Below are 108,049 nucleotides of genomic sequence, written 5' to 3' on the forward strand. Positions count from 1 at the left end.
AGCTTAAACTGTTCACTGCTTGTGTCCAACTGAGTGTAGAGAATTTGTATTTCTCCAGTGACTAATGATGTTGAGCATCTTTTCTTGTACTTATTGGCCATTCATCCAGGCTCTTTGGTGGCTATTTGCCCATTTTTTATTGCCTTGTTTTATTTATTCTTAAGTTGTAAGAAGTCTCTCATATTATTTATCTATTCCAAGTCCTCTATCAGATATATGTTTTGAAAATACTTTCCCCCAGAAAAAGCTTGTCTTTTCATCTTCTTAAGGGTGTCTTCAAAAAACAAAAGCAGAGCAGGTGGAGGGGTGATACGTGAGACCCCTGTGTGATATTATGTATGTTTATTTTGTAAATTTGCAATCTTTACTACACACTCACTGTTTATGTGTGTTCATGTATGAATGATATACTTCAATTAAAAAAACAAAAGCTCTTACATTTAGGTATTTGACCCATTTCAAGATAATTTTTGTAAATGATAAAAGTATCAATGTTCATTTTTTTTCATGTGTTTACCAGTGGTTTCACCACCTTTCATTGAAAAGATGGTCCTGTCCCCATTGAATTTTCTTAGTGCCTTTACCAAAAATTAGTTGACCCTATATATACAGTTCCATTTCTGAACTCTCAGTTCTATTCCATTGATCTAAATGTCTAACCCCATGCCAGTATCACACTATTTTAATTACTGTTGCTTTATAATCAGTCTTAAAATCAGGTAGTGTAAGTCCTCTAACTTTGTTCTTTGTTTTCAAAATTATTTTGGCTTTTTTAGGTCCTTTGCATTTCCATACAAATTTTAACATCGGCTTATCAATTTATACCCAAAAAAGACTGTTGGGATTTTCTTATGGGGCTGAATCTATAGATTGATTTGGAAACAACTGACAAAACTATTGAGTTTTACAATCCATGAAAATTTTATATCTCTCCACTCATTTAGATGATGTTAAATTTTTCTGAGCAATGTTTTGTAGTTTGGGAATACAGTTGTCTTTGTTAATGTTAAACCTAAGTGTTTCATTGCTATTGTAAATGTTATTTTTAAATTTCAATTTCCAATTGTTTATGACTAGTATATAGAAATAAAATTATTTTTTTATATTGTCCTAATATCCTACAACATTGCTATACTCACTTATTTGACCTATTGGTACTTTCGAAAATTTCATCCAATTTTCTACATAGACCATCATATTTCATTTCCAATCTATATGCCTTTCTTTTTCTTGCCTTATTGCACTGGCTAGGACCTCCAGCACAATGTTGAATAGAAATATTGAGAGTGTACATCCTTGCCTTTTTCCTTATCTTAGGGAAAAAGCATTCAGACATCAACCATTAATTATAATGTCAGCTATAGACTTTTTGTAGATGCCTTTATTAGATCGAGAAATTTTCCTTCCTTTCCTAGTTAGCTGAGAATTTTCATTATGACTAAGTGTTGAATTTTGTCAAGTTCTTTTTCTGCATGTATTGGAATGATCCTATGCTTTTTTCTTGTTTAGACAATTAACATGGTGAATTACTATTTTATTTTTAAATCAGTAATAAAATTAATACATCTCTAATAAGGTTTGATTTTAAAGTATTGTAAAACTATAATAAATAACCACATTGAAAATGTTCAGGACAATGGATGAACACATCAAGACACATGTGTTAAATGCTGAACACTGGGAACAAAAAGAAAATGCTGAAATTTCAGAACACTGTGGACAAAGAGAAAAATCCTACAAGCTTCCAAAAAGAAAATTTTTCAATGGGCCATATACAAAAATTATTAGCCAGAATGGTTTCACACTTCTCAGTAGTAACAGTGGAAGCAGAAAGACAATAGAGTAATGCCTCCAAAGTTTTGAAAGAAAATTATTTTCAACCTAGAATTCTATAGCCAGCCAAACTACTAATCAAATGTGAAGGGAAAGACCCAGCCAAGATGGCGGCACCTTTGGCCCGCGATGACCCATCATCCATGCCATGTTTGACATGGACAGCCTCCTTCTGGGTACGGCTATATTCAGTGGTATTTAAAGAAATACGCAATCACTATGACAAGAAATATATCTGGGATGTAAAATCCCTTGTTACAGGGAAAATGGCATTGGAAGGAGCACAGATTATAATTAAAATCTCGCAGCTACCAATCACCAAAGAGGAGCTGGTGGGAGGAAGTCCCAAGAAATCCAAACAGTTGTCCCCTCAGCGGCCCTGATGTTGAAAAACTGACTCACCATCTCTGAAAACACAACATTCTTTTTGCTTTTGCTACTAGCGCAGGGTCTGCATCATTTGAAACGAAATCAAGTAGACAAAGAGTTCTTCAGTTTGTTTCACCGTATTATTTTGGGAGAATATCCTGACGTGAAGAACGGAAAACCCAATCCTGCCACATTTCCAACTTACGCAGAGAGATTTTCTTGCAAACTGCAAAATCGAGAAGTAGCACATAAGCATTGTTAAAATAATAAAATAAGGTATTATTTATGGGAGTTTATTTGAGGAGTTTATGAATCATGAATTGGGCAGCATCCAAACCATGGATGGGGAAAGGAGGTCTGTGGAGGGGGTAGAAAGCAGGAGCTGATAGAGGGCAAAGGTGGAAGCAAGTAAGGGAATGTTCTGACCGGCTGATGCTAAGTTTCCATTTTACAGAGGGCTGGCTGTCTTAAAAGTGGGAGGCAGATGACACTGATGAGGGCGTGCTTGTCCTTTCTGAGAAACCGTCTCTACTGGGCCAAAACCCGTTTGTTACTAGGTGGTGCTTCTCTGCAGTTCAGGAGGGTACATTCTGTTTCGTTTGCTCAGAAGGCCCCTGCAGGCTGATTGATTTTTGTATTCTGGAAAATCGTTTCTCAGAAAGGGGTCTCTCCCTGCAATGCCCAACGCAAGTAGCCATTTTATTTTACTTAGCCGAATGCAATTTTCAGATATGGAGGTTTGTACCAAAAGAACCAGCTCAAAGAATGGAAGTGGTTGCCCCTGGAGATGGGTACATGGTGGTGTGGGAGATGGGAGCTGCTGTTTTCCTTGACAAGCTTTGCGGAACCGTGTGACTTTAAAATACAGACATGTATAACGTTGATAAAACGTAAATACACATGTGTGCCTTTATTAATATCTATCAGTAAAATTGATAGGAAAAAAGCAAATACCCCCAAAATGCCAGGATATAATCTGCAGGGAAAGGGAGCAGGTGGGGGGGAGGGGAGGGACGCCCCGTTAGCTGCAGGTGGCCGGGGGCAGGCTTTGGGCGGCCCCTGCGATTGCCGGGGGGTGGGAGCAGCACGGCCCAGGCTAAGACCAGGCCAGGGAACCGGGATTAGAGGGAAGCGGAGGGCGGGCTCCCTGGGGGCGGGAGGGGGGCAAGTTGGAGGCAGAGGTTTGGGAGAACGTGGGCCCTTGGGTGCGCTGGCCTCTCTTTTGGAGGGGAACCGGGAGCCATCAGAGGAGAGCCGCCTCGCCTCTGCCCGCCCCAGGGCTGGCCTCCCCGGGCGTCTTGTACAGCCCCTGGGGACCACGCGCTCAGAAGGCCCTGCGCCTGGCTTGCTGCTCTGCCGCCGCTGGCTGGAAATCCTAACGATTACTGAACAAGGTCTCGGGTTTTCCTTTTGCCCTGGGCCCTGCCAGTTCTGTGGCCGGTCCTACCTCCCCCCCATAAGGCTCTACATCACCTGTGGAGCTCTTAGGACACTATGATGCTTGAACCCCCGCCCCTTTTTGGGCTCCTGATCTCATGAGGAAGGGTCTTAGGCCTCCTCTCCCCCAGCTGTGGTCCAGGACGGGGAGCGTCAGCTCCTCCTGCAAGCTTGCCGGAAATGCAGACTCTCAGGCCCCACCCGGCCCCGCCGAGTCCAGAGCTGCGGCCGCTCGAGAACCCCAGGTGACCCGTGTGCACGTCACTTGTGAGAAGTGGGGGTGGGGGGTGGGGGGTGGAGATGGACTCTTTTCCTTTTCCTGACTTAACAGGGTGCCATGGCTGTGAATTCTACCAGTAACGGCCCCCTAGACAACTCTCCCTGGGAGCCTCACAACCTGCTCAGACTCAGCTTCTGAGACCCCCTTCTCTCCTCCTTGTCCTCTCCTCTTCCTCAGGTACCTGGCCAGGCGAACAGAGCCACCAAGCCAGATACCCACGGGGTACCCCAGACCCTCCTTCTAGCTCACCGCCCACCCGTTTCCCAATTCCATCCCCTTCTCCCAGCCCCTCTGACCGCCCTCCCACCCCCACTCCCAGACCAGGCCACCAGCGCCTCCACCCAGGCCGGCAGCCAGTGCCCCCAACACGCTCTCCCCACCGCCCTCGAGGGGTCTCCACTATTCCTTTACCTGGCATACCTGGCCACCCCCTTCTCGGCTTACTTAAACACCTTTGCCCATAGCTTTTGTTGCCCTCTTTCAGTCTTTCAAACAGAAGCTCAACCATCTCCTCTCCGGCCACGCCTCTGCCCACCTGAGCCCTCCAGCAAAAACCCCTGGGGTTCCCTCATTCACAGCCCAGATGCTGCTGTCATCCATGTGTGTCGCCCCCATCAGCTCCCCCAGGGCAGGGAGCACGCCTGTTTCGCCTCGTAGACCCCAGTGCTCTCGGAGGGGCCAGGCACTCGTCCCGGGTTCTGTGTTTGTTGAATGAATATCAGTGAGAGCCTGGCCCTGAGCAAGGCAAGGCAAGGGAGGGGAGAGGAGGAGGTGAAGAATTGGGGGAGGAGAAGGCTAGAGACGGGACTGCGTGTCAGGAGATGGGTGGGCCATAAAAGGGACAGCTCCTGATTTTAAAAAATACAGGCGAGGAACTGCTTTGGGGCGCAGTTCCCCTGGAGTCAGGGCGGTGGCGCTGGGCCCGCCTCGCTTTGACCACCAGGTGGCGCCATGCTCCCAGGTGTCTGCCCGGCGCCGACACACACCCCAGCTCCCGGGTGGACGGAGCCCCAGCAGGACCCACGGCTGCAACGCCGCAGAGCCCCTCCGGGCCAGCCTTTGGGCCCCTCGCGGCCTCAAGAGGTCTTGCCCCGACTGCTTCCCTGTGCCTGAGAGGCGGCCATTGGGGTGCTATGCATGCAGCACCGCACACCCCCACCCTCGCCCAGGGAGGGTGCCCAGACTGCTTTGGTGGCTTGGCTTGTGCCACAGCAAAATGGAAGCACAGGGCCCCGGCCGGGAGCCCTGGGTTCAAGTCCTCCCCTGACACCTAGCGGCTGTGTCGCTTGGCTACTGGGGCCTGCAGCCCCTTCTCGCAGCCCGGTTCCAAGGGCTTTGTGTTTCCAAACAGGGAATCCTCACCTTAGGGCGCAAGACCACCATTAGCCCTTTTTACAGCGGGGGTCACGGAGGTGCCGAGACCTCTCTCGTGAGCTCCTCTCAGAGATAAAGGTTTAGCTACAGGGAGGGCTTGGGGGACCCCCCAAAGATGCCCGAGATTGTGCTTCGAGAATGACCAGGAACCCGCTGGAACCCCGCTTGGGAAGGAGCTCTGCCTTTACCTGGCGAATTTAGGGGGCACCACTGTCCACTACGGGGGGAGCAGGGCCAGGTGAGAGGCAGTGAAGCAAGGGGGGCGCAGAAGAGCAGGTGGGTGGTGCCGGGAGATCCCCAGAGGGAGGGGGGCAGGCGGGGGAGGCTTGACTTTAAAGATGTCCCTGGCGCGTCCAAAGCCTCCAAATCCTGTGCGCGGTGGTGCTGGCGGCGAGCTCGAGGGCACGATGCGGGGGCAGAGCACAGGACGGAGGCCGGAGCCCCCGGGACTGCTCTGGGCCCAGGCGGCAGGGGACACCCACGGGCCGGGGAGGAGGGCTGGGATCGAGGTGCTGGAGGCCGAGGGCTTTTGTCTGTCTGTCTGTCTGTTTTAGGGCAGACACCGGAGGTGCAGTCTAGACTGATGGGGGAGGACCAGTGAAGAGGGGAGGTAGTGGGTCCAGGAGGGTCTGAGGGCAGTTGGGGCAGGGGGTGGCAGGAGGAGCTTGAGGGGGCAGAGCTGAGGGTCTCGTGGCAGGGCAGCTGATTCCAGGAAGGGGGAGCAGGGTGTCCTCATGTCCTCACACCCCTGGAAGCAGTGGCCCCTCCTCTAATTTTATGGAAGGGGAAACTGAGGCCTTGGGAGGCTAAGTGACCGCAGGCAAGTGGCAGCCGGGTCCAAGCCCGGGCCACCGGACCCCGGCACCCCCAGCGAGCTCCTGCTGTGCTCCAATTGCCAGGCCAGGGAGGGGGACCCACGAAGCTGGACCCAGCGGCTTGACCAGAGGTGCCCCCGGTTGTGGCCAGGAGACGGAGGCCAGGGGGCCAGGCGGGGAGACAGCCTGACCTCTGGACCAGGGCAGTTTCCCGCTTTCTGTTCCTCCTCTTGCCTGTTCCTGGTGGCCAGGGCGGGGGCGGCTCGGGAAGGGGCCTGGCCAGGGTGCCTCGGTCGGCCAGCGCCAGGCGGGGGCTGACCCTGTAGCCCGAGCCCCAGGAGCTGGGTGCCGCTGCAGTCCTCCTCAGACGAGCGGGGACACTGAGGCGGAGTTGCTCGCCTGAAGCCAGAGTCTTTCCAGGCAGCAGACTATACAGAATGTCTTTTAATAATACTCATTTTGAAATAATTTCACACTTGCAAGAAGAGCTCAAAACCCAGACAGAGAACTCCAACATACCCCCTGCGGGATACCCAGCAACTTTATCATCCTATGTGTCCATCCATCCGTCTGGGTCTGCTTGTCTGTCTCTGAATATTTTGAGAACAGGTCCAAGTGATGCTGCTTGAGCATCCTACTTCCATGTCTGTTTCCTAAGAACAAGGATATTCACTCATGGAACCACCGTCAAGTGCGGTCGTCAAATTCAAGAAATTCAACATTGATATAAGGCTTAGAGCCTGCATTCCAGTTTTTTCATAGGTCCCAATAACGTCCTTTGGGCATTTTCTCCTCCATTAGTAGATCCAGTCCAGGCTCTAGCACTGCATTTAGCTGCCGTCGCCTCTTTAGGCCCTCTCTCTCTTTCTAATTGTGGGAGCGCGTCTACAACAGGAACTTTCCCGTCTCAGCCACTCCCGCACATACTGTTCAGTGGAATTAAATCCCATGCACAGCGTGGCGGTACCACCACCGCCACCCGTTACCAGAACTCTCCCATCGCCCGCACAGGAACCCTGCCCCCGCTCCGCACGACCTCTCCATTCCCTGCACCCCTGCCCCGGTCAGCGGCGTCTGTCTGTCTGCACATGTTTGCGTATTCCAGCTAGTCGAGGCATGTGAATTCGGATAATGTCAGGCCCGTCGTGTCTGTCGTGTTTCACTCAACGTGATGTTGTCAAGGCTCACCGTGGCATGTGGCAGAACGCGATTCCTTTTGAAGGTTGAGTAATAGTCCGTCGTGGGGATCCGCCACATTTTGTTTGTCCATCCATCGGTTGATGGACCCTTGGGTTGCTTCCCCTTTTTTTCCCCTTAAAAAATAAACGTTTATTTCACATATGAAAAGGAATGCTTAAACGTTATGCAAAAGTAATGTCCAGTTGAACAAGGAAAAAAACAAGGCTGCTGGAAAATCGTTTACAGTTAGGTATAAAGTACTTTTATACTTCAACGTTCACAGCACGTATTTGCTTCCACTTTTTGGCTATCGTGATTAGTGCTGCTATGAACCTCGGTGTCCGAATGTCTGTCCAAGTCCCTCCTTGCAGTCCTTTTGGGTACATACCTACGAGTGGGCTTGCCAGGTCATAGGTCATTCTATCTTTAACTTTCCGTGGAACCACCAAACCGCCTCCCAAGCGCCTGCAACGTCTCTATTCTCACCAGCCGCGTCCGAGGGTTCCTATTTCTCCACATCCTCGTCAGCACTTGTTATTTTCCGGTTTTTGTATTAATAGTCGTTCTGGTGGGTGTGAAGTGGCATCTCCTGGGTTTCGATCTGCGTTTCCCTGGGCCACTTGGGTCTCCTCACCTGGTCTCTCCCACATGGCTGCGGAGCCAGGATGTGAAGCCAGAGAGCCTGTGGCCGGCCCACGCTCTCCCGCGCCTCAGTTTACAGAGGAGGAAAGTGAGGCCCGGGGAGGGCGCTCGCTTGCCGGGGACCCCCTGCAACCCCCACGCTCTGCCTCACCTGCTCCAGGCCCAGGCCGCCCCCAGGCCCCGGCCCCTTCCGGCAGCCGTTCCAACAGCCCCCGCGAGGATTTCCAGCGGGGACTGGACATCCTTCCCCCCCCCCCCCCCGCCACCAGGCCAGGACGGAGGCGGGGGGCGCAGGTGCTGGAGGGGCTGGAGGGAAGGCGGCCTGTCCTCTCGTCCCACCTGAGGCCCCCGAGCGTGGCCCTCGGCCCGCCCGCCTGCACTTGGGGCCTGGTGTCCGGCTGAGCGGGCCAGGGGCCACGGGCCAGGCCCGGGCTGGGCTGCCCTCCCTCACCGCCCCTGCTGCACCTGCTCCTGCCCCTCAGCCCGTCTGAGCCTCCCTCCCACTCACCAAGCTCTGGTCTTTCCTGCAGGACACCCCGTGGTCATCCGGCCACTCCTCCAGGCGCCCCTCCTTCCTGCCTCCGCCGTCGCGGCCTTCCCTTCCCCCAGCTGGGCACCCTCCTGGCTCCCACTGCCCCAGCTCCTGAGGTTCCTGGTGGAAGAGCCCAGAGGGGTGTGAAAACTGGGGCAACAAACCCCCGGCTCCTCAGAGGCCTGGCTGGCACTTGATGATCTACGTGTCCTCAGGGCCTGGCACTGAGCTGGCACTGGGTAAATGCTGCACCGTGCCATTGGGAGATGGCATGTCGGGTCAGCTGGGCTGGAATCCAGCTCCCCCATGGACAGGCTGCGCAACCTGAGGCAAGTCCCTTCACCTCTCTGATCCTCCGTTTCCTGTTTTTAAAAAACGGGAAGAATGAAGCCTACTTTGGAGGGTTGTAGTGAGAATTAGTGAGACAATGGGTGCAAAATAAAGATCTCAGTCTAAAATAGTTATTGTTCATTCATTCAATAAATATCTACTGCGTGTCATTGTTATTGAGAACAAAAGAAACAAAACCAAGTCAGCAGAACCCCAATTCCCTGACCTGCCGTTCTGTGCTCTTTCCTAGTGTGCCAACCCCGCCCCCCCATCCTTATAATCTGAGCAGAGAAGTGACCCTAAAGTACTCCCTTGCACGCATCACTCTCCTGCTCATCCGCCATCAATGGCTCCCTGGTGCTTGGAGTATGGGGCCCAGTATGTGACCTGACTCCAGCCTCTTTCCTTTCTGGTCTCCTCTTATTCCATGACACCAAATTCCACTGCAAACAATGGGTCTGGTCATCATGCCTGGAACTTTCTAGGCTTTCTCAACACCACAACTCCAACACCTGGCAGCCTTTTCTGGTCCTTTCCTCCGTGTAGCCTCTCCGACCCCCCGGCCCGGCCTGGAGCCTCAGCCTCTGCGGCTGAACTGGAGCTCCCCACCCCCGTCCCGCCCGGCCCCGCTGGTTCTATCACTCAGCGCTGGCAGGCCCCGGGGCTCTCTTCTCTCCCCGCCCCTTCCCGCGCCCTCCACGGGGCCGGGTGGACCGGGGAACTAGGTCAAGCCACCTTGCAGTGAATGGCCTGGGCGGGTGTGGCCACCCTGTCCAGCATCACACGCATCATGTTTCTAAGAACAGAAGCTCTGCCCCAGCACCTGCTTAGCTCCTTCCTCCCTCCTGCTCCCCTTCCAGGTAACGGGAGAAGAGAGCTGGGGCCCCCCGCCTCCAGGGGCCCCTCCAGAGGCGCAGGCCCCCCGACCGCAGTCACAGCGCAGGTTCCGCTCGGACGCCGGCAAAGCTGGTGTTACCCAGGCAGAATCACTGGGTGGAATCTCTCAGCTGTTGGGAGGGAGAGAGCCTCAAAGACTATTCATTGCACCTTCCTCCTTCCCGGGGCACCAGCCCCGCTACAACACCCACCAGGTCTTCCCAGCCTCTTCTTGCACCCCTCTACTGACGGGGAGCTCTGTCCCTCATGGCTTCTTGTCTATCTCTGAGTTAGTTCATCATGAGCTGAAACCTGCCTCTGTGGAACTTCTGCCTGGTTCATGAATTCTTGCACTAGTTCACTCAACACACACTGAGCACTTAGTGTATGCCAGTCAATGTGAAACTCATGTAAGCGCCACAACTCCTCTATGAAATGGGAGGATGCTGACGATAGGGATGGCATGACGAAGGTTATAATGCTGATGACGGTGGCATGCTGGTAATGGTGATGACGATGGTGATGATGGGATGACAGTGATGACAGTGATGATGGTGTGACAGTGGTGATGGTGATGATGGTGACAGTGATGTCAGCGAGGATGGTGATGGTGGTAAGATGGTGATGATGGTGATGTTGGGGTTGGTGGTGATGGTGTGACAGTTTGAGATTATTTATGAATCCCAAGAAGATAAAGATTCTATTTTTAAACTAATCTCTTCTGGGGGTAATACCTTTGGTTATATAGTATTCAGTTAAGGAGCCCTTGACTAAACTACCTACTAAGATTAGAGCTTTGATTGGACCCCTTCAGGAGGGTGTGGCTTGGGTTGAGCTCCCGCCCCTTGATGGGCCTATATAAACAGATATTCACTCAAGAAGACACACGGAGGAGAGGGCTCTGTCCTGTTTGATCCTGGGCCCGTGGAAGAGATGAGCCATTCGCCTGATGGTGTGCATCTGAAGAGAACAGAGCAGCTGAGCAGTTGTGAAGGCCCCAAAAGAAAAGAGCTCTATATATGCCAGAGACTGATACAGGAAGCCCTGAGAGACCAGGCAGAGATAGCCTGCCATCTTGCTTCAACATGTGGCCACTGACTGTGGTGAGAAAGTAGCCTTGAATTGGGCTCTTTAAGGCTTTATAACTGTAAGCTTTTACCCCAAATAAACACACTTCACAAAAGCCAACAGATTTCTGGTCCTTTGCATCAGCACCCCTTTGGCTGACTAATACAGATGGTAACGATGGTGAGATGGTGATGATGGTGATGGTGATTATGGTGAGGTGGTGTCGACAATGATGGTGGTGATGATGATGAGATGGTGATGGGGTGATGATGGTGATGATGGTGATGGTGACGGTAAGATAGTGAGATGGTGATGATGATCCTGGTCGGTGATGGTCGTGATGACGGTGATGATGGTGATGACGGTGATAATGATGATGATGGTGTCGACGATGATGGTGGTGATGATGATGAGATGGTGATGGTGGTGATGATGATGATAGTGATGGTAGTGATGATGGTGATGATGGTGATGATGATGAGATGGTGATGATGGTGGTGATGATGGTAAACTAATGGGAAAACTGAGGCTCAAGATAATTTTCCCTTGCCTAGAATCCCACAGTCAGGCAGCTTTGGGGCCAGGAGTTGGCTTTCCATCTGCGTGACCCCAAGCCCTGTGCTCTTTCTTCTACTGAGTTGGATGCTTCTCCTGGCAGGACTTGGAGAGTAATAACACTTGGGGCAGGACTAGTCCATCTGGACCTCGGTAGAGGCTGCAGAGCCAGGCCTGGGAGAGGGTCCCCAGGGAAAGCCAGCAGTAGCCAGGCAAGCCTTGGAGGGCTCAGAAATGACGGGGCTCGGCACAGGAGCCCCTGGAGAGCACTCCCCTCATGCCCAGAGCCTCCTTCTGAGAAGGAAGTATTATTTAACCTGCATTGTGTTGGGAGAGAAAACACAGGGTCCTTGGAGCGCTGCCAGCCCCCTGCCTTCAGGCTGTTTGGCTTTGTTTGTTTTTTGGCCTTTTTTTTTTTTTCCTTTTTCTTTGGGCTAATTGTTCTCATTAAATCTTTTTGTCCTGTTTTGTTTTTTACGGGGCTGACAATGCTGCCCAGTGCTCAGAGCCGCTTCCTGTGTTTCTGCCCCAGCTCAGGCCTCCATGGGGCCTTGCTTCCTGTTGTGAGCCGTTGTCATGGCAACGCAGGGCCCGGTGGGCTCCCCGGGGCGGTGGGGAGGGGGCGACATCGATGACATCACCCGGTGAGAAGGCCGGGGCCCGGGGTCTGGAGGGGGGCGCATGGGATCTGGCAGACAGTGGCTGGAGCCGGCGCATTGCTGAGGGGTGACTCACGGGGCCGCGGAGGGCAAAGAATGCCCTTACATTCTTTCGGGAGGTAAACAAGGTCAGGGAGTGCGGCTGGGATCCTGTTTACCTGACCTCGACCCCCAGGGGACCCAGAGCCGGTGCCGGACAGCACACTGGAACGGAACCAGCGGGGCCTGGGGGGCCAGGGGACTGGCGGGAAGACTAGGGGCTCCCATCCCAGCTCGGCTAGGTGGCGGCTCTTGACCTTGAGCAAGGCAGCCGGCCCCCGGGGTTCTCTGTGTGTCCCCTGCCCCCAACCAAAAGGCCTGGTCCAGGGCTCCCTCCACCCCTCTGGTCTGCTGGGGGCTGCCCCCGAACCAGCCAGAACTATGCCCCAGACGCCAAGCGCAGCCCCGTGGCCAGGGAGGGCCAGCCTCGGGAGAAGAAGGGAGTGGATGGGTGCGCAGCCTTGGAGCCGGGGGGCGGGGGGGGGGGGGGCGGCGTGGAGGAGGGAAGGCAGGGCTGGGGCCCCTCTGGAACACAGGGCCCAGGTGGGCGCAGCTCATCCTCTCTCTGCCTTCCTGTCCCCCGTACCCCCCTTCCGCCTTTCCGGGGTCATCTCCCACCTCCGGAGTCTGGGCCCCCCACAGAGGATCCAGAGGAGCCCCTCCTGGCTCCCTCTGCCATTTCACTGGCCCGTCCCAGGCCTGTACCGTGACCAACTCTGGGATGCCACGGTCCTGGGAGGCTGCAGGGACAGCTGGCGCTGGGGCTCCAGCCCCAGGATCTCCGACACAAGCCTCCCCCACTGACCCTTCGCCAACTGCAAAACAGACCAGCTGCCAACGGGGGGAATGGGGACTGCTCCTTGGCACCACACACCCCCCCCCCCCCCCCCCGCAGGTGCCAAGTGGGGGCACCTGGAGATGACCCCCAGCTGTCCCAGCCGAGCTGAGGCCACCTGGCCTAGGGCTAAGAGCATGGGCATCGGAACCAGACCCGGCTCCAAGGCCAGCTCTGCCCCTTGCCAGCTGGTACCCGTCAGCAAGTTCCTTAGGGGCCTGTGTGCCTCAGTTTCTTGATCTGTAAGCGTCTCCCAGGACTGTGGTGGGATTGGGTTCATTCCCTTGGAGCACTCACACACAGGAGACCCTCAGCGTGTGTGGAGCCCACACAGACCCGACCCCCTGCAGCCCTCCCCCCTCCCCCATCCTCCCCAGCAGGGCCCAGGTGCCCAGGCTCCCCCTTCCGGAGCGCCAACCCCAGGGCAGGAGCCTGCCGCCAGAGCCCACGTGGTTTTCCCATCAGGGGGCGGGGCTCGGGCTTCCCTGAACAGGGAATATCCTGTTCTCCGAGGGGGGAGGGGGGAGGAAGAGGGCTGGGGAGGACACAGCCGCCCTGCATTCCTGGCATTCTTGGCGACCTTCCCGTCCAGCTGCCTCGCGCTGCCGGGGGCACTGGCCCGGGGCCAGCCCGGCGCGGCACAGGCAGAGCCGCTTCCCACTTGGGCGCCCCTTGGACTCGGGGTGACAGGGGACCCCTCTCGTTCCCTTCCACCTGGCCCAGGAGCAGGCCAACTCCAACCGGGCAAGCGGAGATTTGGGGAGGCTGGGGGTGGCCCGTCCACAGGAGAGGGGGCTCTGGTTTCAGTCCAGCCACGTGGGGCTCCCGAGCCCACCTGCCGCCAGGGAAGCTGGAGGGTGGATGGGTGCAAGGAAAGAGGCAGAAGGCTCCTGGGGTCTAGTCTCCAGGCCCTGGGACCTTCACTTTCCTCTTGGCCTCAGTCTCTCCATCTGCCAAAGAGGCGGTGTCCCCTCCTTGGGCTCCTGCCCACCCTGGGGTCACTCCCCCCGCCCCAGGGCAGGGCCCAGCCCCTCGGCACGGGGCCTGGCGCAGCTCTGCGTAGGGGGCTTCCCACCGTTTGCCAAGGGCCAGCTCAGTCCGCGGTGCCACGGTTCGCCAGGCCAAGCTGACTCTGGAAGCCACCGCCAGCAGCTCCTACTCCAGCCGCCCTCAGTCGAGTTGATTTTTTTTCCACGTTTTTCCACGAATAGCCCCTGGCTGCGGCCCTGTGAGAGCCGGAAGCCTGTGCGAGCGGGAATGCGCAGCTCCCCCGGGGTTCTGGGGGTTCAGCCGCAGAGACCAGGCCTGGGGGCCGGTGACTCCACACACAGGGCCAGGGGACCTGGAGGCCGGGAGGGGCTGCGCGGGGGTGGGGGTGGGGGGCTGCGGCCGGGCTGGAGCCGGGCACCCCAGTCTCTGGGCTTCTTCCTCTACCGGCTCAGGGACCACCCACCCTTCTCGGCCTTCAGCCCTCTGGAGGGATCGCCACTGAGTTTCCATTCCCCAGGTCACCCACTCACGCTGGCTCTGGGACAGGCACCGGGAGACCCCGTGCTAGCACCTGCTGGGCTGGGCTCGTCCCTCCGAGCCAGCTCCCGTCCAGGGCCCGGATCCCACCGCCCCGCCCTGCCCGCAGACGGCCGACGCCCCCAAAGCCCCCCAGAGCATCTGCCTCCCGCCTGCTCGGCTTTCCCTGTCTGCCTGTCCTGTCTGTGTCTGTCTCGTCATCCGTCTGCCCAAGAGACAGTAGGCGGAAAAGGCTGGGACGGGGCTCTGCTGGACAAGTGTCCAGAGCATTGTTCACCCCCTGCCGGGAAATCACCTAAATTGTCTGGGGGGAGGGGGCGTGAGTGTGGGTGTGTCTACAAGAGCAGTGCAGGAGGGGGAGGTCTGTGTGTGTTTGTGCGGCTGGGGGGGGGGGGGGCGGGGGAGGCGCTTGGGCGGTGTCTAGTTAAATAAATTATGATAAAGTGATACAAGGGAGTATGAGGCAGCCGTTAAAATTTTTAACAAATCGGATGTATTGATACATATTAAAAAAGCAGACAACTCATCCAAAGTGTATGATCAAAGTTACATGGCATATCACAGAGTTGTGCATTCCTCACTTCAGTCATTATCAGAGCATTTTTGTTATTTCAACAGTAATAACAATACAAAACAGACAAACAAACAAGAAAATTCTTCACCTCTCAAAACTCTCTGTGCTTCCCCTGCTGTACAAAGCAGCTATTTCTGGCTATTTTTGCACAAGCATGTATTTATTAAGCAGTTTTATTCAGGTATATTCACATATCATACAAGCTATCCAAAGTGTATAAGCAGTGGCTTCTGGTTTAATCACAATGTTGTGCATTCGTCACCACAAAAAATTATGGAACAATTTCATTACGCCAAAAAGAAAAACTCTGCACACCCCTTAGCAGTCCTTCCCCAGCCCTACAGAGCCACCAAACTAAATTCATCTTCATACATCGTTTTATATTTACATTTTATATAAATGGAATCATACAATATGTAGTACTTTGTGTCTGGTTTCTTTCACTTAGCATAATGTGGTGGGTTTTTCTGGTCTGATATAAACATCTTGTAGTAGTAACATACATTTGCTCAGTTTCAAAGAAAAACGGTCTTATATATGCAGTTTCACCCATATTCGTATTTCACATGTAGTTTTAGTATGCTCTACAGTCTCATGTTATATTTTTTAGATTTCCTTTTTTTGGGGGGGGGGTATTTATTTATTTATTTATGGCCCCCCTTCCCACCCTCTTGTCTGCTCTCTGTGTCCATTCACTGTGCATTCTTCTGTGTCTGCTTTCTTCTCTTTAGGCAGCACCAGGAGTCAATCCCGGGACCTTTCGGAGTGGGAGAGAGGTGCTCAATCTCTTGCGCCACCTCAGCTCCCTGGTCTGCTGCATCTCTTATTGGCTCTCCTCTGTGTCTCTTTTTGTTGCGTCATCTTGCTGCTCCAGCTCTCTGCACGGGCCAGCTTGCCTTCACCAGGAGGCCCCAGGAACTGAACCCTGGATCTCCCATATTGTAGACAGGAGTCCAATCACTTGAGCCAAGATTTCTTTTTAGTAATATACATGACCTTAGACTTGCCCTTTAAACCACTTTCATACCTGCATAATAGTGCTACTAGTTAGAAATATTATGTTGGGCTTTCACCTTTTCTAGTCATTTCCAAAGATTAACATATATCCTTAAAATATTTTTTTAACCAATTCTGCACAGGTTAACCCTCAGCTTTCCATTCTCTAACCTCATTCTATTTTCTGATGACTCATATTCAAGTTATTAACTCCATGAGATTACACAATATATTCAGTTCATAGTAATGCAATCATACAGTATTTGTCCTTTTGTGTCTGACCTGCTTCACTCAACATAATGTCCTCCAGGCTTATCCATATTGTCATATGTCTCACGACTTCATTTCTTCTTACGGCTGCATAATATTCCATTGTGTGACTACATCACAGCTCTCCGTGTGTGCGGCGCCATTCCTGGGCAGGCTGAACCTTCTTTCGCGCTGGGCGGCTCTCCTTACGGGGGGCACTCCTTGCACGTGGGGCTCCCCTACGCGGGGACAGCCTGTGTAGGCATCAGCATGGCACGTAGGTCAGCTCCACACGGGTCAAGGAGGCCTGGGGTTTGAACCGCAGAGCTCCCATGTGGTAGATGGACGCCCTATCCACTTGCCCAAGTGTTTATCCATTCATACGTTGATGGACACTTGGGTTGTTTCCAGCCTTTGGGAACCGTGAATGACACCGCTATGAATATTGGTGTGCAGATGTCTGTTAGTGTCACTGCTCTCAGTTCTCCTGGATATATAACCAGTAGTGGTATTGCTGGGATATGTGGCAAGTCTATATTCAACTTCCTTAGGAGCTCCAAACAGTCCTCCACTGTGGCTGTACCATTCTACTTTCCCACCAACAGTGAATAAGTGTTTCTATCTCTCCACATTCTCTCCAACACTTGTAGTTCTGTCTTTTTTACAGTGGCCATTCTAATAGGTGTGAAATGATATCTCATTGTAGCTTTGATTTGCATGTCCCTAATCGCTAGCGATGTTGAATATTTTTTCATGTGTTTTTTGCCATTTTTATTTCTTCAGTAGACAACTGTCTATTCAAGTCTTTTGCCCATTTTTAAATTGGGTCAATTGACTTTTTATTGTTGAGTTGCATGATCTCTTCATATATCATGGCTATTAAACCCTTATCTGACAAGTGATTTCCAAATATTTTCTCCCATTAAGTTGGCTGCCTTTTCACCCTTTTGACAAAGTCCTGTGACATGCAAAAGTGTTTCATTTTGAGGAGGTTCCATTTATCTATATTTTCCTTAGTTGCACATGCTTTAGGTGTAAGGTCCAAGAAACCACCATCTACTACAAATTCTTTGAGATGTTCCCCTACATTTTCTTCTAGAAGTTTAATGGTCTTGGCTTTTACATTTAGGTCTTTGATCTGTTTTGAGTGGATTCAAATGCAGTGAGATAGGGATCTTCTTTCATTCTTTGGGTTATAGATATTTAGTTTTTTTTTTTTAAGATTTGTTTATTTATTTCTCTCCCCTCCCCTCCCCCACCCTGGTTGTCTATTCTCTGTGTCTATTCGCTGCTCTTGTTTCTTTGTCCGCTTCTGTTGTTGTCAGTGACACGGGAATCTGTGTCTCTTTTTGTTGTGTCATCTTGTTGTGTCAGCTCTCCGTGTGTGCAGCACCATTCCTGGGCAGGCTGCACTTTCTTTCGTGCTGGGTGGCTCTCCTTACGTGGCACACTCCTTGCGCATGGGGCTCCCCTATGTGGGGGACACCCCTGCGTGGCCGGGCACTCCTTGCGCGCATCAGCACTGCGCATGGGCCAGCTCCACACCAGTCAAGGAGGCCCGGGGTTTGAACCACGGATCTCCCATGTGGTAGACGGACGCCCTAACCACTGAGCCAAGTCCGTTTCCCCTCCCAGCACCATTTGTTGAAGAGACTGTTTTGCCCCTTTAACCTTGGGAGGTTTGTCAAAGCCAGTTGACCATAGAGGTGAGGTCTTTTTTCTGGACTTTCAATTCTATTTCACTGATTGATGTGTCTGTCTTTATGCCAGTACCATGCTGTTTTAACCACTGTAGCTTTGTATATAGTATGTTTCAAGTTCTGGCAGTGAAATTCCTCCCACACAGCACTTCTGTTTTAGAATGCTTTTGGCTATTTGAGAGCACTTTCCCTTCCAAATGAATTTGGTAATTGCCTCTTCTATGCCTGTAAAATAAGCTATTGGCATTTTGATTGGTATTGCATTGAATCTATAAATCAGCTTCCATAGAATTAACATCTTCACAATATTTAGCCTTCCAATCCATGAACACAGAATGTCTTTCTATTTGTTTAGTTCTTCATTGATTTCCTTTAGCATTGTTTTGTAGTTTTCCACATATGGGTCCTGTACTTCTTTGGTTAAATTAGTTCCTAGGTATTTGAGTCTTTGTGTTGCTATTGTAAGTGGAATTTTCCCCGATTTCTTCCACAGATTGTTCAGTATGAGTGTGCAGAAACATTACTGAATTTCACGTGTTGATCTTGGATCCTGCCACTTCATTGAACTCATTTATTAGCTCACGTAGCTTTGTCGTAGAAATTTCAGAGTTTTCTAAGTACAGGATCATGTCATGTACAAATAGTGAAACTTTTACTTCCTTTTTTCCTATTTGGCCTTTAATTTTTTTTTTCTTGTCTGATTGCTCTAGCTAGAACTTCTAGGCCAATGGTGAGTAACGATGGTGGCAGTGACCATCCTTGTCTTGCTCCCGCTGTTAAAGAGGAAGTTTTCACCTTTCCCCATGAGTATGATGTTGGCTATGGGTTTTTTAATATATTGAAGAATTTTCCTTCTATTCCTATCTTTTGAAGTGTTTTAATAAAAAAAAAAGGATGCTGGATTTTGTTGAATGCCTTTTCTGTGTCGATTGAAATGATCATGTGTTTTTTTCCCCTTTGATTTGTTAATGTGTGTATTACATTGATTGACTTTCTTATGTTAAATCACCCTTGCATACCAGGAATAAATCCCACTTGGGTCGTGATGTGTAAGTCTTTTGATATGCTGTTGGATTTAATTTGCAAGTATTCTGTTGAGAATTTTGCACCTATGTTCATTAGAAAGATTGATCCATAATTTTCTTTTCCTGGAGTATCTTTATCTGGCTTTGGTATTAGGATGATGTTGGCTTCATAAAATGTGTTGAGTACTTTTTCCTCCTCTTCAATTTTTTGGAAGAGTTTCAACAGGATTGGTGTTAATTTTTTTCAAAATGCTTGGTAGAATTCACCTGTGAAGTCATCTGGTCCTGGACTTTTCTTTGTTGGGAGATTTTTGATGACGGATTCAATTTGTTTAAATGTGATTGGTTTGTTAAGTTCTTGTATTTCTTGTAGTATCATGTAGGTTGTTTGTGTATTTCTAGGAATTTGCCCATTTCATCTAGGTTGTCTAGTTTGTTGGCATATATTTTCTTACAATATCCTCTTATGATTCCTTTTATTTCTATGGGTTCAATTGTGACTTCCCCCCCTTTCATTTGTGATTGCATTTATTTTCATCTTCTCTCTTTTTTTCTTTGTTAGATTAGCTAGGGGGTTATCAATTTTATTGGTCTTCTCAAAGAACCAGCTTTTGGTTTTGTTGATTTCCTCTCTTGTTTTTCTGTTTTCACTTTCATTTATTTCTGCTCTAATCTTTATTATTTCTTTCCTTCTGCTTGCTTTGGAATTGGTTTGCTGTTCATTTTCTAGTTTCTCTGTATGTTCAATTAAGTCTTTGGGTTTAGCTCTTCTTTTTTTAAAAAAAAAGATTTATTTCCCCCTCTCCTGCCCTGCTTTTTTTACTGTCTGTGTCCATTTGCTGTATGATCTTCTGTATCTTTTTTCTTTTTTTTGCCTTCTCTTTTTCACTTTTTCTCCTCTAGGATTCACCAGGATTTGATCCTGGAGAACTCTGATGTGGAGAGAGGTTCCCTGCCAACTATGCCACCTCAGTTTCTGGTTTTTACTGCACTTCACCTTGACTCTCCCCTTTGTCTCTTTTTGTTGCATCATCATCTTGCTGTGTGACTCACTTGCACAGGTTCTGGCTCACTGTGTGGGCACTGAGCTCACCACGCAGGCACTGGCTTGCCACACAGGGACTGGCTCATCATGCAGGCACTGGCTTGCCATGCGGGCATGCTTTCTCATCTTCTTTTTTGCCAGGAGGCCCCAAGGATCAAACCTGGGTCCTCCCATATGGTAGGCAGAAGCCCTATCCCTTGAGCCAAATCCACTTCCCTCTTTCTTTTTTTTTTTTTTTAAGATTTATTTATTTGTTTCTCCCCCCCCTCCCCCGCCCCGGTTGTCTGTTCTCTGTGTCTATTTGCTGCGTCATCTTCTTTGTCTGCTTCTGTTGTCAGCGGCATGGAAATCTGTTTCTTTTTGTTGCATCATCTTGTTGTGTCAGCTCTCCGTGTGTGCAGCGCCATTCTTTCTTTCGCCCTGGGCAGCTCTCCTTATGGGGTGCACTCCTTGCGTGTAGGGCTCCCCTACACAGGGGACACCCCTGCGTGGCACAGCACTCCTTGCATGCATCAGCACTGCGCATGGGCCAGCTCCACACGGGTCAAGGAGGCCCAGGTTTGAACCGCGGACCTCCCATGTGGTAGACGGACGCCCTAACCACAGGGCCAAGTCCACTTCCCTCTTTCTTCTTTTTTAATACAGGCATTTAAGGCTATAAATTTCCCTCTCAGGACTGCCTTTGCTATATCCCATAAGTTTTGATAAGTTGTGTTGTTCATTTGTCTCAATATATTTACTGATTTCACTTGCAATTTCTTCTTTGACCCACTGATTATTTAGGAGTGTATCATTCAACCTCCACACATTTGCAAATTTACTTTTTTCCTGTCTATTATTGATTTCCAGTTTCATTCCATTATGATCTGAGAAGGTACTGTGTATAATTTCAATCATTTTATATGATTGAGAGCTGCATTGTGCCCCAACACATGGTCCATCCTGGAGAAAGATCCATGGGCACTTGAGAAGAATGTATAACCCACTGAGTTTGGATGCAGCATTCTGTATGTCTTTTAGGTCTAACTCGTTTATCATATTCTTCAAGTTCTCTGTTTCCTTGTTGATCTCCTGTCTAGTTGTTCTACCTAATTATGTGAGTGGGTGTTGAAGTCTCCAACGATTATTGTAGAGATGTCTAATTCTCCCTTCAGTTTTGCCAGAGGATTTTAGGGCACCCTGGTTAGGTGCATAGATATTTATGACTGTTATATCTTCCTGGTGGATTGTCCCTTTTATTAATATATAATGACCTTCCCCCTCCCTTTATTTATTTATTTAAAATTGTCTTTTTTTAAAGATACATAAATCACAAAAAATATTACATTAAAAATATAAGAGGTGCCCATATATTCCATACCCCACCCCACCCCTTCTCCTCCCACATCAACAACCTCTTTCATCATTGTGGCACATTCACTGCATTTGGTGAATATATTTTGGAGCACTGCTGCACTGCATGGATTAGAGTTTACACTGTAGTTTACACTCTCCCCCAGTACCTTCAGTGGGTTATGACAGGATATATAATGACCAGCATCTGTCTCTGCAATATCATTTAGGACAACTCCAAGTCCCAAAAATGCCCCCACATCACACCTCTTCTTCCCTCTCCCTGCCCTCAACAACTACCGTGGCCACTGTCTCCACATCAATGCTACAGTTTCTTCCATTGCTAGAGCACGATAGTTCTATAGACAAAATTAATGCCTTCTGTATCTCTTATAAGTTTTTTGCATTTAAAGTCTATTTTGTCCATTATTACTATAGCTACCTATATTAGTCAGCCAAAGGAGTACTGATACAAAGTAACAGAAATCTGTTGGCTTTTATAAAGGTTATTTATCTGGGGTAGAAGCTTACAGTTACAAGGCCCTAAAGAGTCTAACTCAAGGTTACTTCCTCACCAGACTATGTCACCATGTGTTAAAGCAAGATGGCAAGTGATCTCTGCAAGGGTTCAGGCCTTCCTGTTCTCTTCAGCTGTAAACTACCAGGTGAATGGCTCAGTTCTCTTCCATGTCTCCATCTTCTCCTGTGTGTCTACTTCTGTGCTATCCTTGATTGAATGTCCATTTATATAGCCCACACAGGGGGCTGCATTATACTCTACTGACATGGTAAAGTCATGCCTTTACTGACATGGTAAAGTAAAGCCCTACTTTAACATGATTTAATCAAAGGCATCTCAGCTGAACCTAATACAGTCAAAGGGTTTCACACCCAAAGGAACAGACAAGTTTACAAACATCATCGATATCTCTTTTCACAATTCATAGATTTCAAATAATTATAAATAATATCAAACTGTTACTCTACCCCTGCTCTTTTGCAGTTACTGTTTGCGTGGAGTACATTGTCTGACCTTTTCACTTTCAGCCAGTTTGTATCCCTGGGTCCAAGGTGAGTCTCCTGTAGGCAGCATATGGATGGCTCATGCTTTTTATCTATTCTGACAGCCTATATTTTTTGGTTGGGGAGTTTAATCCATTCACTTCAATGATATTACTGTATATGCATTATTTACTTCCACCATTTTATTCTTTGGTTTTTATATGTCACATCTTACTTTCATCGGTTATTTTAATCTTTTATCCTTTCTGCTCTTCTTGTCTTCTACTCTCTCCTCCAAATCTCTCTCTCCTGTCTTTTTCTTTCAAAATGTAAGGCTTCCTTTAATATTTCCTGCAAAGATGGATTCTATTTTTCTCCAGTGATTAAAGATTATGGCTTTGAGGAATAGTGATGACATAAGAAATGGTCACCAAATGATTTTGTAAAAAAAAACAATGTATGTCTAAAGAAAATCTGGAAGTGAATACCTCTCACACTGGTGATGATTATCTTTGGGTTGTGTGATTGTAAGTGATCTTGTCTTTCCTTTATTCTCTTACATACTTTCTATATTTTCTACAATGAGTATGTGTTAGTTTTCTAATCAGAAGAATAAATGTAGTTAAAACAAATTAAAAATTAATGAGAAAATAAGCATGTATTTAAAAATAAAAGAAATTAAGAACTAATGGAAAATATTTAACATAAACCTAAGCCAAATGTTCAACTCAAGTTAGGAACATTGAGTGAGCACCTACTGTGTGCCCCATAGTCTGCTGGGGTTATAGAAACTAACGAGATACAGCCCTTCCCTGGTGAGCTCACCGTCCATCAGGGGAGGGGGCACCCAGTCACAGATAACACAGACACGGGTAGGATGGGATCCCCCTCTGCAGTGCCCCAGAGAAAGAAACAGTTCTTCCAGAGATGCATTCAGGGAGGAGGGACGGCTCTGGAGGCCGCAAGGACTTCTGGGCTGCAGAAGCTGAACGAGAATTCATTGGGAAAGAGTGCAGGGACTGATTAGCCATCCCTTCATTCATTCAACAAGTACGTGCCCTGTATATTTGGGGAGACTACAAAAAGGAGAAAGCTCTGCCCTCACGGAGCTGACATTCAAATGGAGGGAAACAGACTGTAAAGCAATCAACGCGTAAAATGCTTGGTATGGCAGATGGGAAGGAGTGCTTCAAAGAAAAAGGAAGCAGAGAGGGGGTGGGACGGGGAAGGGCAGGGGGGGTCATCGTGCTATTTGATCCAAGGCTACAGGAAGTGAGCAGCCCACAGGCGCCTGGAGCAGGGCTTTCAGACGGAGGGGGCTGGGCCCCGGCGAGTCCTGGAGAGGAGCAGCCCGGGAGGGGAGCCCAGGGGGAGACGAGCCGGGGTCGGCCACGGGGGTCCTCGCCTGCCGTCGTACAGAGCTCGGCTCTTACTCTGAGAGAGGGGAGCCGCGGAGGGCTGGGCGCAGAACCGCCATCTGATGCGGGCCGAGACCAGCGCCACTGCTGGGTGGAGACCCTGGAGCGGGGAAGCTGAGCCCTGCTCCTCCTCCCGACCTCCAAGTGCTGGGGCCCCGGGCTCGGTCCTTGGGCTAAGCTATTTCAGGGCGATCTCACTGCATCTCCTGGGCTCAGCAGCACTCCTCGCTCACGACCGAGCACCCAGGGACCTCCATCTGTCCCCTCGCCCTCGGCGCGGCCGGCGTTGGGCTGGCCCAGGGCACAGAGTGGGAAGGGGAAGAGAGGGATTTCCCTTTGGATGTGGTTTTGCTTTGCTTTTAAGATGGGGGAAAAACTAACATATGCTCCAGGGGAATGACTCCGGGGAGGAGAAATGGGTGGTGCACGAGGGGACAGCCTGCCTTGCTGGCGGGTTGGGCCTGGGGCACCCGTGGGAAGGCTGGCCCGCGAGGCCCACGGGGCGGGGGGGTGGCTGTGCCAGCACTCCCACGACTCCGTCTGTTTTCTCAATGAAAAAGAAGCATGATCTAAAAATAAGGGAAGGAGGAGCTAGAGGTTTGAGAAAAGAGCAGAAGGTGGAAAAGAGCCTTTTCGGGGGAGGAGGAACATGTGGACCAAGGAAACACAGCAACATTGCCCAGCAGCACGGGGGCCGATGGCATTTTCCAAAGATGGCCGCAACCACATCGCCCACCCCACAGGCTTTCTAGAACCTTCTTCAAAGGTAGAGCCTCACTCCTCTCCCCTTGAATCTGGGCAGGCAGGCCTGTGACTCAACTGTGACCAATAGAAGGCAGTGGAAGCGACTTTGCGCCCCTTCCGAGGCTAGGTTATCAGTCTCCATCAGTCGCCATGTTGGGAGGAAACCAAACTAGCGCCAGCAGAGGGACCACAGGGAGACTTCCTGAGAGAACATGAGGAAAGAGAGGGACAGCAGCCAGCGCCGGGGGCTTCGGCCCCAGCCACTGTCTGACCGCAACCTCAGGAGAGACCCTTCAGCTGAGCCCTTCGCAAATTCATAACCCATAGAATCCTGGAGAGAAAATAAAATTATTGTTGTTCTAAGCATTTCATTTATTATGCAGAAAGAACTCATCGGAAAAAACCCTAAGGGCCCACTTGAGATTTGTGGTGCTGAATTTAAATGACACAGCCCTCAGGCCCAGTGACAGCCAAAAAACTCCCGCAAGGGAGAGTGGGGCACAGCTGCCACAGTGTCGCCTCCCTGCTGCCAGGGGGGAGTGGCGGGTGAAGGAGGAATGGGAGAGGGGGCTGGGCTTGGGTGGCAGGCGAAGGTGTTTGAACTTGACCCTGTAGGCAGCAGGAAGCTACAGAGGGTACTCCAGCGAGAGCAACCACATTCTGCGCACAGGCCAGGCCTACTCCAGGGTTAACAACCCAGCTATTGCCCTCAGAGGAAGTGGGGTGCAGGAAGGAGGTTACAGGTCTGAGGTCTGCGGGCTCCAGACACCACTGGATCCTCGGCCCCTTCAGAAGAGGGGAGGAGAATGGTGAGCCTCAGTATACCCATCTGAAAAATGGGGCATTGGACCCAAAACCTGGCTGTGGGAGTTAAGTCAGGAAAGGGTCATCACCTGTGGTCAGAGAAGACCAGGGGGCTCTAGGATGCTGGGGGGGGGGGTACAGGAGAGGACCTGGAGGCCTAGGCCCCCCACAGGACACACTCTGCTTAGGATGTTTTTGGTTCCAAATAACAAAAAACCCAACTCTGCGTGGCTTTAAAACAGAAACGTGTGGGGTCTGTGGTAACAGCAAATTGCAGGGTATTTGGGTTTTCTAGAGAAGCCTGATCCAGCTGCGCAGCGGGCAGCAGCCCCGCTCCCTCTGCCTCTGTCTCCAAGCGGTGAGTCCCGGCCTTTGCGCCTTTCCCAGGCCGCCTCCCAGCTGCTCCGGGTCTGGGGGTCTGAGTGCTTCTCTGGACAACCCCTGAGACAGAGAAGGTCTACCTGCCAGAGGGCCCAGAGGCCGACGCTGAGAATCCTGGGCGCTGATTGGCCTGACTCGGGCCGTGTGTCCACCCCTGAACCCGTCGCAGTGGCTGAACCCCGTCAGGGCCCACCCTGGGGAGGGAGCGGTGTCCACCCCACCCAGCCGAGGGCTGGGAAACTTGGTCCCGCCAGGAGAGAGGTCAGGGAACGGACGCCGGGGAGGCAGCCCCCCAACGTCTGTTACTGCAGGACACACCGGAGAACAAGAGACAGGGGTTCCCCGCGCGCCACCCCCACCCCCGCTCCCAGGGCGACTCCCTGTGTCCACCCAGCGGAACCTTCTGGAGACTGCGTGCTTTGGCAGAGAGGAAGTGGTTGAGCACCGGAAGGGGGGGACGTCTCCCACCGGGGCTATTTCCAGACACCAGGGCCGGCTGCTCATCTGGCTGGGCCGGGAGCCTCGGGCCGGGGGCAGCCGCGGCACTGGCCGGAGCCCAGGGCCTGCCGGGGACAGTCGGGCAGCTGGAGGCTGGCTGAGTGGGAACAGGGCAGGCCGGGGAGGACCGGGCGGGGAGGACAGCTGACCCTTCCCAGCACCAAAAAAGGGAACAGAAAGGGCTGGCCCCGGCTGAGGCTCCAGGAGGGATCCGAGCGCACGGCACGCAGCCACGCACATAATCCCTTCCCGCCCCGCTCGCTGGGCCGGGCTCTCCCGTTCTCATCCTCTCCCAGGAACCCCAAGAACCAGGATAGGTGACGTTCACCCCACCGCTCAGAGGGAGGGGCCGAGGCTGAACCACCAGCTCTCAGGGTTCCCCTCTTCACTGCAGCACAGCGCCAAAGCCGGGGGCCCCCTCCCACGAGCAGCCACGTGGTAGGCAACTCCCATTACCACCTGCCAGGAGGGCAGTCAAATCTCCTTGCGGTCCCCAGTGTCTGAGAGGCAGGGGAACAGAGAGGAACAGGGTGTGGGGGCCCAATTGGCCCCAGTTCAAATCCTGCCTCCGCCACTCTGGCTGTGTGAACTCAGGCAAGTTACTTAACCTCTCTGAGCCTGAGCTTCCTCATTTGCAAAATGGAGAAACTAATACTTCTATCAGAGGTCATTGGGAGCAGGAATTGGTATCACGTATGTTAAGCAATTAGGACGCCACAGCACATGATAAATGCTCCTTTTCTCATCTAATGGAAGGAAACTGTTTTTAAAGTTTAACTCTGTTACCATGGCAGAAACGCAGTAAAACCCAGCTGATCCCAGCGCTGTGAGACCTAGAGGTTTGTGGGGCTCCTCCAAGGAAACACAGAAAAAGAGTGTGTGGGGGGGTGGTGTTTGCAAAGAAATGAGCTTGGGGTACAGATGTGGGGGGTTCTTGCTTTCTGGGAGGGCATCAGGTCCGCCCGCAGCGGCCCTCCCTGTTCGGGGCTGCGGGGTCGTTCCCTTCCTTCCCCCAGGGGTCCGAGCAGGCTCTCACGCCCCAGCCCAGGCGCAGTAGGGGGGAGGAAATACAGGGGCCATTGTCCGGCCGGGCCGGGCCCAGATCCCACAGCTGCCAAACCATCTGGGGCCTGGGCGTGGGGAACGGCCCGGCCGCACGGAGGATGCTGGACGTTTGTCCCCCAGTTGCCACGGGAGACCCAGATTCTACACTGGGTGCTCTTTCCTGCGTCCCGACAGTGACCCCGGAGCATCTCGGACCAGCAGGCCGGGGTGGGGCCTTGGAGGACAAAGCCGCCTTTGGGTCCCCGGGCCGGGCAGGCAGAGCGTGCGTCAGCTCCCGGGCCGGCCAGCGCGGCTGGGAGGTCAGCCCTCAGCCCCTCTCTCTGCCGCCAAGCACACCTCGTCACCTCTGCTGCTGCTGCAGGTCGAGGCCCGGGCGCCCCTCCACCCCCACGGGGCCCGGCGCGCCATCGCGGCCCTCCCCCAGCCCTACTTCCGCTCACACGGTCGGTCTGTCCCTCGCTCTGTGTCCAGAGGGGCCTGTCAGAAGTGCAGTCCGACCTTGTCAGTCTCCGGTTTAGAATCCTCCAGGAATGTTTGCCAAACGTAGATCTGATAAAGGACTCATGTCCAGAATATATAAAGAATTCCTACAAATCAATAAGGGAAGGGGAGGCAACTGGTAGAAAAAAGGCAAGAGACTGTGACCAGGCCCCTCGCAAAAGCAGCCCTCCAAGTGGCCGATAGATAGATGGACATGTTATTAGTCATCAGGGAAATACAAAATAAAACCACAATGAGATGCTGCTGCAGACCCACCAGAACAGCCGAAATGAAAATCACAAAAATGTCAAGTGTTGGGGAGGCTCTGGAGCAACTGGAACGCAAGGCTGGATGCTGCCTAAGTTGGTCCAACCACTTTGGAAAACTGTTAAGTATAGCTACTAAAGACGAACATTTGCCCACCCTCTAGGCAGCAACTCCACTTCTGGGCACACGGCCAGCAGGAGTGCAAGCATATGTCCACCAAGAGACACGGCCAAAATGTCTGCACACGCTGGCCACAGCTTACAGACAACCCAATGTCCACCGGCAATGGAATGCAGCAAGAGTGGACGAGTCCAGGCAGATAGACAGGGTGGCTGCCCCTCCCAGAGTTGAGAGGAAAGAGCCATATGTGATTTCATTTCTATCAACTTTGGAAACAGAACTACCCAACGCTGAAGTCAAAACCATAGCTAGTCCTGGAGGAACAGTGCCTGGGAAGGCACGCGGCGGGGTTTCAGAGGAAAGGCAGCTCTCCTGGCGCTTTACCTGGGCCCAGGTGGGCTCAGCTTGCGAGGATTCCTTGCGCTGCACCCTCAAGACAGGAGGACGGGAGCACTTCTTTCCCTATAGCACTCTTCAATAAAAGTTTGCTTTTTTAAGATCTCTATCTCTAGGGTCCCAGCAAAGTCCTCCATGGGTGCCTGACAACTCATCCTCTGTCTTCCAGGGTCCCTGCCAGTTCTCTGGACATGCCAGGCAGGTCCCTCTGTCCAGAACTCCCGTGTCCAGTTGGTGAGTGCTCTGCTCGGGGTCGCCGCCTCAGGGACCCTCCTGGCCCTGGACAGGGGTGGTCGTCCCTTCTTGAAAGTCCCTAGGCACCTTCGATTGGGCCCTTAGTCACCCGAGAGTCACACCACAGCTATTGATAGGTGCGTGTCATGTGCCCGATACATACGGTTGTGAATAAAACAGGCCTAAGTTGAGAAGGCAGATAAGAACATGTTAATTCACTGGCAAATTGCGATACATGCCTCAAAAGGGAATTCCAGATGATCAGACAGAGAACAACGCAGGGGGTGGGGGAGCGAGGGAGCCAGCGTGCACTGGGAGATCAGGGAAGGGTCTCCAGTGCAGAGTCCCGGAGAACAGACAGCGGCCAGGCCAGGTGGGGCTGCTCCACGGGTCGCGGGAGCCTCGCTGGGCTGACAACACTAAACTGCGAACTTTCTGGGTCGGGGCCTCTGTCGTTCATTTCTAAATGCCCAGGGGCTTAGCCCAGGGTCTGGCGGGATTAGGATTCTGGGAGTATTTTATGAATGAATGAGTGATGGGAGCCTGAAAGAGAAGGGCAGGTGGTCCCACACAGGGCTTGGGGACCTCAAGGACGCGCCCTCCCCTCGCGTGCACCTCCAGCTGCCAGGGCCAGGGCAGGAAGTAGAGGGTGGCCTCCCCAGCAGCACAGGCCCCCAGCAAGTGTCCAGAAACCCAGGTCCATCATTCCTTCCTTCTACAAACATTCATCGAGCACCTACTATGTGCCAGAGCCTATGCTAGAGGCTGTTCCATTCCTTCCATCTCTCTAACAGGCTAATTTTCCTCTAGCTCCTCTGGGGTCCAAGTCTCTCCTCTGCTTCTGGATGATTCCCCACCTCATAACTCAGTTCTCTATTGGACTACCTGAACTCTCTCCTGATCATCACGGAAAATTCAGGAGAAATGTGGGTTACATGCACTAGTTTTTTGTTTTTGTTTTTTACCAGCTCAAACATGACGTAGGGAACAGTTGTTCATTTTGCCAAAATAACCTCTGCTTAACCAAAGATTTTCCAAAGTTCTTTTACTTAGTCTTCCCAAAAGGATCTCCCATACGGTGCTGGCAGGAACATAAACCAGCACTGAAATTTCAGAAACTAATATGCCAGCAATTGGAGTGATGATGAAATGATGTGCCCAGGACCCAGCAAGCCCATTCCTCCGAGTGAACCCCAGAGCATGCTGCGCCCAGGTCTACAGAGGGACATCCCAAGATGTTCCAGGCGGCACTGTTTCCAGGAAATAGATGAGTAAAGAGTGGTGGCTGTACATGATGATTGAAAGAATCAGCCAGGCATCTGTAGGAAAACATGATTGAACTAAAGAGACCTAGCGTTGAGTAAACAAAAATGGGAAGTCTGACATGATGCCATTTTTGTAAATTTAAAATACATGCACACACCAAACAAACAAACAAAATCATACATGCTTGTTAAGGATGCATAAATATTCAAGGGCATATATTGCATACCTTACAGAAGGAGCCCTCTGGGAGAGGGAAATAGGAACAGTGTTTAGGGATGAAGGGGAGAGTTTATGTATATACACATACACACATATGCATATATACTTTATGTAAGATAAGGGGGTGGGAAGTGGGTGTGGCTCAAGTGACTGAGCTCCCGCATACCACATGGGAGGTCCGTGGTTTGATTCCTGGTGCCTCCTAAAGAAGACAGAAAGATGGCATGATGGGCTGGTGTGATGGGCAGGCACAGCAAGCTGACAGAAGAAGATGATGCAACAAGAGACACAAAAGGAAGAGCATAATGAAAGACACAACGAAGGAGGGAATGGAGGGAGCTCAAGTGACTAGGCACCTCCCTTCTACATTGGAGGTCCCAGGTTCAGTTCCCGGTGCCTCCTAAAGATATAAGGAAGACAACAGACAAAGCAAGTGCAAACAATGAGGGATGAGCAAAACAATGAGCAAACAGAAGACAAGGGAGCCAAAAAAGAAAAATTATTTTTTAAATTTAAATTTAAAATTTTACCACTTCAGGGAAGATGTAGTAGATATATATTACCTTATTCCTCCTGCTAAGTCCAACTAAAAACCCTAGCCATTATATATAAAACAAACATAAGGAGACTCTAAAAGGTAGAGAGACGGCAAATCAGTCAGGGGCCTTGGGACCTGAGGCACAACACAGTGGTGAGTCCCCCGGGTTTTCTTTTTGCTTCATATATCCAAGACTTGTAGCTGAGGGAGCCAACAACCCAGAAACAGCAAGGAGCATAGACCGAAGAAGCTCCAGCAAAAGCCTTCTCTCTCTAGTCAAAGAACCAGGAGAGGGGCAGTCCAGCAAGACACCCCAAAAAATATTTTAGATATTCCATTCTAGTCAAACACCACAGAAAACAACTGTGGCCCTACTCATGCCAACAAAGTCCAAGTGGAGAACCTGGACCTCTACCCTCATGGGACGGAAAGGAGGCTCCCAAGCCCGACCAGGGCCCTGTCAGAGGCCAGGTAAGAACCAGGACTTTCACCACCCACCAGAGAACTGAGAAGCCCTACCACCCTGGGCGTCAACAGAGCCCAAGCGGGGAGCGTGGACTCCTCCTTCCACCTGGCAGTAAAGAGGCAGCACTCCTACTTCACTTGTTAAAGCAGTGTCAGAAATAACAACAACAAAAGAGAAGTTTTAATATGAGCCAGGATCTCAGAACATAATATCCAAAATGTCCAGATTTCAATAAAAAATTCTCAGCATACCAAGAGCCAGGAAGATCTCAAACCGAATGAAGAAAAAGACAATAGACACTATCACTGAGATAACAGAAGAGTTAGAATTATCTGGCAAATATTTTAAAATAACCATCATAAAATGCTTCAATAAGCAATTACAAACATATGTCAAATGAATGATAAAGTTGAGTCTCAGTGAAGGAACAGAAGATGTAAAGAAGAACCAAATGGAAATATTTTTGGTCTGAAAAACATAATAACTGAAATTAAAGAACTCAGTGAATGGGCTCAACTACAAAGTGGGGGAGACAGAGGAAAGAATTCGGGAACTGGAAGATGAACAATACAAATTACCCAACCCAAATAACAGAGAGAAACTATACTGAAACAGAAAAAAAAAAAAAAAAAAAAAGAACACCATCTCAGAGACCTGTGGAACTGTACCAAAAGATCTAATATTCATGGGAAGATGGAGTAGGTCTACAAAAGTACTCAAAGAAATAATGGTAGAAAACTCCCAAATTTGGCAAAAACTAATAAGCCTACAGATTCAAGAAGCTGAGTGAACTCTAAATGGGATAAACCCAAAGAAATACATCAAGACACATCATAGTCAAATGTCTATAAACTAAAGATAAAGAAAAAATCTTGAAGGCAGCAAGAGAGAAGTAATACCTTACCTCTCCGGGAAAAACAATTAGAAAGACAGAGGATTTCTCATCAGAAACCATGGAGAACAGAAGGAAATTGCTCAATGTTTTTTAGGAGAACTGTCATGCCAGAATCCTATATCCAGTGAAAATATCTTTCAGGAAGGAAAGGATATCAAACATTTGTGGCTGAAGGAGAACTAAGAGAATTTGTCATCAGCAGACCTATTCTAAAAGAATGGCTAAAGGAAGTTCAAACATCAGGAAGGAAGAAAGAACATGGTAAGCTTAAAATATGAGTAAATATAACAGACTTTCCTCCTCTTGAGTTTTGAAATTATGCTTGAAGTTTGAAGCAAGAACCATAACACTGTCTGACCTGGATCAAAATGTATATAGAAGAAATATTTAAGACAATTATATTTAAAGTAGGGGATGGTAAAGAGACATAAAAGGAGGTAAGATTTCTACCCTTCACTGAAACTAGTAAAATGATGACACCAGTAGACCATGATATAGATATAGATATAGATATAGATACATAGATATACATAGTGAAATATCTACAACAACCATGAAATAAGCTATATGGAGATATATACTTTAAAAAACTATAGATATTTAAAAAAGGAATAAAGACAAATAAATAAATAAATAAAAACAAAGAATAAGTCCATACCAAAATAAAAAAAAAACTATAGATAAAGCAAAATGGAATTCTAAATAATGTATAACTATCTCATAGGAAGATAGAGAAAAAATAACAGAGAAACAAAAAACAAAGAATAAGCAGAAAACAAAAAATAAAAATGACAGATAGAACCCCTAATGTATCAATAATTACAGTAATCACTTCTACAACATGAGTGTTAGGGGCGCAGCTCCCCCATGATCTGGAAAACCTGCATAAAACTTTTTGGCTTTCCCTTTGTACCAAAGAAGAAGTCTGAATTTTTTTTTCTTTTTCTTTTATGCGGTGTTTACAGTAACTTATTGTAAAATTTGGGTTAAGTATTTGGTCATAGGCAATATTAGACATATTATAAATATGTCTTATGCATTTCTGAGTTTCTTAGTTTTTTCTGTGCCATCTGCTGGCCTTGATGTGGCTTCTGTGGTTTCCACAAAAGTAAAAAAAAAATTCCCATTTAATTTCTTATGCTCACCTGTGATACATTGAAACAATGATGGGGAAAGTTGCAATGTGGAAGGGATAACTACATTAAATGCCAGTGGTCTAAATACACTAATTAAAAGACAGAGAATGGCAGAGTGACTTAAAAAAAACTTGACCCAACTAAACACTTACTTCAAATATAACAAGATAAGCAGGTTGAAAGTAAAAGGAGGGAAAAAACTATATCATGTAAACATTAATCAAATGAAAGCAGTGATGTATCTATCTGACAGACCTAGAGTAGTTAATGTTTGTTTCTAAGGTTTCCACCAAAGATGCAAGACAAAAGATCCTTGCACTTTCTGCTTGTCTGATTATGGCAGCCAAAATTGAATGGGGGAATATAGGAAGTACAAAAAACGGGGGAGGGTACGTAATTTTTGCAACTCAGAAACAACCTTGTAAACGGTGAAGAATCTGATTAACTCCACAAAAGGAACCTTAAAATTTTGAATTTACATGAAAAAAGAAAGTAGGAGTGGCTATATTAATATCAGATAAAATAGACTTCAGAGTAAAGAAAATTACAAGAGATAGAGAAAAATAATACGTAATGATAAAAGAAAGAAACAACAGAGCTATAAAATATATGAAGCAAAAAAACTGATAGAAATAAAAGGAGAAATAGTTAAATTCTCATTTATAGTTGAAGACTTCAATACCCTCTCTCAACAAGTGATGGAACAATTAGACAGATAATCAGCAAGGATATAGAAGAACTCACAGCTCCACCAAAACCAACAGGACTGAGCAATATTTATAGAACGCTACACCCAATGGCAGAATACATGTTCTTTTTAAGTGCCCCAAGAACGTGCCAAGATGGATCACATCCAGGATTATAAAACAAACCTCCGCAAATTCAAAAGAAGTGAAATCAGAGTATGTTCTCTCACCACAGTGGAATCAACCTAGGACTCAATAAAAGAAAGGTAACAGAAAACTCTCCACAAACACTTGAAAATTAAACAATACACTTCTAAATAATCCATAGATTAAAGAGGAGGTCTCAAGGGAAATCCAAAATTATGTTGAACTGAGTGAAAATAAAAATGCAGCGTATCAAAATATGTGGGACATAGCTGGAGCAGTGCTAAGAGGGAAATTTATAATGCCTAATACACAAATTATAAAAGAGGAAAAGTCTTCCATCTCATGAACCTAGGAAAAGAATAGCAAACCAAGCAGAAGGAAGGAAATTAAATAAAGATAGCAGCAGAAATCAATGAAATTGAAAACAGAAAAAACAAAACAAAAACAAAAAATCAATGAGACAGGATCTTGTTTCCTTAAAAAAAAAAACCAACAAAATCTACAAAACTCTAGCAAGAGTGACAAAGGAAAAAGAGAAAAGACACAATTACCAATATCTGGAATGAAATGGGTGATATCATTGCCAATCCTGCAGACATAAAAAGGATTATAAGGAAATACTATGAATAACTCTACACACATAAATTTAACAACTTAGATAAAATGAAACGGACCAAATGCCAGATAAACACAAATTACTACAACTCACCTAATAGGAAATAGATAATTGAGTAGCCCTATAACTGTTAAGGAAATTGAATTTATAATTTAAAAATTCCCCCAAAAAGAAATCTCCAGACCCAGATGATTTTACCATAGAATTCTACCAAATGTTTATAGATTACCACAAAGTTTACACAATCTCTTCCAGAAAATAGAAAAGGAACGTTTCCCAATTAATTTTATAAAGCTAATATTACTCTGCTACCAAACCAAAGATAGTACAATAAAAGAAAACTGCTGGGAAACGGACTTTGGCCCAGTGGTTAGGGCGTCCGTCTACCATATGGGAGGTCCGCGGTTCAAACCCCGGGCCTCCTTGACCCGTGTGGAGCTGGCCATGCGCAGTGCTGATGCGCGCAAGGAGTGCCGTGCCACGCAAGGGTGTCCCCCGCGTAGGGGAGCCCCACGCGCAAGGAGTGCGCCCGTGAGGAAAGCCGCCCAGCGTGAAAAGAGAGAGCAGCCTGCCCAGGAATGGCGCCGCCCACACTTCCCGTGCCGCTGACGACAACAGAAGCGGACAAAGAAACAAGACGCAGCAAATAGACACAGAGAACAGACAACCAGGGGAGGGGGGGAAATTAAATAAATAAATAAATCTTAAAAAAAAAAAAAAAGAAAGAAAACTGCTGGCAGCAGATGTCTGGCTCAAGAGGTTGAGCACCTGCCTCTACATGGAAGGTCCTGGCTTCAGTTCTTGGTGCCTCTTGAATAAACAAAAACAAACAACAAACAAAACAAATGAAAAAAAAAACCATCTCAGAGTAGGTGATGTGCCTCCCAGTTTCAGTTTCAATCCCCAGCCCCCAGTACCTCAAAAAAAAAAAGAAAAAAGAAAACTACAGGCCTATATTCTTCATAAATATAGGTGCAAAAATCCTTAACAAAATATTAGCCAATTCAGAAATATGTTAAAAGAATTATATGCCGTTACCAAGCAAGATTTATTCCAGGGGTGCAAAGCTAATTCAATGTTAGAAAAGTAATCAATGTAATCCATCATATTAACAGGCTAGAAGAAAAATCACATATTCATATCAATCAACGCAGAAAGAAAGCATTTGACAAAATTCAGCATTCATTCATGATAAAAACTCTAAGAAAAAGTAAGAATAGAGGGGGACTTCCTCTACTTAATAAAGAGTGTCTACAAATACCTACAGCAAACTTCACACTTTTTGGTGAAAAACAAAATGTTTTCCGCCTAAGATCAAGAACAAGGAAGGATATCTATCCTCACATTCTCATTCAGTATAGAACTGGAAGTTCAGTGCAAAAAGACAAGAAAAGGAAATAAAAGACATACTGATTAGAAAGGAAGAAATTAAAAACTGACCTTATTTTATTTGCAGATAACCTGATTTTCTATGTAGAAAATCCCAAGGAATCTACAAAATAAAACAAAACAAATTCCCAGAACCAATAAGTGAGTTTGGCAAGGTCACATGATATAAGAATAGTATACAAAAATCTACACTAGCAATGAACATATGGACATCAAAATAAAAAATACAGTACCATTTACAATCACACCAAAAAAATTACATACTTAGGTGTAAACTTAATGAAACATGTACTAGACTTGCCTGCTGAAAACTACAACATGCTAATGAAAGAAACTGAAGAAGATAAATAAATGGAGAGACACGCCGTGTTCATGGATTAGAAGACAGCATAGTAAAGATGTCAGTTCTCCCCAAATTGATACACAGGTTTAGCGCAGTACTCACCAAAATCCCAGCAAGATTATATTTGTAGATATAGACAAGATTATTCTAAAGCAAAGGAACTAAAATGGCTAAAATCATTTTGAAAAATAAGAATAAAGTGAGAAGAGTCAGTCTCCCCAATTTCAAGACTTATAGCTGCAGTACTCCAGACTGTGTGGTGTTGCCAGCACAGTCACTTATGTCAACAGAAGTGAAGAGGGGACCCAGAAATAGACCCACACAAATACGTCAAATCAATTTTTGACAAGAGTGCCAAGGCAATTCAATGGAGGAAAGATGGACTTTTCAGCAAACGGTGCTGGAGCAATTGGACATCCAGAGGCAAAAAATAATAATAATAATTTTGATCTAAGTCTTATATTAATATCTTATACAAAAATTTACTCAGAATGTACTGTGAGTGAAGAACTTTCTTGTTTGTCTGTTTTTTGTGTATTATTATTATTATTGAAATAATGATGGGAGTGGGGTGGGATATATGGGAACCTCATATTTTTTTTAAAGGTTTATTTATTTATTTCTCTCTCCTTCTTGCCCCGCCCCCGTTCCGCCCCGCCCCAGTTGTCTGTTCTATGTGTCTATTTGCTGTGTCGTCTTCTTTGTCTGCTTCTGTTGTTGTCAGCGGCACGGGAATCTGTATTTCTTTGTTGTTGCGTCATCTTGTTGTGTCAATTCTCCGTGTGGGCGGCACCATTCTTGGGCAGGCTGCACTTTCTTTCGCGCTGGGCAGCTCTCCCTACGGGGCGCACTTCTTTCGTGTGGGGCTCCCCTAGGTGGGCGACACCCCTGCGTGGCCGGGTACTCCTTGCGCGCATCAGCACTGCATGTGGGCCAGCTCCACATGGGTCAAGGAAGCCGGGGTTTGAACCGCAGACCTCCCATACAGGAGACAGACACCCTAACCACTGGGCCAAGTCCACTTCCCCTCATATTTTTTAATGTAACATTTTTTTGATCGATGTGTCTTTTTAAAAAGACAATTTTAAAAATTAAAAATAAATAAATGAATAAATAAAAGGTAATCATACAAGGCAGAGCCTGCTCTCTCTGCCTAGAGGGCCCTGCACCAAATACAAAGATGTATTTCCATCTTTCTCTCTTATTTCTCAGCAAAGTTTGTTCTTTCCCTCATTTCCCCAATAAATTCTCTTACTGGCCTAAAAAAAAGAAAAAGAAATAATGAAAATGCTCTAATAATGATTGAAGTAATGAATGCACAACTATGAGATTGTACCAAATACTCCTGATCATACACTTTGGAAGAATTGTATGCTTTATTAATATGTATCAATAAAACTCGATTTGTTTAAAAAATGTCTTGTGAACTTAAATATAATGGTCTAAAACTTTTAGAAAAAAAATAAGAGAATCTGTTTGGGATCTAGGGCAAGACAAAGAATTCTTAGACTTGACACCAAAAGCATGGTCCATTACAGGAAAAATTGATAAAATATTTTGCTCTGTGAAGGAACCTGTAAAGAGGATGAATATGTCAACCACATATCCAACAAAGGACTAGTACCTAGAACTTGTAAGATATTCTCAAATCTCACCAAAACTCCCATTAGAAAAATGGGCAAAACTCACGAAGAGACATTTCACTGGAGGGAATACGTGGATGTCAAATAAGCACATGAAAAGGTGTTGAACATCAATAGCCATCAAGGAAATGCAAATTAAATTAAAATCACATTGAGGAAAACAGATGTGGCTCAATCAATTGGGCTCCCATCTACCATATAGGAGGTCCAGGGTTCGATGCCCAGGGCCTCCTGGTGAGGGCAAGCTGGCCCACGTGGGAAGCTGGCCCACACAGAGTGCCAGCCCACGCTGGAAAGTTGCTCCGCGCAGGAGTGCCGGCCGATGCTGAGAGCTGGTGCAGCAAGATGACGCAACAAGAGACAGAAAGGAAAGAAAATAAGAAGATGTAGCAGAACAGGGAATTGAGGTGGTGCAAGAGAATAATTGCCTCTCCCCTACTCCAGAAGGTCCCAGGATCTGTTCCCAGAGCCATCTACTGAGAATACAAGCAGACACAGAAGAACATACAGTGAATGGACACAGAGAGCAGAAATGGGGGAGGGAGAGGGCCAGAGAGGAGGGAGAGAAATAAATAAAGTAAATCTTTTTTTAAAAAAATTACTTTGAGAGATCACTACACATCTAAATGGCTAAAACAAAAGAGTGACAACACCAAATGCTGGCAAGGATGTGAAGAAACCCACATTGCTGGTGGGAAAGTAGAAGGGTATAGCCACTCCAGAAAACAGTTTGCCAGATTCTTAAAGGAAAAAAAAGAAAATCAAACATGAAGCTACCACACCACCCGGCAATTACACTCCTGGGCATCTATCCCAGAGAAATGAAAACTTATGTTCACATAAAAAACCTGCACACGGATGTTTATAGCAGCTTTAGTCATAATAGCCAAAAACTGGAAACAACCCAGATGTCCTTCAAGGAACGAACGGTTAAACAAACTGTGGAATCCCACTCAGCAGTCAAAAGGAACAAACCATCGAGACATGCAACAACCTCCCCAGAATTATGCTGCGTGACAAAAGCCGACCCCAAAAGATGACATACTATATGAGTCCACTTAGGGAAGCAGATTTGGCTCAACTGATAGGGCGACCAGCTACCACATGGGAGGTCCAAGGTTCAAACCCAGGGCCTCCTGACCGATATGATGAGCTGGCCCACGTGCAGTGCGGAGGCGCGCAAGGAGTGCCGTGCCACGCTCCCTGCGTAGGGGAGCCCCACATGCAAGGAGTGTGCCCCATAAGGAGAGCCACCCCAAGCGAAAAAAGCGCAGCCTGCCCAGGAGCGGTGCCGCACACACGAAGAGCAAGCAAGATGATGCAACAAAGAGAGACACAGATTCCCGGTGCCGCCGACAAGAATGCAAGCAGACAGAAGAACACACAGCGAATGGACACAGAGAGCAGACAACTGGGGGATAGAGGGAAGGGGAGAGAAATAAATCAAAAATAAATCTTGAAAAAAAAAAAAGAGTCCATGTATGTAACGTCCTTGAAATGACAAAATTACAGAAAATACAGAACTGAAGACCACATTGGTGGTTGCCGAGGGTAAAGGTGCGGGAGGGTGAGAGGGAAGAGAGCGTGGCTGTGGAAGGGCGGCGCGGCGGACCCCTGAGCTTGTGCTGCGGTGCTACAATTTTGCACGACGTTGCCTTCGGGAAACACTGGGTTGTGGGTCCGCGGGGTCTCTCTGTATTATTTATTACAACTGCATGGGAATCTACGATGATCTCAAAATGAAAAGCTCAATTTAAGGAAGAAGTTTACCCACCATCGCCGCCCTCCCCCTCTCCCCACAGCCCTCCTCCCCCTCCTTCCCTGCTGTGCGGGAGGCGGTGGCCCTGCGAGTCCAGCTGCGGTCAAGGCCTGGGGACCGCGGCCGCCACCTTTGAGGAAACGCGGACAATGGGACTAGAGCGCGGCGGCGACGGGGGGCAACTGCGGTTTCAAGTGCGCAGAAGAGGAGAAAGGTTGATCCAGAGCTAGAAACCCGGAGTGGCATCAGGCCCCAGCAGATTTCCAGGGTTGATGACACCGACGGTGTCGCGCTCGGGGGGTAGTTGCCTGGATCACCAGGAGTCCAGGTGGGATCTCTGAGAGGCAAGCAGGGCCGCGGGCCAGGCGTCTGGTTTGCACAGGGCCGTGGGCTTGGGGATCCACGACACAGGGGCCCTGTGTGCGCAGGTGTGGGTCCAGCCTCGGGCGTCCTCGCGGGTAAGACAAGAGAATGCAGCCGGGGCAGTATTAAGCCCCGGGGGCCTGGGGGGGCGCAGAGGGTGCTGATGGGCCCTAACACACTCCCTTGGCTATTGCTGTCACACTCCTGTGTCCGTGCCTGCTGTTTTTTTGGCACAAATCATTCCGCTTTTCCCTGTCTCTCTGCCCTCCACGACTTCCAGAACGCCCTTTTCCCAAGTCTTTCCTCAAAGAACTATCTGATGCTCCTTGAGACACCAGAAGTGTCACGTGACGGATTCCCCTTGAATGAGTCAGGGTTCCCCCGAGGGTTAGCTCCTGGACTGGGGGACTGGCAAGTCGGAATTCCTAGGGCAGGCTGCACTTTGGGAACTCTGATGAAGGTTGCAGAGGAATCCCAGGAGACACTGCCCACTGGAGCAGAGACAGAAATTCTTTCCAACTGCTGACCCCACCAGCTCTCCCTCTAAGGCCTGCCCTGCCCGGCCAGGCACGGCCCATCGCAGGGGCAAGCTCCTCTGCCGGCTGCAAAGGCTTCCTGGCCGTGGCCGCCGGCCCCTCAGCGGGGCTCTGGCTCTGACCAGCTCGGCTATTTTAAAGGCAAGAAAGACCCCCAGCTCAGCTTCCTCCTTCTACCGTGCTCTCACACACACACACATACGTGCACACCCGCCCAAGTACACGTACACAGACACGTGCATGCTCGCCTGATGCACACACACACACGCACGCTTGTCCAAATGGACACACCTGCACACACACTGCCCAAGGGCACACGCGTGCACACTCGCCAGAGGACGTGCACACCCACTTGAGTGCATGCATGCACATGTGTGTGCTTGTCCAAGAGCGCACACCTATGCACATTCACCCACATGCGCGCACACACACACACATCTGAGTGCACACATGCACCCGGCCCTGGCTCCGTCCCCCGTGAGTCACAGGGTGACTCATGCACACATCCCTCCTTCCCTGCTCTTTAAAGCGGGGACACTGGGAAAGGCAGAGAGAGGCACATCTCAGCCAAATCAAAGGAGGCAGCTGCACCTCCCTGGAGCAGAGGGATGGCGCGAGGCAGGGACTGGGTCAGGGTGGGGGTCACCACCAAGTCCCCAGGCCCCTCCTACCCGCCTGGGTCCTCACCCTCCCTCCCTATCAGCTCCTCCCGGCCCTGCAGCTGCTGCCTTCCCCACCCCAGCCCCCAGCCAGATCTCATTGACCTCCAGACTGGGCTCAGCCAGTTTCCTAGCTGGGGGGCAGTAAGGGAAGGGCACCCTGTGGACACCCACCCCTCCCCCAGCAGCCTTCCTCTAACCCTCGAACTCCTGGGCGGGGGGGGGGGGGGGGGGGGGGGGGGGGGGGTTTGGGGCAATCACACTGGAGGACCCCCTGGGCCCGACCCACGAAGTCCTCTCCTAGCTCGGGCCTCCCGTGGCCGTTCCCAGCACCGGGGTGTGTGTGCACAGGGCGGGGTGCCCCTTCTCCGGGGGGGAGAAGCCCGGAAGCCTAGGCCAGGGCAGGACTTGAAACCCCGGGAGGGGCGGGGGCTCTGGGGGAGCTGGCTCAGGAAGCTCCGGGTGGGCTCCAGCAGGGAACGCCAGGCTGGTTTGGGCGGGTACGCGTTTCCCCTCTGCCCCCACGCCCCAAAGCTCAGGGCCTGGAGCCCCCTCTGCCTGCACCCCCCGCCCCCAAGGCCCAGCCTGGCACGCACAGGCCTGGTCAGGACTCTTGGAGGGGCTGGTCCAGGCGAGGGCAGGCGGTGGGCTGGGGAGAGTACGGGCCGAGGGGTGGGACCACCAGGCCGCCGCCTGGCTGAGACCTGGGGCAGTCAGCACCCCACCCCGCCTCAGTTTCCCCATTTGGGGCGTCTCCTGCCTTCCCTGACTGCTCTAGGGCTCTATTATACAGCAAATCAGAAAAGAGGGGGGCTACCCTAAGGCTGCCCTTCGCCGGGCTGGCGGGGAGGGGGCAGGACCGTGAGGACAGTTCCCCTCCCTGCACCCCCCACTCCCCTCTCCCTCTCTCACAGCGCCCCCCCCACATCGGGTCGCCCCCTGGCTGAACCCTGGCCCCCACCATCCTCGCCAGCCCTGGGGGGGGGGCAGATGAGCTGGGCTGCTCCCAGGGAGGCGGGGGGTGAGGGGCGCCGTGGGCCCTGGCTCCGGGAGCGTCTCCCTAGCCCTGTCCTGGACAGGTGGCCGGAGAGCCGGGCTGGGGGAGGTCTAGGTGCCCCCCGCGCCCCTGCCTTCCGCCTTGATTAGTGGGAACATTCCTACATCTGTCACGGGAAGCAGCCTGCTCCGTCCTCAGTCACCCAGGAAACGCAAACACATTCCAGCCGCGGCTGCTTCCCACAGTGCCGGGGGCGTTCCCCGGGTGCCCGCCCCCCCCCCAGCCGAGGGGCGGGCGCGTGGGAGAAGACCCCCTCGGCAGAGCTCAGCGTCTGCGCAGTGGGGAGGTGGACTCCGCTCTCACCGCCTCGCCTCTACACACGCGCGCACACACTACGCGCACACAACGCCAGAGCCGCGGGCAGAGCACAATGCCCCCAGGGCGCGGAGGCTCAGCCACGCCCCCTGACAGCTGTGCACACACACAGGGACGCACAGCCCGCGAGTCACAGACCCAGGGAGCAGGGTGAGCACGCACACACTTTGTCCCCCGTCCCCGTCCCCCCGCCCCCAGTCTGAACTCCTGGAGGCCAGAGGTGACTCTCCAGTTCTGGCACACAGTAGGTAGCCAGTGAATGCCCCTTGAGCACTCCACACCTTTGAACCTACTATGTGGGGTGCTTATTCCTTCATCCACTTCCATAGCCCTCTCCCCGCCAGGACGGGAACTCCCCGTGGCCCGGATCTTCGTGTGATTCAGGCTGAATGCCCAGCACCCAGCACAGGACCCGGCTCCAGTGGGCGCCCAGGAGACCCGTGTGCTGGATGAAAACCTGGGTGCTGGAAGCACCTGTGGGCTACAGGAACTGCTGAGCAGCCCCTCCCGGCGAGGCCCCACCCAGCCCTGCAGCCACCGCCCTCAGCCCCTAAGCAAGGGCCCCAGGATTCCCCCAGGGGTGCAGCTGTGCCCCCACCGCCCCCCAGGCCCAGGGCCTCCCAGCCTCTCCTCCCTTAGCCTCTGCTCAGAAGAAAGGCCAAACTGCTCTCAGCCTGGTTCGGAGGTGCTGCCTCTGAGCCCCCAGCCTCCCCACCCTCGTCCCCCCATCCTCGTCCCCCCACCTGCTCCCACCCTTCTCCGGGGATTCATCCTGCCCGGCTCCTGCCTCTGGCCCTGCAGACAGACCCCCTGCAGCAGACGAGCCACCCTCAAGGTCAGGTCCATGTCCTCCTCCTTCAGGGCACCCCCCTCCCCAATCACCCCCCCCTCCCCGCCCTGCCAAGCTGGTCTCCCTCTCCAGGCTCCAGGCTCCCCTGCACCTGTGCTGTGTGAGCAGGTAGGGAGGGCACCTCTGTCCCTGTCTCAGGAAGTCCAGGGCAAACAGGCATGTCCAGGCAGGAGCGAATGCCTGCCATGGGGGAAGGGGGGCGTCCAAGGTAGTACCGCTTGGAAGGCTTCCTGGGGGAGGGGAAGTCCAGGGGAGACGACTCCGCGGGTTATTTGGGCTCTTTGGGAGAGGCTGCCTTGCCGAGCCCCTCCTCAGCTTGTCCCCCTCCCCCGCACGCCCCCAGGGCTTCAACCAAGTCCTGCCCCCCAGCCCTGCAGAACACTGTGTTACTGGAGCTTGTGGAACACGCCCCTTCTCCTCCTCTCGTTCGTGCCTTGCACATGCTGTTCCATCCCCCTTCCTTGTCCACCTCTCCCCTCAAAGTCTCCTTCCCGAGTTCTTCCCCCTCCCCCCATCCTTTGGCAAAGTTAGACACCTTTCTCTCTGATGCTCCCACCATCTCCCACCACCTCCCACTACCACAGCCCTTGTCGCCCCAGTTTAGACCGCTGACCTGCCGCCTATCCCAGTGGCAGTGAGCTTCCTGCAGGCAGCACAGAGTGGGGGTGAATCAGCATTGCATGTCCTGTCCTCAGGGGTGGGCAGGGTGATGAGAGTATCTTCACTTAACCTCATATTCCCTGCAGTGCCTCACGAGGTAGCCAGAAGCTCCTTGCTGTTCAGATGCCCACTAGGTGCCATGCCTTGGGCTGCCCAGCTAATGTGCCGGCCTCGAGCACTGGCTTCAAGTCGCAGTGCCCTCGGCGCAGCTTCCCCACCCCTAGACCCTGGGCTGGGCCGAGACACTTGCCCTGGCCAATGGGGTGTTGGCAGACGGGACCCGCGCAAAGGTCTGAAACGTGCTTGCACAGTTGGGCTTGCCCTTTTGGGCTCCTGCCTTTTGCCAAGAGAAGACTAGGTGGCAGCTGGCCCAAAGGGGGTGAGAGACGTGAGATGCAGAGCTGGACCTGTCCCACCCCTTTTGGGCTCCTGCCTTTTGCCAAGAGAAGACTAGGTGGCAGCTGGCCCAAAGGGGGTGAGAGACGTGAGATGCAGAGCTGGACCTGTCCCACCCCTTGGAACTAAGCCCAGTAGATCCTCAGCCCTTGGGGGAGAAACACGTACTTGTTGCTTTATGCCACAAGTTTGTAGAGTTTTGTTACGTAGCATTAGCGTGGCGGTCGCTGACCGAAACAGCTCACGTTTACTGAGCATTCACATGCATTTTCTCATTTGACCCACCAACGCTGAAGCAGGTGTTTTCACTACCCGCCTTTTTCAAATGAGGTAACCAAGGCACAGAGAGGCTACAGCGTGCCTAGGAAGAGGCTCCAGAGCATGAGTGCTTAACCAGGACATGACGCTGCCCCTCCGTCATCACATTCCCTTCCCATCAGCCGGAGCTGGAGCTCTGCTCCGAGGCAAGCTCCCTTCTTTCTTGCTACATTTAACTTGTTCCTTACCCAGAGGAGCCCTGGTCTCCAGCTGAGAGGCCCATACAACCCTCCTTCCCAGCTTAAGCTCTCATAGTTCACAGAGTAATTTCACAGCCTGTGCTTCATTTCGTCTTGCTGGCTCCCTGGGGCGGCAGGAGTCTCCACCTCCCTCTTACAGATGACGGGGAGGTTCTGCGAGGTTGTGTATTGCCCGAGGATAGAAAAGCACATGAGGGCAGAAAAAAGTGATCATTTACTGAGCATATGTGACTGCATATCCTTTAGGAATGCATCTAGCTGCAAGTAAAAGAATAATCTAACTTTTAGAGGGTTAAACAAATAGGGCTTATTTTTCTTTCATAGAAAGAAATCAGGAAGTAATAACTGTGGCATTGCTCAGTGACTTGACTATGTCAGGGCTGGAGTTCCTGTTCCTGCTCTTCTCTTGACCTCATTGTCATCTTTATCACCTCATTACTGCAGAACGGCTGCTGATCCTCCAAGCATTACATCTGCATTCAACACAGGAAGAAGAGGGAAGAGGAAAGGGCTGTCTCCTTATAAGGCTCTGTCTTGTTTTTATTGAGGAAGATCCCCCCACTTCCCTCTCCCTCCACACCCAGCAGACTTCCTTTTACGTCTCCTTCCCCAGAATGAACGCCCACAGACAGTTAGACCAACACTGGTCTAGGGCACTGGGTGTCCACGATTGGGCTGGGCCAGTCTCAATTCATTCTCTGGCGCTGAGCTCACTGCTCGCCTCTGGCTCCATAAACAGGTCAGGGTTCTATTAGCAGGAGAAGGAAGCAATGGCTCCTGGGAAGGCCAGAAGCAGGGCCTGCCACCCCACCCCGCCCCCGACACCTCAACTAAGCCCTGAAGATACACCATGTTCTTAATCAAGGCCACGGAGTGCCTTGAACGCCAGGAAAGCGGCGTGGGTCCCACGGGGCTGCTGTCGGTCCTGCGCACCATCAGCCTGACCGTGCACCTGCCCTCTCTTAGCTCTGCTGTGCGGGGTCGGGCCCCTGCGCGCCCAGGTGCAGGTGGCCGACCGCGCCGATGCCCACGTGCCCGCCGCGCTCACTGCTCGGCCGCCGCGTGGCCTGGGAGCCTTGCCCAGGGCCGTGGCCCGAGCCCCGCGGCGTCTCCCTTCACCCGTCCCACGCCTGCCCGAGCCGGGCACTGAGCTGGGCCTGGGGGAACAGATGAGGGGCTCAAGCAGAGGTCCCGGCCTCAGAGCGGCTGGGCCCCCTGGTCCTCCCCAGCTCGAGGAGCAGCTTCAAAGGGGAAAAACCTCACTTCCGGCCAGGCGAGTTCCAGCGGCAGTCTGACCGTGAGCTTGAGGCTGACCCTGAAGAAGGCCCGTGGGATTTGGATGGGGGGATGGAGCTGCCCGCGGGGCGAATAGTGGGGGGAGCGGGCGACGTGCGGGGCAGCTGGTGAGGAGGAGGCCGAAGAAGGATCTGGGCGGCCCATGGAGGGCTTCCCGTGACCTGCCGGTGAGTGTGAGCCAGTGAATGTGAGCCGGTGGGTGTGAGCCGGTGAGCGTGAGCCGGTGAGCGTGAGCCGGTGGGCGTGAGCCGGTGAGCGTGAGCTGGTGGGCGTGAGCCGGTGGGTGTGAGCCGGTGGGTGTGAGCCGGTGAGTGTGAACCGGTGAGCGTGAGCCGGTGAGTGTGAGCTGGTGGGTGTGAGCCGGTGGGTGTGAGCCGGTGAGTGTGAGCCAGTGAGTGTGAGCCGGTGGGTGTGAGCCGGTGGGTGTGAGCCTCATTTGGCGACAGAAGCCGCGGAAGGTTTTGAACAAGGCCATGACTTGACCACTCTGCCTCCACGTAGCCCAACGGGGCCGCTGAGAGTAGCTGGGACTGTGGGGGGATGTCAGGGGGTGCAAGGGGAGAGTCCCGATGGCCTGGGCAAGAGGGAGGGAGGCCTGAAACCAAAGGCACACAACGATGGACAATGAAAATGGAGCCGGGAGAAAAGGGCCAGCCCGAGGGTGAGGAGAGTGAGGCACTCGCCCGGGGCACAAGCTTTTCAATAAAGGCAGGATCCGACAGGACTGAAATTAGGGTGCCGCAAGTGAGGTGAGTCATGCCAGTGCAGGGTCGGATCCTGTCCTTTAAAATTGTGATACTTGGTTCATCATGGTTTGTGGCATTCATTTTGATTCTTTAAAATATTGTGTCAAAATATTGTCTTGATCGCTTAGTTTCGGGGGTGCCTCCTTAAATAGTGCACCTGAGGCAAATGGTGACACAGGCCTCACCCTAGCCCCGCCCTGTGGGATAGATTTATTCAAGCATCCACCAGCGTTTACTGTGTGCCCACGATGGGCTCGCAACTTTGCTAGCACCTGGGGAGCCATCAGAAGGTGACGACAGTCATAGTTCTCCATCCTCGGGTTTACAGCCAAGCAGAGATGATTAATCAGAAGGGACAGATAACTGGGCAGGTTGACTCAACCTGCGCTAGCCTGGGAGCGATGACAGAAGTGGGGGGCAGAATGAAATAGACAACTGGCCTTTTGTTTTGTTTCATGGTTTTGACTGCCCATTCCTGGAACCCCACCTTCTGAGTTCTGAAAGGTGGGACCTGCCCCCCTCTACAGAGGCTGAAAGACACCCTTGCAGCTGGGGCATTCAGTTCTAACCAATCAGATGCACCAGCCCGAAACTTAAAATCAAAACCTAGGGCTGCAAAGCAGCAGGCGTCGCCCTGGCGGAGCCCCGGGCGGGAGCGGCCATCAGAGGCCACCTCTGAGGGTGCCGAGCCTGTCTGCACGTCCAAGCCCAGGTCTCCAGGCCGATGGACAGGTCCGTGTCATCCAGAAATCCCTCTTCTGCTAGCCAGGGTTGGTTTCTGCTGCCTGCAGCTAAGGACCTTGCCTCCTGTAGAAATTCCGGCTGGGGTGGTTGCAGGCAATGGATGTTTGAGGAATTTCCGAGAAGCTGGGGCTGGTTATCTGGATTGCTTGGGGCGAAGGCAATAAAATTTCAACACCTAATAAAGGCTGAGGTTGTGGCATGCAGAAGGGAACAGGAAGTCAGGTTTGCCACCTGGCACTCCCTGGCATGCACGGCCCCCGGAAGGCAAGGCGCTGGGACCAAGAATCCACTGCCTTAGAAGAGAATGAAAGGAATGGGGATTGGGCTGTTGGTTCTTACAGTTAAAGAAAGAGAAGACCGTCTCCTAAATTCCTAAATATTTAGCTCAAGATCCAGATTTAAAAAAAAGAAAATCGAAGACTTCGATGGCTGTGCGAAAAGCGTCTCTTCACTCTTGCAGCCACAAGGTTGAGGTAACCAAAACTTAAACTCCAGGTTTGAGCCTGGGAAATGCTGGGTTACGTCATTAGCCAGAGCCACGGCCTCACCCGCCCTCCTTTGAGGAAGTTAGATCAATGTCTGGGAAAGGGGACTGCTGAGCATCGGCCTAGGGCCGTGTGGGAGGATTTTGGGGTGACTCAGAACCCCTGGAACCCCCAATCCCACCAAGCCCCCTTGCCAGCTGAAGGAGCCTCTCCTGGGGGCGTGATGAGGTTCTTACTAAGGACTTTTTTTCTTTTTTTTTTGGGGGGGGGAACCGGGCATCAAACCCGGATCCTGTACGTGGGAAGCAGGTGCTCAACCACTGAGCGACATCCGCTCCCCAAGGACTTGGCTACCAGGCCCTCCCCTGGGCCCCGCCCCTCCTTACTGTCTCCAGGTAGAGTCCAGATCCCAGGGTGGCTGGGGCGGGGGTGGGGGGTAGCTAACAAATCCAAACCAAAGGCTCTGCCAAACTTTGCAGTTTTCACGGTGAGAAATCGGGAGAAATCGAATGGATTCTGAGGGGGCTCGCCCAGGGGAGAAGATGGCTTTCGATCGGGCTCCCTGCTTCTGGGCTGGCTTCCTGGGAGGCGGGTGCGCGGCCGCCTGCCGCCGACGGAACTGACCGAGATGCCGAGGCATGGGATAGAGGCGGGGGCGGGTCGACCACGGAGACCCCGTCACCCTCCACCCTTAACCAGGACCCCCGGGGGAACCCCAGACACCAGCCTTCCACCAAGACGCTGCGGACGGCCGCGCTGAGGGGCCCGGCAGCCCCGGCGGCCTCAGGGTCCTGGGGACGTCCAGCCGGGGACCCGGCTCCTGATTTCTGAGGTGGAATCCAAGATCCTGGGCTGGCAGAGGCCGAGGGCAGCAAAGAACTGCCAGGGTGGGGTGGGCTTGTTACCACGACAGGCGCAGGACCCGAGGGCCACACGTCCCCAGGACAAAACGGAGTCAGCGGCCCCCAGGGCCCGAGGCTTTTCCAGCCAGGAAGGACCGGGCCTGGTGGACAGAGCCCTGGCTGGGACACGTGGCCCCTCCCGTCAGCCCCAGTCCCCAGTCGATTCACAGACCAGAGCTCCCCGAAATGAGGGAGGGACCTGACACTCCAGCCCGAGCCCGCTGGTGAAACTTCCCCAACTTTCACCCAAGGGAAGTGTGGCCCTTTGTGGGGTAAAAGCACAGGGGCGGTGGGGGTGGGGATGGAGGCTTGGGGGTGTGGCTTGAACCTCTGAATGCTTGGCTCCCCCCCTGTCCTGTGGGGACAACAGCATCTGCTGCAAGGACTGTTGTGGAGTAATGGGTGGGTGCCTGGAGCATCCCTGCACGCATTAGCGGTCACTGCGTTTTTCATCCCTCTGCGATTTTGTGTTCTTTCCTTTGTTTCCATCTTCAGTCCCCTGTCCTGGGACCCGCCTTTAGCTGGGGGCTGCCGGGGAGGGGAGGACAGCCCAGACCACTGAGCTCAAGGCCAGGCCTGACACGCTCTAGGCCCCCCCCTCACTGTCTCTAACCTAAGCAACGGCTCCTTAAGGGCCCCAGCAGGGAAGCGATGCTGTTAAGGACCTCGGCGTGTTCCTACGTAAACCCTCGATCTTTCCACTGTGGCACCACGTTCTTCAGTGGTTAATAAATGAGGTCATGAGTACAGGGCCTGGGACACGGGAGGGTGGTGCATAGAGAGGGAAAGAAGGTGTGTGGGGGGTGGATGCATGGCGGGATGCAAGGAGGGATGCCTGGGTGGGTGATGGGTGGATGGAGGGAGGGATTCCTGGCCGGATGCACGGAGCGATGGATGCAGGCATGGATGCATGGAGTGATACAGGAATGGATGGAGGGATGGAGGGATTCATGGATGCCTGAATGGATGCGTGCCTGGATGGTGGATGGAGAGATGAAAGGAGGGACGCGTGGGTGGATGATGCATGGATGCATGGATGCATGGATGCATGGATGCATGGATGGAGGGATGCATGGATGGATGCATGAATGAGTGTGTGGAGGGATGCCGGGATGGAGGGACGCATGGACGGCTGAATGGACACATGCAGGGATGGATGGAGGGAGGGAGCTGGACGGGTGGATGTGTGACTGCTGGAGAGACTCGGAAGATGGATTCTGCACGATCCCAGTCCTTGAGCAGCTTACAATCAAGAAAGATGCTGTGCTAAGCGTGGAGAGAACTCAGTTGGAATATTTTATCTGTAGTTAGTGACATCCGCAGTGTTAGCAATTTTCAGCTACACCGTAGTATGAGTGATGATCAGTCAAGCAATATGCAGCAACCAGTATCAAAGCTTTATGTTCATTCAGTCAGCAGGCATTTATTAAGCTCCTACTATGTACCGGGCACTGTTCTAGGCTCTGGGGACAGACGAGTGAAGAAAATAATGCCGTGTGGGGCTTCCGTCATGGGGAGGTGGAGAGCAGAGTAGGAAAGGTATATCTGCAGAGCAAGCCAGGTGGGGACAAGTGCCCTGGAGATAAACAGAGCAGGGTAGAAAGAAGGGGCTCCCGGAGCCAGGTCTGCTCTTTTGGAAGAGCTGATCAGGACAGGCCTTGCTGGTGGGTCGCCTCTTGAAGGGAGGCTGAAGGAAGGGGCAAGTCAGGCAGATCTGGGACGAAAACGGACTGTCGTAGGATCACACAGCAGCTCCACGGCTGAGTTGGGCTTCTGAGCCGGGCTGATGCACAGGTGAGGCGTGGCGGTTCTGGGGTCCTGGCCTTACACTACACAATAGTGGAAATGTGCTAGATGTGGTGGCAGCAGTGGAGGAGCAAGTTGTGTAGTCAGTCACCCAGCAGCTGTGGGATCTTAGGCCTGTCATTTAATCTTTCCAAGTTGGTCAGCCATCACTTGGCCATTCATTATCTCATTTTCTCAGTCTTGCAAGTATTGAGCCCACAGGGCAGTTTACTTTATAATCTGGAAACACTCATTGTTTTGTTCCTGTATGGAAGCAGCAAACGCTGAGCTTCCAAAGAGAAAGCCACGATTCCCCATTCTCACTGAGGGAGAAGCAACAGAGCTGCAGGCTGGGGCAGAGAAGGTTCCTTGAGGGAAATGTGATCTGAGCCCGGCCTTGAAGAATGGCGAGGACTTCCCAAGGTGAGACTGAACACCAAAGACCGGGGAAGCAGAAACCAGTCTGGTGGCCACATCATCTCTTTCCCAGAGTGGCCAGGTCTACCTATTAGGATTAGGTTATTGCAAGTGACTGGAGACCTATAAGTGTCACACAAACAGAATGGTAAAAAAAAAAAACAACAAAAGCTGACCTAGGCACTCCAAGGCAGCTCTGCAGTGTCAGAGACCCCAGCTGCTTCCGTTTCACTCCAACCTCAGGTTTGGTTTGCACCTCATGGTTCACTATAGCTGCTTGAGCTCCAGACATTGTATCTTTATTACAGCCAACAGGCCAAAGAAAGGGATGAAGAAGGGGGTGCCTTCTCCCCAGCAAAGGGGTTTCTGGGAAAACGCTGTTTTAGCCTGGAACCTGGAAAGCCTGCAAGCTGGCCGCTGCTGCTGCTTGCACTGTCTCCCGGGGAAGGTGGGCAGCTCTGCCTTTGTTTCCCCTGCAAAGTCCCCGCAGCCATCTATGGAACGATCCAGCTGTTGGCAGCTGCGATGATCCCACACGTGTGGCCCCCCTCCCCCACCATCCTCTAATTTCTGTCTGAGTGGAGCTGGCCCTTCCTGCTCCCAGCCAGAGCCTCCCCGCACCCCGGGAACTCAGGCACCATGGGGTTGGGGAGAGGAGGGTTGGGCAGGCAGGGGCAGGATTCCAGGCTAACCCCTCAGCTCTGCACCCCACCCCATCCCGCTCTGGGTGAACCCCACCTCCGCAAGGGCAGGGCTAGGAACTCCAGAATGAATTCAAACCAATTGCTGGAAAAGCCCCTGACAGCGACAAACACACGGCAGGGACTTAAGAAGGTGAAGGAATGAATCAATCAGTCAACACCAATGGGGAACCCAAGTATCATTTAGTCTAACCTCAGCGAGTTCTCACCCAGCTTCCCCTCACACACTCGCAGTGACAGGGAGCTCCTACCCTCCGAAGCCAAGTGGTTTTAGTGACAGAGCATCGTCCCGATAAATCAAATTCTCCACGGCCTGAGGACCCCCCCATCAGTCCAGCCCACCTGCAGGCGGGACCCAGAACACACTTAGCATCTTTTCTATGGGACAGCACCCAAGGCTTCACGGGGTGGGCAAGCACAGAGCCCCCACGCTGGCCCCTGGAGTCTAGAAGGCGCCTGGTTGTCTTCTCATGTTTCATGTTAAGATTCTGGCTGGAGAGGGGATGGAACTTCCCAAGGCCACCCAGCTGGCTAGGGGACGTGCCAAGGCCAGACCCCACACCTGACTTCCAGCTGTGCTTCCTTCTAAAGCCCACAGCCCCTCGGGACCTCCTCCCGCCAGCCTTCCCGACAGAGGGACCCCCTTCCCTGCAGCCACAAGGCTGAGGACCTGTTCCCCTTAGGAGACCCTTAGGCGGGAGCCAGGGGCTACGTCAGGGGCCGCTGCGGGGCCAGATCCTGCAGCGCGGGCTGCTGGCTCTTACCAGGCCCCCCCCCAAGGGCACAGAGTCGCCTGGGGGCTGCGGGCCTGTGTGTGTGCACACGGGGTGCGAGCGTGCGTGCGAGGACGTGCGATCACGCCCGAGCCTCCCAGAGCGTGAGGAACACGCGGCAAGCTGTCAGCACGGCCTGCCAATGTGGAAAGGTTAATTGTCACGCGCGATGCCAACAGACAGACCTCCAGCCGATTCCTTTGGTTTGGCGGTTATTTTTTTTTTTTTACAACTTTAAATACGGAATATAAATAAATTTTACATTTAAAAAATAAAAGGAAAGCCCCCCAAAAATATAATCACTGACTTTACAAACTGAAAGAAGCAAGATTTTGGAGGAGAGGAAGGGGGGAAAGTGCAGTGGGCGAGGGGAAGGAAGGCAGGGGCTCGGGCCCTCCTCTGGAAGTCCTGGGATCATTTCCCCTCTCTCCCCCACCCCCAGCCCAGGAGCTGGTTTCCTGGGAGGAGCCGCCAGGGGCGACACGAAGTTGGGAGTGGGGGGGGTGCAGCCTGGGGGCTGAGGGGCTGCTCCCCGCCTTGGAACCTTCTGGGGTCTCTCACGCCTGTCTGGGAGGGGGGCTGTCAGAGCGGAGGGCTCTGAGAAATGGAGGCCAGAGGGACAACGGTGTCACCTCCCCACCCACAGCACCAGCTCGCTCTTGTCCGGCCCCGCCAAGCAGAAGGCTGGGTCGGGAGCACAGGCAGTCCGCTCTGAGCCTCCGTGTGAGTCGGGACAAGGATCTCCCTCCTCGAGACACTTTACTTCATCTGCCAGAACACTGTCGTCATAAACACACGAACCCGCCAGGCCCGCGGTGTGAATGGTGCCCTCTGCGTGTGGTGCCTTGTGCAGTGCACACCCTGCGCAACCTTCCGTGGCAGTCTTGGCTGAGCTGGACCTTAACGGACAGGGCCCCTGGTCTTGTGCCTTAGGGAGTGGTGACTGGGGTCATTTGGGGCCTCACTATGGAGCCCATGAGCCCCTTAGTGGAGCTGGTCCACTAAGGCCTGGGGCCAGCGGATGGTGCGGAGGTAGAGATGAAATGAAATGGGAAGTGAAGGAGCCAGGGACAGGGCAGGGGGAGGCCAGAAGACGCCCAGGTGTCACCATCCACGGCCACCCCAAGTGCCCTTCACCTCTAACCTGCCCTAGGGCACTTGGCCGCTGGCCGCTCCGGCCACATCCACCTGGAGGAGTCCACGGCTTCAGATTTCATACGTATACAAGGAAAGGGAGCCACGGCGGGCCCAGGTGACGGGGCAGAGGGGGCGCCGGGCCTGGGCCGCGCAAGGGGTTTTCTCCCGCCCATGCTCCGCCCCCACCGTCTGAGCCCCGGGAGACAAGGCCAGAGGGCCTGCCCGCCTGCCTGGGGGGTGTTCCTCTAAGCTGGCCAGGGGGCCGGAGAGCAGGGGGCCCCCACAGAGGGGTCCTTAGGGCCACGTGCAGGGCTCCTCGGGCCGGGCCACGGCTGGGGGAGGGGCGCCCCTTTCCCCAAACCGCAGCCCCGTCCGTCTCTCTCGTACTCTTATCCCACACCTCGAGCTCAGAGCCTTCATTTCTTCTCAAGCTGCTGCACAAGCCGCGGAGGCTGCTGGGGGTCCGCTGGCGGAGGGGGGGGAAGCACCATTGGCCGTCCGAATCAGGCATCGAGACAGACGGACGAGGGGAACAATATTATCACTCCATGGACCCCATGGGGGCGATACAGCAAATACCATATTAAATAACCCTGTAGGCCAAGCAGAGAGACGGGTCAGCGTCGGCCCAGGAGGCCCACCGTCCCGCAAGGGCCCCCGTGCCAGGCGCGGGGAGCTGGGGGTCGACCCGCGGGCCCCGATTCCAGCAGCAGGGAGGGCGGAGGGAGCTGAGAGTGGGCCGCCAGGACTCGGGGTTGAGGCCTCCCGTCCTCGTAGGGCATGCCAGGACGCGCTGGGCGGGGGACCCCCAAGCACCCCCCCCATCAGCTGATGAATGGGCGCAGGGGATCGAGCTTAGGGCCCAGCCGCTCCCCAGACCACCCCGCCGTCGCCTGCGCCACAGAACAGGAAGACGGGCGCCCCAGCGTCCCCGTGCGGCCCTCACCTGCCCACTCTCCCACAGCCGCCCCTAAGCTCCCAGGGTCTCCTTCAGCGCCTTCTTGTCATGCGTGTGCTTGAATTTCCGGTGCTTCCCCTTGGGGGGCCGGTGGACTCGCACCGTCCGGACGGTCACCCGAGTTTGCATCTTGGCTGCTCAAGAGAAAGGAAGGTCTCGTCAGCAGGCGGATGCCCACCGGGGTCCACCCCTCTCGACCAGAGTCTGTCACAGATCCCCCCCCCCAGTCCCCAGATCCTCCGGGGTTTCTGAGGCCAGACTTCCTGGGTTCAAACCCCAGCTCCCCTGTTTACCAGATGTGTGCATGTTGGGGGCAATTATTGAACCTCTGTGCCTCAGTTTCCCATCTGTGAAATGGGGATAATAAAACAGGGAGGAACAAATGACTGTAGGCGTATGAATTCTTTGCATGGCTCCTGGCACAGAGCAGGATAGATGAACCACGGCCTTGAACTGCAGGTCTTGGCCTCACTGAGAGGTGCGGTTTATTTCCTGCCTTTGAACCCGGGCTGGACTTGGACCTGCTTAGCCAATAGAAGGTGGCAGAGCAATGCTGTGCCCCTTCCAGGCCGTGGTGTACGAGGGCTTGGCAGCCACCACCTGTGAGCTCTGGGGGACCCGGGCTGCCGCACGAGCCTGGCCAGTGGCCTGGGGAAGCCACTGCAGTGGCCCCTGGGGGGAGGGCCCCTGCGTCTCAGGAGGAGGGAAAGCAGCTCGGCTGTCTGCCAAGCCTCCAGCGGAATCCAGCCGCAGCCTCCCCCAACCAGCACCACAAGAGAGGCCAATGGACGCACTTGGCCGAGCCCCACAGCCCCCAGGACTCGAGACGGCCATCCGCTCAGGGTACGTGGTCGGCAAGTGGCAGCTCGGAGGTGCACTTTTTTCATATTTCCTGGGCTGGACCCCAATTGGGGTTTCCTCCCACTCATCTCTCAGTGCCCCCCAGTCCCGCAACGGGGGTGGGTGGGTACTGGACTTTGGGTCCGGACCCCTCTCCCCACCGCGGAGTCTGGTCATGGTGAGAAGCAGTACAGGGGTTCCTTGAGAGCTCGGGCCGTGGACAGAGCACCTGGGTTCCAATCTTGGGCCTCCCACTTCTCAGCTGCGTTCGAGGTTAAGTTGTTAAAATCTCTTAATTTCCCTTGAAATCCCTCAACATGCACCTCTTTAAAGAAGAGGCGCAGCAGCCCAGTGCTCACAAGTTAGGAGGTGACACCTGGGGACAGCCTGAAGCCCTCAGCCAGCTCTTCCCACGGGCCCAGGGCTGCTCTAAATGGGTTGATCCTCACAGCAGGCGCCACATCCACCTTTTACAGATAAGGAAACTGAGGCAGAGAGGCTGGGATTTGAATCCAGTTCCCATTTTCAACCGCTCCCCTGGAAATTATGGATCCAGCGAGCCTCGGTCAAGGTGAGCTCTGAACAGTTTTCTCCTGGGCACCGCGGTAGGACCCCTGGCGGTAAAAGCTTCTCTGCCAGGCCCAGGCCTTGGGCCCTCTCCCCAGCCCACCGGCTCTCGGGGGCTGACCCCTGACCTCACAGACACAAGCTCCCTTCTCTGCCAACGGGCTGGTTCCCTAGCAGTTCAGGGACTCGGGGAGCAGGGCCTTAGACCGCCCTTTGGCCCAGGGAGAGGCCACGCAGGGCCCTGACCGTCAGCGGGAAGCTGGGCTGGACAGAGCAGAGAGGACCCGGGAGGTCCCACTGACCGCATCCCTGGGCCGCAGCGGGGACGGCAGCCCTGAGTCCCACCGGGCCGTGCCCCTGGCCCCTCTGCGGCGGCAGCCCCGTTAGTGACGCTGCAGAGCTGGGCTGCAAGGTCGTTTCTCTGGTCTATTCTAGCTCTAAGATTTAAAAATCTTTAAAAAATAAAAAATACTAGTAATAAGGCAGGAGAGAGTCAAGAGACCCCTGTCCTGGGTGAGGGAATTGCTGAGGATAAAACCTGAGGACAGCAGGCGTCCAGCCACACCTCTGCCTGGGACTGGCTGTGCAGCCTTGGGCAAGATGCGCAGCCTCTCTGGGCCTCAGATACCTCCTCTGTAAAATGACAGAAGCAGTTGGCAAGACCATCTGATAGGTCTCTTCCAACTCTAAGTCTAACTACGGGGAGTGTAACAATAAAAAAAAATAGTTTTTAAATGAAAAGAAAAAAAAAAACTATGGGGAGTAGGTGTAGCTCAGTGGTTGAGCACCTGCTTCTCACGTACGAGGTCCTGGGTTCAATCCCCAGTGCCTCCTAAAAACAAAAACAAAACAAAACAAAAAGCCCATATCTAACTATACCCCTGGGACTGTGAGTTCATGAAATCTAAGGACAGTGACAGAACTCCAATTCCATTCATCCATCTGACGCGTGAACCCATCTGTCCTGTTCCTGCCGTGCAGCTGCCCCGGCTTTCCTCGGACACTTCCGTTGCCAGCTCTTCTGTCAATGGGGTTAAACTCTCTCACCAGGAGCTTTTCCCCATTGGTCCTAGTTCCACAAGGAATGAGTTTGATTTCTCATCCCCAGGACACGTTTTTGCCTATCTCAAGACCTTGTGCATGGGAGAAGGGGGGATTTGGTAGCAAGGCTGGAGTGGGGACTGCCTGGATGGGGTGGTCAGGGCAGACTTCTCGGAGGAGGTGATGTCCAAGTTGAGACTCAGATGAAAAGCTGGCAGAAGTGGGTTCCAGACAGAAGGCAGGGCATGTGCAAAGGCCCTGGGTTTTCAAAGCTTGTCTGGCCACTCGAGGCCAGCCTGGCTGGAGTGGCAGAAGCGAGGGGGACTGGTCGGTGACCGGGCCAGTAGGCCAGCCAGGGGCGACGTGACTGTGTGGGGCCCGCAGGCGTGGGAGGAACCTGGACTGTGCTTAGGAAGATGGGAAGCCTCAGAGGAGTTTCACCAGGGGAGCGTGGGGACCGAGTTCCACTTTGTGAGAGCCGGCGCCCCCCGCCCCCCGGCTGCCCCAGAAGGGACCTGCGCCCTGAGCACTTGCACGTCCTGCCCCGGGAGGGCCGCTACCTCGCTGGTCCTGGGGGCTCCCCGGGCTCCGGGTCAGCGGCAGGGCCGCCGCCGCCGGCTCGCACTTGCACTGCAGGTGGTCCTCCAAGGTCACCGTGACCTTCTTGACCGTCGCCTTCTTCCTCACAAACTCGATCTTCCGCACCTGGAGGGCAGAACCACCGAGAGGCCTCTGCAGGGCACGCGAGGGGACGCGAGAAGCCCCAAGGTCCCCCACGTCGACCTTTCCTCGAAAGCCCGAGCGCAGGCGGCACGCGGGGCCATCCCGGACAACAGCAGGCCCTGCCCTCTGCCCTCCCTGTGCTTTTCCAGCAAAACAAGCCCTCCCGGTCCAACCCCCCGCTCCGCCGCAGCCGCCCTCGCGCCCCGGCCCGGGAGAAAGGCATTTCCGGGTTGCAAGTAGAGCCTGCCGTGTCCTCCTTCCCGCAGCGCCAGCCAAGGTCAGGGGCTGCGCGGAGGCGGGGGAGGGTGTCTGGAGGGACGCGTGGGCAGCCGCGGTCCAGGAGGGAGGCCGGGAGGGTGAGGCCGGCTGTCAGGTATCCATCCAGAGGAGTTGGCAAGGGGGGAAGAGAGATTCCGTGATTGGGGGGGGCACCTGTCCTCTCGGGCTCGGCCCGGCCCGGCCCCGGCGGCTGGGGTGTGGGGAGAAAAGGTCACGGAGGCCCGCGTGGCCATCAGGCAGAGCACCTGCCAGAGGCGGCCTCACCCACCGCGGCCGAGCCCTAGGGGGCCGCGCACCGGCCCGGCAGCTCGGGGCCCCTCCTGAGTGGGTGCGAGGACGAGGCTGGCCCATGGGGGCGGAAACCTTCCCACGGGAATCCTGAGGCAGCCCGGGCTTCTGTGGCCCCCCCTGCCCAGCGCGAGACCAGGGGCTCCCCGGGGCGGCCTCTACCTGCTCATCTTTTCATCAAAGGGTATCCCCAGTCCCTCGGGGAAAGATGGGGATGCAGCCTTCCAGCTGTTTGCTAGGACACCTCCCTATCCTCCTGCAGGATCTCTATCCCTGCGCCCTCATTAAAGATACAACTTGCCAGAGGGAGACGAGCAGGTGGCCGGCACCTGAGCCTTTCTCTTTGATGAAAGGGGAGAAAACTGAGTCTAAGTAGGGAAGAGCTTTGGGGGAAGCTGTCTAGAACATTCGAAGTGCCAAATAAACGTGTGTAGACATAGCTCCCTCACAGGACCCTGGGCTTTGACCCCCAGGATGGAGGACGCAGCATCTGTCCGTGGCTTTCGGTTCCAGCAGCCATGGGTGGCCTTACAGGGCGCAGGGTCAGCCCGGCACACCTGTCCAGGGATTGGCTTTCCCAACAGCGGCCCTCTCTGGACAGAGCCCAGGAGCCTGCCCGAGGGCCGCAAGACCCCCGCGGAAGCCTGCCCGCGAGTCACGTGCCCTGCCCGCAGCGGCCGCGGGGCCTGCGTACCTGGACGTGCCGCAGCTGCACCTGCCGAGGGCGGCACTGTGTGTGGCGCTTGGGGCAGCAGCCGGAGCAGCGCTCGACCTCCACGCAGGGCGGCCACACCAGGAAGTTGGCGTTGGTGCGGTCTATGAGGCGCCGGGAGATCTCAAACACCTCCGTGCGTGTCTTGCACTCGGCAAGCATGGCTGGCTCGGCGACGGTCGGGGGATCTGGGGGAGGGGAGGGCCGGTCAGCAGGGCGAGGCCTGCCCAGAGCCCCCCACCTGGCAGAAGACGGAAGCCCAGGGGGTCGCCTTGGGACCGCCCGTCCTCCTACATGGGGCCCATTTCCTTCTCCAGGAGAAAGGGCTCCAGTCCTGGTTCGCTCTTAGCACCTGCAGGACTTGGTCTACTGACTGCTCTCAGCCTCAGTTTCCCTGTCTGCAGAACAGGGATGATGCATACACACAAGAATAGCTGTCAGGATCAAGTGAGATGACGCAGAGCCCCGGCGTGCGGTGAAATCTCAATAAATGCCAGTTGCTTTCTGCTAACCCAAGGCCACTTTATTCTGTGACGCCAGGCACATAAGGGTTTGCCTTACACATGCCCCAGCCACAGGATTAGCTTAAAAACACTCTGGCATCGCTGTCTTACACGGTGACTTATTCTTACATTGTTGCATCTCTCTTATTCATTCATTCATTTCTGTCGCATCTTTCAAAGCCTCAGTTTCCTCATCTGTTAAGTGGCAGAACAAGAGCGCCCACCCTTCTGGTGTGTGCGGCTCCGTGGAGCCACGCGCCCAAGGCCTCGCTGGCTCGGCCAGTGCTGGCGCGTCTGCTGCCCAAACGCACAGAGCAAGGGGTGGAACTCAGGCTGCCCCACGCCGACCTGCAGCCCCGTCCGCCCACCCCACTGTCTGCAGAGCTTTGGGGGCTGCAGCTGCGAGGGGCGGAGGAGCTCAGGTGGGACCCAGGGATCCGGCTTCCCCTGCTGGTCTCCCTGCAGCGGGGCAGGAGGCCAGTCCCCAGTTCTGTGCTGCGCTCTTAGGCCCGCGCAGAAGCACGCAGCCACCAGGGACGGCCCTGGGTGCGGGTGAGCAGCGCTGGCTTGACTGCACCTGGGGCCGCCTGCCTGGCTGTGCGGCTGCTGCTTTGTCCTCTCCGGGCCCCAGTCTCCAGCTCTGTAAAATGGGGTTAATACCGCCTATCGCCAGGGTCGACGTAAGGAACAAACGAGTGTGAAAGCACTCAGTGGGAAAGCAGAGCACGTGTGCGAGGGGCGGGCAGGGGACGCAATTCCCCAACTCGGGGAGCAGAAGGGTGGGTAGAGGCTTAGCCCCACTCCATCCTCGGGCGTGGGGCAAGGGGCTTCCAGGTGACCAGCAGGCCAGCCTCTGAGCCCCTGGGCAGGCTGCATGCCCCAGCAATCCTTCCTTGCTCCCAGCCTTTGGGGGGCCTCCATTTCAACCCCAGTCTCACCCAGGCTCCTTCTCCCGCGGGATAAGCTCTCCAGCTCGCCTCCAGAATGGGACTGGGTCAAATTCAGGTCCAACTCTGCGCCATCTTCATCTGCAAAAGAAGGCACAGTCAGAAGTGACAACACTGACCGCGGGGCCAGGGCTCCCTCCCCAGACGGGAAGATGAGAAGGCACCTCTTGCACCCTAACTGGCATCCGTTCCCGGAAGCAAGTCCACCCTTCTATGCCCTTGTACACCCAAGGGCCCTGGCTCTGAGGAGGGGGCCCTCTCGTCAAACCCCAGGACAACTACGGAGGGTGGGGGATAGGGGGTGAGTGCATCTGGGGCCTCAAGCACCCTCTGGGCTCTTCAGCCACAGTTTTGGCCAGAACCCATGTCAATGGAGTTAAAAATAACCCTTCCCCTTTGCTACTGTAAGAGAACCCTCCCGGCCTCCAGGGCGGGGCAGGGACCCAGAGGCTCAAGGCCAGTTTCCAGTGCCCCCTCCACCCAGCTTTCCCATAGGAAGTGCTGAATGGAGAAATTCCCAGAATTCCCAGGGGGGCCAACATGCCCTGGCCACAGCCCCTCTGGAGCCCCGGACAATGGCCCTGCTGGGAGAAAGAGGGAGGGAAGGGATTGGCTGATGGGGGAGAAGTGGGGTGGGGAGCTGGGGGCCTGCCCTGGAGGTACCCTGCCCACCCTGCCCCTCCTGGATCCCACTTTATCTCCACGCTTTTCACCACATGCATCTGTCTCCTTCCCGTAACCTTCCACCCGAGTCCTACCCAGGCTGCCCATTTATTCCTAAGGTTACAAACTAGAGCCCCCGTCTCCGGCCTGGGCGGCTCTCCGTCTTGCTCAGCCCTCCTTGGAGACATGGCCCCCGAGCTGACCGCTGCCAGGTGAGTGGCTGGCGGGAGGAACTGGAGTTCCAGGAGCAGCATCTCCCAGCCAGCAAGCCAACCAGGGGTGCTGGGGACCCCCCAGCGTCCCCCCGGGCCCTCGTGACTCAGGCTCCCTGCCCAGCCTTCCGGCCCCCTAAACACAAAGGCTCCTGCCCGTCCCAGGGGGTCCTCCCGACTGATGCGTTTCCTTCTAGCCTAGCTGCTCCCACGTCTGTCTGTCCATCCCCCTCGCTCCCTTCCTTTCTCCCTGCCGTCTCTGGAATGTCCCTGGTGGGGAGGAGATGAGGAAAAGATGTGCTTTGTGGAAAGGTTAAGTTGATTAGGAAAAAATAGCCACTGGTTGCCTCGAAACAGGCCCGCTATTGAGATCCCGACCCCCACCCGGGGAGCAGAGGGCTGCTGGGGGGTGGGAGTGGGGGCCCTGGAAAGAAACCACAGAAGGGCTAAATTTGGAAGTCGCCCCATTGTGAGGCCAGGGCCCCGCCGGCTGGGCACGGGGTGGGGGGTGTGTAGGAGACTTGGGTGGGGCCTGGGGAACAATAGGTGGGCCCGGCTGGGACCCCTCCCGCCTGCCTCGCTGTCCCTCAGCTCAGACGGTTTGAAAGGGCCCGGGAATGCTTTAGAGGGGAGAGGAGACAAAGGCAGGAAGCGCTGTTCCCCGGTAGATAGCGTCTGGGCAAGGATTACAAAGCGACACAGAGACAAAACCCCAGAGGGAAGGGAGCTGGGGGTGCGCTGGGGGGCGCTGACCAGGGCTCCAGGGAACAGGCCAGAGGTTAGAAGAGAATGGAATTTGCTCTGAAGACAGCGTTTATAAATACATTCCCAGCCCGGCCCGCCAGCCCCGCCACGTGTGCGCCGCCGAGCACGTGCCCCTCGCCGGGCCTGCTCTCGGGCACGGGCACGGCTGCCCGCCGGGCGGGCCAGGTGTCCCCGGGAGACCTGGGAGGGCGCTGGCTCCGCGGGCCCCGCCCGCCACGGCTGGTTCACACCTGGATGCACACCCGGCAGGTGTCCCGGGCACCGCCTCCCCGGCACTCCACCCTCTGTACCCAGCCACAGCCACATCTGGGTGTCTCTCCCACTGCGCCCCAGCCCGTCCACCTACTCGGCCCCGCCCTGGACAGGTGGGACCTGGGCCCGTGGCTCTCTGTATGTCCGGGAGGAGGGGACGGCCCTGCCCTGCCCCCCTGACTCCCAGGGGCTCGGCACGGGCCCAGGATTCCATTTACCTGCGGAGGCTCCCTGCAGCAGGCGCTGGAGGTCTTCAAAGGAGCGGATCGAGCGCTCACTCAGCATCTCGTAGAGCTCCTCGGGAATGGGGTCCCCCTGCGGGCCAGACACGCGGGCCAAGTGAGCTGGGAGGGGGGTCTCTCCTCACGCTCACCTCCACGCCTGTCCCCCCGGGGTCCCATAGGGCCCCTCGGCCCCAGGTGAATGGCCAGGCGGGCTCCAGGCCTGTCATCCAGCAGCACAAAACCTTGGCGCCTTCAGAACCCACCGCAGCCTCGGAGGCCACACTCCCCACCCCCAGGTAGGGATCCCAGCCGGCTAGATTTTGTCTGCCACACCCATCAGACTACAGGTTCCCAGAAACCTCCTGCTTCTCGCTCCTCTCCTGACAGCTAAAGACAGCCAGGAGATCCCAAGGAAGCTCCTATTACACCTCTTTCACAGAAGAGAAACCAAGCTCGGATGGGAGACGGCACCGGCCAGAGGTGCGACCACCAGAGATTACCAGGGGAAGCTGGATTCAAACCCGAGTCTTTCTGGCGGCAGAGCTGGGCCCCCTGAGTGCACCAGGGCTTAATAAATGTTTGCAGAGTCAGATGCTCTCAAGAGGCCGCATATATGAGCGGTATCTATTCAGTCTCTCGCATGAAAGAGCGAGAAGGGAGTCCTCAGGCAGCCTGGACGGGAACCTGTGCCCATCCCGGCCCTATTTTTAAAGCCCCTCTGGCTTACGACCAAAAACACTTGAAACTTAATAGGAGCTAGAACACGCTCCACGTGGAGCCCAGCTTCCTCCAGGGAAACCGCAGGGCCTGCTGCGACCAGAGGCCTCATGGGAAGGTCACTGCCACAGCCCCCACGAGCCTGGAGACCCCCAGGGCCTGATGCCGGAGGTCTCGAGAGAGCAGTGAGGGCAGGTGAGGGGCAAAGAAGCACCACCTGGACAACCAGCCGCCGAGGGGCAAGGAAAAGGCGACCCGTCCTCACACGTGTGTGAGCACACACACACACACGCACTTTTGCACACACGTGTGCGTCCTGCAGGACGGTGCCCTAGGGTGCGAGAGTCCCGGACGAGGCACCAGGAGACTCGGCTCACTCACAGTGGAGCCTTCAGGTGAACTCCTTTGTGCCTCAGTTTCCCCGTGATTAAGAAGGGAGGAATGTCCGCCCCCCCTTGGCTGGATTGTGAGAGGTTTAGCCCAGGCTGCCTGCGGGAAGGGGGCGCTGCTCTCCCCCTGCCTGATGCCGGGAGGGGAGGCCCCAGGGGAGCGGTAAGTGGGCTCGCCCCGAAAGTTCTGTTTCCTCTGCACCTATCACGGCGTCTGTGGACCCCCCTCCGGGGGTTCAGCCATGTCCAGCTCTGGCCACCCACGTCAGCCTTGCAGCTAGGAGACCGGGGTGGGCGTGGGCACGGCTGCTTTTAAAGCCAGTCCCTTGAGACGCGCGTCCACTCCTTCCACGGAGCCTGTAACCCCACCCAGTGTCTTAGGGTTGTTGGGGGGCACGAAAGGAAAGGTTGGGTTGGCGGCTAGCAGCAGGCTTGGCTGGGAGTTGGGGGGCTTTCAGTACCACGGTGGCAGCGCGGCTAGACAGGTGCCCACCTGTGGCATGGGGGGTTGTCCTCGGTTTAGCTAGCCCCCTCTCCTCCCATCTTCAAGTGAGTTCGTCCCTCCAACAGCAGGGGCGAGGCCACCTCGCACGTTCTCCAGAGGTGCCCACGGTCCACAGCCCATGGGCGGAAGGCTGGCGCTGGTCTCCGGGTAGGATCCAGGAGGCCAAACCCCAAAGTGCTGGGCCTCGCGCTGCCGCCAACCGCCGTGGGCCCGCAGGCTGGCCGCTTGCCTTCTGGGCCTGGCTCACATCTGGGGATGAGGGGCTGCAGGACACTCGATGCCATCTAATTCCTGCTAGGGGCGGCCGAGGAAAGCGGAGGGCAGGGTGCCCGGCCTGACCTCCCTGCTCCCTCGTGGAAGAGGCGAAAGGGACACTTGTAATGATTTGCTGAACACCCGGGAGGGGCCAGGCTGAGCACCAGTGGACCCTCAGTGCCTGTGCCAAAAGCCCTGTGTCTACTGGGGATTCAGGTGGCAGCACGGATAGACACCCACTGGGCCTCGGGGTGCCCCAGACCCTGGAAACAAATCCAGGCCCTGCAAGGCCAGGAGGGGAAGGGTCTGGGATAGAGACTGGGGGTGTGTGGGAGAAGCACACAGTAGGTACTCAACCCATCGATCAAATGCATGAGAGTCTCCTCCACGACGAGGTCTAGCTGGAATCTTCTCCGCCACCCCATAAGCAAACTGCCTCTACTTTAAGGAGGGGGCCATTCCTGCACAGGCTTCTGGGAATTTGGCCTCTGGATGCCCGGAATTCACGACCAGCCTTGAAGTTGCAAATGACACCACAGCCGTGGATCTCCCTGACTAGGAGATGGCCAAGCTGGGTCCCTCCCAGGCTCCAGCATGCCCACCCTGCTCCAGCCCACCTCGGGGCCTCTCAGCCTCCCCCTTCCTTCCTTTGGGAGGCCGCCGGCCCCCAGGCACCATTTTTGGCGCACCCTGGCTCTTTAACCCTGCAGCACGTCGGGGGCCGGGGGCATGTTCTCAACCCAGGGCAATTTGGTCCCCAGGTAACAATGGCAATGACTGGAGACATTTTTAATGGCCACAACTAGGCAGCTGCTACTGGCATCAACGGGAGGGGGTGGGGAGAGGGACGGGGGCAGGGATGCTGTTAAACATCCTACAGGGCACAGGGCAGCCCCCCAACCAAGGGTGCTCCAGCCCCAAATGTCAAGCGTGCCGAGCTTGAGAAACCCTGGAGCGGAGGAAAGAGCAAAGGTTTCTTCAGGCGCCCGCTTTGTCGCTGACCATCACGTGGTCTCGCGTAGGTCTTTGAACAGCCCCACACCTCCGCTTTCGCGATCATTAATGGGGCTAACGCCACCTCCCTGACAGCAGCCTGAGAACAATGACTCTTTCCTGAGCTGTCACTGCCATCACCATTCATTCACGGAGGGCAGCAGCACACGCACGTGCCCAGGGCCAGCAGTGCTGGACGTCTCTGAGGATGACAATGGGTGGGTGGAGAGCCCCCCGCCCTCGGTGAGAGGGCACGACTTCGTGCTGTCCCCTGTACTGGGGCTCAGAAAATGGCATGCTAGCCCCACCCTGACATGGCCTGGGGGCCAGGGGCCGGAAGGACCCTCTGGGGCCGGGAGGGTGGCAGGTGGGAGGGGAGAGTCAGAGGTGGGAAGGTGAGAAGCCAGGGGCTCCATTTTCCTGGGCACAGGTTCGGGCAGCCTCCGCAGGTGAGTGGCTGCCCTTCTTCCTCAAGGCCCTGTTTCCACCCCACAAGAGATGGGGAAAAGAGGCGTGGCACCCCCGAGAAGCTGCCCCAGATCCCAGGCCCAGGGTTCCCGGCAGGGCGAGGGTGTGGTGAGCAGGCAGCTGGGGCAAAGCCGCTGGGCCAAGGCAAACAGCCTCCTCCCCACCCCAGCCCCAGCGCCAGCTGCAGCAGGCAGGAGGGGCGCCGCGCAGGCAGGTGAATTCCCTGTTCCCCGCCAGGCTGGCAGATCAAAGGGGCTCGGCTCCCCCCGCCACCTGGGCCCAGCACACACAGATACGCGCGCCACACCCACGCGGGAGAGACAGGCTCGGCCAGGCAACCAGGGGCGTTGTCTGTGGCTGGCACAGAGAGAAGCTGACAAGGCCTCCCAGCGCCCGCCTGCCCGGGAGTCTCGGGCCTTATTTACGCCGGATGCCAAAGCCCATCTCTTGGAAGGAGCTCCCTCCTGCGGGCCACAGGAGCCACTTAGAACCAGCCTTTTCCACCTAGCCCCTCCCTTCCTTAGTGCTCCCGGGACCCTCCCCCTTATAAGGTTAGCCCAGCTCCCCACTCCCCACCGGGCCTCTAAGAGAGGAGCCAGTCAGGCAACGTACTGCCCACTGGAACCACAGCCCCCCAACCCAACCCCAGCACTGGGCAGGGCCCAGGAATCTGCATTTTTCAAAAGGTCAGGTAATTCTCTGCTTTTGGGGAACTCCAAACTCAAGTTTTTCAAAGGTGGGAAAGAGGCCCAGCAGGGCAAAGAGATTTGCTAACGATGCACAGCCCTGCTGCCCTCTCGTTTTCGTCCTACTCCCTTCTTCCAGTTTCTTTGTCTCGGTTCTGTCCGGTCCTGGCGATCCTCATCCCCAGAGAGAGATAAGGACAGGCCTGTGGAGGCCATGGTCACAAGGCACCGAGCAAGGGCCACACAGGCTCTGGGCCTCCCTGCCCCCCAGGATCCTCTCCACAAATACTGATTGATTATCTAGCACACACTGGGCACTGGTCTAAGACGGAGACTCAGGGGTGACTCCTCGGATGGCATTTACATTCCAGGACAGTGCAGAAAAGGAACTAGCAAATAAGCCAGAAAATGAAAATGGTCCCACGGAAGGGGCAGCTCAATGTGGGGAGGGGGAGATAAGGAAAAGACAGGCTTCCCCTCAGTGTCTCCCCACCCCCGCCTCCACCCCCAATTGTTCCTAGCTCTTGCACCAGTCTCCAAATTCTGATCTTCCAGGCCTTCGGAGCCAGGGTTCCAGCAAGTCCTTCTGCCACTAGCTCAGGCTACCAGCAGGCCACCAACAGGCCAGGGGAAAGCTGGGTGGCTGAGGCTGTGGCCGCCTTCCCTCCTTCCCGGCAGAAGGGTGCTGAGGCCGCAGCCATCACATGACTGCAGGAGCCACCCTCCCGGAAGCCGGCTCAGCTGACGGAGATGGGGCCCTCGCCGGCCTCGGCCCACCCTCGACCCCGGCTCGGAGCCACCCACCCCACCTGCCCTGCCACCTGGGCCTCCTCCTGAGGCTGGCCCCAACAGGCCCAGGGAGATGGGCAGCCCAAGGCCACCTCCCCCAGCAAGCCCTCCCTGGGTCTCCTGCCCTGTCCGTTTGGGTGTCCTTCCTGAGGGCGGGCCTGGTTCCCTCAGCTGCCAAGGACCACACACCATGGTGGGTTCCTGTGGGCCAGGTGGTCAGGGACCCTGGGATTCAGGTGAGGAGAAAGGCCCTCCTCCTCCTGCCATCACCTCCTCCCCACCCCCACCCCCCTTATCCACTTGTGAGAAAGGAGGAGGAGGTATTGGATGAAGGTGGAAATGATAAGGGGAGGCCTGCGAAACCTCACGCAGCTGTCACGCTGCCTCTCCAGAGCGGGCCGGGATCAGCGAAGACAACAAAATAACGGGGACAAATAGGAAAGCCAAGGGGGGAGCCCAAGGAAGCCCCCAAGCCCTTCTCGGCCTGCTGGGTCACTCCAATCTTGGAGGTTCAAACAAGGGCTCATTTGAAGGGAGAAATAGCTCTCCACCTCCGCCCCTCCCAGCCGCATCAACACCATTTTGGACCACATTGGAGTGGTTGCAAAAAAAGCAATCCCACAGGGTAAGCATTTGCAAGGCTGCCACCCTACAATGAGGACGGCAGAGCTGGGACCTGATGGGAGAACCCCCTTTCCCCTCCCTCACAGGGCCCCAGGAAGGAAATGGGGCCGCTACGGAGGTGGTGAGTTTCCAGGGCCCACGCGGGGTGGGGGGCCCACCTGTTACGCGGGGGCGGGCACCTGGGCTGGGTGTGCACGGGCTGTGTACGTGCGTGGGTGTGCGCGCACGTGTGCTCAGGCTGCGCGTGCAGAGACCGTGCGTGCGTTCGTGTGCGGTGCGCGCGCGTGTGCCCCGCGTGTGCACGGGCGTGGCGGCAGCGGGCGCGCGACCGGGCCGCGGGAGTGCGTGCCCGCCGCTCTGCGCGCCCGCCCGCCGGCCGGAGCGCAGCCTTGCCTCCGGCCAGGAGTGTGTATGCGTGGGGTGAGTGAGCGAGTCCGGGGCCCGGGCGGGGTGGGCGGCGGAGAGCAGGGCGGGGGCGCCCGCCGTTCCCAGGACGCCCTGGCACCGGGCCCGGCACCCAGGCCCCGCGGCGACGCGGCAGCTGGGGCCGGCCGGCACCCCCTCCTCAACAGCTGGCCGCGGCCGGGGGGCTGCAGGCGAGGAGGGGGGCATCGGGAGGAGCCCGCCGCCCGGCCAGGCCGAGCCCCGCGCCTTCCCTTCTGGGTGCGGGGCCGCGGGGGACGGCCGCGGAAGGGCGGGGCCCCGGGGCGGGCAGCCCGCGGCCCTCGAGGAGCCCCGAGAACAAAAGGAGACGGCGACGGCTGCTCCGTGGTCAAAACAACCTGCGCTGGCTGCGGCCCAAGGCCCGGCGCGGCCCCGGGGCCTTAACCCCTTCGCCGCCGCCGCCTCCTTCGTGCGCCTCGGCGGAGGCCGAGAGGGGCTGCCCGGCCCCGGGGCGGGCCAGGAGCGAGCCCCCGGGCGCGGGTCCGCGGAGGCGGGACGCGAGCCGGGCACGCGGCGCTGCCCGCGCCCGCGCCTCCGCTCCACCTCGCGCCTCCTGCCGGCCCCGCCCCCTTTCCCACCTGGATTCCGGGTAGACTTGCCAACTCACTGCTAGGGACCTGGGGAGGGGGGGGCGGGGGACCCGACCTGACTGCCCCCGTGGACGTTCTCATACTCACCTCCCCCGCCGCCAGGCTTTGGCCCGCACGCGCTCGGCACCCTGCCTGCGGGGGAGAGCGGTACTTCCCCTCGCAGGGCGCGAGCGCAGGTATGGCGGGGCCTCTGGCGCACACCGCCACGGGGGCTGGATTCCGTAAAAGCCCCCACTCCTACCTCTGGCACCCCCGGGTCCGAAGCCTGGCTCTCTCGGTGGTCTCTCGACCCCCGTGCCTACGACCTGAGCTGCTCCTGGCCGGTTCTCTGGGGCCGGACATGCCCTGCTCGGGCCCAGGGGCACCCACCCCAACCCGGAGCTGGAGCGGGATTCGAACCGCCGCCGAAGGTCGGCGAGGCCTCCACGGGTGGGCGCGCTGGCATCTCCCGGGCGAGCCGGGTCCCAAGCAGACCCAAAGCCCGGGCTGGAGCTGAAGTGGGCTCAGGGGGACGCGCTGCACCCCCTCTTCCCAGACCGGGAAGGTGCTTATTCTCGGGTTCCAGAGGGATAGGGGGCAGGGCCACGCACAGCCTCCTCAGACACCCGCCCCAGGGATCTAGGATCGCCCGCGGGCAAGGAAGCCACCGCAGCCCCCTCCCCGAAGAGCCTGGCGCCCCCAGGGCCTCACGTCCCAGCCCTCGGTGGGCACCCAGCCCCGGGCGCACAAGCTGCCAGGATCCAAAGTTCACTGCAGGGAAGAGGGGGCGGCCGGGGGTGGGGGCGACGAAGCAGGCCAGCCAGCCTCCGCCGCCGTCGCAACTCACCTCGGCGCTGACCAGGCGCAGGTAGCAGCAGAGAGACAGGAAGAGCGCCCAGCAGCGATTCATGCCGACTCCGGGCCCGGCCCCGCGGGGCCCGGGAGCGTGGACCGAGCGCGCCGCCCCCGCGGCCAGGGCGGGGGGCGGGGGCAGGGGAGGGGGGTGGGCTCCGCGCGGGTCCGCGGCGATCAGGCGCTCAGGCCGCTGCAGCCGCCGCCGCGGCTCACCCGCATGGCTCCCAGGTGCCGCCGCCCCCGGCCCGGGCTCCGTCGTTGGGGGGCTGGGTTGGGCCTGGGCGCAGGACTGAGGTCCGAGGCTGCTACCTGGGCGGATCCCGAGCCTGAGCGAGCATCCACGGCCGGGGGGCTGCGTCGCGAACCAGCCGAGGCGTCTAGCCGTGTGGGGGCGCCCAGGGGACTCCAACCTCCAAGAGGAATAGGAACGCAGCGGCCGATGGCTCGTCTTCACTCGCCGACTAAAGGCGTTTTCCTGTGCCTGCCGGCTAGGATTTTTGCAACATTTTCTGGAAAGGTCCCCCGAACCGGAAAGCGCAGGGGTGGGCACCTCAAAGCCCGAGTCTCCCCAAAAAACTTTTTCCAAAGTTGGCTTTGCAGCGGCGGCCTGAGCACCCGGGCTGGGAGAGGTGCAAACTCCCGCCCCGGCCGGGTGGGGGGGCCGGAGCGTGTGCGCCCTGGCGCAGGGCCCGGGCGGCGGGCACGGCTGCTTCACGCGCGCGACGTGCGCGCGGCGCGCTCGGCCGGTCCCGGCGGACAGGTGGACGCGGCGCGCGGGTCCGTCGGTCCGTCTGCCCGCGCTCGGCGCTGGGAGTCCTCCGCCGACTGGGAGCTGCGGCTGTTTTGGCTTTCTCTTTGCAACGAGGCTGGAGGGTGGGCTTTTTTTCACCCCTTTTTGCGCGTGTGTGTACGCGTGTGTGCGCAAAATATCTCTAGCTCGGGAATGAAAGATGGGCGCTGGCGGCCGGAGGGGATCCCAGGGGGAGGCCGCGGCGAGAGAGAGCAGGCGGGCTGCTCCGGGCGGCAGGAGAAGTTGCCACCCTTTCAGCTGTTCCGGCCTTTATAAAGGAGAAGGGAGCGTACAGAGGTGGGTGGAGACAGCCTTTCCTCGGCTGGCCAGGAGTCAGCGCCAGGAGGGAGGGGAGGGAGGGCGCTGCTGAGCAGGGCCTGGGGCCAGGGCGCAGCGCGCAGGGGTCTGCGGGGAGACCCCCAGCCCTTCTGTCCGAAATCTGACCTTGGGAAGGAAGAGCTGGGAGTGACCAATCACCCCGCCCCAGAGCACGGTCACAATGGACTGGGTGCCTCACAATGGACTGGGTGCATCGTGGGTGGGGGTGTCTCCAGGGCCCCGCCTGCAGGTGGAGACCCTCACCTCCAGCCTTGCAGCTCCAGGACCACAGACGTGTGTACCCAGCACAGGCATGGTGGCCAAGGACTTGGGCTCCACAGCCCTACAGCTTGGGTTCAAATCCTGTTCCGGTGCTAAGTAGCTGGGTCTCCTTGGGCCAGTCACTGCCGTTCTGTGAGTCTCCATCTGGCCTCCGACGGGGCAGGGTTGCTGTGAGCGTTAAAGGCGGGAAGGGGCAAGAAGCACCCAGCCCCAGGCCAAGCACAAGGTGACTCGCCAGCCGCACAGGCAGGGCTGTGAAGCTGCTCCCTCCTCCTGCAGCTCCTCCTCGCTGGTTGCCTGGCACTTGCCAGGCGCTGCCGGCATTGGCTGAATTTGAATTTGTTGAACTGCAAAGTCACACAAACCCCCACAGCTCTGCAGCATCCTTTCGGGGCGCCATCATGATCCTCCAGTCACCCTGATGTTTACTCCCTCCCTCAGCCCCCGGGCTTGAGGCCCAGGGACCCTCACGCCCACCCAGCTTTCACACAGTCAACGCCTTCCGCCCCCAGCTGCGGGAGCTGCTGTGTCCCTGCTTTCAGCAGTCGCACTGTCACAGTCACAGAGTCACATGCACACCCGCTCAGCACACCACGGGACCGCAGGCTCACGGTGTCACCTGGCCTCCTGGCTTCAGGGCACCCTTATCTCGTCCCCTTTGTAGCCCAGCACATCCCTTTGGGGTGTCAGCCCCCTCCTCGCTCACAAGCAACCGTCAGGACTGAGCTGATCACACCCGCCATCTCTTCATAAACCACCTTCTGGAAGACCAAGGAGAGAGGACTTCACAGGTAGCCTTTCTAAGACCGCCCTGGGCACCCACTGTCTTCCCTTCCTCACCTGGGCAGTCTGGGGGCAGGTTTCCTTGGTTCAAATCCTGGCACTGCCCCTTACTGGCTGAGTGTCTCTGGAAAGGTTATTTATGCCTCAGTTTCCTCCTCGGTAACTTGAAGGGAGGGAGGCATTTCAAAGAGACCCAGGAAAACTTTTGGGGTGATTGATGGGAGTGTTGGTTGTCTTGATTGTAGGGGTGGGTTCACAGGTGTATACACGTGTGCAGTTTATTGCACCTCCAATGCAGCCGTAAACACTTGGCCCTCCTCCTGGAGTGGTCTCAGGGCTGAGATGAGACAGTCCACGCGGAAGCACCTAGTAGGGTGCCTGGCACGTGAAACAGATCGGCCTTCAGGACAACTTTGGAGCATTCGCCAGTGGGCACGGACTGTCCCCGGGATGGGGACAGCAGCAGCAAACCAGGCCTAATGTTAATTCAGAAGAGTAACCCAGGCTCCCTGCCCTGAGGTCCTCGCCATCCAGAAGGACAGACGGAAGCCTAAACATAAACTAGGACACAGGGACAAGGGTGTGATGGTGAGAGACTCCCCAAACATGAGGTTTTAGATCTTGGAGATTTAAAAAAACATTCTGTTCCACATGATGGCTGGATGACCTTGACCTTCTGTGACCTTACCTGTAATTGGGATGATACTGGCTACCATGATTATAGGTCCTAATTGTCTCCGTGAAGCCTCTGGATGATGCACTTATCTTACAGCTGGTGACACTGAAGCACGGAGGTTAAGCAGCTTGCCCAAGGTCACACAGCCAGTCAGTGGCAGAGCCCAAGCCATCCAGCTGCTATGCTTCTACCTCCAGGCTCCGCTGCTTCCTGGCAGATGCTGGTGATGATGACGACAATGACGACACTGACACTTCTTACCCAAGGCTTTTGTGAGCATCAAACACACCGACAGATGGAGAAGAGCTTTTACAAGTGGAAGGTGCCATCCCAACGTGCAGGAGTGCAGAGGAGAGAGCACGCAGCTCGGCCACAGCTCGGGGGGATGGACAGAGAAGGCTATCGGAGCAGCAGTGCTGGGCACCTACTGTTTGCAGACCCTGTGTGAATCACTGGGCAGTAGAACAGGAAGGAGACCCAGTCCTGGTGCTCAGGACTGGGCCTGGGGCTCCTGGCCTCTGGGACAAACACAGGTCATTATAATCTAGACATCTGTGCAAGGGTCAGAAGTGGCAGGACAAAGGCCAGGAGAGGCAACAGGAGCCCCTGGGATCTGGCCCTTGAATGCCTTGCTAAGGAGAGCCCTTTTCCCGCATCTTCTCCTTGCAGGTGCCCTTCCAAGGAGTGGATCTTTCTACACAAGCAGCTCTTGGAAGAAAATCACCTCCTCTTCCTCCTGCGAGGCTTGGCTTAGCCAGCACCTCCTCCAGGAAGCCTCCCAGGCTGCAGCAGGGGTTTGGGCTGGGTTCTGACACCATGTATCCCATGGTGCTGGCACTGTCTGTTGATACGTTGGTATCTAGCACCAGACTGAGCTCCTGGTGAGCAAGAGCCTTGTCCCAGCACCCAGTGGCATACAGTAGTTGCTCAATAAGTGCTGAAGGAAGGGGTAAATGAGTCCACATCCTGCCACTTTCTCCCTCTGAATGCTGGCCTGTTGATATGAAGAGGCCAGACCCTGCCTGAGGGCTCTGGACTCGGAAGCACAGGGCACCTGAGGGGCATACCTCTCCCAGCCTCAAGATGAAGAATCTTGAGGTGTCAGAGCTGGAAAGGCTGGTGCCCATCTTTGGCATTGGGGCCGCTGAGGTATCAGGTTTTCCAGTGGGGCTTGGGGCCGGTTATGCACCCCCATAACTGTCCCCGCCTCCTGCCTGCCAACAGGTCTGAGCCAAGAAGACAAGCCGTGGCCCTTGACCAGGCACTCGGCAGGGCCTGCCAGGGCTGGGCTCTTGAGACCATGAGCTGAGAGCAGCCCATGCCCTCCGCCATCGAAAGCATCTTCCTCACCTAGGAATGGGGCCCTGGGGCCCTGGCTGGGGCAAGGGGCAAGGAGGACCTGGGTTCCATCCCGGGGTGGGGCACTTGGACCCAGAAGGCCAGAAGGGTGGGCCTGGCGCATGGGTCCCCTTGCTTTGCCGAAGGGGCACAGGCCGCCACCCTGGCAGACAGGGTGGGGCTCCAATTAGGGACCACCCAAGGTCATGCCACAAGTAGGCCCAGGCTCCACCCCCAGGCCCTTCGCTGTCCCCCGCCCCTCCTGCCCCTCTGCCAGCCTGCAGCTCTCGTCCTCACTGTCTCCTAGAGGAGGAGGTATTGTCATCTTGGATGTCCGTTTTTCAGATGAAAAAACTGAGATTCAGAGAAGACAAAGGACTAGACTTCCCGTCAGAGGCCACCACTCTCTACCTCTTGGACCTTGAGCAAGGTTTTTGAACCTTTCTGAGCCTCAGTTCCCTCATCAGTAAAGTGGGGGTAACCACGGTACCTACCTCATGGGGTTTGATGGGTTAATACAGCCAAAATGTTGAAAGTAGTGCTTGGTGGCCCAGAGTGTGCACCCCACCGATGCCGGTTTCGCCCCAAGCTGCCCTCCCCCATCGGAACCCCAGAGCCAGGGCTAGGGCCGGGCCACGTCTGGGAAGAGCTGCAGGCACTTCACGGGGGGGCAGGGGGATGTCCTTCACATAGAGCCCCCAGCCCTTCTGTCTGAGATGCCCACCTGGTGAGGCTCCGGCCACTGCAGCCGTGAGAACCAGGGAGGCAGAAGAGCCCCCCGGGAGGGCGGGCGGACAGGCCGCGCCCAGGCCTGGGCGAGCCCCCAGCCCTGCCTCCGCGGCCTTGGCGCTCACGTCCTGTACACAAAGGCCAGGGAAGCTCAGGGCTTCCCGGGGCTGGGCATTTTTAGCTCCTCCAGGCTCCCGACGAGGAAGAGGATGTTTGGACGGGGCAGCTCTGGCCTACCTGCTCTGGCCACAGGCTGGAAGTGGGGCTCAGCCCTCCCGGGGTGAGGGCAGCAGGGCTGGAGACTCCCCCTCCCCGGGTCTGGCCCTGGGCCTCCCCCCACCTCTCCCCCAAAGAAGACGCATCCTCACCGCACCCTTCGCCGCCCGGAGCATCCTGACGCCCTCACAGCCCTGGGCTAAGCGCAGGGGTGTGGGCAGCTCAAGCGGGTGCTCCGGAAGTCAGTGCCATTGAACAGGGGTAGCCTCCCTCTCCCCTTCCGGTCAGGTAGGGGCCTTCTCCTGGGACGGGGAGGGGGCAGGCTCAAGGGCCTACTAGCTTCCCCGATCTCCCAGCAAGGAAGCGGTGGCACCAGGATTCCAACCCAGCGCTGTGCTGTGGCCATCCACACTTTCTTCATTTCCCTGGGTGGCCTGGACCAGAACGGCCCAGGCTTTCTCACGTCATCATGCGCACGAAGATGACGTGGGCTGGACGGAGGAGCCTGTGCAGGGCTGGAGCCCTTGGCCCACATTCCAGACCCCAGAAGCCATTCGCTGCCCACCAGCTGGAGAGCAGTGTGCTGGAAAATGGGTTAGCCAGCCCTTTCCAAAGCACAGGTCCTTTCCGGCCCTGTTCCCAGTAATGGGAGGTGGGAGGGAGAGAGCAGCAGGCAAGTAGCTGGGAGCCACTCTTGGTGGGAGCCTGGCTGGGGCAGCATGCAGAGCTTTCCAGAAGAAAATAATTTATAACTGCAGGAAACACGAAAGGCCTATCAAAAGCATGGGAAGCCAGCGTGCAGTGTAAAAGCCACTGATGTTTTCATCAACGCTCATCACGGCAGATGCTCACGGGGCTCACCATGGGCCAAGCAGCCAACTTCGCGTCCCTTAGGTGTATTAACTCATTGAGCCTCATAAACCGCACACAAGAGGGAAGCTCTTATCACCCCCGTTATACCCACGGGGAAGCCAAGATCTGGAGCAGCCTGCCCAAGGTCAGGGGTGAGTGAGGGCAGAGCTGGGACTTGACCCAGGCAGCCAGGTGCCAGTGTCAGGGCCTGGTCCTCTACACCCACCTGCCAGGCCAGGTAGAAGGCGGAAACACACCCACCTGCCCTGGGCCCCGACCCCCACCCCCAGACGTTGGCCAAGCCCCACCCCCATCAGAGGGCACTTGGGGGTGTTTGGTGGTCGCTGGCTCAAGTTCGCTCGACCTGGTGATGCCCCACTGCCCCCCGAGCTGGAGAAATGGAAAGGCAGCTAGGCGGCATGGCTGCTGCCGGTCTCAGCTGGCCCTGGGCCTCCTCTCCTCGTCTTACCACCCCCAGGCCCATCACCCCACCCCCTCCGTTTGGAAGCCTCCCCTTCCGGAGAAGGTTTGGCCCCTGCGCCGGTTCCCCATGAGCGTACTACTGGGCAGTTCATTCAGAGGATCAGAGACTTCAAGTGACTTGCCCAAGGCCCCACAGTGAGTCAGGGATGGAAATGTAGCTCTGCCAACTGCAGGGCACCCCTGCCCTCCTCTGCTAGGGAAAGACCCCAGGGCAGGAAATGCAGACGGAGGGGGGGGCAGGGAGAAGGGGCCTGGGTGAGGCTGGGGCTCACTCAGCGTCGGCTTATTTTGACCCCAAATCCACCTGGATTTGTGCTGTCCCCTCTCCCTCCCCCAGGGTGTCCTCCATGCTGCTCTCCCACCAGCCCAGGTGAGACCCACTTCCTTTCCTGCCTGTCTGCTCACTGGGGAGTTGGGCTGAGTTCCCAAAAGTAGCCAGCTCCCCCTTCCCACTGCTACCTGGAAGCTTCTACCTCCTGCAGTGTCCCTCAGCCCCCTCTGGAGGTGTGAGCTTCTCGAGGCCAGAGACCCCGAGCCCTGGATGAAGGGCTCCAGCTCTGGTGGTGAGTTCTGCAGTTTTAAAACTCCATCATGGAGAGCAGGTGTAGCTCAGTGGTTGAGCACCTGCTTCACACGTACAAGGCTCCGGTTCAATCCTCGGTACCTCCTAAAAAAGAAAAAGACTCCATCATGCCCCTTCCTGGCTGTGTGTCCTTGAGCAGGGCACGTACCTCTCTGGGCCTTGATTTCCTCACTTGCAAACAAGATAAGCATGCTCTCCTTAGAGGGGTGTTTGGAGGAGCAGCCATGAGAAGGGACGGAAAGGGGCCAGCCCAGGACCTGGCTCAGCACCCAGGGGCAGCTGTTGGCTTTCTGTCATAGTCTGTGCTCTACGTGCGCTTCATAGAGTGTGGTCCATGGGCCAGCAGCTGGGGCTTTTAGAGAAGCACCATCCCAGGCTGGCCTCAGCCCCTGAATCAGAGCCTGCTCCTAGGAAGAGCGCCACCTTTTTCCGCGCAAACCCTGCTCTTCCACTAAATCCCAAAGCGACAAACACGAAAGGAAAGAGGAGAGGGGCCAAGTCTGTTTTCTAGGCCAAAAAGAAAGCATGGAGTTGCACCTTTGGTCACACACGTACAAGCCTACGAGAAAGGTGAGAATGCAGACGGCGAGGGGATGGGCTGCTCAAGAAGCAACGCCGGGGAAGCGGCTGTGGCTCAATCCACTGGGCTCCCATCTGCCATATGGGAGGTCCTGGGTTCACATCCCGGGGCTGCCTTGTGGAGGCAGGTTCGCCCACACACCACAGAATGCCGCCCGGCCCCCAAGCACCACGGAGGGCCAACTCCGCAAGAGACGCAACAAAAAGGGAGACAAAAGCAGCAGAAGAGGGAAGCGGACTTGGCCCAGTGGTTAGGGCGTCCGTCTACCACATGGGAGGTCCGTGGTTCAAACCCCAGGCCTCCTTGACCCGTGTGGAGCTGGCCCATGCGCAGTGCTGATGCGCGCAAGGAGCGCCCTGCCACGCAGGGGTGTCCCCCGCGTAGGGAGCCCCACGCGCAAGGAGTGCGCCCCGTAAGGAGAGCCGCCCAGCGCAAAAGAAAGTGCAGCCTGCCCAGGAATGGCGCACACACAGAGACCTGACTCAAGATGACGCAACAAAAAGAAACAGATTCCCGGTGCCACTGATAAGGATAGAAGCGGTCACAGAAGAACACATAGTGAATGGACACAGAGAGCAGACAACTTGGGACGGGGGGCCGGGGAAGGGGAGAGAAATTTTTTTAAAAATCTTTAAAAAGACTAAAAAACATAGAAGAGTTCACAGCGAATGGACACAGAGAGCAGACAACAAGCAAGCCACAAGGGGGGGTGGGGAATAAATTAAAAAATACAGACACAGAAGAACGCACAGCAAATGGACACAGAGAGCAGACAGCACGCACAAAGCTGCCAGGGGGAGGGGTGTGGATAAAAATAAATAAATAAATAAAGCGACGCCCCACGAATGTGGCTGCGGCAAAACGGGAGAGCGCGCGGGTTAGCCAACAAGCCGCTGGGGCTGCGAACAAACAAGCTAAGGGCAAGATTCTTGCCAAGAGAACCGCTGTACGAATTGAGCATCTTAAGCGCTCTGAGAGCTGAGACAGCGTCCTGAAATGCCGGAAGGAAAACCATCCGAAAAAGAAGGCAGCCCCAGAGAAAGGCACCCGGGACCCCTGCAGCACAGCCTGCCCCGCCCAGAGAAGCGCGCTGTGCCAGGCAGGAGGAAAGGGACCTAGCTGCCGGAGCCTGGGCTCTGTGAGTTCCTGGCATAATAGGTGTTAACAGAAAATAAAAGACTTCTGGATTGTAAAAAATTTAAAGGAGATAGAAGATGATCCCCAGTTCCCTGTGTCCACGGGACAGTTTGAGAAGCACTGGTCTAAAGGACGGGTCAGAAATGGGCCAGCGTCAGCCATTTCCTATGGCCGGGCTGCCTCTGAACTGCCCGACCATCCAGGGAGAGCAAATCTTGTCCCATCGCACAGATGAGCAAACTGAGGCCTGAAGGTCACATGGTCAGGAAGTGACTGAGCTAAGCCTCCTAGTGTGGCTGTCCCTGGCGGGCCCAGGGCTGTGCGGGAGGCACTGTGAGCCAGCTCTGGCCTTGAAACTCCCTCATCTGCAGATTGGGGAGCCCCTAATCTATTTGATTGTGGGGAGTATGTGCCCTGCACAGGACCCTGGGGCTGTCCTTCCGGAGACTCAGGCGTGACGCTGCTGGCTCACCTCTAGGAGCCCCTGCCCGTGGAGGGCTCCCAGGCTAAGGCAGGCAGGCGGGAGACAGACAGACCGAGACAACTGTACAAACAGCCAGCGAGGGCGGCGGTTGTATAAGCAAACAGAGCAGCCCTGCGCGGTGACTAATCATCGCACCAGCAGCCGCCACGGTTGTGGGCACAATGCTCGCTGGGTGCTGATGGTGCCCCGGGGCTGCCAGGCAGGACCCTGCTGAGGCCACTGAGCTGCCATGCGTGGTCCCAGGCGGGAGCCGGAGGCCGAGGGGGACTGGCCCTCCCTCCTCCCCTCCCTCTCCTCCTCCTGCTCTGTCTCCCTCGCCTCTGGGGACTCCGATGGGACCTCCTCTGTCGTCCTCAGATGAGAACAGCCCAGAGTTCACACCCAACCTCCAGCGTAGCCGAGTGACCCTGGGTGAGTCCCTGCCTTCTGGGCCCCGGTGGGAAGGAACCTTCCACGCCTGGTGATGGGGCAATCTAGCAAACGGACATCCGTGCTTAGCATGTAGTGAGTGCTCATCCAGCAGTCGCTGTGGTTACGATTCTGCGCTGGGCTTGCAGGGCCAGTTCACAGCCGCTGAGACCGAAGCGGAGTGGGGATGCCCATTCCCTATGACAGATGGGGAAACTGAGGCTCAGCACAGGAGAGTGACTTGTCTAAAGGCCCCTCGGCTGGTTAGAGGGGGAGCTGGATTAGAACTGAAGTCACAGGACTCCCAGGTCAGTGCTCAAGGGGAGGGAACAGGGGGTAAGTCAGGAAGGCGGATGGCGCCCGCCCGGCCCGGTGCCATCTGTTTCTCACGGGGGACCTGGTGGGGGTGCGTGGGGCTGAGTGTCCTCCACGTTCGGAGAGCCTTCTCTAGTAAGGAGCTATCGAAATGATCTTTGTGATGCAGACGTGAGTGGGGACGTCGGGCCCGCTGGTCTGTGAGTGCGCAGGGACTAGCCAGCCAGGGAGGAAGCAAAGCCCCGGGCAGCGGGCAAGGGCCCGACGGGAGACCCCAGGCAGCAGCCCCTGCGGGGTGGCGGCTGACTCCACCCCTCATCCCCTTGTCCATCCCCCACCGCCCCCAGCTACTTCCTGTTTTGATGGAAGGAAAAAATTTCAGCTTTTCCCTTCTTTATTTTTCCAGACGGGTGACTCGCTGGGGAAAGGAATTCCCCCCTCCCCAAGCCATCATCATACCTATGTATCGATGCCATAGATCCAGGCCCATCCTGTTGTGCGGGTTATTTTTGGGTGCTTCACGGGGGTGGTACCCAGGGGATGTGGGGGGAGGGGCTCAGCCGCCTTCTTGCAGGCCCCTTCCCCGTGGGCTCCTCCCCGCCCCCACCCCGTCCTCCCTGCCCGGGCCCTGGGAGGAGGGAAGGAAGCCTGCTGAGCCGGAGTATAAATAGCCAGGTGGTTACTCAGCTCCTGAGAACATGATAACATGAGTCATGATGTGAAATCAAGAGGAGCAGGGCAGCCTCGGGCAGGGCGGCCCGGCCACCGGGACAGGGGACCCGGTTCCTGGAGACCCTCGCGAGGCGGGGGCCCAGGAGACAGGCCCAGCTGCCGCCTCCGTCCCCAGGCTCCCCAGGCCATCTCCTGGCTCAGACTCAGTTCCCGCACCTGGAGCAGGAGCCGGGAAGGAGGACGGGGGCAGGGACGCTGGCAGCGTCGCGGGGTCCTCTCCGCGGGCCTGGCACGTGGCGGTGGGAAGGGCAGGCCACTGGAGCTGCTGGGCAGGTGGCCCGAGGGGCTCCCTGGGCCTCCGTGGGGCTGGCCAGATGGGAGGCGTTTCCTGGTCACCTGGCCTTCTGCACCGGGGACTGTCCCCCCTCTTCTGTGGCCTGGCTGCAGTGTGGCATGAGGTGTGGGTAGAAGGGGACACCCTCACCGGCGAGGTCGGCTCAGGCTGCAATGCCCACCCAGGGCCTGCAGTGAGGGGGTCAGAAGCCAGCCCCAGCCCCTGCCTCCTCAGCTCCAGAGCCTGGGGGGGGGTGGACCTGGGCCCCAGGTTGCCATGGCAACTGGTTCTGAGCCTGCACAGGCCAAGCCACCCTTCCCTGTCCACCTGCAGCTGCCTGGCCTAGCGGGGGACGCCAGGCTGTGTCTAGGGTGAGAGCCCTTGGCGCTCATCCTGGTGGGAGGGTGCCAGGCTGGGAGTCGGGGGGCCTGGGTGTCCCTCCACTAGCCCTCAGCTCTCGTCCCAGGCCTCAGCCTCAGGCGCCCCCTGGAAGACATGGGTGGGAAACAAGGGCTGTGCCCACAGCTGTGAGGGTCGCACAGCCGGGCCGCTGTTCCCAGGCCCCCGCAGAGCCCCTCTCCTTGTCTGTGAGGCACCCCCTCCCCCTTTGGCCGCACCCAAGGGGCAGCCCTCCAGGGTCCACACGCCCCGCTGCTGCCCTGAGCCCCGGCCCGCTGGGGCGGCCCCGTTCCCCGCTGCCCACTCCCCACGTGCCCCGACAGCCTGGCATGGCTCGGGCCCAGCCATTCAGTGGCAAGCCTGCCCTCTGGCCCCTCGCAAACAATGGGGACTCCAGGAATATTGTCCTGCTGCTGAATCAAACGGTCTAAATTTAGCCTTCTGATGCGGCCCCTGTCCTCCGTTTCCTGCCCCTGCTGCCCTCCTTTCGAGGCAATGAGGTCACCCCGGAACCGCCTGCCCCGGCGGCCAGGCCCAGGGGCTTTCCAGGCCCCGGGCTGCGCTCCTGCTCTGCGGCTGCGGGGCCGCGGGGGGCTCGGGGTGCCCAAGGGGGCCTGGGCGGCTGGTGCCGGGGCCCCAGGAGCGGGAGGAGAGCGCCAGCGCGAGCCGGGCCGGGGGCGCGGCCTTAGAGCCTCGGACACCAGGCGTCTCAGCCGTGCCTTCCACATCGGCTCGCGGAGCGCCCGCTGCGCACAGGGAGGGAGCCCCAGCCCGGGATGCGGGCCCTGCCCCGGCTCTGGGGAGATGAAGGGCGACCCGCCAGGCGACGCTAAATGAACAAGATAATCTCAGTCTTGATGCATGTTACCAGGGAAATGCGATCGAGTGGAAAATGGGGTCAGGGCAGGCCTCTCAGAGGTGACATTTGAGCAGAGTCTTGGGTGACCAGAGAGGACTATTCGAAGGTCTGGGTGGGGCAGAGCCCTCCAGGCCAAAGGCCCCGCTATGGAGAGAAGAAACTTATCAGGAGACCCGTGGGGGGGTGGGGGAGAGGCTGGAGGGGGCAGGGAACTGGGGGGGAGGAGGGCAGGTGGTGGGATGGAGGCGTCAGCGATGGGGAGGGCAGGCAGTGGGGGTGTTGGGGAGGGCAAGGGCAGGGGCTGGCCGGGGGGTTGGGGAGGGAGAGGGCAGGCGAGGAGAGCAGGGAGCATCCCCGCAGCACCGCGGGGGGCCGAGCAGCAGCCACGCACCTGGCTCCGGGTTCTGAAAGGCTCTGCCGGCTGCGGGAGACACAGTTCAGCAGGGAGACTGGGACGAGGGTAAAGTCACAGCATCTTGGATGATGAACACCGAGCGTCCCACACCATTTGCTAGAAGGCGCCTCCAGGATTACCTGACGAGAAAACAACTCAGAGAGGGATGTGTCCTGCCCAAGACCGCACAGCTAAGGCAGAGGTTCTTAGTCACCCCAAGAGGATGTGTCTCTTTAAGGACCCATACATGAGATACCGGCCTCAGCCTGTCACCAGGGCACCCCAATCTGTAGGTTGCTCCGTCACCCACAACCGGGCTCGCGCTGGGGTCAGGGAGCCCAGAGGGGCCCAGCCCCCGGGGACCAGCGTGGGTCTGCCCCGTCTCCCACCTGGCTCCTCCCACATCCTGCCGGCAGGTGTCCCGGCTCTGGCCCCTCCCACCATCCTCCCCAACCACAACCCCCCCACGCCCCTGCCCTGTCTCTCCCAGAAGCCCCCACTCTCCTGCCCTGCCAAGAATTCGATTGGCAAGGGGGTGGGGGTCTGGAATGTCGCTTCCCGGTGCCAGAACCAGCGTGCCAGCCTCGGCAGAGGCCTCAGGGGCGGAAGGGGGGTCACCGGATCTCGTCTGGCCGGGGGGCCCGGCCGTTGTGTGCCACCAGGGGAGGGGCGGGGCCCTGCCCGACACGCCTTGCACCTCAAGGGGGGCATCCCCCAATCGGAGCTGACCCCCTGGCCTGCCCTCCCCACTCACCGTCCCTCCTGGGGTGGGGGAGCTGGTTGCCAGCAACAGTGCCCCCCCTCCACCCTCCTCCCCAGCTGCACGGGGCCGCGCAATACCTCTTGGTCCACCTTGACTCTTGGGTGAGATGGGCTAGCGCTCCGTCCTGGGGTTCCTGGGAACCCTTCAGATGCTGTGTGGGGAAGAGGGCTTTGGACCGAGGCTGGTCTGGATTCAAATCCCTTCTTGGCAAGCGGCTGCCTTTCTGGGCCTCAGTTTCCTCATTAGCAAAATGGGGACATACCCCTGCTGCACGGGCTTGCTGTGAGGATTTAATAAGGGGGTGTCGGCAACACCCCACCCCACCCACACTCCAGCGCCCCTGTGTTCCTTATCTGCTGGCTCCCTCTCCTCCCCAAGAGGCTGAGCCCCTTGGGGGGAGAAGAGCATCACTCTGCTGGAGCCTGAGGGGGGGTGAGGAGCGTTTGGGTGCTGAGGAGTGGGGGCGTGCCTTAGGAGTCAGTCAGGCCTGGGTTTGAATCACGGCTCCTCTCCTGACCAGCTCTGTGGCCTTGGGCAAACTACTAAACCTTTCTGGTCTTGGTTTCCTCACCTGTCTCATGAGAGTAACAGTGTCTGCCCTTTGGGGTTCTTGGGAGGTGGGTTCTCTTGTTATCCCTATCAGCTGGCAGGGAAAGCAGGTGCTGGGGGGCAGCTCATGCCCCCCAGTGGCCCCAGGCTGTTAGAGGCTTCTGGTGAGGGTGAGGGGCAGCCTTGAACAGCTGGCGGGAGGCAAGGGCAATGGCGCCCCAGATGCCCACCCGCCCATGCCCCTCAGGGCAGGAGAAGCTCGGGGCACGGGCGATCGTCCAGGGCCCCCCCATGCTCTCAGCCACGCTGGTGGCGGAGCCGGGCGAGGCCTCCTCCAGCCAGATGCCCTTCGGGCCGGGGCAGGGCCGCCCCTCCCGCCTCTGCCAGCAGGGCCCCGTCCAAGATGCCTTTATTTTTAAACCTTCGAACAATGCCTGGCCCGGCACAGCCGCTCCTCAGAGGACGGAGGGGAGCTTGTCGGAGCCCTGCTTCCTGAGCCGGCCTTCCTCGCCCCCCGGCAGGGAGCGGGGCCTTGTCGTGTTCCTCCAGCCCTGGCCTTGGCCTCCCCTCAGGGAGTCCCCAGTGGTCCCTGTCCCCAGCTGGGACCGGCCGCCCCCGTCAGACAGGCTTGGGTACAGACACCTCTGTCCTCGGGTCCCCAGAGTGGCTGCCGGGCCCAGGACTTCTGCCCCCGCGGTGGGCTGGGCTCACACTCCCCCACGCACACACTCCCAAGACCAAGCCGGCCACGCCGCCTGCGCAGATGACATCCCCCCACCCAGCGCCCACAAACCTCGCCTTGCTGACGGCTCTCGGGACAGTGCCCCCCGCAGGCACTGGGTGGTGGTCCCCGGGGAGCAGACGAGAGTCAAGGACCAGGACCCAGGGCAGGGGCTCTAGTCTGGGGTCCGCCCTCAAGCCCTGCGTGACCTGAAACCTGACCCGTGACCCGCCCTTCTCCTTCACCATCCTCATCTGTAAAATGAGGATGTCACCTGCCCTGCTCCTGCCACAGGGAGGGAGGGAGCTGTGTAAACGGTGAGGTGGGCAGGACACCTGGGAATGGGCGTCCCCAACACCTGGTGACCTCATGGACCACTGCAAACACCAGCCACCAGAGCCAGGCGACCTGGCTCCAAATCGCAACCCTGCCACGCATCCGGCTTGAGCCTCGGGCAGGGTGGCTCCCCCTCGGCACCTCCGTCTCCCGGTCTGTGAAGGGGATCGTGATGGGAGCTGCCTTGCAGGGTGCTGGATGATTGGGATAGGTGTATAAAACCTCAGTGCTCAGCCCAGTGTTAGCTCTGACCCGTGTGCCCCAGAGTGGAGGTGAGCGTGTATGTGTGCATCAGCCGTGTGTTTGTGCCCAGAGGTTGTCATCCCATAGGCTGTGGAAGCCACTGGATGTGCATGAAGGAGAATGGGCAACAAAACTGGCCGGGGTGTGTCTGAGCATCAGCACCTGAGCAAGAGTGCCCAGGAGATGCACCCGAGGACCTGCAGCGGCCACGCCCCTGGCCCCGCAGCGGAGCACAGGGGACTGCACGCGGGTGTGTCGTGGGTCTCCTCCTGCTGGGACGGAAGCTCAGGTCTCCGGGACCCTTCTCTCCCAGAGCAGGCCCCATCCCTGCTACTGAAGGCCGGTGGCACGGGATGCCCACTTGGCCAGCCGGGCCAGTCCACCTCCTCCAGGGGCATGCTGCAGGGAAACGCCCGACCTGGCGCCCTCACCGGTGGGGTCCGAGCCCAGGCACGCACAGGCAGCCGCGTCCACCCCTGACCCCAGCCCAAGTGGGAGGGCGGGCGTGCGTCCTGGAAGGGGTCTGCGTGCCTGTCCCTCTGGTGCATGAGGGAGGGACACACGGCACCACAGACAGGCATCCATGCTCAGGGGTGCATAGAGACGTGGGCACATGAGCCAGCAAACCCCCGTGCCTCAGTTTCCCCATCTGTAAAGTGAGGGTTGTGTGTTTGTCCATGGGCCTCCCTGGCCCCGTCACTCCGGCCTGTCTCTCTTTCTTCAAGGGACCCCCAAGCCTCAGGACCTGTACTCGAGTGAGGGGTGAGACCCTTCGCTGAGTGAGCGGCACCCGTCAGACGCAGCGGCTTCACAAGCCTGGGTGGGGGCTCGGGCCACCATGCCCGAGGCTGGTTCTGCACTCGCACTGGCCAGCTGCGACGTGGCGGCAGCCGGTCGGAACCTCTCTGTCCCCCACTTCCTGCCTGCCCCCTAAGGTGCTTTGAGCACCAAGGATACTACAATGAGTAGGAAAGGCCTGGCGTGGAAGGGGACCCAGAGCAGGTGCTGCGCGAGTGCCAGCTCCACTGTCCTTCACCGCCTCGGCCACCCCCACGAACCCCCCGCAGGGTGAATTTGTCCCAGAGGTGGACGCTGCTGTCCCACCACTAGACCGGTGACAAAGCCGACGTTGGAGACGAGAGCCGCCCCACCAGGGCACATGAAGTGTGAGCCTCCCCCCAAGACCGCGAACTCCCCCAGGGCGGGCTCAGCCCCTCCGCCCCTCCCAGCCGAAGGCACACCGTTCCGCTCAGCCACTGCCCCTGGACAAGGGGCAGCCCCATCCACCCCCACCCCCCGGGGGGGGAGAGGCTCCATCAGACACACTCAGGCTCACGTCCAGGTTCACCACTAGCTCAGGTTGTCACCGTAGTCAAGCCTTGTCGCCTCTCTGAGCCTCAGGTGTGAGATGGGCCACTAATTCCTGCCCGCCCGGGGAGGGGTGGCAAGAAAGGACGCGAGGGTCAGCTGACCTCCCACGCTCTCCCTGCTGAGAGCGGGTGCCGAGCCAGACCCAAGAGGTGTGTAGCTATTTGGGGGGGCCCAAAGGGGAGGAAGGGGATTCTGGAGAAAGGAGGCAGCAGGCCCAGAAGGAGGTAAGCCTGAGGCTGCAGGGCAGGCAAGCCTGGGAGGGAGACGAGGGAGGGGGCGCGGCCAAGGGCCTGGCGCGCGCGTGTGCCACCAACGGGCCTGGCCCCTCGGGTCTCGCTTTCTTTGCTCCCTCAGCGTGGCTGTCTGCTATATTTTGTGTGCTTATTTTGTTTGCTGTCTCCACCCACCCCTCAGGGCAGGGGTTTTGTCCTCTACTGTTCTCCCAGCACCTAGGACAGTGCCAGAAGCTTGGGAGCTGCTTCCAAGCATTTGCGGGAACGGGGAGCCGTGGCAGGTTTTGTTATTGTCGGTTGTACGGAAGCATCATTTACATACAAAACTCCCATGGGGGCAGGCACGGACCCACCTCTTCAGCTCGCCCGAAAGGCCCTTCGCGCCCCTTCCCCGCCCCCTTGGCGCCGGCAGCCACCCATGTGCTCTCCGTCGCAATAGTGTTGCCTTTTCTAGAGTCCTCATAAGCAGGAGTCGGTCAGACCGTGGCGATGCCGCGGCGGCTGGGTGGGCCCAGGAGAGGAGAGGTCAACACAGGTGAAGAGGGATGGGGGCCGGACCCGGCCTGCGAGAGGAGTGGGAGCTGCCTGGAGGAGCGGGTTGGAGGACCCCCGAGGCCCCGGGCACCCTCCGGCTGGAGGCGCCAGGCGAGGCTTCTGGCTGGGTCGGCGGCCTGGCCCTTGCCTGGTGTTTCAGTCTGCTAAAAGCTGCTGGGAGCAGCACCGCAGAAACCGGTAGGCTTTTCCTGGGGAACGCATTAGGTTAAAAGCGGCCCGTTCTGAGGCTGTGGAAACGTCCAAATCAAGGCACGGGCAGATGCTGTGGCAGCGAAGGTCGGCTGCTGGCAGACCCTGGCCTCCCACCACGTGGTGCGACCCAGTGGCGGGCTACGGTTTGGTCGCCGCCTTCTGCTCCAGGCCTGCCTTCTCCCTGAGCTCAGCTGGGGGCCATCAGGCCTATGGCTCGTCTCTCCCCAGGCCTCTTCCCTTTCGGCTCCCAGGGGCCTCTGGGGGCCTCTCTGCTCTGCTGAGTGCAGCCTCCAGCCTCTGGGCCCCCCCCTCTCTGGGGCTTCTCTGTCTCTGCTGCCTTTTTCTGGGTCTGCTGCTCTCAGTTCTCTGTCTATAAAGGACTCCAGCAAGAGGACCAAGACCCACCCCGGGTCACGCCTCACAGAAGCAAGTCAATCACACATCCCCCAGCTGAATCCAAGCCCATCCAAGGGCCCCACACCCACGGGAACGGATTAGCTCCAAGAACACAATCTTTCCTGGGATCCACAAAAAGCTTCAAACTGTCCCACCTGGGAAGAGAGATGCATATGTGCACGTGTGTGTACACACAAGCAGGCATAGGTGCACACACAGGCAGATGCACGCACACACGTATGTTTGCTCATGTGCAACGCACACCGGGCAGATGGTGCCATGGAAGCAGACCCCGTGAGGCACAGGCACTCAAAGCATTTGTTTCCATCTTCTCTGTTGAGGCAGAACCTTCTCCAGGCTGCACACTGTGGAGCAAACACGTTTGGCGAGAAGTGGGAGAAGGAGCCCACGTTTACTGAGCCAACGACAGTGTGAGAGTCACGGCTCGTAGGGAACCTGGCTTAACCCCGATGTGAGGATGTAGCCGCTATCTTCTCCTTTTAGAAGTAACGAAACAGAGGTGCAAAGGGCACTTTGCCCATGGGCACATAGAGAAGGTGTTCAAACTTGGCTTTTTCAGTCCTGGGCTGGTTGTGTTTTCCAAGGATGACGACATCTCCCATCCCGCATGCTCTTCTCACAATGCTGCTTTGAGGCTGTCCTGCAGTCAGGCGGGTCTGCGTTCCCTCTCCTTGAGTGGGGTAGACTCGTGGCTACAGCAGAAGCACTGCGACGTGGCGTCCAAGTCTAGGTGTAAAAGGCTCCCCTGGGACACTCCCCTCTGCAGCCCTGAGCCGCCATGCTGGGAGGAAGCCCAAAGGAGCGCCCGAGGAGAGCCCAAGTGGAGAGGCCCTGACAGCACGAGAAGACGAGAGCCGCCCACCCCCCAGCCCTGCCCTTCCAGCTCCAGCCGCCGAGTACAACTGCGTGAGGCACCCAAGCTGGCCCGCCCAGCAAAGCCCTTCCCAAATCCCTGACCCACAGCAACCAGGAGAAATAAGGAAATGCTCCTGTTGTCATACACTACTCAATTTGGGGTTGGTTTGATTCGCAGCAGAAGCTAATTGGAACATGACTCATTGGCAAATCCTGTTGGGCCAATGCCCCAGAATCCACCGCTCCCCACCTCTTCTCTGCACTGTGATCCCGGCACCAGCCCCCTGACGGGTCTCCTGTGGAGAACACCTGCAGTCTGCTCTCTCCACAGAGCAGCCAGAGGTGGCCAGCTGAGCAGAGACAAAATCCTGACAGTGACCCACAAGCCACACGACCTCTGACCTCAGCCCCCATCTCCCCCTCCTTGCCCCACTCCAGCGCCCTTCTCTTTGCCGTTTCACCAAACTCGCCACCGTCCAGCCTGCGCCCCCTGCCCTCGTGTTCTCTTCCCCCAGGTGTCTGCCTGGCTCACTCCGTCACCCCTTCAGCTCTCAGCTCAGACACTACCTGCTCAGTGGAAAAAAGGGAACTTCAACCCCAGGCCTCCCCAGTGTTCCCCATCACCCATCTGCTTTGTTTTTCTCCCTTGCGCGCCCCATCCCCTAACGACGGTGATAAATTTTGCCTCAGTTTTGGGTTTGTCTGGCTTCTTCCACTAGAGCACGGACTCGCTGCCGACGGGGCTTTGCCCCTCGCTTGCACAGCGCCTTCTGAGGCCCCGCACCTATTTTGCATTCATAATCATGTGTGTTTTCCTTAAAAAAGATCCCAGCCTTGACGTGGAGGAAGCCTCACGCCCCACACCCCCGGTCCCGGATTGGCCCATAGCGTTGTTTTGAGAATCAGAACCGGCGCCCGGGAGGTGCTCAGTGCTCTGTCGTCGAGGGCTGGGCATTCCACCCTAGCCCAGGCGAAGCCCCTGTCCTCGTGGGGTTTGCGTCCGAAGAGGGGAGTGGACAGTGAGCGGGCGAGCCGAGGGCACGAGAAAGGCAAGGGTGCCCCTTAGAGATGGAGGGTGGGGAGCAACTCCGCGGAGGGGGATGCTTTTATTTATTTATTTATTTATTTTACACTGATTTAAAGTTAATAGATCACAAAGAATGTTATGTTAAAAAAACATTTTAAAAAACCCATAGAAAACGTAAGAGGTTCCCACAAATCCCCAACCCCCACCCTCTCCCATCAACAGCCTCCTCCGTCATTGTGGCACACTCATCGCATTTGGTGAACACATTTTGGGGCACTGCTGCACCACATAGATAACAGTTTACCCTGTAGTTCACACTCTCCCGCAGCACACTCGGTGGGTTATGGCAGGATCTATAAAGTCCAGCATCTGACCCTGCAGTATCATTTAGGACAACTCAAAGTCCCAAAGTGCCCCCACATCACTTCTCTTCTTCCCTCTCTCTGCCCCCAGCAAATGCCATTATAAAGGGAGCGGCGAGGACAACACCTGCGGAGCCAAAGGCCGGGAGGTGGGAATGAACTTGAAGTGTTGGAGAAACAGCAGCCGGGACAGAAGGGAAGGGAAGGAAGCGGGGGCAGGAGGAGGAGACCCCGGGGGGCCGTCCACCTCCCCTCCCCTGCCGCTCCCCGCAGGCCTGAGCTGGGTGCTGCTCCGCCTGTGACCCAACTCCCCAGCCCCGGCCTCCCCCGGCCCCCACTTCCCCTTCTGAGTCCAGGAGGGCAGCAACCACAGGTCTCCCGGGTCCCTCCCAGGGGTGCAAGATCTCCAGAGCCGCAGTCCACCCCCTGCCTTCCAACCCCCCCGCCCCGAGGCTCCTGGCAGCACCCAACCCTCAAAGCCTCCCCTCCTTCCCTCTCCCACCCTCCCAGAAGCCAGGGGGTTCCCCAAACTGTCAGCCCTTCCCTCGACCTGGAATGCCCCTTTTTCCATCCTCCACCTGACCAAATCTCAGCTGTCACCTCCTCCTGGAGGCCCCTGGGCCATGAGAGGAAACAGGTCCTGCTCATCTCTGCCCAGGGCTGGACACCAAGAAGGATCTTACTAGAGGGACGAACGCATGAATGATGACTGAATGCGTGGGCAGGGAACTAACTCAGGTCCAGCTGGCCCCTCGTCCCCCGGGGGTCCAGGGCAGGTGTCAGCTCCGCACTAATTCGCGGTCACTGAGCCACGTTGAGCCTCATTGGTCAACGCGGCAGCGGGGCGGGTGCAGTGTTCTCACAGCGTCACAGTCACCAGCGACAGTCGGCCGGCGTTCCCGTCCCTCCCTAACCTCGCCAGCCACACGTCCTTGGGTGGTGGAGCACCCGTGCCTTCAGAATTGTCTGAAGATGCATTGCAGCGGCACCTGCGGAAAGCCGGGCCCATGGAAGGTGCTGGAAACACATCAGCTATCACTGGGGTCCTCGCTCTGTGTGCGCAGGGCTGGGACGCCTATGTGCACACGTTCCAGGACGAGGGTCAGAGCACGCACCGGGAAGGCCCGTGACTGAAGTCGGGTCCCTTGTGGCACCACCTGACCCCGTCACTAACCCCCACCCCAGCTAGGAACGTGGGTGCGTGCCACACGTTGGTGCAGGCTGCACATTCCCAGGCACCCTCCTTCCTGTACACTCCCTGGGCTCTCTATGGGGTCCAACGTGGCAGAGGGCTGGGGGAAGTGGGGGGCTCAGGGTCATTCCATCGTGGTGGCTGAGCTTTCCGAGGCCCCCTGGGACACACACACACACCCGACTCTCCCACATACACAAACACACTCCCCTGCGGAACCACGGTCTAGAAATGAGGTCACAGACCACAACATGGAAGGTTCCAGGAAGCCCGGGGGGACTGGGCTGGCTCTCCGGACCCTGGGACCCTGCCTGCGGGGGTCTGGGTGAGACGCCTCGTTTCCACTGAGAGGGCCTGGCGCCCCAGCGATCTGCGTGCAACACCCATTGCAGGGGGACGCTGAGCCCAGCAGGGCCCATGGCGGGGGGCAGAGCCGGGACCAGAAGCCTGGGCTCGGACTTTGTGGCCGTTCTCTCCTCCCACCCACCCCAGGTGAGAACGTTCTGGAAACCACCCCAGTTCTACTTTCCAGAATGTGACAGGAGCACCTGTACTTCCGGGGACCAGCACCAGTCCCAAGGACGCTGTCCAGGACGCTGGCACCTTTTCAAGGTGTCTGAGAGCAGAGCAGGCCCTTCCTGATGGTGACTGAGGATTCACCCGGGGGCCTCCCCTCCTCTTCTCTCTGCAGCCCTGGAAACAGGTCCAGGCCCCTGTCACCTGTGATGCCACTGAGCCCCAAGGGTCCCATGGTCTACCCAGGGTCACACAGGCAGCCAGAGCCTCCCGTTGCCTCCGAGCAGAGTTTGGCCTTCCCTCCCGGAGACACGGGCACCCGGCAGTCAGCTTTGACTCCTATCCCCGAATTCTATTTTTTTCATTTTTAGTTTCTTTGCTCTGAAAGTAAAAATACAAGTTTGCTTAGGAAATTCAGAAAAATGTAGAAAAGTCAAAATAAGGAAGAAAAATCACCACCCACAGCCCCACCACTCAGGGACACTCATTGTTAAGGTTTGATGTATTTCCTTCCATAGTTTTTTGTTTTGGAGCTTTAAAAAAATGGCTGAGATCATACAGTATATTAAAAGAAAGAAAAAAACACATGCACTAAAACGGTGGTATCTTGCCTTTTTTGACTCACCCTCCTATCACAGGCACTTTTCTGGTGATTTCCCTCTCTGTCACCTCGTTTTTGTTTCCTCTTCCCTGAACCTTATTTTAATTGGCTGCCTGCTATTTTGTGGAGTGGAAGTTCCACGATTTATTTAGCCATTCCCTGATTATTGGGCATCTCGGTTATTTCCAGTTTTTCGATGCTATAAATAATATATTTTGATGAGTATCTTTGCAGAACGCATCCCGTTTTTCCATATTTAGGGACAACTCCTTGGTTGGGTGGAATTACTGAGCTGGCGCGTCAGGCTGCTGCGCACTCGGTCAAAGTGCTCTCGGAAGGCCCCGCGCCCCACCTGTGACACAGATGGGCAAAGAGAGGCCCCGAGAGGGGACATGCACAGCTCACGGCCGCTCGCTGGGCAGCGGTAGCCCAGCAGGTAAGGTGCACCTACTGCGTGCCCTGCACCTACTGCACACCTGCGTCTAAGCCCTGGAGATACTGCAGTGAACAAAACAGACAAATCCCTGCCCTCAAGGAGCTTCCTACCCTAAAGGTGTGAAGGGGAGGGGCAGGCGGGAAGAGGGGCAGAGGGTTCTCACCCAAACTGCATTTGGTTATATGCAAATCGGGTGATCTTTGCCTGTCAGGGTCCTGGGTAGTGGTGGGAAAGCAGGAGGTGACGGGTGCCATCTCGCAGCAGCGGGGCCCAGCCAGCAGCTGAGTCTGCTTGGGCCTTGAGGAAGCCCTCCCTGACCCCAGCCCGGGGTCGGCTCAGCCCTGAGCCCTGGTCCAGCCCGGAGGGGCCCGGGGCCTGGCCTCAAGGCGGGGCAGGAGCAGGGCGACCCCGCGTCCCACAGCCCCCGTGAGATGGCCCGGCCCGCCTGAGATGCACCCCGCCCCGCAGCTCTGTGGGGGCGGAGGGAAGGGGTCAGTGGGCGTGGCCCAGGAACCCCAGGCCTGCCCCCCAGCTCCACCTCTCACTGGCTGCGTGGCCTCTCCGTGCCTCAGTTTCCTCGCCTCTAAAACGGCCTGTCATGGGTGCCTCCTTCCCCCACTGGACGGGCCTGGCGAGGACGGCCCTGTAAGAGTTGGTGCTCTCGTTACGACTGAAGGTTATGGGCTCAGCCCCACTGTCCCCATTTACAGCTGGGGAAACTGAGCCCCACCTTAAATCTAGGGCCCCTTATCCCCCCAAAGTTGCTGTCACCAGTGTCCTTGGCCCTTAAGCCACACACACCCTGCCCCCACCCCCCCACCTCCCAACAAAGGCTTCTGGTAAGGAGGGGTGCAGGGACCCAGGGGCAGCCCACCCCCAGCCCCTTGGCCTGCAAGGGCCAGCCTGTGCCATCTGTCCTGGGCCCTGCCCTGGCTGCTCCTGAGCGTCTGGCTCTGGGGAAGAAATCTTCTCCCACAGAGACCTCCTCCCCTGGCCGTGGAGGGCAGGGCTGGCCTCCTGGCCTGAAGAGCGGGGCTGGGGTGTCCCTCAGCCTCTGGGGTGTAAGGGTGTGGGGACAGCTGACAAGGACACCGTTCCCATTTGGGGGGCACACAGAGTGTGGAGCTGGGGGCAGGAGGGAGGAGAGGGGTGGAGAAGGGGGCCACCTGGTCCCGACCCCAGGTCCGCCCTGGGAGGCAGTGTCATCGTGGGGCAACACTTCCTGGCCTCGCTGGGCCTCGGTTTCCCCACCTGTAAAATGGAGAATGACCAGAGCATCTACCACATGGGGTACTTGTGGAGTTAAACCAGAGCCTTCCTGTGAAGGGCCCGGCCATGGCCAGGTGAGGCCCAAGGTCACACAGGGGTGAGGCCCTGCAGCGAGGGGCAGGGGCTCCGCATGCACACTCGGCCGCCCCTTGCCCGGGGGAGAAGATGCTCTGCTGCTCGCACCTGGGTGGCCTTGGGCAAGGCACATACCCTCGCGGTGCCTCAGTTTCCCCACCTGTAAAACGCAGGTAACAACAGTCAGGTATGTGCAGACTAACGGAGCCTGTGTGTGGGAGGGCCTGAAGGACGCGCCTCGCTGCTGGCTGTCATCGTTGTTACTACTGCCCCGTGCTGTCAGTGTTATTTCCTGGAGCTGCCGTGACAAATGGCCACTAGCTGAAGGGCTTTGGGTGGCACCTCCGTGTGGTCTGACAGTCCTGGGGGTCAGAAGTCCTAAGACCCAGGTGTGGGAGGGCTGCAGCTCTGCCGGGGCTCTAGGGAAGACTGTTTTCTGGCCTTTTCCACCCCCGAGATGCCGCCCACGTCCCTTGGCTCGTGGCCCCTGCCTCCGTCTTCAAAGCCAGCCATGCGGTATCTTCCAGGCTCTCTCGTTCTCTCCGACCTCTGCTTCTGTCCTTGCAGGTCCTCCTCCGACTCTGACCCTCTAAGGACCCCGCTGATGACACTGAGCCCACCCTGCTGATGCCATTGGACTCACCTGGATAACACAGGATCTGTCTCCCATCCCAAGACCCCACATTACCCACACCTGCAATGCCCTTTTGCCCTTGTTTTTAAAGATTTATTAATTATATATTTATTTATTCCCCCCCATTGTTTGTGCTTGCTGTGTCCGTTCGTTGTGTGTTCATCTTCTTTTTGGAGGCACTGGATCCGAACCTGGGACCTCCCATGTGGGAGGGAGGCGCCTAATCGCTTGAGCCACCTCCGCTCCCTGCTCTGTGTCTCTCATTGTGTTTTCCTCCTTGTGTTTCTTTGTTGCATCATCCTGTAGCACCAGCTCACCACGCCGGCCGGCCGTTTCACTCGCTGTCTTGCTCATCTTCTTTAGGCGGCACCGGGACCTCCCACATGGTAGGCAGGAGCTCAATCGCTTGAGCCGCCTCCACGTCCCCTGCAATGTTCCTTTTGCCAAGCCCCCAGAGGCCTCACACCAGTGACTACCGGCCCCCCACCAGGCGTGGGTTCCCGGAGCACAGGGCCCGCCCACCACGGTCACTGCTGTGTCCCTGGTGCCTGGAACCCAGAAAACCAGGATTCCAACACCTTGGTTTAGCACCGGTTCTAACTCGAGCTCACGAAATGGCCACTTTCACCCAAACAGGTTTGCCCAGTGCGCGCCCCCGAGGGCCCGGCTTCCTCCAGCAGCCAGCGCAGAACGACCTGCCATCGGCCCCAGGTCACAGACCAGACCCTGGGGCCCAGAGCAGCGGGCGGCACCCCAGGCCCACTCGGGTGGCGGTGCACGGGTGGCACGGCCGCACCCTGCGCCTCGGCCACGCCCACCGCCGGGCCCTGCTCCTCACCGCGACGCTTGCAGTAGGCGGTGAAATCCCAGAAACACCAGAGCCCGTGGGTCACCGGCCCCTGCCCCGGGCCCCCAAGTGACCCCTCCCAGTGCAAACCTCCCCCCAGGGCTCCAGCACCCCCAGGCTCCTCACGAGCTGGTAGTTAGCAGGTACACCTGTCCCAAGGGACCCCTGGACCTGTCCCCGAGGTCACCTGGTGGGTCAGGCCCAAGCCACACTGGGTGCTGCATATCTCGAGTCTCTGCCCATCCTGGCACAGAGCGGTGCCCAGTGAGTGGGTGAAAGGAGGCCTTGAGACCCCCCCTCCCCCCACACCCTGCCCCATGCCCGGTCACTCAGCCTCGCCTCCTGCCGCCACCCACGGCCCCACCGAGGGGAGGACACTTGGTGCTGCAGGGGTGCCCACCCCCTTTTCCCTGGGAGCCAGTGGGTGTGAGGGCGGTGGGCAGGGGGCGCAGAACAAGAGGGCTTTGAGGCAGTCCTATCTCCAGGGGGAAGTGGCAGCGATAACGCAGCTTCTCACTTTCCCAGCCTGGCCCAGACCAGAGATAACCCCGCGAGGAGACGGAGCGCCCGAGGCCTGCCAGCCGCCGGGCCACCCACTGCCCCTGGTCTCCCACGCTCCCCGCTATCGCAGGCTCCGGGCCGAAACCCAAGGAGCCGCTCGGAAGAGAGCTGTAGACAGGTGGGCGATAAGGCGGGCCCGGGCTGGGGGGTGGGCTCGAGTCTGGAAAATGACAGCCTGTGGGCTACGGCTGCCCTCTCCCACGCCTGGCTCCACCCGCGCCTTCCCTGTGCTTTCCAAGAACTTTCAGAAGCAGCAGGTCCAGCCCTCCCGCTGACCGCTGCAGAGACCGAGACCAGAGAGGTTGGGGGCCTACCCAAGTCACACAGCATTTTGACAGCAGAGCGAGGACTTGAATGCGGAGCCCCCAGCTGCCCAAGTTTCTCTGCAGCATGCCAGTCTCGTGTCTCCAAATCTTGGTCAACACGCCGTGGGGAGCAGCCCCTGTGGAAGGGGGGCGGGGGGTTAGAGCACCGGGTCTAAGTTCTGGGGGGGGGGGGGGCAGGGCCGGGGAGGAAGCAGAGCTGGGAGCAGAACGCCAGGTTTCTGCCCCCGACTCGGGAATCACTCCGGTGCCTGGACCTGCCCCCTTCCCTGCTCCCAGCCTCAGTTTCTCATCCATAAACCGGTGCCTGAACCAAATGGCTCCAGCCCAGCTTTCCCCTTCCCTGTTTGGGAAGATCTTGTCCCCTGGGCCATGAGCTTCTCCAGGTCAGGCCCTGACTCTGCAGCCCGAGCCCGGCCTGGAGTGAAAGGAGAGCAAGAGCCGAGTGCGGGCACCGCAGGGCGGTTCCCGCCGAAGCAGCTGTTGGCGGATGGCGGAGGCTGGCGAGGGCAGGAGAGGGCGAGCTCTGGGACGAAGAGCGCCTCTGCCGTCCCCTGGGCGCCCGCTCCGTGGCTGGCGTCACCCTCGCTTCATCCGTCCCACCCCCAGGGGCTGGGGCCTAGCATATCAGCCTCACGTTACAGAGGAGAAAACCGAGGCCCCCCGGGGTGAAGAGATCTAAGGCCATCAGCCGCCCAGCGGGAGCCAGGCGCCCGGCTCTGGGTGTCCCCAGCCAGCCTCTCCAGGAGCTGAAGCCTGGGGCCCACTGCGTTAAAGTGACCCCTAAAGTCCATCCCCTCCGTGCATCTGAGGCTCCCACAGAGAGGGCAGGGGTGAGCGTGGCTCGGAGGTGCCGTGGACACACGGCCCGTGTCCCCGGGGCCTCCCAGTTTCACCCTGTCCTCCCCAGAGGCCCCAAAGCCCTCGGCTGGCACTCACGGCGCATCTCCAGCAGCAGCGTCTTGCCCGCCAGCCCCTCCCTCCCCCTCATGCTGCCGGGCCTTTGCACAAGCCGTTCCTGCTGCCAGGAGTGCCCCCCACCCCCCAGCAGAACCGTGCGGCGTGCCCAGCACACTGCGAGCCCGGGGCCACCAGCTATGCCAGAACAAACGGACAGCGGCTCCAGGCCGGGCTTGCTTCGCAGCGGAGGGCATCCCGAGCTCCAGGGCTGGCCCCCCGCCCGCCAGCTGGACGACCTCGGCGAGTTCCTCAGCCCCCTCGTGCCTCGGTTTCCCCATCTGTAAAACAGAGATAATAAGGGTTTCTGCCCTGAGAGTGTCCTCTGCAGGTTAAATGACTTACATTGTCGGAAGGGTGCGGGGGCGCGCCGGCCTCTAGCGAACGCTGTGAGGAGCTGCCCACCTCACCGTTGATCCTCGTCATTCGCAGATTGCACATTTACGTTTGCCTGCTTGCCACAATGGAGTGGCAACCCCAAAGCAGCCAACGAAAACATTGAGGACCCCGACGTCCCGCTCGCAGCTGAGGTCCAGCAAGGCGCCTCGGCCGCGTATCTGGCAGCTCTCGTACCGGACAGAAGGGCCCCCCTGAGGTAGACCTAGTGCCACGTTTCTCACACTTTCGTGCTTTCTGTGGGTGATTTCATGTCCCGCTGAAGTGAGTCTAGAGCTTCTGCATGCAAGAAGGCTGTGACGAGCCCTGAGCAGAAAATACGTGTTAGACAAGCTCCAGTGCGGCCTGCTTACAGGGCTGTGGCCGAGAGTGGACTGTTAGTGAATCTACAGCACCTATGAAATAAGGTGTCTTTAAACAGAAGACACTGATTACGTGTTGATCAGTTGATGAAGACTTTGAGCGCAGCGGCTCAAAGGACCCCGACTCCGCACGTCCCCAGGAGCCATGGCTTGGGGTCTCCAGTGCAGTGATCACACCTCCCGTGAGTAACTGGGATCGGCTGTGTTACCCTTCTGTCTCCCCACCTCAGCAGAGAGCGCCCTGAGGCAGGGGCAGGGGGTCTTCGGCTCTGGGCACCGCCAGGCCCGACCCTGATGAGAATATGAGTGAATGAACGAATGAGTGAGCGAGTCCACCTGCTGAGTTTCTTACCAGAGGAAGGGACTCTGACCAGTCCTCCGCAGCGCGACCCCACCTCTGGCCCCCCTTAGCCTGACACCTCCCCCGACTGCCCAGGAGGCTCCACTGAGGACAAAGGCACCGCTGCCCGCAGACTAGCAGTGCAGATGCTCCCTGCCCGTGCTCTGCCCCACAGCCTGGGCCAGGCCTACCCTGCAGGCCCAGAACCTCCCAGGTTGGGCACCCGAGAGCAGGCTGGTGTGAGGCCGGGAGCAGAGCCCCTCGCCTACCGCCAGCCCTGGGAGGCGGGGTGCCGGGAGGCCGGGCACCTCGATGGGGCTGAACCCTGAGCCTTTTGTCTTCCTGCAGCACACCCACTAGTGCCATCAAATCTGTTTCTTAGATTTGGTGGATTGTTGGGGAAACTGAGGCCCAGAGCAGGAAACTTCTTGCCCAAGGTCACACAGCTGGTCAGGGGCAGACTAGATGGGACAAGAACCCCGGGCTCCGTTCATGCAGCCAGCAGCCCTGGAGGGCTCCCCGTGTATCCTTGCCCCCAGCTTTGTAGTGCACGAGGCCCCTCTCCCCGGGTCCTGCTCTCTGCCTGGGGGCCCCGAGCTCGCCTGCCCAGTCCCTGCTGGCCTCATGGGCTCCTTTGAGCCTCCGTTTTCTCATCATCAGATGCTGATAGGACAGCTCTCCTGGGCTTGCGTGAGGACTCAATGAGCTGCTGTCGTCTGAACAGATGTTTCTCCAAAGGAAAAGATGCTCGACATCATTAGCGGTTAGGGAAAGGGAAAACACCACCACAGGGAGACACCCCTGCACACCCGCTAGGACGGCCGTAATCAGGAGGACAGTGGCAGGTGGTGGCAAGGGCTGGCGGAACCGAAGCCCTCCCGCGCTGCAGGCGGCAACGTGAAACGGAGCAGCCGCTCTGGAAAAGTTTGGGAGTTCCTCAAAAAGTCAGACAAGGAGTTTCCATATGACTCAGCAATTCCACTTCTAGAAAAATACCCAAGAGAAATGCAAGCTTACGTCCGCTTGAATCCTTATACATGTGTGTTCGTAGCAGCATTACACACGCTGGGCAAAAAGTGGAAACAACCCACATGGCCATTGACAGATGAGTGGATAAACAAAACGCCGTCTATTCATACCATCGAATATTATTCAGCCGAAAAAGGAATGAAGCGCTGGAACATTCTGCAACATGGATGAACCTCAAAAAAAAAATTCTGCTAAGTGAGAGACGCCAGTCACAAGAGTACATATTGTCTGATTCCATTTATAGGAAATGTCCAGAATAGGCAAATCTGCAGACAGAAGTAGGTTCGCGGGTGCTGTGGGTTGGGGAGGGGTGAAACGGGGAGTGACTGCTAATGGATTTGGGGTTTCTTTTGGGGGTGATGAAAATGTTCTAAAATTAAATCGTGGTGATGGTTGCACAACTCTGTGTACATATTAAAATTGCTGAATTATACACTTCGAAGGGGTGAACGTCACAGGGTGTAATTTATATCTCAACAAAGCTGTTTGAAAAAATGCGAGCCTCTGAGTCAAGGATGCCCAGTACATAGTCAGGCTCAGGAGATGGCAGCTGCTGTGAAAATTATTCTCGCTATTCTCGTTATAACCCTTTTGTCGCCTCACAATGACTCTGTGAAGTAGACATTTGGCAGAAAAGGCAAACTGAGACTCAAAGAACTGGAGTGTCCAACACAGGAGGTGGGGGAGCCCCAAATCCTCCCTAGCCTCTGGACCTCAAGAGAGCGCTAGGGGCAGGTTTTCCAGAGGAGGCGGACAGGGGGTGCCATAAGCTGCATTTTGGAACCACACATCATGTGCCAAGTGACAGGCTCTGTAGTAGACTCTGGGTTGGGGGGGAGGTGACTACAAGAGCACCTGGGGTCAGGTCACCTGGGCTGTGACCTCTGACCCCCCACCTGCCCCACTCCAGGCCCGTTTTCCCAACTATCCAAAGGTCTTCACCAGTTGTTTTCAAACTGTGCCCCAAGGTACCCGAGACCAAGAAGAAATCTCAACGGCCCCCCAAGAGGCTGTCCCCAAGGTCCCCCCAGGACTCCACCTACATCCCCGTCTCCTCCTGGGGGCTGGCCCACCCCCCGGAGGCCGGATGTGGCCGGTGGAGGTGGGTGGGGAAGAGGAAGGCGTGGGGGGTCTTGCGCAGGAACCTACATCCTGGGGACCAGGAGATGGGAACTCCAGGTGCCTACAGCCCAGCTTCCGGCTGCAGCCTCGGGAAGAAGCCGCGGCCACCACCTCCCAGGACGCAGAGCCTGGCTCGGAGCCCAGAGCCCTTCCCGGACGTGATGCCAGCCCGCGCTTCCGCCTCCCTTCTGGCCAAGGGAGACACTCTGGAGCCTCCTGCTTGGGGTCCGGGGCCAAGGCCTGGGTCATCTGTGGCTCTGGTACTGACCCGGGCACCCCAGGTACCCGGCAAGGAGGCGGAGCTGGGGCCTGCTGGGCACTGGGGTGCAAGCACCCCCAGGAGGGCCCTGGCCCTTGGGGAGTTCACAAAACCCACGTTATGTTTCCATTACTAACCTGAAGCCGTCAAAGACGCCCCTGGCAGGCAGAATGGAAGTGGGCAGTAGCAGGGCCGGGGCTGCGGCCAGGTGGGGTGTCCTTGCCCTGTCCACAGGGCGCAGCTGCCACGTGGTGCTAACCAAAAGTTGCCAGACTTTCGATTTCTCAAGAGAAGCCAGAAATCTGGATGTTCATGTGAAGTCTTCAGATGTGGAGAAAATTAGGGGAATAAAACACCTCCGCGAACAGGATACAGCCTGCAGGGCATTGTGTCATTGATGCACTTAGAAATGAGAAAACTGAGGCTAAGTGCAAAGGCAGCATGCAAGAGCTCACGGGACAGAGGCCAGAGGGCAGACTTGAACCCAGGAATCCCCGGCCTGAGGAAGGGTGCTCCCACTGGGCCACTCCTAGGCTTAAAAAAACCCACGTAGGACTGAACAACGCAGTGAACCCTACTGGAAACGACCGCGCGCAGGGAAAAGCGCCACTGCAAAAGGACTCCTTCAGGGGGTGTCAACAACGCACCACGCTAATGCAGGGTGACGACGCAAGGTGGCATTTTGCGCATGATTTTTCTGTAAACCTGCAACTTCTCTAATGAAAACACAAAAACTCCTCCTTCCGTCTAGGGGGTTAAATAAACGAAGGGGTCCCCTCCCTACCCTGCAGTCACAGAGGACGCTCTTTTATGTGCCCAGACGGCTGGTCTCCAAGTTGCCACCGAGAACTCTGCCATTTATGAGCACATGTGTGTTTAACGCGGAGAGGAGAATATAAATCTCCCTTTGTCTTCGTGTGTATCTGCATAGACCATCTCTGGAAGAACATTCAGGAAACTGGCCGGGGGAAGGGAACGTCTCACTCCATACCCGCTGGTGTATTTTCATTGTTGAGCCATGAGAACGTGGTACCTCTCCAGGCAGTAAATAATTGTTTGTTTTAGTCTTCTTTCCTTTCCTTTTATTCTCCGAGCTTGGGACGTGCCGGGGAAGCTGCAGTTGTCCCGGCGTCTGGGGCCGGCTGGCTGGGCGCTGGCTCCCACCCCACCAGGTCTAGTGCGGGCCGAGGGGGGGGTGGTCCCCGGTCAAGGTCGGACAGTCAGGAGTTATGGACGCAGACCCAGGGCCCAGGGGCCGGGTCCTCAGGGTGTCCCCTGCTCTGCCCACAGGTCCTCTCCTTTCTCAGCTGAGGCTCACCAAGCCGAAGGCTGCCTCTCCAGGTTCCTCCCCTGAGCTAGTGGGGCGGCCCCCGGACCCCCAGCCACACCCCCAGGCTCCTGCCCATCCAGCTTGGCTCGGAGCAGTCGGGTTCCTTCCGGGAATGGCTGGACCCCAGGGCTGGAGACCACTTCCACCCACCAATGTCTGGCAGTCCCAGACGGAGCCTGCTTCTGGGAATCTCCTAGTGCCTCCTGCTCAAGGTGAGAGTCACAACGGGAAACCCACAGGATCCGTGGTGTCCGCTCGGGAGGGGATTAGCAGTCCAACAATTCCTCAGAGGAGGAGACCAGACAGGCTAGGCCACTACCCTAAAGTCACACAGCAAATAGTAAACTGTTCTGTGGCTCAGAGACACACAGACCTGCCTCAGGTTATACGAGAATATGCAAACCAGCTCTGGCTGTCAAGAGGTCACCCCACTCCCCTCACCTGCTTGGCTTTTCTCCCCTCTAGCCCATTTCAGGCAAGGTGTGCTTTTATGGGCTGTCTCCCTGTGGGCAAAGCTGACGGCTCTGGAGCTCCCACTGGGTGCCCAGCACCTTGACCTGTGCCCGGCACGTTTGCTGAGATAAGCAAAGGCCTCCCCTCATTGACCATATGCCACTGCCCCTGGACTTGGTGGGGGCGTGAGGCAGGACAGTGCGCCCCAAGACCTCCAGGGCCTCCACTCCAGGACCCGAGGACGTGGCAGTTCCGTGGCACGAGGGGAGGCGGGAGGCGGGACTCAGGGTGCCCATCAGCTGACTCATCCGGCGGGTGGGGCCGTGTAAGTGCCAGGCCCTCTAAGTATGGCGGAGGAAGGCGGGGGCTTAGTGAGCCTCCAAGGGAGGGAGCGGGAGAGGCTGCACGGCAGGCCTCAGGGCGGGAGCGGGGTCCCCATCGGGTCCCCAGCCCAGGAGCGCAGGCCGCCTCCAGGAACTCGAGAAGGCAAGGCTCACCTTCTCCCCTCGAGCCTCCAGACAGAGCGCAGTCTTGCCACCGCCCCGATTTTAGCCCAGGGGCCCCGTTTTGGACTTCTTACCTGCAGAACAGCAGGTTACTAAATTTGTATTGCTTTAAGACAATATGTCTGTGGCAATTTGTGACAGCAGAAGTAGGAAACCGGGGAGCAGATTTGGCCCAACGGACAGAGAGTCCACCTACCACATGGGAGGTCCAGGGTTCAAACCCCGCGCCTCCTTGACCCGTGTGGAGCTGGCCCACGCGCAGTGCTGATGCGCGCAAGGAGTGCCCTGCCATGCAAGGGTGTCCCCCGCGTAGGGGAGCCCCACGTGCAAGGAGTGCACCCGTAAGGAGAGCCGCCCAGCACGAAAAAGCACAGCCTGCCCAGGAGTGGCACCGCACACATGGAAAACTGACACAGCAAGATGACACGACAAAAAGAGACACAGATTCCCAGTGCCGCTGACAAGAATACAAGCAGACACAGAAGAACACACAGCGAATGGACACAGAGAGCAGACACCTGGGGGGGGGGGCAGGGAAGGGGAGAGAAATTAATTAATTAATTTTTTAAAAGGCAAGTATTTATTTAAAGAAAAAGAGAAGTAGAAAACCAATGCAGTTAGCATGGGTCTTTCCAGAATATTCTCTCTGAATTGACATTGAAGAAACGAAACACCACTTACAGTGTGTGAGCCACTGGGGCAAGCACTTTACATCTCTTAGCTCATTCAATCGTCACTACCACTCTAGGTGCTATTATCAGCTCTGCTTTCCAGGAGAGGAAACTGAGGCACGGAGAGGTTAAGTTCTCGCCTAGGGTGGCTCAGCCAGTACGTGGCAAGGCTGGGATGCAAATCCCAACCATCTGTCCCAGGGTCCAGGCCTCCGACGAGCCCCAGGCCCCACCGCCTCCATGCAGGTAAAGGTGTGTGACATATAGAGCTGCATGTGTGTCTTATGTCATTTTATTTATTTTTTTAAGATTTATTTATTTATTTTATTTCTCTCTCCCCCCCCAGTTGTCTGTTCTCCCTATCTATTTGCTGCGTCTTCTTTTTCCCTTCTTTTGTTGGCAGCGGCACGGGAATCTGTGTCTCTTTTTGTTGCATCTTCTTGCTGCGTCAGCTCTCAAAGTGTGCAGCCACACTCCTGGGCAGGCTGCACTTCCTTTCGCGCTGGGCGGCTCTCCTTACAGGGTGCACTCCTTGTGCGTGGGGCTCCCTACGCAGGGGACACCCCGGTGTGACACGGCACTCCTTGTGCACATCAGCACTGCGCATGGGCCAGCTCCACACGGGTCAAGGAGGCCCGGGGTTTGAACCGCGGACCTCCCATGTGGTAGAAGGACACCCTATGACGGACGCCCTAACCACTGGGCCAAGTCCGTTTCCCATCATGTCTTATGTCATTTTAAAACTTCCCTCTGCATGTATCAGCAGGTCCGCAGGCCCCGCCGGCCACCTCCCTCTGGGTCTTGCCGGGTGGAGAGCACTGGCAGAGGACAGCTGGGTGTCTAGGGCCATTTTGCTTTCTCACATTATCCTCAGTGCCATGAGGTCATCCTGGGGCACAGGGGATGGCCACGAGCACATGAGGGAGTGTTTCTCCAGGACAGATTCAGACAGTAGGGTTTGGGGGAGGACCTGCCTGGGCCGATCTTTGCTGTGTGGCCTTGGGCCTGCCATGACCCTCTCAGAGCCTCTGTGTTCTCATCTGTTAAATGGAGCTGACGGTGCCCCCTCATGGTGGGGTCCCTGCTGCCAACACCGGTGCCCTCTGCCTGCCTCAGCAGGGCCCTGGGCTCACGGCCCTGGGGGCTGGAGCTCAGCAGAACCCAGCCCTGCTGCCAGGGCTGTCATCGGCTCGTCCCCGGCCCCCTGCCTCGCACCCACTGGGTTCACAGACTGAAGGCACAGCCTTGGGTCCTTGAGCCTCGGTCATCTGCCTGGAGGTTCCCGGTGCCAGGAGGGGGAGATCAGGCAGCACAGGGATGGGGAGAGCGGTGGCTCGGGATCCGGGAGCCTGGGTTCAAATCCCAGCTTGCCCGCTGCCTCTCTGGGGAATTGGGGCCATCACCGCCCGCTCTGGGCCTGTCTTCCTTTCTGAAGAAGGACGATGACGTCTCCTGGCCCTGATGGGGACGAGGGAGGGACCGAAGTGAGAAGCCCGGATGAAAGAGGCACACTGCCGCGCCCTTCAGGAGCTCAGGCTTCAGGCCGAGGAAGAAGCCCTGGCACCACCGAGCCAGGCCCAGGAGCTGGGGACCGGCTGCAGGTGGGGTCAGAGAACTGCCCGAGAGGGGCGGATGGGAGCCCCGGGGTGGGAGGCGAGGCAGGGAACCTGCTTCTGGGGGGGTGGGCTTCACCCCTCCTGAGGTCCAGAGGCCAACGGTCTGGGAGGACCCCGGCTAGGGACATCCGAAGGGGGTTTCTGGACGGCATAGGGAAAGACCATGAGGCCTGGTGACCCTCCTGCCACCTCCTGCCCTGCCCAGGGGCGCAGGCGCCCCCAGGCCTCCCTCCCTCCACCCATGGTCCGGCCTGGCTGCCCGATGCCCCCTCTGCTGACTCATGTCCGCCAGCTGGCCAGAGGGAGGGGGCGGACCCCGCTCCACACTTGACCTTATCAGGCCTTGCTTGTGTCCAGCACCCGGGCGTGGGCCGGGCCTCGGCCAGGCAGACAGCGCCTCTGTGCCTCCCCAGCCCCTCCCTGCCTGGCCGGGCAGGGCCCGCATGAGCTCATGGGAGCCCAGGGCGGGGAAGGGCAGGCAGGGCGGTGGCCCAAGAAGGGACGAGGCCACAGCCTGGCCAGGGTGCCCTGTGGGGCTGCCCAGAGGCCGCTGCCCACTGGAACGGCTCGGCTATTTTTAGTTCCCAGATGAAGACTGGAAGGACCCGGATGCGGCAGCTGCTGCAAGGCTTTTCCCGGCAGCAGTCTGCCCCTTGGCATACAGGGGCGTGGACGCAGCACGGGGGCACCCGCACACAGGCACACACCCATGCACACAGCACTCGTGCAAATGCACCAGCACCCACTCACAAGTGAACATAAATACGTGCAGGGGTGTGTGTGCCCACAGGTGTGTAGACAAAGAGCCGTGCCGGCCCTCCCCTGGGACACACACACACTCACCTGCCCGCACCTTGCACAGACACGTCAGCGCACACAGAGGCCTGGGCACTGGGCCCACCCAGGTGGCACTCCCTGCAGGTCACTCAGTGACATAAGCACCCACAGGGCCCCAGCCCTAGCTTTGGAGGCTTCTACCACCTGATGGCCCTTCTAGGGACACCGTCGAGTTGCTCCCAGTCTGGCAACGACCATGCAGTGGGCCCCACACTATGGCAGGGGGAAGCAAGAGGACAGAGGAATTGGCAGCCTGGGGGGTCATCAGGGAAGACTTCCTGGAGGAGGAGACCCCCGAAGGAACAAGCAATGGGGGATCTGCCTTTTTTAATGAGGCCTGGGGTGAGTAATTTTCTCCCGCCTGTGAAAATAACAATGAAGGCAAAAACAGTCACAACAGCAACCACCTAACAAGCACTTCAGCTGCGCCAGACCCCCGCGCCCTCCATCCGCATCATCTGATCTCATCCGCACAGCAATCTCAGGGCAAGTACAATGGAGCCACCATTTGCAGAGGAGGAAACTGAGGCTGACAGGGCCTCGGCGGCACCGTCCATGTCCCCAACGTGCAGCCTGCGGCCACCGGTGCGGACTTTGCAGGGCCGTGGGGGTGGGGCAGTGCCCGGTGACCTAATGTGGAGCAAATGACCCTACAACTAAGTGCCTTGAAAACCAGAGCCATCTCTTATTTTGCCCGTGACCGTGCAATGCGAGCAGGACTCAGCCGGGAAGGGGTCGCTCTGCCCCGAGCCGCGTCCGCTGGGGCCCCTCGGCTGGCGGCTGGGAGCGGGGACCTCCCTTCCTCTCCACGTGGCCTCTGTAGGGCCGTGGGCCATCGTGCTCCCTCGCAGCATGGCGGCCGGACTCCAAGAGCGAGGCCCGAGACAGGGGGCAGCACTGCCCTTCCTGCCGGCCAGGGCCCAGGAACGGGTGCGGTACCCCACCTGCCGTATTAGCACGCAGAGCCCGGGTTCACGGGAGGGGCTTAGACCCCACCTCCCAGGATGAGGAGGGTCGGGTAATTGGGGACCACGTTTGAAAGCTGCCGGAGCAGCGTGGAGGTGGCCCGA

The 108,049-nt window shown here is 56.7% G+C and overlaps 1 protein-coding gene, 3 long non-coding RNA genes and 1 other non-coding gene across 6 annotated transcripts; 3 read left to right on the plus strand and 2 right to left on the minus strand.

The window, feature by feature from the left end:
* Positions 1-6,537: 6,537 nt before the first annotated feature.
* LOC139440130 (uncharacterized) lies at positions 6,538-8,139 on the minus strand. The gene is made up of 2 exons (XR_011650189.1): positions 7,297-8,139; positions 6,538-6,761 (listed from the first exon to the last, which is right to left on the minus strand). It is a non-coding gene; the product is annotated as an uncharacterized lncRNA (long non-coding RNA).
* Positions 8,140-33,436: 25,297 nt separating this feature from the next.
* Positions 33,437-33,569, plus strand: LOC111765193 (small nucleolar RNA SNORA31). The gene has a single exon (XR_002797598.1). It is a non-coding gene; the product is annotated as a small nucleolar RNA SNORA31 (small nucleolar RNA).
* A 21,076-nt stretch (positions 33,570-54,645) lies between these two features.
* Positions 54,646-71,449, minus strand: PDGFB (platelet derived growth factor subunit B). The gene is made up of 7 exons (XM_004447841.5): positions 70,384-71,449; positions 63,092-63,188; positions 60,973-61,062; positions 59,514-59,719; positions 58,090-58,234; positions 55,070-55,215; positions 54,646-54,716 (listed from the first exon to the last, which is right to left on the minus strand). The coding sequence occupies exons 1-6, from the start codon at positions 70,444-70,446 to the stop codon at positions 55,094-55,096; spliced, it is 723 nt and encodes a 240-aa protein (XP_004447898.1). The 5' UTR covers positions 70,447-71,449; the 3' UTR covers positions 54,646-54,716; positions 55,070-55,093.
* LOC139440181 (uncharacterized) lies at positions 68,817-79,218 on the plus strand. Of its 2 annotated transcripts, XR_011650322.1 has the most exons (4): positions 68,842-68,943; positions 72,446-72,572; positions 73,337-73,512; positions 73,910-78,527. It is a non-coding gene; the product is annotated as an uncharacterized lncRNA (long non-coding RNA). The 2 variants fall into 2 exon arrangements; XR_011650323.1 differs by lacking the exon at positions 73,337-73,512 and having other exon boundaries at positions 68,817-68,943; positions 73,910-79,218.
* A 17,524-nt stretch (positions 79,219-96,742) lies between these two features.
* LOC131280656 (uncharacterized) lies at positions 96,743-102,635 on the plus strand. Its single transcript, XR_009188364.2, has 3 exons — positions 96,743-96,896; positions 97,018-98,998; positions 99,817-102,635. It is a non-coding gene; the product is annotated as an uncharacterized lncRNA (long non-coding RNA).
* The last annotated feature ends 5,414 nt before the right edge of the window (positions 102,636-108,049 follow it).

Source organism: Dasypus novemcinctus, chromosome 12 (assembly GCF_030445035.2).
Source record: "Dasypus novemcinctus isolate mDasNov1 chromosome 12, mDasNov1.1.hap2, whole genome shotgun sequence".
Lineage (NCBI taxonomy): Eukaryota > Metazoa > Chordata > Mammalia > Cingulata > Dasypodidae > Dasypus > Dasypus novemcinctus.

Coding starts and splice junctions, on each gene's coding strand:
- PDGFB (XM_004447841.5), bottom strand. CDS start 70,446: ATGAATCGCTGCTGGGCGCTCTTCCTGTCTCTCTGCTGCTACCTGCGC. Junction 61,063..63,091: donor GCTGCAGGGAGCCTCCGCAG/GTAAATGGAATC, acceptor CTTCTTTTGCAG/ATGAAGATGGCGCAGAGTTG. Junction 55,216..58,089: donor GAGCCCCCAGGACCAGCGAG/GTAGCGGCCCTC, acceptor TCTCTTGAGCAG/CCAAGATGCAAACTCGGGTG.